General features: G+C 44.7%; 3 protein-coding genes across 8 annotated transcripts; 2 read left to right on the top strand and 1 right to left on the bottom strand.

Annotated features, from left to right (window-relative positions):
* Nucleotides 1-2,634: 2,634 nt before the first annotated feature.
* Nek5 (NIMA related kinase 5) lies at nt 2,635-37,600 on the top strand. 4 transcript variants are annotated; one of them, XM_075984521.1, is made up of 20 exons: nt 2,635-2,716; nt 4,031-4,168; nt 5,529-5,613; nt 7,826-7,923; nt 9,866-9,949; nt 10,028-10,098; nt 12,086-12,172; nt 13,864-13,918; nt 15,962-16,162; nt 16,238-16,320; nt 19,011-19,077; nt 19,661-19,777; nt 21,344-21,430; nt 23,670-23,762; nt 24,668-24,736; nt 27,022-27,148; nt 29,648-29,776; nt 32,591-32,722; nt 34,667-34,772; nt 37,234-37,600. In XM_075984521.1, exons 2-20 carry the CDS (start codon nt 4,052-4,054, stop codon nt 37,433-37,435), a joined length of 2,010 nt encoding a protein of 669 aa, XP_075840636.1. In that variant the 5' UTR covers nt 2,635-2,716; nt 4,031-4,051; the 3' UTR covers nt 37,436-37,600. The 4 variants fall into 4 exon arrangements, with proteins under 4 accessions (XP_075840636.1, XP_075840633.1, XP_075840634.1 ...); XM_075984518.1 differs by lacking the exon at nt 32,591-32,722; XM_075984519.1 differs by lacking the exons at nt 24,668-24,736; nt 32,591-32,722.
* Nucleotides 37,601-39,529: 1,929 nt separating this feature from the next.
* On the bottom strand, nt 39,530-49,819 carry Alg11 (ALG11 alpha-1,2-mannosyltransferase). 2 transcript variants are annotated; one of them, XM_075986294.1, is made up of 4 exons: nt 49,699-49,819; nt 48,351-48,581; nt 43,980-44,911; nt 39,530-41,884 (listed from the first exon to the last, which is right to left on the bottom strand). In XM_075986294.1, the coding sequence occupies exons 1-4, from the start codon at nt 49,740-49,742 to the stop codon at nt 41,613-41,615; spliced, it is 1,479 nt and encodes a 492-aa protein (XP_075842409.1). In that variant the 5' UTR covers nt 49,743-49,819; the 3' UTR covers nt 39,530-41,612. The 2 variants fall into 2 exon arrangements, with proteins under 2 accessions (XP_075842409.1, XP_075842410.1); XM_075986295.1 differs by lacking the exon at nt 39,530-41,884 and adding an exon at nt 43,422-43,507.
* A 338-nt stretch (nt 49,820-50,157) lies between these two features.
* Atp7b (ATPase copper transporting beta) lies at nt 50,158-117,798 on the top strand. Of its 2 annotated transcripts, none has more exons than XM_075986293.1 (21): nt 50,158-50,451; nt 82,626-83,856; nt 88,544-88,801; nt 90,595-90,758; nt 94,089-94,250; nt 96,278-96,354; nt 97,814-97,988; nt 99,680-99,913; nt 100,562-100,653; nt 101,555-101,682; nt 101,770-101,924; nt 102,326-102,460; nt 104,487-104,681; nt 105,961-106,143; nt 107,203-107,356; nt 110,213-110,356; nt 112,822-112,964; nt 113,507-113,710; nt 113,791-113,908; nt 115,088-115,190; nt 115,813-117,798. In XM_075986293.1, exons 1-21 carry the CDS (start codon nt 50,368-50,370, stop codon nt 116,084-116,086), a joined length of 4,413 nt encoding a protein of 1,470 aa, XP_075842408.1. In that variant the 5' UTR covers nt 50,158-50,367; the 3' UTR covers nt 116,087-117,798. The 2 variants fall into 2 exon arrangements, with proteins under 2 accessions (XP_075842408.1, XP_075842406.1); XM_075986291.1 differs by lacking the exon at nt 50,158-50,451 and adding an exon at nt 66,545-66,799.
* The last annotated feature ends 4,876 nt before the right edge of the window (nt 117,799-122,674 follow it).

Below are 122,674 nucleotides of genomic sequence, written 5' to 3'. Positions count from 1 at the left end.
TGCAAGGCAAGTAATCGACCACAGCTACTACAGCACAGCATAGCTTTTGTTCGCCACGCAAAGGCTGCTACGCAAGTCCCCACCCTTCCTGTGTGTCTCCTTGTTCTCAGTCCTGCAGTCTCCCGTCTCTGGCAGCTTCTCTGTCTGCCCTTGCCGAGTGTGAGGAGTGCTAGTTAGTTACCTGTTTCTATCCTCAATTCGGGTGTGTCCAGTGTTCTTCACAAAGGTGAACCCTATCCCCATCATGTCCTCTCAGGAAGTACATGATGCCAGCACAATGTGCCACAGCTGCTGCGTGCCTCCATCAGTAGTTAACTGAGACTCTGCCGGGCTTCCCATCGTAGGCACCGACTTCCTGCCCCTGTTCTTACTGTTGCTAACCTGACGCTGAGAGGCTTCAAGTTCTCCTTCTGTCATGTTACCCTAAGTCACTGGTTTGGTTGTCTAATTCTTTCCAGTTGGTTTCTGTGCACTTTTGTGATGTTCTTGTCCTTTTAAATTACTAAATTAAATTTGCTAAAGTAGGATCAACCTGTACCTTCTCTGATCCAGCTCCAGAATCAACAATTTTTTTTCCCCAAGAGCCACAGTTTCTCTCATTGTTTTTTGTTTGTTTGTTTTTCAAGACAGGGTTTCCTTTGTGTAACAGCCCTGGCTGTCCTGGAACTCTCTAGACCAGGCTGGCCTCAATGCGTCCTGACTACTGGGATTAAAGGAGTGTGCCCCCACTGCCAGGCTCCTCTCATTGTTTTAAAGCCACTATTTGGGTACTGAGGGTGCTGGTTATCCCTGGCATATCTAGGCCCTGTCTACATACCTGTGTTTTGTGCATCCCCATCTAGATATATATTAAGTCAAACATGGCCTTACACTGACGTCCCTGGCTCATCCAATCCTGTAAGGTTAATTCAGGCTTCTCGAGAACTCTTGCTCTTTCTATATGTGTTTTCCCTGATGGTGAAAAACAGTTTGCAGCTGTCCACTTAGTTGTTGAGACAAGTGCACACACAAAACAGTGTCGAAACCATTAACCCTCGCTGCCGTGAGCAGCTAGGGAGCAGAGCTTGTGTGTGGTTCCCGTTGTTGGCTTCACCCTTCTTAGGTCCATCCCTTGAATGTTAGCCTGGCCCTTTTCTGATGATGTTTCGTGTTCAAGAAAGCATGAAAGTTACAAGGAGGTCTCCAAGACACTCAGGTTCCACATACCATCCTCCACACATCTTTACCCGCTCCAGTCACTGGCTCTAAATGTTGCAATCCAGACAAAGCAAATTTGGGATTATGTGCATAATTATTTATCTCACTAAGCACTGGAGATTCGGATTATAAATCCTCTTGGAAATCAGACCATGTCCACTTTAAACCATACTCCGTGTGTTTGCTTATTTGGGTGAGACCTGCCAACCCTGACAGGCTTTAAAAAGAAAGGGAACTGGGTGTGGCACACAACTTTAGTTCAGCAGGGAGGCGGAGGCAGGCATCTGGACCTCTGAGTTCCAGGTCAGTCAGGGGTACATAGTGAGACCTGTGTACAAAAAACAAACAAAAGCCCCACAACGCTTTAGGTCCTGTAGGCAGGAAATGCTAATTTCCATCCATATGTTTCTTTCAGAACATGGCGATCAGCAAGAACTTCAAGCATTAAAAAGACTACATTGTTATAAAATTGACCCAGGAAGTAGGATGTAGATAAAGGAGAAGCTAGCTTTTTTTGGGGGGGGGAGACGGGGGAGGAACACGGGACACCATGAACAATGGTGGGTTATGAAATGGTCATGGGACATAGATTCCACTGGCTCTGGCTGTCTTCCTTGTATTAGCATTTACCACCCTGAAAGAGATATATTTTCCACTGCTCTGCATCGAGCTAGGTTAAGAGGGGGTGCCTTTTGCAGACTCCTGGGCAGCACCTGGTTTTGCTTGTGGACCCAGGTTCCATTCTTATACACCCCTCAGCAGTATTTGAGACCTTGCATGCGAAACCTGCTTCCTTCTGGGAGTATATATTACAGCTGAACGCTGCTTAGCCCGTATGGGACCCCAGGCATCATCGCCACCGCCTCCCCCGACAACCCAACCAGCACGTTTTTCTCTCAGCATTGCTTACTCATCAGAAACCTCTGTAAGTGGCAGACAGTAGAGAACTTACGTACCAACTGCATCAAGGAAACACTTCCATCCCCACACGCAAAACTCCAGTCAGAAACCAGCTCTATGGCTTCCAATGATGCTGCCCATCAAAGTCTAGGAAACGGTCACCCACATCGGGCCACGGAACCCAAAGGTTGCAACAAGGCAGAGTTCTGACTGATCTCTCAGCCGCAGTTCTGGAAAAGGTTGCCCCCAAAACGGTTTCCCCTCGGCCCCTGCTCTCCACTATAAAAACTGAATCTCGGACCTTGCACTCCGACACCGAGCGGCAGGGTGCCAACCTCTCAATAAAACTGTGCTCGCACAGCTTTGAAGTCAAACTCAGTCTTCTCGTTTTCCTCCCCTGACTTCTTACACCCTGGGAGTTTGGAGACGTTCACGTGGCTTGTTTTACTTTCGGCTACCGAAAAGGAGCACCAGTAGGTTTTCTCTGCCCCCGCCCAGCGCTCCGCCTACTTTCCCCACGGTAACCCCCAACCTCGCTCCAGTGTCCCGGAGGCTTAGCCGCCAGGGGTCAGATCCACCTGGACACTTAAAGACCCACTGCACAAAGTCCGCTGAGCAGGTAAGCCGAGCCCGCCGTGTTTGTTCTTTAGGAGCTGTCCCAGGCTTCTCGAAGACAGGGGAGAGAGATTGGGCAAGCTGGAGGAGACTGCTGCCTGGGCTGCGTCAGTTTCCATGGCAACTCACAAGCTACAAAATCCTGGACTCAAGTCCTCCTCCCGCATGCTGGCCGGAGCCTCCACTGACAATTCTGTACCCATGACTTGAAATTATTTGAAAACAACCTGCCCAGTATACCACCCAGGGTAGTAGAAGTCTGCATTGCGCCTGAGGCAGGAGGATGGCAAACTCAAAGCCTACCTGAACTACTTAGAGCAATTTCAATACCAAAAGGATTAAGTGTAAAGCTCCGTGGTTGAATGCTTACCCAGCACGTTTGCGGTTCTGGGTTCGATTCCCAGAACAGCAAAATAAAAAACTCCGTTATGCTCCAACTGTGACATAAAAGGGAAAAAGAAGGAAGGCAGCCTACAAGGAAGTGGTATTTCCACCTGTAAACACCTGTAGCCAGGTGCCAGGACAGTCACCTGATCGCAACTGCTAGACTCTGGACCTCCTACCAACTGCAGCTCAGTAAACCAGTTTTTTTTTTTTTTTTTTCCATATTGGAGCACAACTAGTAGGAAAGTCCCCGGATCCAAACAAGCCCTGATTTATCTTCCTAGGAAATTAAGTACTAGTTAATCCATGGGGAGATACTTAGATAGACGTGTGATACTTTGGTTCTAGAGGCAGATAACTGTGCCTTTGCAGCCATCCCTCGCTGTGTGGGATCAAAGACCTTTGAATGTCAAAGCTAGTACCTCAGGCCCTAACTTCATCTTAACTACCATAATGCCTCCCATCTCTACAGCCTGAAACACTGACAGAATAAATTCCTAGGCTTCCCTGTAGAGGGCAGTACCTCCACTAAGAGGAGAAAGGTGCTTGCCCAGGCACCCTTGGACATTTTAGAGGCACAAAACACCTACAATGAGATTAGACCTAATCCTTTTGGTATTGAAATTGCTCTAAGTAGTTCAGGTAGACTTTGAGTTTGCCATCCTTCTGCCTCAGTACTTTTCCATTTTAGAAGCTAGAGAAGAAAGGTTTTGTGAGGTGGCAACTCGTCTAAGATCCCAAAGATGACCCGCAATCCAGTGTGGAATCTATCAACCAAACCCTTTTCACAGCATTCCTGTGTCCAGAAGGAAATTTCTTGACTCTCAAAAGCTGGGTGGAACGTTTTAGCAAACAGTTCTTCTGCCTTTTATCCATCTTCTGCTCGTTAGTTGTCATGAGAAGTGTACAGTGAAGGTTTATTTCTTCATTTTAGGAACCTCTGACCCCTGAAAGAATGGATAAATTTGACCTGATTAAGATCATTGGGGAAGGCACCTATGGAAAAGTGTACTTGGCGAAACATAAAACGGGAAGCGATCAGTGTGTCATAAAAGAGACTGATTTTACAAAGGTAAAGTTAAGAAGTTCAAATTTCTGATAATTTTAAGTGGTATATTTAGCTCTTAAAAAGATTTCTGTATTTACTACGCGCATGTATGCGTGCTTGCATGAGTTTATGGGCACCGTGTGGGTGCAAATGTTTGTAGAGGTCAGAGGGCACTGGACGCCCCTGAACTTGGTTTGCAGGCAGCTGTGAGTCACTGACCTGGGTGCTAAGAACTGAACCTGGGCCTTCTGCAGGAGCAGTAAGTGCTGAGCCATCCCTCCAGCCCCCATATCATCAATCTAGTATGGAAACAAATACCCTTTTCCCCATGAGGAATTTTAAGATTCAGCTGACTCTGCTTTCAAAATCCTATTCAACAATGTGTATTGCATTCATTTTCTTAGTGTCTCCCCCCTCCCTGCCCATTGAACAAAGGATTTGGTATTATGCAGGACACCTGCTGTGATTGATTGCTGAATCCCTAGCTGGCCCACCTCTGTGCCTTCCTGTTTTCTTACCCTCTCCCTTCCTCCTCTCCCTTCCCCTCCTCTTCCTCTCCTCCCTTTTGCCCTTCTTCCTTCCCTCCCTCCCTCTTTTTTCTGAGGCAGGGTCTAGATTAGTTATGTAGACAATCTAGTCTCAGAATCCTCCTGCCTCTGCCTCCCTGGTGCTGTCAGTTACAGGTGTGCGCCAGCAGGCCCAGTTACTGTTCTTTTCCTTTAAAAAATATATTTATTTAGGTGCACACCTTTAATCCTGGCACTCCAGAGGAGAGGCAGGTGGATTACAAAGTGAGTTCAAAGCCAGCCTGGTCTACATAGTGATTACCAGAACAACCAGGGTTAAGTAGAGAGATCCTGTCTCTTTTTTTTTTTAAATTTATTTCAGGGTACATATTTGTGCTTGCACATATGTGTGCGCAAACACACACACACACGCACACACACACACACACACACACACTGCAGCGCACATGTGGAGGGAAGTCAAAGGACAACTTCCCGTATTGGTTTCAGGAATCCACCTCCAGATAATTACCTGTTAAATACTTGGCTCTTGACTCTCCCTCTTCGAATTAGCTTCATTCCTTTTGTCAATGCATATAGCAAATAGAACCAATTTTGAACTTTCAGTACAATAACATTTCCCTAGCATTGTTAATTTTCTTGATTGTAATTGTCACAGAAGAGCTGATGGTTAGATATGAGACACTCTGCTCATTCCCTAGTGGCCCTGCCTTCCAGAGATAACATTTTGGAGATGACATTATAGCCAGTGGCGTCTTGGGGCATCTCAGATAGTAGTGAGCAGGAAGCATGCCTCTGTAAGTCAGTTACCTCTGCAAGACACACTGTCTCGAAATACCACTTTGATGCCCTTCCAGGAAAAAGAAGCTTCAAAGAAAGAAGTGGTCCTTCTGGCTCAGATGAGGCATCCCAACATTGTAACCTTCTTTGGTTCATTTCAAGGTTAGATTTTCCTATCATTAAAGCATCCCAGTAAACTACAGATCTTTGGAAATATGAATTGTGTATTTATTAAATTTTGTGTGTTCATTTCTCTGCCTAGTTAAATTGTTGTCTGAAATTGTGTCTTTGTTTCCTGTCTGGTGAGTGTTGTCCTTTGAATAGGGTCTTCTGTAGCTTCCGTGCACTGTGTAGTTGAACATCACCGCCAACTCCAGATCCTGTAGGTACTAAGAGAGAAGGGTTAATCTAGACGTCTCCGAGTATCACCGGGTAGGTGGAAAGCAACATGTAAGTCTGTAGATTCAGCCACTATTTCTTGAACTTTTCATAGTGTGCAGGCCCAGTGCTCTTTGCTGCTTAGAAACCACCGCATTCAGAGCAGTTATGAGGTCAGGCATGGTCTCATAGTCCTGCAATCCCAGCACTGGAGAAGCAGAGGCCAAAGGACTGTTGTCAATTCAGGGCCAGCCTGGTCTACAAAGTGAGTTCATGGCTAACCAGTGGTATGATAGTGGCTTTCTATCTCAAAACCTGTACAATATTAGTTATGTTAAAAGCAGCTCTGTATGACCCTTTTCAATGAGTGATAGGCATTGGAACCCTCGGGGATCTGGGAAGGTTTCTCGGGGCAGGGCCCTGAGCTCGACTGGACTGAACAAGTGTGCTCTATCTCCGAGCTACACCCTGAACTCTGAATAACTTTTGAAGACACTCAGGGAATAAAGTTCTCTGCATTTCTGTCCACTATTCCCATCTTTCTCTTCCTCATCTTGTGAGTTATAGTTGAAATCCTTTGTCTACCTGAATTCTGTTCACTCTCAGGCTTCCCCAAGCCACTGTCCCTTCACTTATCCCCCAGGGCACTTTTCTACCAATGCATTTGACTATCTGTACATATACATTATTAGAAATTTGCTTATTGTTTTTTCTTCAGATAAGAAACTTAGGGGTTGAGAATGTTGCACAGTGGTAGAATAATTGTATACCACGTAAGAGGTCCTGGGTTTTATGCCTAGTAACACATACACAAATGTAAACATTAATTTAATGAGCTTAGGGATTTATATATACGCGTTGGTCCTCTACATGTGGCAGAGAGTAGATGCTCAATTGCAGTTGCTGAATGAATGAATGGACTGGATGATTTAAACAGACAGGAGGATACATTTGTTCCATGTATGGTGGATTTCTGAAGACACTTTGTGACAGATACAGTCACACAGCTAAGGCCACTTCACAGTATAATTGACCTCCTTCCCCCCTGGACATTGCTTGACAGCTTGTTTGTTCTTAAAACACAGGCTTAGTCAAGAACCCCAGAGTCTTGAGGCGCCTGACTGTGAGAACCTGAAAACAGAGGCTTTGCTGGCTCTATGGCAGCTCATCTCTCACTCCAGGAGCCATGGTCTAGTGTCTGCTCCCCCTTTTTACTGGCTGTTAATGAAGGGCCGCTCTCAACTAGAAGTGAAATTTTGTGCTCTGCCACATGGCAGGAAGTGGGGCTGGAAATCACTCACTGCTCCTGCCCCTGACTTCCAGGCCCATGTTTACATCAGTCACACCGCCTGGCTAATCCTTTGGATTCACTAAGAATTAGCTGGCTAGTACGAAAGATGAAGTTTTATGAGTTTGGAACAGTGAAAGAAAAATAATAATTTAGTAATCTTTTCCTAAGGCAAAACGACTTCCCTCAGGAAATATTAACTCTTAGGTGCTAAGCACACTCTAGAACCAAGCGCTCAAAATGTCAAACAGGATAGACACATATCTCTGCACTGTTGTGCTTGGTTTCCATTGTTGTGAAACAAATGGTTGTGTAGCTGATGGCTTCAAGCAATTGTTTTGTGCCTACTCCTTCGTTTTGCTCAGTTAGGGGCTCTACGCCCAGGGGATGGTGCCATCTCCATTGAGGGTGGTTCTTTCCTTAGTTAGTCCAATCCAGAAACCCTCACAGAAATGCCCAGGTATTTGTCTCCTAGGAGAGTCTGGACCCTGTCAGACTGACCACTGGTGTGAACTCCCTGGGCTACACAGAATTGACCGTTTCTCAATGAGGCCAAACACAAAAGAAATGCAAATGAGATGGGAACCCAGTCCATCTTTGGGCCACACCCTCTCTTATGCCCTGTTTTTTCCTGTCGTGTTCTTTATGTTCTGGGTTTTGAAAGACAAACGATAGCTAAAAGCTTCAGCACCAAACGTTTTTTTGCAGAGAATAACAGGCTCTTTATTGTAATGGAATACTGTGACGGAGGGGATCTCATGCAGAGGATCCAGAGGCAGAGGGGAGTGTTATTCAGTGAAGATCAGGTAAGCCTACTTCTAAAGTTCTGTTTAGACCTATGTTTTAATTAATTTACTTGTTTTATTGATATCCAGGGTTTTTTTTTGTTTTAGCTCTTTATATATTTTGGATAATACCCTTTTTTGATGTGCAGTTGGGGAAAATCATTTCCCATTCTGTAGACTGCCACTTTGTCCAAATAAAGGTGTCCTCTGCTATGCAGAAGCTTTTCCATTTCATGAACTGTTCCATTTTAATTAGTGCCCATGCTGCCAGTGTTCTATTCAGAGTCCTTCCCTGTGCCAGTGAGTCCAAGCCTCTTCCCCACTTTTGCTTCTCACAGGGATCCACCTGCCTCTGCCTCCCGAGTGCTGGGATTGAAGGCGTGCGCCACCAACACCCGGCTTATGCTGAGGTTTTGATGCATTTGGAGTTAAGCTTTGTGTGGGGTGGCAAGTGTGGATCCATGTGTGTTCTTCTGCAGGCAGCCATCCTGCTTGAACAGCACCATTTATTGGTGATTCGGTCTGTTTTTTTTTTTCAGTATGTATTTCTGGCTTCTTTATTAAAAAAAAAAAAACCCCAGGTGTCCATAGGTATGTGGTCTACATCTGGATCGTCAATTCTATTTGTTGATGAATATATCTGTTTCTTTGCCAATACCAGGCTATTTTTTATTACTATAACTCTGTAGTACAATTTGAGAGAGATGTGTGATATCTTCCTAGAAAGCTAAAAAAATTTGAATATATGGATGCTTAAAGAATCAATATCTTTAACTTCTGTAAATTCAGTCAAGCATTCTCCCTATTCCTGTATTATATGTTAAGTCTACATTTACAGAAACGTATTTCTTATTTAGGGATTATTTTTCTGTGTTTTATAAAAATGATTTTTTGTGACAAAATTTTGATTACATTTTCTTTTGTTGGAAAAATTCCAAGGTGTCAACTGGACCCTAATACCTAGACTATGGGCCATCTTATATTATTTCCTTCATTGAACCCTAATACCTGACTATGGGCCATTTTATATTACTTTCTTCTTACTATATCGTTTGGCAGACAAAGAACCTGTGGGATTTTAGAGTTCTTTAAGTGAATTTCTGTAAGTGTAGAACGTTTCATTAAAGTGACTCCCTGTCTGCTGATATAAAATACAACATTGAGCTGGACATGGTGGCACAGACCTGTAATTTCAGTATCAGGAGGCTGAGCATGAAGACTGCCATAATTTTGAGGCTAGCCTGTGCTATATGGTGAATATAAAACCAGCTTGGGCTATAGTAAAATACCCAGTATCAGAAAACCAAATAATGAATAAGCAAATAGATAAATAAAATACCTATGACTAAGAAATAAACTAGAACTTCAGAACCACAAAAAGAAAAAAGTCTTTTTTCCCCTGTTCATTTCTTTCAGTGCTAGGGTGGAATAAAAAGTCTGGTATATGGAAGCCTGCCCCCACAGTGACACACTTCCAACAGAAGGTGTTGCCCAGATTAAAGGCATGCCCTCCAGCCTCAGGGTCTGGATTAAAAATTTGTGTCATCCAGCCTCCTCCAACAAGACCACACTTCCTCCAACAAGGTCACACCTCCTAATAGTGCCACTCCCTGTGAGTTTATGGGGGCCAAATCCATTCAAACCACCACGAAGACCCTAGCTCAAAAAAGAAATAGATAGATAGATAGATAGATAGATAGATGAGATAGACAGACAATAGATAGTCAGCTAGCCAGCCCTGAGTGGCCATCATCTCTTCCTGGCTTTTATTCTTCTCTTTCTACATATAAATTTCATGTTAATACCAACGACATCTGAAGCATCTTTCTGGGCTATAAATCGGAATTCATGTGTTATAGCCATCAGATCCATTTCTATTATTATTTCTCTGTTTTCATGTCATCATGAAGCTGTGCCAATGACCAGCAGACTGTTCATAGATTTGTTCTATTTCTTTCTGCAGATTCTGTGCTGGTTTGTACAGATTTCGCTAGGACTGAAGCACATTCACGACAGGAAGATACTACATAGGGACATAAAATCCCAGGTAATAGCTCAGACTGATGAATAAGACACCACAACTCTTATTCTTTTCCTGAACATGTTTTTTTTTTTTCACTGTTAGAACATTTTTCTTAGCAAGAATGGGATGGTGGCAAAGCTTGGAGACTTTGGAACGGCAAGGGCACTGAATAAGTAAGTACTTGTAAAATTCTGTTTTTCTTTCTATGCAAAATCGACAAAGTGCTCATTTTGAGGCATTTTTAATTAGGATAATAAAAGTTTCTTTATCCCCACAATTTTAGGTGAATATGTATGAATGTTGAATCATTTGACTGTCTGTGGTAAATTCTGAAGCTATGGGTCTCCAGAGATGAATCAGAGCTTAAGAGTGCTTGCTCCTCTTATAGAGAACCTGAGTTTGGTCTCAGCACCCACTTCTGGTGTCTCTTGTGACTCCAGCTCCAGGGCATTCTTTGCTGGCCTCTGTGGTCACTCCCATACACACACACACACACACACACACACAAATAATGAAAGTAAAATTAGAAAAAATTCACAAGATAAATGGTGTCAAATCGAATGGTGGTGGGGCTGTTCTAAAGCACAGAAAAATCGTATTTCTAGATGTACTGTACTTGATTTGTGGACTTCTGGGGATCACGAGGAAATATTTTGCTCTGTGCCATGAGCAAAGCAGAATGGTGAACTACCAAAACAGCATGCTGCCAGCTTTGTGTACAAACAATGGTGTGGAAGCATATGGGAAGGAAATTTATGAGTTTCACAATAGGTTTTAGGGATACTCTGACTAGAGGTGACTTGATTTTTCATTCACTAATTTTTTTCTTTATGGTTTTGGGGGTTTTAATCCAGGGTCTTTCACTTGGTAGACAAGTGTTCTACCATTGAGCTACACCCTAGTCTAATTCCTTTTTGTATTTTTCAGATTTAATAACACACAATTGCATTACATGGGTAGTTGGTAAAACAGAAATCTTATTATACCCAAGAGATCTTTAAATAAAAATGCTGTACTTATTTATATATAATATATTTATTAGCTGGGTGGTGGTGGTGCATGCCTTTAATCCTGGCACTCAGGAGGCAGAGGCAGGTGGATCTTTGTGAGTTTGAGGCCAGTCTGGTCTACAAGAGCTAGTTCTAGGACAGGCTCCAAAGCTACAGAGAAACCCTGTCTTGAAAAAACCAATATGTATGTAATTACTACTACTGCTGCTGCTATTATTATTGGTATCCTTATTGCTATTTTGCACTGCTATGATTCAGGGCAATCTTTCATTCACATACCTAGCCATGGGATATGTTTCAATTTTTAAAAAATATATAGCAATATATGTGTATAAATTTTAACTTATTTTTAGATTCCTTTATCTGCATGAGTATTTTGCTTGCATGCAAGCATGTGCACCATATGTATGTCTGGTGCCTGTGGAGGTCAGAAGAGGGCATTTGATCCGCTGGAACTGGAGTTGGGGATGATTGTGAGCCACAGTGTGAGTACTGAGAACTGAACCTGGGTCTTCTGGAAGAACAAGTGCTCTTAATCACCTTTCTAGCCCATATATACTTTTGTGTGTGTGATAGGGTCTCACGTAGCCCAGGCTAGCTTTTAACTTGTTGTGTAACTGAGGCTGGCCTTGAACGCCATATCCTTCTGCCTCCACTTCCCTGTAATAGAAATATAGTCTTATGGGCTACCACGCCTGGCTTTCTTATTCTCTCTTTCTCCATATATGTATGTATGTGTATATATATATATATACATATATATGTATATATATATATGTCTGCATAAATTTGGAGGTTGATTTTGTTTTGTTTTTTGAGACAAAGACTTCTCCATGTACCTCTGGCTGTCTTAGAAGTCACTATATAGACAAGGCTAGCCTCCGACTTACAGAGGTCTGCCTGCTTCTGCCCCTCAGGTGTTGGGATTTAAGGCGTGCATCATCACACGTGGTTGGGGGTTGAGTTCTAAGGTTCAAAACCTGCTGTCTTCTTTAGCCTGTTTTTCACATGAGATGTCTTGCTTTCTTCCAGTGTGTGCATGAATGCAGTTTTATTGTTCATGTTTACAATTTCCTTGCATAGTCATGTCTTCAGCCTTTCTCACTCTGCTAATAAGACATTTTTTTTTTAATTTACTCTAATTTTCTAGTTCCATGGAACTTGCTCAAACATGTGCTGGGACACCTTACTACCTGTCCCCAGAGATTTGTCAGAACAGACCATACAACAACAAAACGTGAGTTGCTCTTGGTGGAAGGGTGCCAGCCCATCTAGTGGGTGGCACTGAATTACAGCCTAAAGTTCTAATCTCTTTCCTGCTGGCATGTGTGCATTTTCCTCTTCTGTGTGAAATCAGAGTTCCAGTGAGTAATATTCCTGAAAGATTTTAGACCTATTTAAGACAAAGCAATTTCTCTTCATTTAAAAATACAAAAAAAGCCAGATGCTGGTGGTGCATGCCTTTAATCCAGCACTCGGGAGGCAGAGATAGGCGAAGCTCTGAGTTCAAGGCTAGCCTGGTCTACAGAGTGACTTCCAGGACAGTTGGGCTACACAGAGAAACCCTGTGCTTCCCATATACTCCTGGATATGTGACCTCACTAGAGGGTGGTCTACACACGGGGGTGTGCGGGGGCCACACCTGAAAGGAAACTGACTCTTCTTCCAGCAGTAGATCTGGGAGGAATGGGTATGTGTGAACATGATTAATTTGATTACAATTTATTGAAATTAATAATGACTAATGAAAGATGGGGGAAAAGTAAACAAGAAAATTCTACCCAAGGAAAGTCTTTTATTGTGGTGTTGCAGTACCCTGGAGCAGCTCAGGAGATGTCTCCTGGTGACTAGGTAGAAATCTGATCAGCCTGCTTACATAGCCAGAGGAGTGCTTGCACTAAGCACAACCACTCTGGGAAGATCACTCAGAGTTCATTAGGCTTCTGACATAAAAACAACTTAATATAAACTTTTCAATAGCCCAGACCATGTCTTCAAGAGCCAAGGCAAGACAGTTGTGAGGTCTTCTCCAGCCATGTGTGGGGTATTTGAGATGGCTGGTGTTGAATGTGGGTGGGCTAGCTGGCGATTTGACTGAAAATCCTTTTGCTCAAGGAATCCAGGACAGTGAGGGAGAGTCTAGCTGCCCCATCCCTCAGTGTTTCTGCCTAAGGGAAATGACCTTAGGCAGGGCACTTCTGAACTTACCATTGACACCAATAGTGAGTCCAGCCGAGCTTACCACCTGCACCATGCTTCAGACAAGCGGCTCCCTCTTACCTGTATCACCAGGTGGCCGCTGAGCCACGCCTCTGTCCCGCTCTACTTTTCTTTACTGAATCCTTGTTTGGGCACTTTGGCAACCTCCTTGACATCTCATCCTCTTGCCTTTTGGATTTAATTGTACTTTTTATTCTTTAAAATGATTCCTTAAACCAATCATATATTTATAGTTACTAATAGGGATTGGGGGGGGTGGATGGGTGGGAGATTGCTTGCTTTATGCTCAAGGCCCTAGGTTTAATTCCTAGTATGACGTTAAATAAGTTTTTAAATAAGTGTGGAAAAAGCAAAATTCAAGTCCTATGTTCGTTGAGATGATATATTTATGTAATTTTATTTGTCGAGGCTTGCCTTTTTCCTCTAATGTCCACTGAACACACATTTTCTTTGGGCACATGAAGTCAATACTCATCTATCATATTGTGGCAATGTTTGTTTACCTGTTGTCTGCCAGGATTCCGAAGAATTTCAAACGATTCATATCTTAATTTTTATCTTAGAATTGATAAGGTATCTGAAAGCACTTGTGAAAACATACCAACCTAATTAAATGAAGCTATACCCACATAAAGCGATACGAGAGGCAAATGCTTCTGCCTGTAATTGTTGCCATTCTCTGGCCATGTAAACCCTTCTCTTCTCCAGGGATATTTGGTCTCTTGGATGTGTCTTATACGAGCTCTGCACACTCAAGCATCCTGTAAGTATGTTGATCGTGATGTGAATCTTGAATTACTGAACACATGTATTGGAAATTATCTTCTGAGAGAAAAAGATTGTTTGGGTTTATTGTATTGTTTAAAAATTACATGGATAGCCAGGTATGGTAGCATGTGCCTATGGTTCTATCCACTCAGGGATTCAAGAGGAGCATGAGCAACAGAGAGAGAACTCATCTTTAAAAAGTCAAAACCGGTGGGCAGTGGTGGTGCATGCCTTTAATCCCAGCACTCGGGAAGCAGAGGCAGGCGGATCTCTGTGAGTTTGTGGCCAGCCTGGTCTACAAGAGCTAGTTCCAGGACAGGCTCCAAAGCTATAGAGAAACCCTGTCTCAAAAAAAAGTCAAAACCAACAACAAAATAAACCCAGGAGCTGGAGGCAGAAGGACTGAGAGAGAGAGACCAGCCTGGTCTACATAGCGAGATGTCAACTCTCTGTCTCTGTTTCTCTGTGTTTCTCTCTCTCTCTCTCTCTCTCTCTCTCTCTCTCTCTCTCTCTCTCTCACACACACACACACGTGTATTAAAACTACATGTTTGACATGGAGAGATATCTAGGTAGTACTATAAAGTAAAAAGTGCGTGTCAGAGAATAGCGTGCGGAACTTGTCCATTATACGTATGTTCTCTGAAGGTAAAGAGTGTGTGGCAGAATCTGTGGGAAATCAAGCCCAGACTCCTGAGAGTCTTCCAGCTGTCACATGGAAGGTCCTGATTTTTCCAGCAACGAGTCTTGATGAGTGAAGTATTGTGAATTTGTTGGGTACCTTATACCCATGCGTTATTGGACGGTGGCCACATAGGCACCATTTTCCTGGCATGCGCAAAATTTCCAAGGCTCCCAGAAGCAAACAATATGTTCAAAATTTTGTATTATTTGCATAAATGTCTTGGACAATGAGAGCCAATCTTAACATTTAGGCAGGAGTGGAATTTCTCTACAAATCTCAAGTCCCAGAAACTTCAGACCAAGTCCAGTGCTGTAGGCAGAACTTTCCAAGGACAGCTTGCTTGCCAACTCTTGTCTATGCATCTGTTTTTATTATTATTGGTGTTGTTAATGTTAAAGGCCACACAGCTGGTATACGAGCAAAACCTGCGCTTGATTGCCACACCGTCATGTTCAACATTATTATGTACAAATAAATGCTTTCTTCATACAATGGAAGACTTGATTGTGGATGAGTTTATGAGTAAATATTTATGTTATAGTATTTGAAAAAACAAAAAGAAAAATGTCATGTCAGCATGATTATCTCTGTAAAATAAGTATTCTTGAAAAGATTATACAGAATTATACTTCTGAGTTGTGAGATTATACATATTTTCCTGTTTATAACTTCCTATGTCTTTCAGTTTTTAAGTGTAAATAAGGGGTATTTTGGTAATAAAAATTAAAAATAAAGGAAACTTTTTTGCTAAAAAAATTAAAATTAGGGACTAGAGGTATGGTTCATAGGTAGATCACATATGGTATAAAGGGAGGGCCCTGCATTCAGTTGGCAGCACCAAAAGCAAAATGAAAACATTAAAGCTATACATCTGGTTTGAAGCAGCACAGCCTCTCAGCGTAGTGGCCTGAAATACACTCAGGACAGACAGTTGATGACAAGGTCGGGCAGAGCATAGTGTGTCAGACTGCGGCTTAGGAAAATTCATAGGCTGGGGTGCAGCTCAAGGATAGGGTAGCTGCCTGGCATGCTCAGGACACTGTGCCCATGCTAAACACAATGAGAGATGGACAGAAGGAAGGTAGAGAGAAGATATGTAGGTAGGTGGATGATAGATAGATAGATAGATAGATAGATAGATAGATAGATAGATAGATAAATAGATACATTGATAGGCAGAAAGACAGACAGACAGATACATAATACATACATACATACATACATTGATAGACAGGCAGACAGACACGTTGATAGATTACAGTCAGACAGCTTTTGTCTCTTGGTATATTCATTACTTTAACTACTAGTACTCAGCTTGTCTCTAATGTGGTATAATTATCCTTGCCCTTTCAGTTTGAGAGTAACAACTTACACCATCTTGTTCTGAAGATTTGTCAAGGTCGTGTCACTCCCATATCGCCCCACTTTTCTCCTGACCTACAGTCCTTGATACCTCAGCTCTTTAAAGTGTGTCCTCAGGATCGACCATCCATTAACTCTCTTTTGAAAAGGCCTTTTTTAGAAACTCTTATTGCCCGACACTTCTCTCCTGAGGTATGTTTGGGGGTGACTCCAGGTTTCGGTAGAGATTTTAGATGATCAGTCATTGACACATATATTTGATTTTAGGTCCATTCAAGAAGAATTCAGTCCCATGCTCGCATGCAGAACGCAGCTATCGGCCTCACATCTCGCTGGGGAGGTAGTCCATGGTAAGGATCACGTAGCCATGTACTGTCTGGGAGTGGAGCTTCATGGAATACTACTTCACTAGCTTGCACAAGACCTGGAATTCGGCCCCAGCATCAGATAAATGAAATAATAAAACCCCCTAGTCAGTTCTTAGCAGAGCGGCACCACACCTGTGATCCCAGCACTTGGGAAACTGAGGCAAAAGGATCACAACTGGTAGGCCTACCTAAGCTATGTCTGACCCTGATGAAGAAAAGCCCAAAGTTATCTTATGATACCCTGTCAAAAACAAGCCCAAAGACTAACTCTTTGGGGTTAGTGGTGTTTCTCAGTGGTTAGCCCTTGACTGGCATGCAAGATGCCCTGGTTCAATCTTTAGCATTGAAGAAACAGAAATAGGAGTATCTATATCCTTGTTTGATTCACAAGTGTCACTGGGTTTTCACACCACTGTGTAGGCTGTGATTGAGATTCCAGCACCCTAATTGTGTCATGTTAAAAAAAAAGCATTTATTATGTGTGTATCACACCATGAGTTTTGACATATTGCTGATACTCATGGAAGAAATTCCGGTAACTGTGATGAATGTGGGCAGTTAGAAAATATAAGTGTATCAACAACCCTGAAATCATCTGCTTACGTGGGTAGAAATGATGTTCCTAAGAAGTTGTCTATCTAGCTTGGAGGTGACCTGGGGAACTCAGCTCCTTTCTTCTCCTTAGTCAGGAAACTGTCACAGAACATGCTTGATGTGGCTAAATCAAAGCTTACTTTTTGTTGACGCGAAGTGACGGGGGGTCCGGAGGAGACCAGAGTAGACTATGCATAGATCGTGAGTTATTGTGCTCTCAGGGGGTGATGTTTATTCTGTAACAGAAAAGGTGCGCTGCCCATTGAGACTTACTTTGCAAAGCCATTGGAGCTGAAGTTTGGATCTTGGACCTAATAAAAAGTAGTGTGAGAACTCAGATGTAATTCAAAGAATGCAGGTAGTGTTTTGTGGGGATAATAAGTAAGGAGAACAAATCAGTCAGGTATCAAGAATCAGCTGAAGCTCTGGGGTGCTCAGTGGAGAGTTTGAAGCTAATCTGGAATACATGAGACTCTTTCTAAAAAAAAAAATTAAAATGCAGTTATTGCTATAAATATATAAAATAATACTAGAAGCATATTTTTTTTCTATTCAAGACATATGCTATGGTACTTTGTCACTGTTTCTCTTCCTGGTGTAGACCATCAAAGCCAACTGACTTTCCATGGGACACAGCTCACTTGTTCTTATGTCAATATTAGTGGTCTGGAAAATTTTTAAACACTCAAATTGTTTCATTTTGGTTTTAAATTATTCTAATTCAGGGCTTTGAGCATTCTTTAAAAAGATAAGGATAGCTAGTCACGGTGGTGCGGGCCTGTAATCCCTTCCTCTGGGAGACAGAGCAAGAAGATTGTGAATTTGAGGTCCATCTGGGCCACCTAGAGACTGGTCTTACACAATGGCAGGAGAGAAGGGGGAGGCAGAAGGAAGGACATAGGCGTAAGTCTGACAGTGATTTGACCAGACCTACCAGGGATGTGCTGACAGTCTCCTTAAATGTCCCCACAGGGCGTAGCATCACCTCTTCATTCATTTAGAGGGAAAAGGGCTGGACCACATCCTGCTCTCTGGAGCTTCTGTGTGTGCAGGGAGCAGACAAGCAGCATGTAATGGGGGAGCAGTGAGCTGTGGATTAGTCATCCCACAAAACTGGAGAGAAGCCAGGCCTGGCTCTGTTTCCTTCCCCTCACCAAATCTGAGGACAGGAAGACCAAATCCTGCCCTGGAGAAAGTCATTAGGTTAGAGAATCTTTCCAGCATCCCTAACTGAGGCTCCCCCACTTCCTTTTAAAGTTAATCCTGTGCATGGGTGTGCATGGAGATCAGATACAGTTTGCAGGGGTGGCTATTCTTTCCTCCATGTGGGTACCAAGCATTGAAGTCAATTGTCAGGCTTGGCGGCAGGCACCCTTACCCACCGAGTCTGTTCATGAAGAGCCTTCTCTGCTTTTGGGGATTTCTAGGCAATCTGTGCCATTCTATGGTTTGCAGTAGCAAAATTCTTATCTTCATCTTTTCTTCCTTCCTTCCTTTCTTTCTTTTTTTCTTTCCTTCCTTCCTTTCTTTTTTCTTTTTTTTTTCAAGGCAGGGTTTCTCTATGTAGGCCTGATTGATCTGGAACTTGCCCTGCAGACCAAGCTGGTCTCAAACTCACAGAATGCTGGGATTAAGAGTGTGCACCACCATCACCTGCTTTTAATCTTCACCTTTATCACAAGGTGTCTGCTCTGGGTCTCCTCATATACTCATTTTCATTCCTTTAAAAAAGCATTTTATTTATTTATTTTTCCTCTTGATTCCAAAGCTTTTCTCTCCTGATGTTGCATTCTGTAACTTTGAACTTCATACTACGGATGAATTAAGAGTTCTATCACTGAGGTGAAAACCCACCCATCAATTTGGTACCTGAGATGGTTAGTGAGAATACTTACTCACGGGCTGGAGGATTGGAGTTGAGCATTAGAACATGCGCCAATCCCCACCACCACAAAAGACAAAAGGAAGGGAGAGAGGGAGGGAGGGAGGAAGGAAGGAGAGAGAGAGAGAGAGAGACAGAGAGAGAGAGAAACAGAGGGGGGGGGATTATGTCCAAGCGGAACATTTTATTTTCTCAGGTCTGCTGCATACCTTCAGAGGAGACTTGAAGCTCAGCAGTATAAGTTAAAAGTGGAAAGACAATTGGTGAGTGAGACTCCAACTGTGCAGGGGTTTCCCCAAAGTTTCTCTGCCCTCAGACATCAATGTGTCCTAATTCATTCGCTATAAAACCAAGGCCACTTTCACCTTTTATTTATAGACAGAATCTCGCTATACAGCCCAGGATTGGCCCAGACCTCATTATGTATAGCAAGCCGACTTCCAGCTCTTGCTGAACCTCCTGCCTCAGCCTCCTGGTGGGGAGTACAGGCATGGGCTACCAGGCCTGGCTTCTATTGCTCCTCTTTTGAATTGTTGAGCTGTACAAGTTCTTATTGTCGCTATCACACCCCAGGGTTGCTAAATCGCAGAGGAGCTTGACCTGACAGCCACAACTGACCAGTTCAGCAAATGGACCCAAGTCATAGCATGAAAACAACTGTTGCTTAGAAACAACTTCAAAATGCTGCTGAAAGCATTTCATATTTCAGTTAAGACAGTTCTGCTCCTCGCTAAGCAATCTCCCTCTCAGACTGCTTGGTGATGTACTTCTTGTCTCGAGAAAATTGTCTGGATTAAGCCAGAATATGCAAGTAGGCCTTTATAAATTCTTTTCTTTCATAAATAGGGTCTTCGTCCATCTTCTGCTGAGCCACATCCCAACGAGAGAGAAAACTTACAAAGCCACAGAGAGCAGACTAAACTCCAGGAGCTTCGGTATAGGAAGAACAAAATGAAGGACCAGGTTTAAAATTTCCAGTTCTACCATTGTGTGTGTGTGTCATGGTCTTTCACACTGCAGACTTTTCTGCCATATGTCATCTTTGCTTCCAGCATCCCTGTGGACACAGAGAGCTGAGTATACAAAACATTTGATAAAGCGATTTTTTTTATTACGTCTTTTACGACTATTGATGAACTACAGTAAAGGGGATAGCTTAAAACAGCAGTAACATCAGTTTGTGCTTTTGGAGGCTGAAGACCAGAACCAGTGTGGGTCGTCATGGGCTCGAGCCTAGAAGCCTGTACACAGTAGGGTTGCTGGCTTCTGGAGGAGGTGTATTGTCTTGGTTGTTCATGTGTGTGTGTGTGTGTGTGTGTGTGTTTGCTGGGATCTAGGCATCAGGAGTTATGATGTTTAAGGTGCTTCTTGGTGTATATTTCGGGTGTAGTCTTTAGCAGATAGATGCTCAGTTCTTTATTACTGTTGGTCAATCTGAGTCCTAGCCGCGGGTGCTGGTTGTGGAGTCTCTGGAAGGAAATGTTGAGAGAGGCTGTGGGGAAGAACCAGAGAGACCCTGGGTTTGCACCAAGAGGCTGAATGCCAAGAGGATGGAGATGATCTGGGAGGAGGGGTTCCTGAGTGCAGGCTGCTGCAGGACTAAGAGTAAGTCTGGAGAGGCTTTAATGGAGGATAGGAAGGAGGATGAAGTCCCCTACCTGAGTCCCAGCCTAGTCTGGCAGCGTTGGGTTCCTGGTGGAGAGAGGATCTGTGGATAGGTAGAGTCACAAAGGACTGGAGATGGTAGAAGGAAGGGCTGAAAGGTGTTTCCAAGAAGAACTAGAGGGACCCTGGGTCCACACCAAACAGCCAAGTCCCTAGTGGATGGGAGTGGGCTGTGCTCATCTTCTCAAAAGGCATCTATTAATATTCATTAAGGGGCACACTCTATCCCAGCACGACTTCACTTTAACTAATTACATCTGCAAAGACCCTGTTTCCAAACACATCCTATTCTGGGGCAATGGGTGATAAGACTTCTGTGGATGTGGTGATGGTGATGATGGTGATGACGGTGATGATGATGATGATGATATTGCATCTGATGATGGTAATAATGATAGTGATGATGATGATGGATGTGGTGATGATGATGGTGACAATGATGATGGTGATAGTGACGATGATGGTGACTATGATGGTGATGATAATGATGATGAATGGTCTGCATGATACCCAGGCTACTCATGAACTCTTAAGCTCAAGTAATCCTCCCATCTCATCCCTCCCTGTAGTTAGGACTAAAGGTGTGCACACCAGCTTCTACACATCTTTTGAGGGGCAACATGTTCAATTAATGCAAAAATTGAATATACAGAGTAGCTGCATGTGATTTGGAATTGTAATAAAACAAAGGTCTCTGTCCCATACTAGTGTATTCTTCCCAAGCTATGAAGTAGCACAGCCAAAGTGAGCATATCAGTGCATTTAGAAGCAACTAGTTTTCTAATAATTACTTATATTACATATTTCAAAATTTTAGGCTTTGTAGAGATGATTTTCAAGTTTTAGATTGGTTTTGCTTTTCAGGAATATTGGAAACAGCTGGAGGAAATCCGCCAACAGTACCACAGTGACATGAAGGAAATTAAAAAGAGGATGGGGCGAGAGCTGAAGGTAAAGTCAGTCTATTAGAGTGAACATTAGTCTATTGATTTAGAGGTGACAAAATGACTAGATAGTAAAAGCAATTTAATATTTAAAACTAGGCTGGCAGCTTTGGGTTCCTGGTGGAGAGAGGTTCTGTGAGTAGACAGAGTCACAAAGGACTGGGAACAGTAGAAGGAAGGGCTGAAAGGTGTTTCCAAAACCCAAGCAGCCAAGACCCAAGAGTGGGCTGTGTATACATGCAAGCACACACACATACATGTGCACATACACATGTTCATTTACACACATGAACTTGCACCTACACACACGTCTACACACAAGCATGCAAGCATGCACACATGTACACACACACTCACATCCACACGCATGCATGTAAGCATGCACACACAAACATAGACTCACATCCACACACATTCACACATGCCCATGCATCCAAGCATGCACACATGCCCACACATACACACATGGATACACACTCATGGATACACACACAGAGACACATATACACAGAAACATGGGCACATGAGGAGAACACAATCTCCTCACAGGAAATGAGAAAGAGGTGATCCTTGGGTTTCTTTCTCCATAGGAAAGCTGTCAGACCTCACAGAAGATTAGCATGATGGTTTGCTGGAGGCCACACAGGATGATGACAAGATGTGAGGTCTTAATTAGGAAGTACTGTTCTTTAAAATACATATTGTCTTCCTCGTGATCAGAAAGCCAGTGTTTACTGAGCAGCTGCCTTAGGACAGAACTGGATAGATGCAGAAAGTCCAAAACGAGTATGGTCTCATGGCCATAAGGGGAGTGAAAAGGGCCAGAGGCTATGAGCAGGGGCTCCAAGTCTATGTGGTCATGTGCAGTGTCACTTTTCCTTTTGGGGGGATACTATATTGGTAATAATATATAACGATATATTATATTAGCAATGACTGTTAAGTTATCATAGGGCATAATGGCTTCTGGAGGAGGCATATTGTCTTGGCTGTCCTTGGCTTGTGTAGGGATCTACACATCTGGAGTTATGATATTTGAGGTTAATGATATACCATGTAAAAAACGGTGGTCTCACAAGACTCTATTGTCTGATGTCACTGCACGTTAGTCTGTATACGTACCTGCTATGCTGCTCATATTTCCCAGGACATCTTTCATTTGCGAGACTATGTAAGGCAAAGTCTGGCTCACAGCCGACGTCATTCTTAAAAACCCCACAATGGTGCTGCACTCCCCAGGCTTCTGGAATGCTGCAGATGGCCATCTCTTCAGGAGATGACTTAGCTAGCCTGCATTTGACCTGCTCTGTGAAAACCTGCAGGTATTGTGACACTCTGAATCCTCACCACACCCTGGATGGCTCCTTTTCTGAGGTCTGCTGGGCTCTGCAGACGCCGCCTGGCCCTTCGTTGAATAGACCTGCCATGCTGCTGTGGCAGATCTGCCACCTCCAGCCTTCCTCACCTCCAAGCGCATGTGCAAAGATTAGTGCAAGTGGGCACAAGTGGAGATTTTACAGTGCACCTCATTTATGTCCTACCACAGAAAACTCTGTAACTCATCCAAAGTCACTTAGCAGTTCGAAGGCTAGCTAAGGGATGCCTCTGGCACATCTGCTTCCCCGCAGATAGAATTCTACTCACAAGGACACATGTATGACCTAATGAAATGAGACTGCCATAGCCAAGACTCCTAGGTGCATAGGAGCAAAGATGAGATGGCTGAGGAGAAGGAAGGCTTCTGTGGAAGAGTTGAAGGGCGGAGGGCGGGGGCTGGACCAAGAAGAGGGGTAGACTTTAGATGGTCTGAGCTAAGCAGCCTGTTCTAAAGGAGCCACACAGAGGCCTGTGCTGGCGGTAAGGGGTGAGTCTCTCTAGGGCAGCACTTCGTTCATGGTAGGGAGCCTGTGCCACCATCAGCCTTATGTTTGGTGGCTCTGCAATGGGAAGTCTGAATCCAGAAAAGCGGACTAGCAGGCGCTCCTCCCTCCTTCTCTGTTTCCTACCTTTATTTGGGGTACTGGGGATCAAACTCAGGTTGTGCGTGCAGCCAGGGCTAGCGAGCAGGCATTTCTAGAGTCCGTGAAAGAAGCATTTGATGAGAACTAAGTCAATTCCAAGGTACAGGAGGAACCAAGAGAGCTCTGAGGTGTCTGTGACTAGCTCTTCGCCATCTCAGAGAGGGACAGACAGTAAGTAGCCTACAGAGCCAACCTCATTGACTGTGTGTGTAATCTGTATTCAAGGAGAATGTAGACCTCAGTCATAAAACCTATTTGGTGAAGAGGAGTCACCTGCCTGCCCACCCTGGCGTTCCTGAGGAAGAGGCCTCGGTGCAGGTAGAGATGCTATTGCTAGGGGTGTGTGAGCATTCCAGTGAGGGCGTTCCCATCCCAGGGGTCATCTGACCTCTCGCTGAGCCGTCGTAGTGGGGTGGGGACCTTTTCCAAAGCTCAGATGCTATCTTGTCATTTCCTTTCCTGTTCCTCCCACCCTCCACTCATCATCTCTAGGCGGCTGCTCGTGAGCTTTCTGTCACAATCGTCTAGTTTTCACTTTCTAGACGAGAGCACAGCACATAAAAGCCACCATCCCTTAGGGTCCCCTTTCATCTGGCTTCTTTCATGCAACAGGAAGCATCATTATGCTAATCGTGTTGAGTTTCACCTATGGTGTTCATAGAGTTTATCATCCCTGGTCCCTGCTGAGCATATCTCACTGTATAATATATCAAAATTTGTTCTCAATTCAACTATGAATGGATATTTACATAGTTTTGGCTATTACAAATGATGAGCAAATGTTGCCCCCATATATGTAGGGGTACCGTCTCCCTTATTTCTCAGGGACAGGGTTTACAACTAGTCCTGAAGCTCACTGTTGAGGCTGTGACAGCTGTCCAGCGAGCTCCAGGATCAGCCTGTTTGTTTCCCAGGGTTGCGGTTCCAGGCAGACATAGCCATTCCCAGTCTTTTATGATGAGGAGAGGGGTTCCAGTGCAGGGCCTCATGCTTCAGCAGCAAGGGAGCTTACATGAGGAGCCATCTCCCAGCCCTAATAGGCAAGTCTTAAAGTGATAGGCACATCTCTTCTTTCTTTAGAAATACATACACTGGAAAAAGACTTTTATATTGGATACTAATGATCTTTATATGTGTGCTGTCAGCATGAATTGATCTCAGGGGCTGTAATTTGAAGGTTTTACTGAATTGATAAACTAAGGTTTTTTTTCTTGTTATTCTAGAAAGGAGTAAAGTTTGAAATTAGCCTAGATAAATGTATTTCTGGGGATGACAACATCCAAGAGAATGAGGTATGCCATTATGTACACATTGCCCTGATCAGCTATGATGAAGAGAGTTTTTCTTCAGGTTCATGAAATTGTTATATGGGCTATAATGAGAATTTCCTAAATACACTTAGAAGCAAGGAGTCTGATGCTTAAATGAACCTTCCAAAGACTTCTTATCTTTTCATGTAAAAAGATGAGACTATTTCCCTGGATGAATCATTCTACTATAATTTATGTTTCTTTAATAAATAAGTTATTTTCCTGATAATGTTAACTTTTTATTATTGCCAATAAAAAAGCCTGGTATATAGTCAACAGTTAATATGCTGATTTAAAAATCTTTGAGCAAGTAATTTGAAAGTGTCATTTATTTTGGGTCTTGATTACTTTAGGTCTAATAACTTTGCAGCTACCTTTGGATAAATCTCAGTTGTGCATCTGGACTCCCCTTGATGTGGCAATAAGTGCTCATGTGCAGAAACACCCGGATTTCATTTTATTACTTAATGTTAATCCCTTTTATTATTTCAACTTTCTTCAGAACTTCTAACAAATGTCAATTCCAACATTAACCGATTTATTTTTTCCATTTTATTTCCTCTGTATTCATCTTTTAGATTACTAAAAGTTAAATATGAACATCATACCTGACGCTCATTTTGTCTGTGTGCCGCTAGAGATTAGAACTTATGTACTGTGCAAGAAAAATTCTCTGTCACTGAGCTGTCCCCCAGCCCTCTCACAGTCACTAAGATAGCCTCAGCCCTCTCACAGTCACTGAGTTAGCCTCAGCCCTCTCATGGTCACTGGGCTATCCCCAGCCCTCTCACGGTCACTGAGTTATCCTCAGCCCTCTCATGGTCACTGGGCTATCCCCAGCCCTCTCATGGTCACTGGGCTATCCCCAGCCCTCTCATGGTCACTGGGCTATCCCCAGCCCTCTCATGGTCACTGGGCTATCCCCAGCCCTCTCATGGTCACTGGGCTATCCCCAGCCCTCTCATGGTCACTGGGCTATCCCCAGCCCTCTCATGGTCACTGGGCTATCCCCAGCCCTCTCATGGTCACTGGGCTATCCCCAGCCCTCTCATGGTCACTGGGCTATCCCCAGCCCTCTCACAGTCACTGAGATAGCCTCAGCCCTCTCATGGTCACTGGGCTATCCCCAGCCCTCTCATGGTCACTATCCTCTTAAGTCTCTTAGGGGCTGGGAATGCAGGTCAATGGCAGAGTGTGTTAACCTGTGTAGCAGTCAGGGTTGAGCCCTCCCAGTTTTTATGTCACTGTAGCTTTACAAATATTTTGTACTTAGTGACTTCATTAGCATGGTGGGAGTGAGTGTTTACTCAACCATTTGGTCTCTAATGCCCCAGAGCTGTGGGATCTGAGCAGAAAAGCTCTGGGGAGGGACACATCACATGACTTCCATGATGTGAGATGCTGAGGTTGGCCTGAGAAAATGGCTTCAGCTGCCAGGGTGGTCTTCCTTTTTTAGTTTTCTGTTCCTAAAAACAAAATGACCATTTTAGTATTGGTGATAGAATATGAAGGGCAGTTTTAGGACCTAATCAACTTGGTTGTAAAGTTCGGTGCACTTGGTGTCCATGGTGTCAGCTACTGAGGAGGCTGAGGGAGGATGAGGTAGGATGAGGTAGGGAATTTCGGAACACCGCGGGTAGCATCGTGAGGCCCCAGCTTAGGAAGAAAAATAAGGGAGCTGGAGAGAGGGCTCAGTGCTTAAGAGCAGTAGTTTCTCTTCCAGAGGACCTGGGACATTTGATTCCCTGCCCATATGACATCCCACCGTCATTTCTAATGCCAGTTCCAGGGGATTCAGCACCCTCTTACGGTCATCTTGGGCACCAGACACACAAGTGATATATAGACATACATGTAGATAAAACACTCATACACCTAAAACAAAAGTAAGTAAATATTTTTTAAAAAGAAGAAGAAAAAGACTTTTGTGTTGGATACTGAGAATAGGAAGTGGATAAGGAAACCCTGAAGAGGGTAGTGTAATTCGGAAGGTAGAAATCAAGTTGTTCCGTGATCACGGCTGGCTGCCATTTGCAAGAAGAGATGAAAACATTGCTGTTTCTGTCTCAGTCAAAATGGTTTCACTTTTAAAATTATATGGATTTGTTTAACAGATATCTATATCTATATTATATATATGCATGTATACAGATACGTACATTACACACCATGTAGCTTGAAAATGAATATTTGGGGCCACACACACATTAATGCATTTAACTCCCAATATGGCTTTTTACTCATGAAAAATTGTGAAATTTCTTTAGGTAATGGATAAACTAAATGACACTTTGAGCTTTGAAGATGGCATGAAGTTTCAGGAGTACAGATCTATAAAGGAGCATGAAGATTACACAGACAGAGCCTTTGAAGAACTCTGTGGCCCAGAAACAGGTACATGTTGCTTGAAAATAGTGGAGGAAAGGGGAATTTTTCACTGCAATCATCTCCAACTCTCTCCATTGCGCTCTTGGTTCTTTCTCTGCACACACTCTTCATTTAGCATCACACACACACATGCGCACACACACACGCACACACGCGCGCGCACACACAGAGCAAGTACCTCAACCTCAGCATGTGTCTTCCTCCTTCCCAGAGACCTCTGCTTCAGATCAAGGCATTGCCCCTTCTGCACACGCAGGGCATCTCCTCCTCAGAGATACCTCTGGATTTTTCCTCTGCCTCCATGTCTTCTGCTGCTAGGTAGGACTCTGTCACTCTTGAGCACTGTGGCGACATAGGAAACCATGCATAATCCAGGGTTCTGGGGCCAGTGGTAGTCTGAATCCTAGCTGGCACTGGGGTTTCTGGTCATGGGGCATTTCTTCTTTTGCAAGTTACTTTCATGTTCTAAATCCCCCTTTTCCTCTTTGAGGCATAGGAAACAGCAGTAATAATAACCACACAGGGTTGCTATAGTAATAAGAGTGATATAGGATATGTACAAGGTACCTGCCTAAATGATAGGTGCCTAATAAATAATTTTCCCCTAATAAAAAATGATTGATTGATTGATTGACTTTTATACATGTGTGCCTGCAGGGGGTTTTGTGCACCTCTTGCATGAAGGTGCTGGTGGAGGCCAGAGACAGATCCCCTGGAATTACAGGAGGTTGTGAGCCATCTGATGTGGGAACCCTGTGTCAAGGCAGCAGGAGTGTGAAGCCTCTCGTCACACCACACCTACACTCAGAAGCAGGTGTAGCTGCTGCTCAGATCACTTTCTCTACTCAAATATAATCAGGAGCCAAACCTAGAGAGCTGTGCTGCCCACAGTCTGCAGAGTTCCTCCACATCAATTGAGGAAATAAAGAAGGTTCCCAACAGGCATGCCCAGACCCAGACAGCCCCTCGCTGAGGCTCTATTCCACTCGATTCTTCATCATATCAAATAGACAATTAAAACTAAGCATTGCATTGGGAAAAATCTGATCCTAAACAATGATACTACAAAACAAAATTTTAAAAAATCACATGTAAGATTACATATTTGAAAATGAAGTAAAAGAATGTGTATATACATATTTTCTTAAATAGGGAAGAACTGGTTCTTCTTTTTTTAATTAATTTTTATTGAGCACTACATTTTTCTCTGCTCCCCTCCCTTCCTCTTCCATCCCCTTCAACCATCTCCCAAGGTACCTATGCTCCCAATTTACTCAGATTTTGTCTTTTCTACTTCCCATGTAGATAAGATCTATGTAAGTCTCTCTTAGAGTCCTCATTGTTGTCTAGGTTCTCTGGGATTGTGATTTCTAGGCTGATTTTCTTTGCTTTATGTTTAAAAAACACTTATGAGTGGGTACATATGATAATTGTCTTTCTGTGTCTGGGTTACCTCATTCAAAATGATGTTTTCTAGCTCTACCCATTTGCCTGCAAAATTCAAGATGTCATTTTTTTCTGCTGTGTAGTACTCCATTGTGTAAATATACCACATTTTCCTTATCCATTCTTCCATAAAGGGGCATTTAGGTTGTTTCCAGGTTCTGGCTATGACAAACAATGCTGCCGTGAACATAGTTGAGCACATGTCGTTGTGGCACAATTGAGCATCCTTTGGATATACACCCAAAAGTGGTATTACTGGGTCTTGAGGAAGGTTGTTTCCTAATTTTCTGAGAAATCGCCACACCGACATCCAAAGGGGTTGTACCAGCTTGCATTCCCACCAGCAATGCAGGGGTGTTCCCTTACCCCACAACCTCTCCAGCATAAGTTGTCATCAGTGTTTTTGATCTTGGCCATTCTGATAGATGTAAGATGGAATCTCAGAGTTGTTTTGATTTGCATTTCTCTGATGACTAAGGATGTTGAACATTTCCTTAGGTGTCTTTCAGCCATTTTAGATTCCTTTGTTGAGAATTCTCTGTTTAAGTCAGTACTCCATTTTTTTACTTGTTCTTTTGATGACCAATTTCTTGAGTTCTTTGTAGAATCTGGAGATCAGACCTCTGTCTGATGTGGGGTTAGTGAAGATCTTTCCCCATTCTGTAGGCTGCCATTTTGTCTTGTTGATCATGTCCTTTGCTTTACAAAAGCTTTTCAGTTTCAGGAGGTCCCATTTATTGATTGTGAGCGCCCCACCCACGATGCCATCCCTGGGCAGTGGTTTTGGGAGGCAGAAGGAAGGGGGCTGAATGTGAGCTGAGAAAGCACTCTTCCATGGCCTCTGCTTCAGTGCCTGCCTGGAGCTCCTGCTGTGACTTCCTTCGTGAGGAAGTGTTTCATGCTGCAAGATGAGATAAACCCTTTTCTCCAACAGCTGCTTTTGGCCATGGTGTTTGTTACAGCAACAGAAAGCAAATAAGGACAGTACCTAAGAATTGCTCGGTGCTGTCATCATTCTCTGGCTGCCATGGAACTAATGAGTTATTGTCTTACACCCAGAGGGCTGCCACTTTTCTGAGATCGTCTCTGTGGAGAACAGGCGGCGGTGGGATGCCCGAGCGCCTCAGACTCTGCTGCAAATAATGGCAACAGCGGATGTCACCTCCACCTGCCCCACCATGCCTGAGGGTGAGTCTTGGGTCGGTTAGCGTTGGCCGGGGCCTGGCACAGCTGTGCTCCCAGCACACACTTATTGGAATACTTGTCACTTCTCAGTCACTACACGTTTGACACAGACGTTGTTTGGGCCTCCGGAGAATCAAGTGGAGACTTGGCTTCTAGTTATCCTAGCAGTTGATGATGCTGGTCATGCAAGGAAAGGAAGAAAACCACACCTGCTGTCCTTCCTGAAGTGAGAGAGGGGAAACAGGAGGGTGTCTTCTGGACTTAATTCCCACACCAGCCTAATTGGAGCCTTGTCATTTCATCGACGGTTTCTTTTACCCCTCAGTAATAAAATTGGTCTTCGGGTTAGGGATGCAGCTCTGCTGTCAAGAGCTCGTCTAGCATGCACAGGTCAAGCTCCAGCAAACAGGTGGTCGTGCTTATGCAACAAGCAGTTTTCACTACTGACTCAACCCCCAAGCCCTTGGAAGTCATCTTAATAAGCAGAGAGGTTTTTTATTGCTCACTTCCTTTGTTCCTTCTTATCGCATAACCCTGAGAACAGGTTAAAGTTTAAAACCGTGGTATAAGGTGAGTGAACAACCACCCGTGTCCTTGGACTCAATTATCCCAAATGGAAATATTCAGAACAAAAGCTTTGTCTATGCTGAACACATACGGATGTCTTCTTGTCCTCGTTCCCTAAGTAGTGCAGTATTGTTACGGGAGGTCCTCCCACTCCTCCAGCCTATCGCCGCTGAGATACCAGCCCCTTGGGGTGTGGTCTCTCTCCCTTTAAAAAAGCGGCCACTTCCCTCTCCTCGCTCTCTTCACTTCCTGCTCCGCCGGTGACTTGACTTCCTTCCTGGTTACGCAGAGGGCTGACAGTGATCTGTAAGTTTTTTCCCCTTTAAATAAATATCACCCTATTAATCATAATCCCAAATTGGTGTGGCATTGTTTGTGACTTACGCCTTCATTTGGCGCCCCACGTTGGGCGCCATCTGTAGTAATATGGGCGGCGGCGGGGCTACGTTCCCAAAGCCCCAGCCTCCTGCCCGGCTCGGCTAGCTTATGCCCCGAAATAATTACACAGACACTGTATTCATTTAAACACTGCTCTGGCCCATTTCTACCTAGCCTCTTCTAGGCTAACTCTCACATATTAATTTAGCCCATTTCTAATCATCTGTGTAGCGCCCCTAGGTGCGCTTACCGGGAAGATTCTAGCCTAAGTCCATCCTGGGTTGGAGCTTCATAGCGTGCGTCTTCCCTGGAGCAGGTAGCATGGCGTCTCTCCTATTTGGATGAGAGTCCATCTCCAACCCAGGATGGACTTAGGCTAGAATCTTCCCGGTAAGCGCACCTAGGGGCGCTACACAGATGATTAGAGATGGGCTAAATTAATATGTGAGAGTTAGCCTAGAAGAGGCTAGGTAGAAATGGGCCAGAGCAGTGTTTAAATGAATACAGTGTCTGTGTAATTATTTCGGGGCATAAGCTAGCCGAGCCGGGCAGGAGGCTGGGGCTTTGGGGACGTAGCCCCGCCGCCGCCCATATTACTACACAGTATAACAATGATTGTGCAGCATTTGCATTGTGTTATGCTGGGCAAGTCACCTAGAGTTGATTTAAAGCCTATGGAATAGGCTGGAGAGATGGCTCAGCAGCTCAGTTCCCAGCACCCAACTATGGTAGCATGTAACTTGAGCTGTAGGAGACCTAACCCCTTCTTCTGACCTCCTGAGTACTGCAACCACATGCACAAACCAACACCCTCACACATATACACATAATTACTAAAAATAATAAAAATTAAGTCTTATAGAATAAAGTGTGCTGGTCATTAGACATGGTGGCACATGCTGTAATCTCAACATTTGGGAGGGAGGGATGGAGACCAGGAGTATCAGGAGTTCAAGATCACCCTCAGGTACATAGTCAGTTCAAAGCTAGTGTAAACTGCATGAGACACTGTCTCATCCCCACTCCTATAAAAGTATGTGGGAAGGTGTGCATAGCTTTTATGCAAATAGTGCCTATTGCCTGTAAACTATTGAATCATACACATATTTGAAAATATTTTAATTTTATTACCTTTAATTATGGACCATTGTGTCTGTGTGTGGATATACACATGAGAAGTGTCTGTGGAGACCAGCCATTAGCATCTCCCTGAAGCTGGAGTTACAGGTGGTAGAAAGAGACCATGTGGGAAGCAAATTTGAATCTTCTCCAAGAGCTGCAAGTGCTTTCAATTGCTAAGCCATTTCTCGAGCCCACATGCACAGATTTTTATATCATTGGATGCATTCTAATTAATCTGCTTTGGGTGCCAAGAGATAAGTGTATCATGAAAGTGAGTTAATGTAGTGTATGAGCTGACTTATAATTCTGGAAGACCAAGGTGAACTCAGCTTAAAAAATAAGCACATGGGGCTGGAGAGATGGCTCAGAGGTTAAGAGCACTAATTGTTCTTCCAAAGGTCCTGAGTTCAATTCCTAGCAACCATATGGTGGCTCACAACCATCTGTAATGGGGTCTGGTGCCCTCTTCTGGCCTTCAGACATACATGGAAGGAATGCTGTATACATAATAAATAAATAAATAGTTTTTTTTAAAAAAAATAAGCACATGGAAACTCATCCCAGTGCACACAGTAAAATATGACTCTTCTCATCAACACATGACAAAAAGGCAGTAAAGTTGCTTTTATGACGGTCTCTTTATTAATAAAATGGGGAATGTGATTACATCCATGGTTCTAACATTTTATGGTCTTAGAGAAACTGAACAAAGAAGCACCTTTATGTTTGCTAATGCGGTATCCTTTGTAGATGGCCAAGTTGTTGTGATGGAAGGTAGTCCAGAAAGTGGGAAGCAGTGGTGGTATGTACCAGGGACCTCGAGTGCTTTGGCAGCAGCCCATGCCTGCAGTAATTTACTGTCAGCCAGGGAAGGAGAGCCTGGTACGTAGTTTATTTCTTACTAAGCTACCAGTACCCCATGGAGTTATGTCGATGCTTTGTGAGTGCAGAAAGGTGCTAACAGTATATTTGCCGTGCGAGAGAACTGGGAACATGTCTTGTCTTGTCTGATTTGCTCCCAAACCAAGCTGTTTCCAAGTGATGTAACAAATGGCATGAACTTCCAAGGACAGAGGAATAATTTTGTGTAGCATTTGAAGGTGACAACTGAATCTAGCATTGCTCAGCTCTGATAGGTATTCAGGAGCTCACTTTATTTTCCTATGGGCAATGAGAATGCAAACCAACATAGCTTGTTTGTTTTGTTTCCACTGTATTTTGTTTTTAAAGAGTACACGCCACTTTGTAGCTCTGGACAGCTGGATAGCTTGGAACTCTTTGTTATGTAGACCAGGCTGGTCTTGAACTCACAGGGATCCATCTTCCTCTACCTCTTGAGTGGTCTTCATTTTTAAAGCAACACCCATCCCTTCCTTCTCACCAGAATCTTTGTGTTGTCCAAGAAAACGTCAAGCTTATAGGCACAAGTGATCTTCCTGCTTCTTGAGTAGCTAGGATGACAAGCACACATCATTACATACAGATAAAATATATACTATATGTTATATATTATTTTTCATTTTTTACTGTTTTTATTGAGCTATATATTTTTCTACTCTCCTTCTTCCTCCCCCTATATGATTATATAACTTCCTTTCTCTCTCTCTCTCTCTCTCTCTCTCTCTCTCTCTCTCTCTCTGTCTCTCTCTCTATCTATCTATATCTATATCTATATCTATATATATGTGAAATCTCACATGATACACAACACACACACACACTCTGTGCCTGTGCTTCCTGAGTGCTGGAATTAAAGGCATGTACTACCGCACCTGACTAATCCATATTATATTTTTATTATCAGATTTTCTTAATTGACTCAAAATGGCTACCATATGATTCTTCATCTTTGTTTAGATTCATTACTAAGTGATTTATTTTCCGCTGAGTCAAAACATAATTTCCTATGTTACAGTTTAACTTTCTCCTGGGATGTTTACATCTGTGTTATTGTTTAACTTTTTCCCTAGGAAGTTTACACTAAATTCATTCTGGGGGCATCAAGCATAGGTCAGGCATGGTGCTGTATAACTATGGCCCTAGCATTTTGGAAATAGAGGCTGGAATACCTTGTGTTTGAGATAGCCTGTTAGAAATGGGTTTGAGGATTCCAAGAAAATGACTGCATGACTTAAATTATTTCAGAAAAGCGAAGTTTTTAAGGATGGTTCAATTTTGGCAGGTCTTAAGTTTTGATACTCATACTTTTAAAATTTTTATGCAACCTTCAAATGGGGTAATTTTGTCTCTTCCTGTCTGAACCTTATCATGATACTCATTTTTTTTCTTATGTTGCCTACTTTTAGTACAGCACCAAACAACTGAATATTGCATTAATTGCTTTTCTCATCATTGATACTAAATACTCAACAAGAAGCAACTTAAGGGACAAAGGACTTTTGGTTCATGATTTGAGGAGCTGCTGTCCATCCAGGAAGGCATGGCAGAAGATGTCTCTGTGGTGTCAGGAGCATGTGGCAGCTGCTCGCATACATCTTAGTGCACCAGAGAGCAGAGATGGGACAGGAAGCAGGGCATGACTATAAAACTCAAGGCTCTTTGCCTAGCAACCCACTTTCCCTATTCAGGATCCACCTCCCAAAGGTTGCACAATGTCACCACGTAGTGCCACTAGCTGGGGTCTAAGTGTTCGGATACTGGAGCCTGTGGGGGCCATTTCACATCCAAACCACAGCATGTTTCTTTTGGCATCCCTGTCAGCACCTTGTTTTGCCATCATGAATGGCATTCACTGTAGGACTGTGCGTATATGTTGTTCATCCAGTGCACAGAGTCTACTTTAATCTTTACTATTTCTTTCAGTAGGAATGATAAAACCACAGCTTCCTCAAGCAGACCAGGAAGAGGCAGAAATAGCCTCTGATGTTGTAGTGGATGATGAACAGCTGGATCCAGGATCTGACGGTGATATGTAAGTCAGTCATGCAAGTGAGCTAGAAGATGGCTGTAGAGAGCTACCTAAGGAGACCAAGTTTTATAATATAAATGGATTTGTTTGGGCTCTGTCCCCACTCCCACATCTCTGTGGTGTACATGTGCATGCAGAGATGCATGTGTGTCTGTGTCTAACAGAATATGTTTTTCTGTTTTAGGGTTGACTCATAAGCTTGCTTCACAGTAGGGCATATCTATAATACCCAAACTTGAGAGTTACAGGCAGAAAGGCAGGAGGATCAAGAATTCAATGTCAGCTTCAGCTATAAGCAAATTGAAGGCCAGCCCAGGCTACATGGCATCGTATCTCAACTCCCCCACAAAATGATGAATTGCATGATATTAAATATATATGCATGCCAGGTGTTGGTGGTGGCACATGCCTTTAATTCCAGAACTCAGGAGCAGGCAGAGCACTGTTGAGTTTAAGGCCAGCCTAGTCTACAAAGTGAGTTCCAGGACAGCCAGGGCTGTTACACAGAGAGAAACCCTGTCTCAGAAAACAAAACCACACACACACACACACACACACACACACACACACACACACACACACGCCACATTTTCTTTCTGTATTGATTTTTAATTTGAAACAGGATTGATCTTTCTATGTTGCCAGGCTGATAGACAAATCATTTCAAGTGCCCTTCCTATTTCAGCCTCCCTTGTAGTGGGGAACAGGCATGTTTCACTGTGCCTGGTAGTTTAAAATGAATTTTCTAATAGTTCAAATTTCCTTCTATAGGTACAACTTAACTTTATAGATGTTATTGATATAGTTTTTGTCTTTTGGCAGCACTAGGGACTGATTGAACCTAGAACTTTTTACATGTTATATATTTCATTCTTCCATGTTTTCTTAAAAACCTATCTGGATATGATCTATTGGGTTTTCCACTTAAATGTATATTTTTTACCCAACCGAATTTTTCTTATATCCACATGTTCTTATTTTATTAATTTGAAATGATTTCTGGTAATAATTTTGGCAGTACTGAGATTCAAATATAATATCCCATAAATGCAAAGCAATTCTTCTACTATTGTATATGCTGCACATTAATGTGTACTCCCTTTGAGGACAACTTACCAGCATCTCCCATAGAAATAACCTCCTCTAGAGTTAGCTCATCATCTTCCTTGTTCGTGAAGAATGGAGTTGGGTATCTAGCTCATTGGCAGAGCGTGTACTGAACATGAACAAAGCCCTTATTTGATTCCCAGCACCGAACACTGAAACAATCCAGTTTGTCCATGTCTTTGCACTAGATTTAGTCACATGTTTTCTAATGATAGTTTGTGACCTTATTTTGAAGCGGTATTTTTTCTTCCTTTCCTTTTGTACATTTCTTTCAATGTTTTCTTCTTTAGGTCCTGCTCCATTTGTGACCTTTGGAAAACAAGAAGGGGTTAGAAAAAAAAATTCCAGTAATGTGGCTTGTCTATTTTGACCCAATTTGGCGTCTTAGTTCCTGTTCTATTGCTGTGCTAAAACACCATGACAAAGGAAACTTATAAAAGGAAGCATTTAATTGGGGTTTGCTTACAGGTTCAGAGGGTGAGTCTGTAGTGGGAGAGAGGCTAGACCTGGTGTGGGCTTTTGAAACCTCAACAAGGCCACAACTAATCTTTCCCAAGCAGTCCCACCAACTGAGAACCAAACATTCAAATATCTGAGTTTATGGGGTAGGCATTCTCACTCAAGCTACCACACTTGGGAAGAAATCCCACAAGAAATTCGTAAGCTCAGACTTGGTTTTGCTCAGATTTGGAGTTTGAATCACAGCATGGAGACCCCCACACTCAGAAACCAGCATAAAAATGACATTAAAGGATGTTATTGCTTCTACTATCTCAGAAGAAGTAAGTATAAAACGTTCAGGTGTTATAATGTGCTGAATTTTCTCAGGAGAAATGAAGATGAGTTCATTAAATTAAACTTAAATGTAAAAACAGCATCTAGCCAGATGAGACCCTCTTTCAAAACAAAATAAAATACAGCCACTCAGAATCTACTACAAGAGACTGCAAGCACAAGAAATAGCTGAATTAGGCCTAGGCCATGAAAAACTTCATAATTATGTTGTGAAGATTATATTTTAAGTTATTTAATTAAAACAGTTAGGGAGTAGGGGCAGGGAGAACACAGCTCAATAAAAGAATGCCTACTTAGCATGTATGAGAATTCTTGAAGGAATAATGTAGAATGACAGAGAAGGACTTCCTCTCATGTGTATAGGCACCTGCCCATGCCCGGGTCTGCACACATTCAGTCACCGCACTTCCCTCCCCAAGCCAAACTGATACAATCATTTGCTATCTGATGAAAATCCAACTTGCATAATGCTCAGGTGGAAGCACACAATGAAAAAGGAAACTAGTTTTTTCTATTACTGCTTTTATATCATAACACTGATTCTGACTGCTTACTATTTCAGAAAATATGAGGAGTCTGAAGATGAGTTGAGAAGTGAAATGATAGAATCCCTAGAAAAACTTGCAACTTCCACAGAAGAAAGGGAAGAGGCTCCCAGCTGCTCCAAGAATGCTGAAAAGCCAGGAGAGAAAGAAAGGCTAAACTTGGCAGCCAGAAACTCCAGTGAAGGTCTGGAGTTTGGCCTGTCTAATCTGCATTGTTAAGACCACAGTTCATCAAATGCCAGTCAAGATGTGCACATATAAATAACCTACCTCTCATTGCTGGTGATTGATGTCCTTAAAGAAAAATCTCTCACTGAGCTTACATACTTTGCCCAGATTATGCTCTTGAGGACAACTGGTGAATGCTAGTTTTTAGCTTTAACTCTATTAAATAGGAATTATCTGTTCATATCTCCATGTTTGTCTTTAAAATAAAATTTCTTAGGAAAAAAAATCAGCTTTGGCTATGTATGGCAGTTACACTGGTACTTGCTCAAATGGTAGTAAAACTCTATTAACCCTTCCATTCCCTTTAAGGTTCTTGTAACATTTACTTGGAGTCCAAGGGAACAAATTTTAGCAATAGAATACTGGAACTATTGTGATCTTACACTTTGGGGGTGAGCAGAGTTAAGAGGAAGCACAATGGGGAAAGTGAGGTAAACTGCAGAGGCCAATTTTCTTCTAGAAATTCCGAAGTTCCTATCATAGCTATGTAACAGAAGTAACTTTTCTGTTGTATTCACGGACATGAACACAGATGCACTCTCATTTACTTATTCAAAGCAATGCTTAGGAGTCGAGGGTACTTTTACATAATATTCTGAAAGTACTAATAACAACACTGGTACTTGTCATAATTTTTCTTACATGATGATCCTGTAAAATACTCTGGAAATTATTAAATTAGGGCATGTGGGGCTGGTGGTATAGCTCAGAGGTAAGGTAGATGCTTAGCATGCACAAGAGCTTGGGTTTGATTCCCAACACCAAAACCAACTATATGAGATACAACTATCTCTAACTCACTTAAGGCACCTATAAAGAGCTGGAGAGATGGTTTGATTTCTAAGAGGACTCAGAACAACTTTCTCTCCTCCCCCAAGAACCATAGACTAACTAACAAAACCCCCAGTACCCGGTATCAGAAACCTTTTTGTCATGGGACCATGATCAAGAGACCCCCGAGACAATATAGGCTATTGCTATTGCCTTTGTTACCTAACAGAATTGAAGTCCCCATTGCTGAAGACATCACACACTTTGGACACAAGACTTGCAGGATTCAAGGTGATCTGACTGGAAAGCTTCCTCTTTTGACTGGAAACTAGATTTCATAATGCAGAAAGGTGCTTTGCCAGCTGCCAAGGGAGGATAGCAATCATTAGTCTTGCTCAGCTGTGATGCTTATAAGCCTCAACAATGACCAGCATGAGCTGTCTCTAAACGTGCAACAGTGGTACTTATATACTGGTGGTAACCAATAGCTGCCAAATTGGATGGAAGGATCATTCAAGAGAAGGGAAGTCATGCCTGGTTAGTGAGGTCATGGATTTTGGAGAATGTATTGCTGCCACTTTCATAAACTGCTGTTTATGAAACTGCATTTTAAATGTCTATCTTTATACCATGGATAAGTGTAGTTTTCATTCTGCAGCAGATGGAGACCATCATAGGAAGCTACATCTGGTCCAGTGTAGAGAAGAGCTGCTGTGGGGTGCCCAGTCCCAACTGATACAAAATACAACACAACCCTTACACCTAAGGTACAGTGAACATTACACAAGAGAGGGGTAGAAAGATTTTAAGAGCCAGAGGACCAGGTAGTCTGTTGTAATATTCTTATTTTCTAGATATGACAAAGGAATCTACACCCACAAAATCTCAACAATGTGCCTAAACAAGACCTGAAGAGTGACCACTCCAGTTGATAGTCAAAGCGGATGAGGAAATCTTACATGGCTCAATCCCTAGATGAGGGTTCTCAACCTTCCTAATGCTGTGACCTTTTAATACAGTTCCTCAAGTTGTGGTGACCCCAACCATAAAATTATTTCATTGCTACTTCATAACTGTAATTTTGCTAATGTTATGAACTGTAATGTAAATATCTGCTATGCAGGATATCTGATATGCGACCCCCAAAGGGGTCTTGACCCACAGGTGAGCGCCTCTTTCATAGATTAAGAGCCACAGGGAATTAATGACTGGTGAGAAAGAATTATTTTCCCTAGGGATGAGCCCCCTATTGGTCATCTAATACCAGTGGTCATCCCTAAAACAATACAGACAACACCAAAGGGACCCAGAAGCTGCATTTACATATTTATTTGCATACACATGTAGCAATAATTAAGGAAAAAAGAGACCATGAACTTCAGAGGTAGGAGAGTCTGAGGGGTAAGGGGAAGTGGAAAAATAATATAAATATTTTAATTGAAGTACAGAAATCAACCGGCAGATTTAGCTACAAGTGGATTTTGTATCACTAGCTCTACATCACATTAGTTATAAATATATTGTACAGACGATGGAACATATACTCACAGTTGTGACTTCACACACTGTATAGGAATGTGAATCCCCACTGCTGTGGACTGCTGAAAAGTCACAACTGTGGAGGACTTAACAGCTGCTCACAGGTTTCCTAGAGACAGTTAAAGACGAGCCCCGACTTTTGCACAGTATGTGACATCTAGTTAAAAAAAAAAAAAATCTGTAGAACCTTCTTAGGAACACCGGAAAATATACATGTAAACCGTATTTTATGCTTTTGATACATGAAAATAATTTTGAAGTGTTAAGAAGTTGAGAATCCTTTCTTCTTTCATCCCATCTTGCTTTTTAAATTCCAATTTCTATAATCTTTTTTTTTTTTTTTCTGATTTTCGAGACAGAGTTTCTCCGTAGCTTTTTGGTTCCTGTCCTGGAACTAGCTCTTGTAGACCAGGCTGGCCTCGAACTCACAGAGATCCGCCGGCCTCTGCCTCCCGAGTGCTGGGATTAAAGGCGTGCGCCATCACCGCCCGGCATCTTCTATAATCTTTATAATATTTTGTGTGGATGGGTAGGCTGTGTGAGCTATAGCCAAGTTTTACCTCAAAGACTAGCCATAAAATTACACAGAATTACATGTATTACAGGCTTTTTTATTTTTATTTTTTTGGTGGTATTGCTTAATAATATGACTCTTGGTGGCTTTTTCTGACATCCTTATTTTTATTTTACTGGCCTCCCTCCATTATTTACCTCCTCCCCCTTTCCCTAAAAACCACCCCGGATACACACCCCACACACCATTTCCCTTACCAGGTCACTGTATCTTTGGTTCTTACTTTTACTAAGGCAATGCTTAATCTGCAGAGTAGCTGCATACACTTCACATCTTATATCACAATTCTGAAGGTATTATCAAATTGATTTCAGATGAAACACCCAAGAATCAAAAAATTTAAGGCATAGCTTCAGTGTTAGCAGGTCGGATATTTGTGAAGGGTGAAGCCAGGTCCAGCCCAGCATACTAACTACCACCTGGCACCCCCCACCATGGTGTGGGCACCATGATACGATATGCTTCAGAAAAGCAACTTAGCTTCCTATTCTGTTGAATGAATTGAGGCTGACTTTTAGCCTTAAGTGGGTGGGGCTGTTAATGGATGTGAAACTCATAGAAATGATCTGTGGTGAGCACTAAACAAAACCCGACTTCCACACAAACCTAGTTATGAGGAAGATTGTTGCCTGTGTTTTGACTTCAACGTATCTGTACATATCCATGAAGAGATCAGTCTATCCCATCTCTTGATTGATGTTTTAGACTAGGATTAAGATGTCTGTTTGAAGCTTCTTTTTCCTTTTAAGAAAATTTTTAGGTATACTTAAAGGGTTACCCATGCTGTTGTTTGCCAGGCCTTCTGGGGTTGGGGTAAAGCACTCACTGGTTAAAGCACTTGTGCACCATGAGCGTGGCTCTCTCCAGGTTTAATCTCTGCCTCCCGAGTATTGGGATTAAAGGAGTGCGCCACCACTGCCTGGCTCGATTGGTAATTTTTTTTTTTAAAGAATTGTACTGTTCAGATATTGAGACCAAATATTAATGTAAAATCTGTAAATTAAGCTATGAGATTACTTTTTCCATAAAGATAATTTTGCCATTTTGTTTAATACTACCATGTGTATAAACACATTGCTGAGAATATTGCTCAGGTCGCCTTTATTACAATAGAGAGTAAACGTAGAAAATATTTACACGTGAAAGCATTTCCAAATGAAGCATTTCCTTTTACTTTTTGATGCTGGAGATGGAACACAGGACACACCAAGCACAGGCTCTACCACTGATCCACACCCTAGCTCCACTTTGTATAAAATATCTAGAATATACACAGATTTGGCATTAAGTGAGTAGCTTCTCCACAGAAGACAGGAATGCGACTTCAAACTCCTGGTCAGAAAACCTGCTCACAGACGCTCTAGCAGTCCTTCCGATCTGAAGTCTCTTTTCTGCAGACAGAGAGAGAATATGAGCCATGGTTTCAGCATAGCCTTCTTCACTCTCAGCCAGAAATCCAGTTATTTGTCCTTCATGAGGAACGACAATGTCAAGCTTCGGGCCTCCTGAATTGTGTGCAAGGATAATTGTGCCAGCTGCCATACACTCCACAACTCCTGAGAAAGAAACAACAACAATAAAAAAAAATTTAAGTTTTTGATGAACACAAATCTTAAAAAATTCTGAAATCTAGAAACATTTGATTAAATATTTGTGAGTCTAGAATCTGCTTATTTAGTATGATACAAAATAAAACAATTTTAAGGATTTTTTGTGTGTGCTTGCCTGTGAAGGTACCATGCAAGATGGAGGTTAACTTCAGCTTGCTCTATTGCTCTCCACTGACTGCCAGACACTCGCTGATTTTGGAGCTCACTGATTTGTTTAGATTGTCTGGCCAGTGAGTTAAACATCAACTAGAGCTGTGATTCTCAACCAAAAGGGTTGAACCCCTTTTGGGGGTGGGGGTTGAACAATCCTTTCAAAGGGGTCTCCTAAGACCACTGGAAAACACAGATATTTACCACTTATAATAGTAGCAAAATTAGTTATGAAGTAGCAATGAAAATCATTTTATGGTTAGGGGACACCACAACACTCCACCACCAGTGGTGGATTCATAGGTATGCTGCCACACCTACCTTTTACAGGGGTGCTGGAGACTTAACTTAGGTACTAATGCTTGCACTGTGAGCAGGATACTCAGTGAGTTACCTCCCAAGCACCCATTCCTTTAAGCCTTTTAGTCTTCAAAGTGTCATAATAATATTGCTTCACTATTGATTAAAACAGACAAGTAGATGGAGGTCTACAGAAATATTCTATGAAGTCAATACACTGGGACCGAGGATATAGTTCAGTAGGTTGAGTGCTTGCCTCATATGCATGAAACCCTGTGTTTGAACCCTAGTATCACATTAAACACTACATATGATGGTGCACACCTATATTTCTAGCCACTGGGAGGTAGATGAAAGAAGATCAATAGTTCAAGGCCATCCCTAGTTACACAGCAAGTTCCAGGCCTGGCTAGGCTATGTGGGACCCTCCCTGTCTCATCTCAAAGTAGGGAGTGGGGTGGGGGGATAATATACTACACAAAGTAGAAGACTAGACAATATTGCCAGATGATAAAAGATGAACAAGCACCAGAAGATAGAAAACATCAAAAGTATAAAGTTTAAAGAGGTTCAATAACATCAGCAGATGAAAGTGTAAACAACCTTGGAGAACTAAAGTGTGCTGCTGCTCACAAAACACACAGCTGCCTGTGTTCAACAGCAAGGTGGAGTTGGGTAAGTTTCGGTTATTGCTTGCCACAGGACGTATGTGAAGGTGGAAGTTACTCTCTCCGGCCTTCCCTAGTTGTACTCCTGTTTCATTCCCTCTCCTAAACAGATCTAGCTATGATGCTTTCTGCACTCACAGACTCCAGGTGCTCTCACTGGTTACCTCTGCTTCCTGTTCTCTTACCAGGGATCTTTTCCTGTGTCACTGATGGCCTCTTCCCTTCCCCACTGTGCAGTCTGGAGCCCTGCTCCTTTTCTTTTTGTCACTAAACCCCAGTTCCATGTTTGCAAAGCACAGTCCATGACCATTTCTGTAGCCTCCCCCTCTTCTGCCTGCTCACCTGCTCCTGCTCAGCTCTTTACTGAGGCTCCTCTTGCTCTCACACTTTCCCCCAGCGATCTCCACCACATCTGCAGCTGCCTGTGCCACACTGTATTAGTCAGGGCTCTCTAAGGGAACAGAACTGGCAGACTAAGTACATATATTATAGGATTCATTAGAGTGACTTACAGCCTTAGTAGAGGCTTCTAGAACAATCAAAACAACTGTGATGTTTTGAAGGAGAATGTTCTCCATAAGCTTATGTATTTGAATTTGTGGTTTCCAGTGGGTGGACTTGTTTGGGAAGATTAGGAGCTGTGACCTTATTGAAAGTGTGTCACTGGGGGCAGGTCTTGACATTTCAAAAGACATGCACATTCTCTGACTCCAAGTTGTAGAACAAGATATAAGCTTTGAGTTGTTTTCTGTCAGCATAGCTTTGTGCTGCTAATATGGATTCTAATCCTGAAACCATGAGCTCCCTAATTTTTCTTTTATAAATTTTGTTGGTGTTTGTCATAGCAGTATGAAAATAATTAAGATAAGGACCTAAATGCATATCTTGCAGTATCAAACAACTTGCTGGAAAGAAAAACTCACCAATCCCAAAATGCTCATTCCACATGGTATGCAGCCCGATTGTTGCTTCAGACAGGTAATTCTTCAATTCATCGAATGAAATGTTTATTTTAAATTCCACATCTTCTTGAACGCCCAAATTCTCAGACAGTTTTCTCAGTTGGTTTACGCGAAGCTCATCATCTTTGTTTCGACACCCCCCAATAAGGATAAGTTTAAGTGAAGGGTGTGACTCAGGTGCCTTCTCATTTAGCAATTTAGCAAAGGCTTTGATCTGCAAAGCGTGATTCTTTTCAGGCCTGAACTGGCCAATGGAAACCAACAAATGTCTTGAGGTCACTTTTTTCTCATGTAAGGGGATGTCCAGAAATGTCTGCACATCACAAGGTGGATAAACAATGTTAGTGCAATGGCCAACTTTCCACAGTGAGAGAATATGATTCAGTGTCCAAGTGGAATTCACCATGACTACATCACTGCAAGAACCAACAAGGCCATAAATAAAAGCAAATAAATAGTAGTAGATGAGCTTTGCTTTGCTGAGAAGAGCATTCCTGCTAATGAAAGCTGCATTATTAAATCCAGTGTTTTGATTTTTCACTACAGAGAGCATGTCAGTGCTGATAGTGGGATAATGAACATAGCTCCCAACTCGGCAGCCCCCCACATATTTAAACAGAGGGAGTGTGAAAGCATATCCCATAGAGTCGATGTAAACATCAGGAACACGCTGCATCAGAGCTTCCCAGCCAAGAAGAATGGATCCAAGACTCTGCCCCAGCAATGTGAAGTGGGGATACCGATGATCTTCCACAAGGTAGCGCTTCCTTAAGAAAACAAACTGTACTGGGTGAACTAGCTTGATGTTAAATCTTCTGAAAGCACCTTCTAGTATCTGTTGACCACTGACATTACTGTCACCAGTATACACTACATAAACCGCTTCAGGATATCTGAAACAAAATATTATTAATTTCAGTTAAAATTCAGGCAAATGTTACAATTTCCTCATATTCACAAGCAAGCTTATTTTTATACTAAAATGCTTTCTACCCCTTTTCATTTATTGCATTTAAACTACTGACTCCACCCTTTCTTAAGGTTTTAACTTAATATTTCAAATGAGACCATGTGCTGTAGTTTGGTTGTTACCTGCACATTCTAAAGCTGAAGCTTAGGAGTGGCAAAAAAGGAAAGGAACTCATAATGGGAATAACAGGAGTTGTGCCTTTCTAAACTTTCTTCTGCTGAAGACTGAACTCAGGCCCCTGTGCATATATAATACACACTTCACCCCTGCACTACAGTCATTCTTTGTGGGACCTTATAAAAGGACTAAAGGAGAACATTCCCTCCATCACAGCACAAAGATGCAGCAAGCAGCGGTTACCTATGAGTGAATCACATTCTTTGGCTCTGGACTGTAGACTTCCCAACCTCTGGAATTACGAGCAGTACATTTCTCTTGTTTATAAACTATGCAGTTTAGCTGAGCAGTGGTGGCGCACGCCTTTAATCCCAGCACTCGGGAGGTAGAGGCAGGCGGATCTCTGTGAGTTTGAGGCCAGCCTGGTCTACAAGAGCTAGTTCCAGGACAGGAACCAAAAGCTATGGAGAAACCCTGTCTCGAAAAGTCCCCCCCCCCACCAAAAGTAAACTATGCAGTTTAAGATATTATGTTATAGTCATCTGATGAGACTAAGATATCATGTCTTCTAATTATTTGACATTCCTTCTACTATGGGTTTTAAATGGAGCAAATTCCAACAGAAATTCCTGATATATCAAGAAAAGGTTTTCACTCTTAAGGAAATATTAAACATTTTATTTTAAGTAGTTTGGCTGCAGAGCACTTGCCCATCATGCATAAGGTCCTGAGTTCAACCTTTAGTATCAGAAAATAAAGAAAAAAGACAAAGTGTGTGTGTGTGTGTGTGTGGACGGGGCATACATCCTTATTTTATATGGTTCTTTGTATAAAGCAGTAATGAGATACTAAGAAAACAAACTTAAGATTCACCAAAGCTGTCTTAAGAAATGATCATAATTCTTTTTTTTTAATACTTATTTATTTGTTTATGCAATATTCTGTCTGTGTGTATGTCTCCAGGCCAGAAGAGGGCACCAGACCTCATTACAGATGGTTGTGAACCACTATGTGGTTGCTGGGAATTGAACCCTTGTTTATGTGTATTGTATGTTACCGAAAGTGTACACTACATGTATGTAGGTACCCCAGGAGGCCAGAAGAAAGTGTTAGACTCCTCAGGGCTAGAGTTATAGGAAGTTATGAAGCACCCGATTTGGATGCTGGGAACTGACCTAAGGTCTTCTGGAAGAGCAGCAGGCACTCTCAATTGCTATGCCATCCTTTCAGCCCTGATAGATGGAATCATAATTCTAAGGCATTACTTAGTATTTCCCCTCATTTGTAATACGGCTCCCACATATGTAAATCTACATAATGAAGTGTAACTGACTGGGGACAGTTAACCACATTCCTTTAAGAAATGAATTCCTGGCTCTGGAGACATGTCTCAGTGGTTAATACTTGTTGCTCTTACAGAGTTCGGTTCCCAGTGCTCACATGGTGGCTCATAAGGATCCAATGCCCTCTTCTGGTCTCTGTGGGCACTGCATGCATATCTTGCACTTTCATACATGCAGGTACACATAAAATAAAAATAACTAAATAAAATATTTAAAAAATTAATTCCCTTGTTTTAAAGTAGTTATAAACATATTGTTTCCTTTTTTGGTACCCCAATTTTCAGACAGATTTCCTCAGCTATTTAACTAATTCTAACATAACAAATTCTCTTAACCACATCCTAAGTAATATACATATATACATATATAATTATATCCTGATTACAATATAATATCAAAACTATAGACTTGGGCCAAGGAGATGGCTCAGTGGATAAAGCACATGCCACACAAGTGTAAGGGCCAGTGTTTGCAGCCCCTGAACCCACATAAAAGTGGCAGCCATGGGTCAGGCGGTGGTGGCGCATGCTTTTAATCCCAGCACTCAGTAGGCAGAGGCAGGTGGTTCTCTGTGAGTTTGAGGTCAGCCTGGTCTAATAAGCGAGTTTCTGAACAGCCAGAGTTGTTACACAGAGAAGCCTTGTCTTGAAAAACTAAAAAAAAAAAAAAAAAAAACTAAAAAAAAAATCTTTGAGGCGGGAGAGATGGCTTGGTAGTCACACCACCTGATCTTCAGAGGTCCTGAGTTCAATTCCCAGCAACCACATGGTGGCTCACAATCATCTGTAATGAGATCTGGTGCCCTCTTCTGGCCTGCAGGTATATACACAGACAGAACACCATGCATATATAATAAATAAATCTTTCTTTTAAAAAAGCAGAGAGTAACTGAATATGACACCCAACATTAGCTCTGGGACTCTGCATGCATGAGCACACATGCATACACAAATGCTCGCCCAAAGTATATGTTTAATTATTTTGTTTTTTGTAAAGACTGTAAACCTTTCTCAGTTAAAAAGCATGCCAACAAAGGAAAAAGTTAAGACATTTAAGATAATTTGGGGTTGTTTTCCTAAGGGAATCTGGGAATATGTTCTTACCTGGATAAGTTTCATACAAACCCCACACAAAGTCTCATACAAAAATATTTATATATTTTTAGACACTTTATAAAAATTATTTTCAGCCAGACATATTGGTGCATGTCCTTAAATCCCTGCACTTGGGAGGCAAAGGTAGGCTGGTCTCTGTGGGTCTGAAGTCAGCCTGGTCTACATAGTGCATTCCAGGACAGCCTGAGATACACAGTGAGACCCTGCCTTGATAAAACCAAATATAAACAAATATAATTATTTTCTACAAAGTTATTATATATACACAATAAGATCATATCCCTTGCCCCCATATCATCTTCCCCATCCCAACCAATTTCTTTCTTCCTACCTTCATGTCTTTTCCTGGTATGTGGGCATTTAATTAGGGGCAGTTATTTAAACATGGGCAACCTACTCACTAGCGGCTGCAGCACAAAGGACTATAACTCCCCCACCTCCAGTAAACGCTAACCACCTTTAGCTTCTCATTAATGGGCGGGGCCTTAGAAGCCCCTCTCCATCTATGACAGGATGTTGACGGGTCTAGTCTCACGTAGGTTTTGTTCACATAGCTTAGTGTTTTTATCTGAGAAATAAGAGCATGTTTTACAAGCTAGCTTTTTCTTTTCCCTTTTGAGAGGTGGTTCTCCTTATGTTGCCCAGGCTGGCTCAACTGATCTTCCAGGTTAGTCACTGGAGGAGGTGGGATGACAGCTGTGGAACACTGGGCTGAACCTAAAATTCAGTATGACCTTAGGAGGCAAGCAGCCACGTTGTGTATTAGCTAAGAAAGATGCATACCTACTTTTTCTGCAGGGCTTTCAAAGCGCACCATAGAACTCTCTCTCCACCGCCGCCCGCATTGCAGTAAGGATGGAAAAAGGCAACTACCGTTTGATCTTTTCCATTTTTGCTGGTTGAGACTGACTTTTTTCTCCTCTGTAGATGTCGCCTCATTATCCAAAGGACAATTACCAAGCATACACAGAGAACTCCACATATTATTAGTCCAGGAAAGAACAGTGAATAAAAAAATCTGAAATAATAAAGAGGTGAAAATCAATTTGTTGTCATTTAAAAATAAGGCTACAAATTAAAGTTTACTTTTATATATTTGTTTAATATCTTAGTATCAGAGAGAATTTCTGTAGCTTATAAGTCTGATAATAAAATATTCAATTATTTAATACTCCCCCCTCCACCTCACTGGTGGTGATTAAATTCAGGGCCTTATACATGCCAAGCAAACATTTAATTCCTAGCCAATATTTACCCATATTTAAGCAAATGGCTTTAAAAAAAGGTAACTATCATGCAAAGTTATGGACTACTCATCAAATCACGACTATAATGCAGAAAGTTAGCCACTACACGTACACAGTACAGAGCTGGAGGCATTCCATACAGCAGGAAGAAACAAGAATGTGCTAGAACTAGCCTAGTCATATTTTTAACAATCACTTTAGAACTAGAAGCAGAAAGTACAATTCGAACCGCCGTTATACTAACTCTAAATTCTCTCTCTCTCTTCTTCTTTTTTTTTTTTATACTTTTTTTGGTTTTTTGAGCCAGGGTTTCAGTCCTGGCTGTCCTGGAACTCACGCTGTAGACCAGGCTGGCCGCGAACTCAGAGATCCGCCTACCTCTGCCTCCTGAGTACTGGGATTATGGGTGTGTGACACCCCCCAACCCCCAGCTGCTAGCTCTAAAATTTCAACCTGCACAAAAGTACAGATGTTGAAAGAACTCAGGTAGGCCTTCATAGGTTAGGAAGATCTTGAAATATACAACTATCAAGACAGTGGTAATTACTATTTATTATTATTATTTCTATTTCCTAATATTTACAAAGGAAACGATATTTAGCCTAAAAACAAAACCAACATATTTATAATTTAAACATCAGGCAGGAAAAAAAATAAACCAACAGAGGGTCAAGAAGCAGAGAAGGAATCAATCGGTTTACGGAGCTGAGAGAGAAGCGGCAATGACAGGTAAGGAAACAGTTGCTCGGCCAGTAGCGTGGCACGCTTAACGGCTGCGGTAAGCTGAGGCAGGACGAAGAAAGCCCTTCGGCGGAGCTCGGCTGGGTGGCCTCAGGGATCTCCACCAAGGAGGGGACACTTGCGAGCTCAGGGTACCACGCTCCTCACCTCAGCAGCGTGTAAAGCCGCCAGCTCCCCACGTCCGCCGCCATCTTGCCCACCCCCAGCCTCGCCGCCCGGAAGTGCTTGGCTGTGCTTCTCCTCTATTGGCTCCTGAGGAAGCGTGCGCTCTAGCCACGCCCCTCCGGCCTACACGCCTTCCTACTGGCTGCCGCAGCGCCACTTCCCACGGGCGGGGCGCACATGGGCCCGCCCACTTGGGCCGCACCACGGCGGTCATGGGCGTGGGGGGCCGGGGGGCGTGGCCTGTGATGGACAGCGGCTTCTCTGACCTCGCCCCCCCCTCCAGTCCTAAAGCCCCCTTCGCGGGCGCCCCGCCCCGCCCCCACCGCGGTACGGGCTCCAGGTCGGGACCCAATGGGAGGTGCGGGCGGGCGGCGCGGTGCTCTTCCCGTCCAGAGTCCACTCTCTCAGAGGTGGTGGCGGGTCCCCGGCGGTCGCGGGAACGGGGCTGGAGAGGGGGCTGCGCGGGAGCGGGCGTCCTGCGGCTGTGGTCCCGGGCTGCAGCTCCTCCCCGGCGCATCGCCGACCTCAATGCCCGGAGTCCGCAGCGCCGGGTGTTCCCCAGGCACCGCGGATGCGCGTCTTCGCGCCTCCTCTCCCTGGCTTGTAAAGTCGCTCTTCCGTCCCCTGACCAGGTGACCTTTGGGCTCCGGGATGGATCCCAGGAAGAAGTTGGCGTTTGTGGGGACGGTGCCTGAGCAAGAGAGACAGGTCACAGCCAAAGAGACCAGTCGGAAAGTAAGTTAACTTCCTCGGACCGCGCGCTCTGCGCACCTGCCCGAAGCGCTTTCCTCGGTTCCTCCAGGACTCGTGACTGAGGACACGTTCCCCTCCGGACCCCAACTCAAGGGGTGGTCTGGGGGAAAAGCACTAGAGATCGAGTGTGCCCTGAACTTTTTTTGGTGTTCAACCATTTAGAGCCCGGCACTTTGCTGGGCTCTGAGCGTGGGGTTACTGTGCAAAAGCTCTAGTTGCTCAAAACTTCTTACCTGGGGGTGGATTAGTCGCGATCTGGAGCCTGGCTTCTCATATAGTCTACATCCAAGTCTTGTAGCTTCAAGGCACTCATTTTAATAATACAAGTAGTCAATTAATGCAATCTCTTAAAAATACAAACAGTACAGAAAAAAATACAAACAGTACAGAAATATTTAACAAGAAAAGCAGATCTGTTTTCCAGTTATTTTCTTCACGTATGTTTCCTGTCAGCAAATATTACCGAAACTTGTAGGTTTCAGGCATATGAATAATTCTTGAAGATTTGTTGTTGGTGTGTTGTTTTAAAATATTTCGTCTTGCCTAATAGAAATCACTTTTTATATTCTCTGACTTTTTTCAGGTAACTATGTTTTGCAGATTGTTTCACAAGTGACATAGGTGTCCCCTATAGTCTGTTGATGATTCCCTTGTGGGTGGGTGGTCCTGTTGGTTGCTTTCTTTCCTTTCCTATTTCAAAGTTGACATGATCTTTGCACTTGAATCATTTAAATGTGTGTGTGTGTGTGCACCCATTTGTTTTGGAGGTCGGGGCAGCTTGCTGGAGTTATTTCTCTTTTTCCACTGTGTGTGTCCTGCAGACTGAACTCAGGTCATCAGGCTTAAAGGCAGGTGTCTCATCTTGCCTTATTTGTACTTGAATTAAAAAAATACATTTATTTACTTATTTATTTATTTATTGTATGGGAGAGGGAAGGGAGGAGATCAGGCTTGGTGCCTTCACCCACAGAGCCATTCAGCTGGTCCTATACTTGATTTTTATATTCTTTTTTTGTTATTGTTTTGTTTTTGTTATTTTGTTTTTCGAGACAGGGTTTCTCTGTAGCTTTGGAGCCTCTCCTGGAAACTAGGTCTTATAGACCAGGCTGGCCTTGAACTCGTGGAGATCCACCTGCCTCTGCCTTCTGAGTGCTGGAATTAAAGGCGTGTGCCACCACCACCCAGCTTTAGTATATATTCTTGAGTATTTCTTTAGGTCTGGAAGTCTGGATTAGGGAGTAGCTTCCTCCTTTTGTACAGGTCTCTGAAATGAATTAATCCAGCAGTTTTATTGAGTGTGCCTTTAGTGAAATTCATTTAGGCTCAGGTGTGGAGAAATGAGAGAAGAGTGGGCTGATGGATGGGTGGGCCGAGAGAGGGTGGTGAATGGGTAATTCTTACAGTGTAAAAACTGCATTTGATCCGTGGTGTGAAGACAGCACACACTGGGTAGTGGTGGCCAGAGCAGAGGAGGAGACGTGGCCTATCTTTTGCACTGTCCCTGTGAGAGAGCAAAGTCTCTATCTGACCAGATGAAATTCAAGACCTGCGCCTCTCTTTGGAGCGATTGGTTAACTGCCCTGGCCGGTGTCGACCTCACCCTCCTGTGAATTACACTGATAATGGCTTTAGCCAAAGTCACAGGGCTTCCTATGTACTAGATGTATTATTTTTATACTTCTCTGTATTCACTCTCATTTAATTCTCATAACCCATGTCCCTGTCTGTCTTTATTCTGTTTTTACCGTGCTGAAAATCAAATCCACTGTCTTGTGCTCATGAGTCCTTTGATAGAGGTTTTTGTTTTAATTTTGTGCTGAAGATCGATGCCCTAGCATCCCACCAGTGACTGCGTCCCGTGCGCCAGCCCTGACATTAGCTGTGATCGTTCTATTACCTTTTTGGTGCTGTTGTTCAACAAATGCTTTCTTTTTTTTTTTTTTTTTTTGGTTTTTCGAGACAGGGTTTCTCTGTGGCTTTGGAGCCTGTCCTGGAACTAACTCTGTAGACCAGGCTGGTCTCGAACTCACAGAGATCCACCTACCTCTGCCTCCCGAGTGCTGGGATTAAAGGCGTGCGCCACCATCGCCCGACCAACAAATGCTTTCTTGAGGATTGTGTCAGAAATACTGAGTCTGAGGTTCCAGCTGTGACTTAGGGAAGTTAAATTCTTGAAGAATAGGAGTAGGAGGGCCATGATAACTACAGGGTAGGTGCTGGGGACCCAGAGGTCCTTGTACTTACTGAGAAGCACAAAGGTAACTAGGAATGTTAATGAAGCAGGGGTGTCTCTCCAGGGGAGATGAAATAGAATATCTGGACAAGAACACATCTACATTCCATCCAGAAGCTGAGAGTGGATACTGCTTAGGACCTGGTGACCGTTTGCTGTCTGGAGGCAGACCTCACCCACTTTTTGCCTTAGAGGCAGACCTCTCCCAAATTCCTCAGAATGATTATCCTCAGCTCTCAGTAGAACCAACCCACCCTTGGGGGAAGCGAGGGACTGAAGATGAGTTAGTTGCAAATAACTCCGAAATGACGAGTTTGGGGAACTTCCAGGAAGTAAAGCTTGTGAAGATGCTGGGTGTGTGGGTGGCCTGTGGGCAGAAGGCTTGGGACCTCTAGGAACCCATCCTCTCCCCAGGCTCTGAGCATCTCTTCCACTTGATTGTCCTTTCACTGCGCCCTCTGTTACCTGTTACGTACGTCCTGAACTGCTGTAGTGAACTGGCTATCCTAAAGTTGGGCAGGACCCCCACTAATAGCCGCTCACTCAGATGTTCAGGCGCCCCACATACAGTAACACTTCCTAGAATTAGAGACTCATACGTAAGCAGCCCTTCTCCCATGGGATCTGTGCCCTTGCCCCAGGAGATCTGTGCTAACTTCAGGCACTATTAGAACTTCAAAGAGCACCCAGGCCTTGTTGGTGGGGAAACTGAGGCAGCAGTTAAAGAACTTGCTCAAGGAAGCTTGCTAATAAGAGCAAATTTAGTATTCGGTCCTAGGTCAGCCTGACCAGCTTTCTCAAAAGCACACTGTTGTTGGGACTTCATTCTACTTGGTCATGCCATCTGGTATTATTGAACTAATGATCTTAACTTTGCAACTCAGAGATGCTTGAACAAGGGGGTTAGACTTAAACATTTCAGGCATATCCTCATCTGGGAGGTGGTGGTGCACACCTTTAATCCTAGCACTAGAGAGGCTGAGCCAGGCGAATCTCCCCGTGAGTTCAAGGCCAGCCTGGTTTACAGAGCAAATTCCAAGACAAAATCAGGGCTGTTACACAGAAAAACCTTGTCTCAAGTTCCCCCATAAATAGATAGATAGATAGATAGATAGATAGATAGATAGATAGATAGATAGATAGATAGATATCAAGCATATCCTCCACAGTATGCTTCTCAGTACAGAGTAGGCCATTCAGCCGCTACTCCAGAGCCCAGGGAAGTACTAACAGCAATATAGGTTGGAGTTAGCTCTTAAGGTGTATGGGTAGCATTGAAGGGAATGAGAATATTTCATAATATAGTTTTCTTCCTGAGGTGGGGATCTTGCTAGGTAGTACAGGTTGGTCTAAGACTTACACCCTCCTACCCAGTCCTGGAATTACAGGCGTGATTTTCCCCATAGTTTGTAAAGGTTCCCTTCAGTTGTTCAAGAGTGAATGAATCATTACTTCACCCATTGTGTTTTTCTTCAGGGGCCTCTCTGTGGGGCAGCAATTACCAGGCAGTTTAGGGCCTTCAATGCCTGATTTACAGGAATGCACTGTACCAAGCCTGACTTTTAATTTGTGTTTATTGTTTCCTTTATAATTTCAGTTTCTTTCCTTTTTTTTTTTACAGCTTTCTTTTCTCTTACTTATTTGTAGGTGTATGAGTGTTTTTAACCTGCATATATATCTGTGCACCACGTTAGTGCCTGGTGTCCAGAAGAGAGAGGTGGATCCCCTGGAATTGGAGTTACAGACAGTTGTGAGCTGCTGGGTATCAAATCTGGGTCCTCTGGAAGAGCAGCCAAAGCACCTAACCGCTGAGCCCACTCCACAGCCCTGTAGCTGGGTTTTAAATGCTTTACTGGCAGTCATTTCAGTTTGAATCAGAGGGTGGCCACGGTGGTGACGTGGTTGCTGGTAACCACAGCCCAGGTATCAAGGAAGTGTCATTGGTCAAGTGGCTCTATATTGTTCCCAACTAAATGAGGGAAAAAAAACCCCACAAAAATCAAAACCATTACCAGGTGAAATTCTGAAAATGCCCGTTAATGTTTAGTTTGTTTCTTTCTTTCTCATGATGTTGGGGACTTGCCACACCCCTAACCCTTTGTTTTTTAAACTAAGTTACAGAAGAAAATAGCAGTTTAAAGGTGGACGCAACAGAGCAGAACAGAATAGCTTTATTTTCCTTTGTGTGGCTAGGGCTGTGTCTAGTGTTGTGATAAACACCAGGACCAAAAGCAGCTGGGGGAGGAAGGGTTTGTTTGTTTGCACTGTCCACCACTGAGGGGAGTCAGGACAGGGACTCAAACAGGCCAGGCGCATGGAGGCAGGAACTGATGCAGAAGCCACGGAGGAGTGCTGCTTACCGACTCACTCATCATGGCTTGTTTGCTTATGTCATCCAGGGTGGCACCCACTCCGTATGGGATGGGCCCAACCATATCAATCATTAATTCAGAAAATTCCCCACTGGCTTGCCATAATTGAGATTTCCTCTTCTAGAATGACTCTAGCCTGTGTCAAGTTGACATGAAAACAGAGCAAGCTGGAACCCAGAGCTTTGTGCCTGTACACAGAGCTAACCCCCTAGCCAAATAATGGCCAGAAATTGTGAAATCCGCCCTCTTAGAATGTAAGTTTTGCTGGTGCCAAAAAAGCCAGGCAACTGTGTAGCTGACTCTGCTAGCAGTTTGTTCCTTATCTCGGTCCTGCCTTTGACTTGGCCTTTATCTATCTGGTTATGACCTTAAACACTGTTACCATTTGTAGGAGGGACAGTGACTCAGTCTTGTTCCTTACTCTCAACAAGTATCCTTCCTTCTTACAAGGAGCATGGTACCCCTGAGTGTCCTTTTTTTTTTTAAAGCTTTTCTTCCTGGCTTGACAAGCCCCCTTCCCCAATTTTTATTGAAATCTACAACTTGCCCCTTCCTCCTCCTTTTCCTTTTTCTTTGTTTTTTGAGGCCAGGACATGTAGCCTAGACTGACCTTAAACCTCTGCCTTATTCCCCTGCATGTCACTATGCTGTACAAACTGTGTTTTCTCCTCTTCTGTAGAATCAGAGGGCAGTTCAGTCTTCTTTTCAAGGTCGTGCTCGGCCTTTGACCTTCCCCTCTACCTGCCTGGACTCTGGGGGACCGATCCTCCCTTCACTCCCACCTCACTGCCCGTGAAGCCGGCTACTGGCTTTTATTCTGAAGTCTCTCTGGGACTCTATGCCCTCCCCTCTCTGTTGGACTTGCTTCCCTCCAGAGAAAGAGTTCTGCATTTCCCCGTTTTCATTCTTTGATCACTTAACATTTTTCTCATTGTCAGTTTATTGGCTGTGGAAGAATTACACACAAACATCTATATCCAGTTCTAAAATGTAATACTATAGGTTATGCCTCTATACCTCACCCGACCTAAGAATAAGAATATTGGGACTGAGGAGATGGCTTAGTGACCCTCGTGCAAGCATGAGGACCTGAATTTGAGTTTCAGCACCCATGCAGGAGCTGCCTATGGCGGAGGTTTCCTGTTAACCCAGCATTGTGGGAAGTAGGGACAGAAACAGGCTGATAGGAACTGTCCGGCCGGCCAGGCTAGCTTCCATTTCAGGGAGAGAGCCTGTCTTCACGGAGGAGGTGCAGAGTGACCGTGGACAACATCCCGTGTCCTCTTCTGCATGATGTACACATTCATGACACATGCATGCTTATCCCATGTGTTAGTGAGGCTTCTCTGGAGGAAGAGAACTGATAGACCAGCCCCCCCCCCCCCATTTATTAGAGTGGGTTACTATTCCAGTACTGGCTGCCTCCCCACAGAAAGTTCAGAACCCAATAGTTGTCCCGTCTACAAGGCTGGATTTCTTAGGTCTTCAGTATGCACCAGATCCTGAAGAAGTAGGCCCTAATGGTAGCGAAGGAACGGACTTGCCATCAGAAGTGAGGGCAAGCAGGCAAAGAACAGGTACTTCCTTTTTCCATGTCCTTTATATAGGCCACCACCAGAAGGTGTGGCCCAGATTTAGGGTGGGTCTTCCCACCTCAAATGATCAATCAAGAAAATCCATCACAGGTGTGCCCATCGGTGTGGGTTTTCATTAGTCTGGCTGCAGTTGATGACCTGTGATACCCACCCAACCCACTACAAAAAAGAGCAAGAATATTATCTCGTAGTATCATGTCTATCCAACTTCCCTTTCTTTCCTCTTCTACTTTTTTTTGTTTCTTCCACTGACTTGTATCTCTAGCCTGCTGTCCTCATTTTTTCCCTACCATCTACAGAAGTATCAACTGTAGTGGTCAACTGCCTTTCTTTGTTCTGTGTTTGCTATAGCCCAGGTTGTATTGCTTTGGATTTGAACATGGAGCCGTGGGTATACCAAGCACATTGAGCTATATCTGCAGCCTCTGTAATTCACCTTTTGTGTTTTAAAATGTTTCACGTGTGCCTGAATAGATGAACAAGATGTTATCTGGTTTTGCTAACATCTAAGATTTATTTAAAAAATACCAGTGTGTTTAGTGTTTTTCACTAGACATGGCAACTCTAAGATTTCTCCCTGGGAAGTATGCCTTTAAAGGGAACTGGCAGGTAGACGTGGTCTGTGGGTTTTTACAGGCATGAGCCGTTTGTCATGACTGTTTGCTGTCCCTCCTGACACGCACAGGCCACCGTCCTAGCCCTGCTTTTCTGAGTACTTTCTGATTTTGCCTTCGTCACGGTCCTGAAACCTCTCCTCTATCTTCCATGAATGCCAGGGTCAATCTGTCCCGATGTTTATTTTAATGTCCTTTCTCTGACTTAAATGTGTTTGTCCTTAAATTCATGTTGAAACGTAATCCTGATGCAACAGTATGAAGGGCTGTGCCCTTTAGGAGGTGACTGAGCAGGAGGGTCAAGTCCTCGTGAAATTGGGATTAGGTGTCCTTGTGAAAAGTCTTCATGGAAAGTGTTTGCTTCCTACCTCCTGCCCCTTTCTGTCTCATCTACCAGTGAGGACACTGGTCCCTCTCTCAGGACAGTGCAGCAACAAGACACCATCCTGAATAAAACGTAACCCCGACTAGACACTGACCTAGTGGCTTTGATCTACAATGGTGAGACACACAATTCTGTTCTTTATAAATTACTGTGTTGTTACAGTGGCCCAGATAGACTAAGAGACGGCTGTAGAGAAGGAGCCCTGTAGCAGGCACCTGGGATTGGGAAGTAGGTTGAAGCTGGAAGAGTTTGGATCAGGCCAGAAAAACCGTGGCTTGTTGTAAACAAAGTGTTGAGGGCGATTCTGGTGAGGGCTCAGAAGGGAGCGGTTGTAGATAAAGCTCAGATCCCCTTAGAGATAGTTCAGTGGTTGATCAGAGTGTTGGTGGAAATAGAGCAGTAAAAGCCATTGTCATGAGACCTCAGAAATGATAGGAGTCTTACTGGGAGCTGGAGGGAAGGCCATCTCTATTACAGTGTGGCAAAGAACTTGGATAAACCGTGGCCACAGCCTGGTACTTGTGGAAAGTAGATCCAGAGAGCCATGAGCTAAGATATTTGATGGAAACAAAACAAAGCCTAACAAACGAAGACACCAAGCAGGGTGTGTGGAGTGCTGCGGGGTTTCTCTCGGTCTCTAGAGTAGAACACAAGATCCAGAATGGAAACTGTCATAACAAGGGAAGGAGACTGAGATGGAAAAGTCTCAGCCAACCTGCTCTGTCAAGAGTAATGGGGTACTTGGGCGAAGACACTGGGGGTGCAGCCGAGCAAGCACTTGATGGGGAGATTAACATAGACAGACATTGTTTCAGACAATGGAAGAATGATCTTGAAGGCATTCCAGAGATCTACTTAAATTTGATCCTAAAATTGGCTGTATATGGAACCAAAACCCAATTCCCTACCCTTGTTTAAATGTCTTCATCTAAGTCATCAGGACTTTTTCTAAAGACCTGACTTTGATTTTTTTTTTTAAATTATTATTTACCAGCTGAGGCAAAACTCAGCTATCACTTCAAAGGAGTACAGGATGGTTTATTCTGGAGCCAAGTATGAATGACAATGGTCTGGAAACACAGATACCCTAAATACCGTGCTCTAATGTGGTTATGGTTTTATAATGCTTGTATAGAGACAGAACAATGAAAATTACAAATACATCATGGGAACATCAGGGAGGTGGGATACAGTAAAGGAGGGGAAACATTTGCTCTATGCCCTAGGTGCTGTCTGATGAAATTCTTAGCTTTTGGTTGGGAGAATTTAGAGGGTTGTACATCCCAAAAGGATTTACCTAGTAGGCACAAGGATGGATGTTAGATCAAGCAATTGTTCTTAAGAAGGCTTAAGATAACCCAAGATAATAAAGTTGGCTCAGAACCAGCAACATTTCAATTCTCTACAGTCACAGGAGTTCATTCATATATTCAGCAAATGTTGAGAAACTAAGTCCAGCAGTGTTTCAGCACTGGGAGTACAGCAGGCATGAGCACCAACTGACAAAGGATTCCTGCCTCGTGGAATTTAATTCCTGCCTATCTGCATTTGCCGACAGCCCACATGTCAGTATCACTGTAGCATGTGCTGGCTGACTGCTCTGGGGAGGAAAATAAGGCGGAGAAGGTTGCTAGGGAGTTGGGAATATTTGTAATTTAAACGAAATAGTTTTGGGGGAACTGATTTATGAGGTTCCTAAGTGAGTGAGGATCCCTAAGAGCTGATGGAAGGAGGATCTGTCTATGGGATGCTGGTGGGAAGAGTCTCCACACTGAGGGAACAGGTAGTTCTAAGTCCCTTTATTTAAGGAACAGGAAGGTGAGAACGGTCATCAGAGTATGAGATCCCCAGACCAGGGAGAGTGCGTGTGCTCTCTTACAGCGTTCTGACAGGTCGTTGTAAGGATTTTAGGTTCTGCTCTTGAGTGTGGGGGACACCCTGAAATCCTCTCTGGGGAGTAACAATTTCCTATTTTATCTATTATTCAGTCTTCCTGTTTATTCTGTGTTGAGAAGTCAAAGGTCACTAAGGAATTTTTTTTTTTCTGCTCTTTAAGACAGGGCCCAGTTAGTTGCCTTTGCTGGTCCAGTAGTTGCTAGGCAACCCAGGCTGTCCTTGAACCGGTGGCAGTCTTCCTGCTGAAGTCTCCTGAGTGCTGGGATGCAGGCACACTCTTCCAAAACCACTTTAGAAGTTTTTAAAAGATGCTATATTTGAGAGGAGACACTTCCTATTAGTAGTGAGTCCTGGGCCATAGCTGGGAGGAACGTCATGAATTAGCGAAGATTAATGAACGGACAGGGAAGGGGAGAGTATTGGGAGCTGCTCAGTTGTAGGAAAGCTTACTTTGTGGTGCGTATTGACATCCAAGGGAGATGGTGACAGAGCATTTGGGTCCCTAAGTGTGGTGCCAGGGAATGAATGCCTGTCTTCTCCAGATTCCTGTGTCTGGAGTCAGGTCTTTAGAAGCACTTAACTCAGGAGGGCAGACCTAATGGATTGGTGATTTTATAGAAGAGGCTTGAAAAGGGGAGGAGGGAATAATGTAATTATGTCTAAAAATAAAGGGAGTTGTTCATTTAGAAAAGAGGCTTGAAGGTGTGACTCCCTTAGCTTTTCTGCCATGTGAGGATGTTACTGGGATGCCTCATCATGTGGGGAGCGGTGCCCAACACACACTAAATCTGCTTGCCTTGATCTTAGGCTCCTGACCTAAGCTATGAGAAGTCCATTGTTGTCATTTACAAAAGACCCAGCCTGGGGAGCGTTGTTACCCAGCCTGATCAGACTAGGTGTATTTCCATAGGACTGAATAAGACCACCAGAGAATGTATGCATTTGAAGAAGAGACCTAGAGGATCTGCTGGGAGAGTGGGAGGGGTCAGGGAGTGGGAGGGGACTCCACAGAAAGTGGGCAGCACTCCAGCACTTAGCACTTTGGTGCCTACAGTAGAGTGGAATAGAATAGGAGAAATCCCGGGAATATGGGCTTACCTGGAGGCTGATCATGGCAGCCAAAATGGGTTGCTCCAAGCTATTAGAAGAAAGGGATCTGGAAGATGGTGGAGTCCAAGAAAGATCATGTTTGCTTGCTTGTTTGTTTGTTTATTTTTTGTTTCCATGTTTTAGTATTTCAGGAAGAGGAGCCTTAGGCTGGAAATGGGACAAGGAATCTTAACAAAGAAGAGCTAAAACATGGGTGTGCAGTGGTTACTGGGAGGCGTTGGGCCTCCAGGTGGCGCCAGAGCCCTCTCCAGGCCTTAGGCAGCACCTGGAGGGGGCGTTTATCTCACCATTTTTCAGCAGCCTTGTGTGCACCCTTTGGAATTTACAGCTGAGCCGGAGTTATTTAGGCAGGTCCAGGGAGGAGAGTAGCCAGGGAGGGGACTGTCCACGCAATAACATGTGAAACCGAAGCTTGCCTTTTGGTATTCCAGGTTTTTCTCATTCTGGCCCCAACTGGTCTTCCTATGATTTAACTACTGTTAGTTTCCCACTCCAGGCTGTGTGGCCCAATAGAACTTTAAGAACACTCTCCAATGAGCTTGCCTGTGGTTGGTCGGCTTGTTTCCATTTCCTATTCATGCCCTAGAGTTAAAGTCCTCCTGAGCTAGCTGTTTCATCTTGGGAAGCATTAGCTTCTGTACTCAGTAGTGTGGACCATGGGGAACTTTAACCAGCAACTGCTTTGCTCCACCCAGGTGCCTGAAGATTAAAAGAATCTTTTCACATCTGAATGCTGCCCTCTACTGTTCTAAGGGCAAATGCCTCTTGTGCTCCTGTAGAGGTTATTTTTAGAAAGTGCCCTTTATTTATTTTTTTTTAGATTTTAATGTAATTACATCATTTCCCCCTTGCTGTCTCAGTTAGGGTTTCTATTGCTGTGATAAACACCACGACCAAAAGCGACTGGGGGAGGAAAGGGTTATTTGGCTTACATTTTCACGTCATTGTTTATGATCAAGGAAAGTCAGGGCAGGAACTGAGTCAGGCCAGGAATCTGGAGGCAGGAGCTAATGGAGAGGCCGTGGAGAAGTGCTGCTGCTGCTGGGCTTGCTCTGCTACTTTTTTATGTGACTCACGATCACTAGCCCAGTGGTAATCCCACCCACGAGGGGTTTGGCCCTCCCACATCAATCACAATCTAAAGTATGTCCTACAGGCTTGCCTTAGGCCTACCTTCAGCATAATCTGATGGAGGCTTCTTTTTTTTTTTCCAACTGGGATTTCTTCATCTCACATGACTATAGATTAAGCCAAGATGTCATAAAAACCATCCAGCATACTTTTGTGTCTCTAGACACTCCCATGTCCCCTTCCTTGAGCTCTTTCAAATTTGTAGCGTCTTTTTTCATTAATTATCATGACCCACATACATGTTTATATGTATATTCCTAGATATATAAATGCACTCTGCTCAGTCTGTATAATATTGCTTGTATATGTGTTTTTCTCTTTCTTTCTTTCTTTCTTTCTTTCTTTCTTTCTTTCTTTCTTCTTTCTTTCTTTGTTTCTCTCTCTCTCTCTCTTTCTTTCTTTCTTTCTTTCTTTCTTTCTTTCTTTCTTTCTTTCTTTCTTTCTTTCTTTCTTTCTTTCAACAAGTTCTCAGCCCTGGCTGTCCTGAAACTTACTTTGTAGGCCAGGCTAGCCTTGAATTCAAAGAGACCTTTCCACCTCTGCCTCTGAGTGCTGGGAGGTGCACCACCACGCCTGGCTGCTGTTGTCTGTTTGTTGATCATCATTCAGGAGTTCATTCTTTTTTTGTTTTTGTTTGTTTGTTTTGTTTATTCTTAAGCTCTTTTTCCTTAATTCCCCTGAGCTGTTTCTTTGTGTCTTCTTTAAACTCTTTGAATTCTTCAATGATGTCTATCTATGATTGTTCTTTTCAATTCTGTGCCTTGGGGTTCATGTGGTTAATTCTCATCAGCAACATTCCTACAAGACAGGTGGATTTAGAATGGGAGATACTGACTTGATCTTTCATATCGTTTGCATTTTGCCATGAGATCTGGACATGTGAACTTCTCTTTTTCTGTGTCTGATATGGACAGAGCAGCTGGGGACAGAAGAGAGCACACATGCAAGCGTGTTGGCCGAGAGGTTGGAAATGGTCAGGTGGGATGAAGTCGGGTGGACAGATGGGGCTGGGTTAGTGGTAGTGCACATTCCCCAGTTCCAGCCTGTGTGTGGGGTCAGACATGGCTGGTGCAGAGGTTTTGTGTGGTATGGGGTGAACTTGTGAGTTGTGGGATAGGCAGAGTGGGTCATGACAGAAACCTGGAAATTGGTGGTGATGCAGGCAGAAGTGGCCAGACTAGGCTGGGACACTGGAGGTGGGACCCTGGCTGGATCTGGCAAGTTTGAGAGGGTACATGGATGAGAGGGTCAGGCATGACTTACAGGGCTAGACCAAGGTTTTAGGGTCTTATGCTGTGTGCACACTTAACGTTTGCCTTTCAGTCTGACCAGTCTGTGTTCTGGCTCAAAGGATGGGTGAGCAGTGGGCCCTTAGCTGTGGGGAACGTGGTGTTTGAGAACCATATTCCCAGTGTGGGAAACTTCCAGGCCTCTGTGTCCAGCGTGCAGCTTAGTGTCAGATTCTGCCGTCCTGTCCTGTCACAGAATCTGAGACTCTTCTTGTGCCTCAGAGGGCTGGCCCGCCCCGCCCCAGGGTCTTTCTTGAAGGCACTTCTAGTGAAAGCTCCTGGGTCGAGCTGGTAATCTTTTTGAGTGGTGAAATGTTTGCTGTGCCAGATGTCCCTCCCCCGAACAGGGCGCTTTTGTCCTAGGGGCTCATGGAAACCTGAGCTGCCCATCTGCCTTTGGGGCCCAGGCTTCTCAGCTTGCAAAATGGTTGTTTGGGACAGCAAAGGGAGTGTGTGGCGTATATATGTATATATAAATGTGTATGTGTGTGTGAATTTTGTGTTAGGACACAGCGAAATCTGCACATGTGGGGGTCAAAATACAGAGTGCAAGGTGACACTTTGGAGACCTGCTGTTCTAGAAGGAATGAATGAGAGGATAATTGAGTTTGCCCTTGGGTTTGTGTAAAGGGGACAGAAAAGCAATTTCTAGGTAGAACTTCTAGGCATGGTTGAACATGCCTATAATACTGGCACTCAGAAAGCAGAGGCAGAAGGATTGCCAGGATGGTCTATGTGGTAAGTTTAAGACCAACCAGGGCTATGGGAAGACCCATCTAAAAGAAAAACAGGACCAAAACCTCTAAAGAATTCTGGTTCAAAAGCATTCCCTGCTGTGTGCATACAGCTCAACTCAGTTATTTCAATGTATTTAAACAGACTTACCTAGCACCTGACTTTGTTGCTTACCATCCGTGGGAGATCTGTGCTCCAGAGCTCAGCCATTTCTGAGAACTGAGCACCTACGAGGCAGTAGAAGCAAGAATGGATAATAAGCTCGCAGAGTCGGTGGACAAAGGACGGTTGACTTCTAGGAAAGATAATGAACAGGAGATGATGAGAATATTTTTATAATTATATTATTAATCTATGATTTAATCGCTTCATCGAAATCATTGCCTAGTAACCAGAGGGTTATGTAGAAGTAAAATGAGTTGGCTTTACTGAAGTGTACTGATTTCTGCCTGCTGGTTGAGACCTCTACTCCTTTTGCTGGGAAAAATAAATACTGCCTGGAAGAGTAAGTACAACAGCTATCTTGGTAAAGGTCACATTGCAGATCCTATTTGCTAAAAAGATATCCTTTTACCTGCCAAAGTCTGTATGCTTTAATTACTACTAATGTTATTGAACTCAGGGTGGGGGATGTGTGGCAGGGGTTGGGGTCCCAGCCTATGCCCTAAGTCAGGTCTGGCTACCTGCTCTCAAGAGGTCAATTATAAAAGAGCCAAATTAAAAGTGAAAATCAGAAAAAGGAGTTTTATTTAATGTAGCCACATTGGGAAGATGCATTGGCCCATTCCCTTTGTCCTTCTCTCCCATTTGGCCACATTGAAGGTCCATAGCTCTAGCAAATGTTTACTTTCTTTTATTGCTGCCTGCAAAACATCTCTGTACAAAAATGTCTGCTCCTGTAATCGTGCCTGATAAAAATTCCTTTTGGTGGACACGGGACTCAGACCGCCCCCTCTTACCCGACCTACAAAAGTTGCAGAACCTTTTCACAGTGTGAGCTTGGGTTGCAGCCTCTTGTAATGAAGGAGTTTCTTCTGTCTCTCCAAGTGTTCTTGACAGTTGAATTTCCCTAACAGGAATTACAAGCACAGATAGTGTTGACCTTGGTGCCTCTGGAATTTCAATAGGGGACAGGGGCAATTTGAAAGAGAGGAAGGCTAAATCAGAGTAGTCTGGGAGGTGGGATTGAGAGGACTGGGGTCAGATGTGAGGGAAAGATGAAAAAAGAGCAGTTTGGACTAGATCTTCTGGCTCGAGAAAGTGGCCTGTGCCTGTAAGTTCTGTAATGCCCCTTTCCTCTGTCTTCATGTTCTAACAACTGTATTTCCATATCACAAATGTATTGAATTTTGTAAGTCTTATGCTTAGAAATTCTTCTAGGTGGTGCTTGCCCACCATGCAGGAGGTCCTGGGGTTCTATCTCAGTGCCACTGAAACAAAAAGTAAAACAAAACCCCAAATATTTAGGCACACCTAAATGGTTGTTGGGTTGGTTGGTTGTTGGGCTAGTTGCTAGGTTGGTTGATTGGTTGTTGGGCTGATTGTTGGTTTGGCTGGTTGTTGTGCTGATTGTTGGGTTGGTTAGTTGGTTGTAGTACTGGGACTGGAACCCAGGGTGGAGCATGCTAGGTGGCTCCATTTGAGCTCTATCCCTGACACCACTCACTCAAGGACAGATCTCTTGGTCCAGAGCTCTTGAGGTCATTTTCAGGTAGAGAGAGATGTCGTTGTGTGGCTACTAAAGGACACAGATTCTACATACATGTTTCAGTGAGCTGAACGTGGTGTGCTCAGCTGTGGGGAGTAATGCAGAAATGATTACTCCCAGAATGAATGACGTACACACCGATTCCGTTCACTCTGCCCTGTGTACCTTCCACACACCAACAGTAGATGTGGCCAGTGTCTGTCTGAATCTTCTTCCCAGAAGGCATGAAGTCACCTTCCTTAGTGGGTCAGGTGGGGGACGGGAAAGGGGACTGCCCTGCCTGACCGAGGGCAACTGCCTGGATTTCCACACTGCCTAGTGATCCTCAGGTGGAGCAGCAGGTAGCCTGAGAAGGCTGAGTTATGGATTAGTTCCTGCCGATTGTGCCAATATAAAGGCCGAGTGCGCCTTGCTAGCCATGCGTTTGTGCAGTCAGTTCTTACTGAAGTCCAGGGAACGCAAAGCTGCAGGAAGCATGGAGCTTCCTAGTGCTTGTTTGGGAATGCAAGTCCTGTTGTCTGGGAAATACTTCGCTTACCCAGTAGACCGCCCTCTGCCAGTGCTGGAGCTGGACGAGGCCACTGAAACTATTCCAGGAAAACCCATGCAGCTTGGCACTACGAGGAAGTGCCTCATCACTTTTGTCTCTCGCAGGTATCTAGGAGTACAGGTGGTTAAAAGGAAGCCGTGCCTGGCTTTGGGAGGTTAGGTGCTGGGCTCCTGGCTTGGGTGTATGTGGATTTTGTTCCCGGGGCCCACAGTACCTGTGCTGAATGAGAGACTGCCAATTGGGTTGAGTGGAGATAAACAAAGCAAACAGGCACCCGGCGACCGGCGACAGTGTGTAATGTGTGCAAGTTCCTGAGGTGGCTGCAGACTGAAGACTGCCTCTCCCTGCCTGCAGTTTGCCCTGTGGGAAGGCCGCCTGTCCCCGTGATTGAGCAAGACCTTTTGAAAGCATTTTCCTCACACCACCAGAAACGCGTTGAAGCCGAACTGTGTTAGTGGGAAGGGAAGGAGTGACGATGGACCTGGCTGTGGAGAAGGCTAAGGGCAAGGCGCACCTGAACCCGGAGCAATCCTTCCTAGCTACTCTGAGTAACCCGCAGGTGACATTGCTGTCCATGCACAAGAGGTGCTCTTTCAGGAGGAGCTCGGGGGCCGGGGGCTTGGCCAGACTGGCGTCTTCAGAGGAGAAAGACTCTTCCCAGCCAGAGGAAGAAGGCGGCGTTTTAACTAGAACCCTGGAAAGGAGTTCCCAGGTTGGTGCACGGGGAGATAGGTTGAGAGGCTCCCCAGACTAGGGCTAAGTTTGCAGCAGGAGGTAGCTCCAGGTCTCCTATGGGGAGAGGCTTGGCCCTGTGAGTGTGTGTGTGTGTGTGTGTGAGTGTGTGTGTGTGTGTGTACAAGTGTCATACTGACAGGAGTCAAGTCTGCAGGGTTGGGGTCAAGGTGGGATTTTGAAATTTGGGTCTTGTTGCTTTATATTTTCAGAAAATTTGGTGAAGTACAAGCTTCCCAAAGTACCAGCTAGACAAACGGGCCTTCCTTTACTCCTGAATATTTGTCATTTGTGATGAGCCCGCCACACAAGCGCTCAGTCCCGTACTTCGTTCTCATTTTGCTGATCTCAACTCAGATAAAATACTTTAAAAACGTGGCTTCAGAGGGAAGCTGCTTTTCTTAAGCAAATATATGGAAGTTTTGTTAGGCCAAAAGTCATTTTTACTGGGGGCAGGGAGCGTGTACAGGGTTATTTAAGAGTGACGGTCTTAGTGGTGTCTCCTAATGGTCTGTGTGGGATTTTTTTCCCTTGAATATCAGGTAGGGGGAAAGTCATTTTGTGTCATGCCCAGATCACGGAGTTCCCCCTCCCCCCAAACTAACTAGGAGATTGAGTCCTGTATGTAAAAACAAAGAGCCTTTATTCTTACACAAATTTGTAAACTCGGACTCTCTGCTTGTTCAGTGTATTGAAGTGCTCGGAGAGCCCCAAGCTCAGTTAGGGTTGGGATTCTATAGTGGCAAGGTGGTGGTGAGGGATTTCTAAGGTTCAAGACCCCTGATTGGCAGTTATTTGTCTAGGGGTTATCTAGGTGGAAAACGAAGGGTGTGGGCTGGCAGGTTATCCTATCTGCAATGGTTGGAACGTTAGGAATTTCCTTTGGATGGTCTGTTCCTGGGTGGTGCCTGGATGGTCTCAGTTTGTGATCTTTCTTGGAATCAGGTATTACCTTAGGGTAAGCTTCTGAGACTCCGGCCTCTATTAAGCTTGTCATGGCTGGGGCCTACATTTTGAAGGCATCCTACTAGTTAGAGACAAAGAGAAGTCTTCATTAAATACTTTCCCTCTTTTAGGAGTTTTTCTGCTGTTCATTTTGTTGTTTTTGTTGTTGTTTGTTTAGATTTTATATAGAATCTTACTCTGTAGCCCAGACTGGCCAAAATCTTACTATATAACCCCAGAATTTACAGCAATCCTTCTGCCTCAGTGTCCCAAGTGCTAGGATTACAAGTGCTTTCTACCACCAAGCCTGTGCTGGTGCTCATGTGAAAATCACCAAACCAAATTGTGTGGCTTAATATGTGTGTGTGTGTGTGTGTGTGTGTGTATGTGTGTGTGTGTGTGAGAGAGAGTGAGAGAGAGAGAGAGAGATTGTTGAATGCTAAGGACCTACTTGAATATTGATAACAGAAACAGTTTTATTTAGGATTTTTTATTTGCTTTCATCTCTTTAGCCAGGATGCTCTGAGATATTTATTTTTAAAAATTTAAAATCTTTTTTTTTTTTTAAAGACTAGAGATGAAGCTTAGTAGGTGTAGATCATGGTTGAATCCCCAGGGTAACCCCTCCCCCCATTTTTTTTTGTGTTTTTGTTTTTTTTTTTTTCGAGACAGGGTTTCTCTGTAGCTTTGGAGCCTGTCCTGGAACTAGCTCTGTAGACCAGGCTGGTCTCGAACTCACAGATATCCGCCTGCCTCTGCCTCCCGAGTGCTGGGATTAAAGGCGTGCGCCACCATCGCCCGGCTCCCCCCCCAATTTTTAATTGCCTTTTATTTTTGATGAATCTGTAGACAATTCCAAGAGACTCTTTCCAAGTTTCTTCCTGGCCAGGGATGTGTAAAATCGGTTAGTTTGAGTAGGTCTCAGGCAGGCCAGACGTGAACACCGTGCTCAGTGGATTCCAGGCACTTTGCTTCCAGAGAGTCACTGTTCCGTTCTCATTTTGTAGCTCTTTAAACGACATTAACCAGGCAGGCAAACTGTTGAAGCTTTTAGAAGCCTAGAGAATAACAAAGCGTTTATTAAGAAGACACATCCTATGTTGCTGGTGTACGTGACTCATAGCCGACATCTATCTATATCTTTAGCTAAGTGTTTAGGGTAGAAGAATAGTAAACATTTTCTTGGGAAAAATGCTTTAGACTTCCCAGACTTTGTAAACTCAGCCTCTGAGGTTTGGGCTGTGTGCATTTTAATGGTCAATGCTAATCTCTTAGGCTGTGGGATTCCCCGGAATCTGACTGGGATAGCAGCCCCCTCTGAAGAGAAGCTGGTGAAGAAACCTTAGTAGGCACTCCTCGGTTCATTCTAGGCTGTTGGGCCCGGAGTCTTGGAGGCTCCACATCAGATTTCTCATTTCAAAGCTGAGTGAGGGATCCCGCCTCGTATGACTGTGATCCCGTCTGCATCCACTTTCTGGAGGATGGCAAGCAGAAAACTAGGCTTTTGTATAGAATTTGCGGTTCTTGAGCTGTGTGTTTTTTGCCGATTGAATAGGACTGAGTTAATTGTCACTTACTTTAATCATTACCTGAAGAGGTAGCCTTGTCTGTAACAGCCACGGAAGCTCAGATTGATTGACTAGGTAATAAGTTCCCGAAGGAGTTAATGCCAGGTCTGATGACAAGCCCTTGCTTTTCCAATCACATCAAAACACTGTTTCACCTATCTGGTGAGACAGGCGTGCAAGTATGGAGCAGTAGAGAGGTACTGATTCCTGGTGAATGGGAAGGGTAAGTCTTAGGTGGCACTTGGTTCACAAGACACCAGAAGCTGCCCTGAGGGAAGCATTTCAGATTTGTTTTTGGGCCTGTGAGATGGCTCAGCAGGGAAAGGCTCCTGCTGTCAAGACCTGCAACCCCAGTGCAGTCTCCTTGTCCTGCGTAATGAAAATCGAGGACCAACTCCCAAAAGTTGTCTTTTGACCTCCACACGTGTGTCATAACATGCTCATGCCCTTCACACATGTCATAGCATGCTCATGCCCTTCAAACACACACACTACACTCACACACATACTACATACACACACATACACAATGTAATTTAAAAAATTTAAAATTGCCTTTTAGATTAATGAATTTTCTTTTTTGAATCTTGTGTGTCTTATACAACATAGCATGCATTCTATTCAATTTAGAATTAAATCATTACTCTGATTTATTTGTGCTTTGAACAGGAAGGGGAAATTTCCCTTTTCTAAAACATTGGAATAAGCAGCTTTTTTGCCGAGTACATTTTCCCCACCACCCTAGGAACTTGTCTTCTGTGAGCAGAGGTCTAAGCTTAGGAGAGGGACGGAAGAAGGAGTACCCATTCATCTGTCCATTGTCTTGCCTCTCCTTGACGCCTCTACTGTAACTGCGGAGTGGGAGTGGTTGGGGGGGTTCACTGGGGATTTAAGTATGTAGAGAAACAACACGGATGACCCCATTGATCTCCCAGGTCATGATGAGCTGCCAGAGTTTTTGTTGTGTTGGGGGGATTGAACCCAGGCCCTCACATGTCTCATGCACACATCTTGTCAGTGAGTTAACCCCCCTCCCCATTCGGTGGTAGGCTGATGATTTTGTTTTTGTATCCTGTATTGGGTCGCCTCGGTCTCAGCACCAAGCTTCTAATGGATGAAGAGATGAGTGGCTTGTGCCTGACTTTATATTCTAGCACGGAGGACTGACGGAGGAGTGAACAGGTGATGGCTATAAGGGCGTTAGGTTATGGACTTGCCATCAGTTGATTAATATTTGCTGTGTTGGTGGTGGAATCCTCAAGCACAGTACGCATGCATGCATAGTAGGCTTGCACCCCTGAGCTACACTCCTGGAATAGTCTATCGCTGAGCTGAACTCACATTCCTTATACTTTTGGAAAATGGGATTCAGAATTTTGTTCTTGGTGAGAGGTAGTTAGATTGGGGTTTCTTTCCATAGTCCATGCTAGCCTGGAGCCCAGAGTCTTCCTGCTTCTCTGTGGGAAGTGCTGGGGTTGAGGGCTAACACCACACCTGGCGCTCTTCTGTGGCTCCTCACTTTTACCAACTGTAGATGTCTTTTTATACACATTTGCCTATTTTACAGTCATAACACAGCTTGCTGTGGGTGGGCTGTATGTAGCTAATTGTCTACAGAGTTTTTAGTTGGCTTCCAAATTTTAACATTTAAATATGACAGTGATCATTCTCATCTAATTTTATATCCATATAATGAAATCCTCCGAGTTTCAGAGGAAATGTTCTGGGATCTAGGACAGAAGCATTGAGCACTTAGCATTTTGATAAGTATCGCCTGTTTGATAACTGCTCCCCAGAAAGGTGCATGCTTACCTTTCTGTAAGCAGTGGTTTGCATTGTTTCTCTATGCGCTTGCTTACGGTATCGCTGAACTTTAAAACGCCAGCCTGTTGGTGGGAAGTGGTTTATCTTAATAATTCATACTTAATACTTTAAAATGGCTTTGCAAACCACGTGTGTTTCTCTTTCTGAAGACTGTTGTAGTGGTGAGTTCTCTTCATGCATTTATTCAGTGATGTTGCTAGAAACATACTAGATTCACAGTGAAGGGTTTTCTTTGTTTGTTTGTTTGGTTTTGGTTTTGTTTTCAAGACAGGGTTTCTCTGTGTAACAGCCCTGGCTGTCCTGGAACTCACTCTGTAGACCACTGGCCTCAAACTCACAGAGATCCACTTGCATTTGCCTCCCTGTGCTGGGATTAAAGGTGTGAGCCACCACCACCCGGCTCACGGTGAAGGTTTTAAAGATGTATGTCTGTTTTATATGAAGCTGGCCCTACCTATGATTCGGTGTAGAAAAAACTACATTTCTTTGCCACTATAGCAGCGGTTATCAACCTGTGTTTCACGACCTTCAAAGACCACAGAAAACACAGATATTTACATTATGATTCATAACAGTAGCAAAATTACAGTTTTGAAGTAACAACAAAAATAATTTTATGGTTGGGGTCACCACAACTTGAAGAACTGTATTAAAGGGTCGCAGCATTGGGAAGGTTGGGAACTAGTGCATTATGTAGTATAGTTGTTATAATAATAAAATACATTAGCCGGGCGGTGGTGGCGCACGCCTTTAATCCCAGCACTCGGGAGGCAGAGGCAGGCGGATCTCTGTGAGTTCGAGACCAACCTCGTCTACAAGAGCTAGTTCCAGGACAGGCTCCAAAACCACAGAGAAACCCTGTCTCGAAAAACCAAAAAAAAAAAAAAAAATACATTATTTCATTAAATAGGATGATCATTTAACAGTCTAGCAACAAAAAATAACCCGAGTCTATTGATTTCTATCATGTGGTGTAAATATGTCAGTTAATGTCGATGTTGGCATTCTCTCCAGTGAGTTGGTAATGTGTTTTACATCTTCCATGTAGCCCTTTTACGTAATCATATTGCTTGGTTTTTATTTTTAATAAAATGTGTATCTGTGTAGGTATGTTCAATGCATGCAGGTACCCGCTGAGGACAGAAGAGGGCATCAGATGCTCTGGAGCTGGCATTATAGGCAGTTGTGAAATCCAGCACCCATCTGGGCATGGGTGCTGGGAATCGAACTCCTGCCTTCTGGAAGAGCACTACATACTCTTAACCACCAAACTGTCTCTCCAGCCCCACCTTGTGGTTTTCAATGATATTACTTTATTCAACATTTTTTTTTTTTTTTTTTGGTTTTTTGAGACAGGGTTTCTCTGTGGTTTTTGGAGCCTGTCCTGGAACTAGCTCTGTAGACCAGGCTGGTCTCGAACTCACAGAGATCCGCCTGCCTCTACCTCCCGAGTACTGGGATTAAAGGCGTATTTTTTTTTTAAATATAAGACTTTTACAGTTACTTGATAGTGACTAACCTGTCAATTAAGCCTTCGTTCTTTGGCAGGGAAAACCACTCTTCTTTAACAGGGGTGTTACTGGAGAAAATACACATTCCAAAGCAGAAAAGTGGTGTGTCCGTTGGAGCAGTTGTTCCAGGAGAAACAGCGAGAAGCAGTGGGATTCCGTGAAATGGCTGACGTGAGCTGTGTATGAGGAAGCGGTGAGGCAGGATAGGAAGGGAAGATAATGTCGTGTGGGAAGAGTCGCAGCCCTTCATCAGGGTCTGGTTCAAAGCCTCTGATTCCAGCATGATTGACGTTTGCTTAAGGCCTTTCTCCCTTCTCAGCTGAAAACCTTCAGTTTTCTAGAAATTTCATCAGAAACCCCTTATATTAAGAACTTGTCTAACCCCTTTGTACAATCCTATTTTTTAAAAAATCAGATTGTAATCCATCTAGTGCACCTCTAAAATCACTCCATAATTTCACTTATTAGAAAGAAAAGGACGGGGCTGGGAAATTGACTTGGCTGATAAAGTGCTTGTCACGCCAGTGTGAGGACCTCAGTTAGACCCCAGCATCCCCGTAAAAGCTGGGCACATGGCCTGTGTCTGGAATTCCAGTGCTGGGGAGTCAGAGACTGGAGGATCTGGGGTCTTCTGACCCAGCCAGTTTGTCCAAATCAGTGACCCCCAGATTCTGACCTACACATGAACGGTTTTGTTTTGATTTGTTTTAATTTTCAAAAGAGAAAAAGAAGAGGAAAGGCTACTGGCAGCCCTTTGCGATGTGACTTGAGAGAAGTCGTGCATATGGCTAATGCTGAGACCCGTCACTGGCCTGCTCTGAGGAGCCCACACCCCGGGCCTTATTCTTTCCACGAGAGAGAGTCTCTGTGCTTTACTCCCTGACTCTGCTCCGTTGGCTCATACGGGACTTCTCTTTTGCACTATGGCCAAGGATCTGGCTTTGCCTGCCTCTAGGTACCTAGAGATTAAGTGGATTTCTCAGGCTGCTGCAGGTGACAGCACGGAGCCCTGTGTCTGCTCCCGACCCCACCGAGCCACTTGGAGAGGCTACCACTGGGTTAGAATTTTTATTTTCTGGATATAGATAGTATTATTATCAACATTATAATACACATTATATTCAAAATATAACATAATATTTTATATATATGTTCATTAATTTTATTTATCAGTTTTACTCACTTTGGCTAGGGAGATGGCTTAGTGGCTAACGTACTTACTGTGCTAGCAGAAGGACCTAAGCTTGGATTCTGGGCGCCCATGTAAAGCTGGGTATATATATGCACTATAACCCCAGCACTGGGGTGAGGACAGGCAAAGTCTGGGGCCTCCTTGGACAGCCAGCTGGGAGGCAAGCTCCAGGTTCAGTGAAAGAATAAGGTAGAGGACAGTAGAGGAAGACCCTTGAAGTTCAGTGACCTCTTCATGCCTAGGGATGCATGTTGTATATATACATGTATGCATGTACACTCTCTCTATGCATGTATACATAAAATAGCACACACACACACACAAAGTAACACTTGTCTTTTAAATTAAAACTGTAAAAGTTTCAAAATATAAATTTAAAAACATTATTTTCTAATACTTGAAGATAACCTCAAAGAGTAAGTACTAAAGAATAGGTGTATGTGTATGCATCTCCGTGTGCTTGTGGTGTTTGACGTAGAGACATCCATTCTTCCACATCAGAGATTGACAGCTACTCATCTGTATGCCTGGGGTGATCTGGATGAGATCAGTCTCTCCTCCCTTTCCATCCTCCATGCTGAGTACTTGCTTTATTGCTGAGCCACACCCCAGCCCTGTGTTAGCTTCTGTGAGTCTGGCCATCGTTTCCATCTTCCATCCTTTTGAGTCTGATAGCCAGAGACCTCTGAGGAGAGGCCGAGCAAAGTACCATGTCTATAACCTGCCCGGGATAACCATGCTTCTGAGCTACAGTGACACCCTGTTTCAGACAACAGAAAAACAAACCATAAAAGATTCTATCAGGGGCTAGCAAACAGTCTTCCTCAAATTGATGTCAGGTCTGCAGCTACAGTTCCCAAATGTTCTCAAGGAGATATTCTCATTGGGTGGAATGAGATGGAACAATGGCTTCCACAAGCCTGACCCTGGACACTCAGTTTCAACCCTGGACTCTGTCTAAATCTAGGATTGTTTGACAGACCTTTCAATATAAACCTGCCTTTATTTTTAAACATAAAACTCAGTAGGGGGTTCATTTTTCTTCTCTCCTAACACTGCATCAGAGAATGGACTTAAGAGCATGTACACACTATGTATCTACACTAAAAGCCATCCAAACACTGCATAACTGTCAACAGATTGTTCAAGCCACGGTGTGGCATGGTGGTAGGACACTCACTCACAGGGAAGGCCCCAGGAGGTCCGTTCAGTACCGCAACAGAAGAATGTAGGTGATGGCTCTCGATGGTCAAGTGTTTCATAACCCTTGTTTGAAAAGCTTTGTCTCCTAAATGCCTGTTGAGAAAACCCACCTGTCTAGGAGCGGCTGAGTACTGTGTATTGTCTGTCACTGATAAAACACCTGCTCTTCGTTTCCTGGTTTCTGTAGTTACTCCAGGCTATGGACTCACATTTGAAGATGTGGAACTGATGAGAGATGTGAGGTGGAGCCTCTAATGAGAGAGAACACGTGATGTTTGTCTTTCTGGGTCTGGGTTACCTCTGTCAATATGATCTTTTCTAGTTCCATTCATATGCGTGCCAAGTTCACGATTTCTGTCTTTCTTCAGCATTCCATTGTGTGTATGTACCACATCTCAACTATTCATTGAACAGTAGGAGAACATTTAAGTAGCTTCCATCTCCTAGCTCCTGTGGACAGACAGAGTAGCAGTCAAAATGACTGAGCAATTATTTGTGGAGCCTCTGGACATTTGCCAGGGAGTGGTATAACTGGGCCACATGGTAGATTTATCTTCAGCTTCTGAGAGTTTTCCACAGTGATTTTGAAAGCGACCGTACTGATTTTCAATCCCATCAACAGTGCACGAGGGTTCCCTTTCTCCACAGACTGTCCCACATTTGCTGTGGGTTGTTTAGTTGATCTTTGCCATTCTGACTAGGGTAAGGTGAAATCTCAAATTTTCTGCCAAAACCATATTATTTTTATGATTATGGCTCTGTAATAGATTTTGAAGTCTGGAATTGTAATCCCTCTGGCATTGCTGTTTTTGTTCAGGGCTGTTTTGGCTATGGGGGTCTTTTGTGGTTCCCTATGAGTTTTAGGATAGTTTTTTCTGTTTCTGTTTGGAATGAAGTGGGGATTTTGTTTGTGGGTGTGCTGTTTTCATTTTTTTGTGTGTGTTTGGTTTTTTTTTTTGTGCTGTTTTCATAATGTTGATTGTAATCCATGGCCAAATGATGGAGGAAGGTCACTGGTTAAAAAGTAAAGAAACTGCTTGGCTCTCATAGGTTAGAACATAGGTGGGTGGAGTAAATAGAACAAAATGCTGGGAGGAAGAGGAAGTGAGCTCAGAGGCCATGCTCCCCTCTCTTGGGCAGACGCGATGAAGTTCCAACCCAGAATGGACGTAGGCTAGAATCTTCCCGGTAAGCGCACCTTGGGGTGCTACACACATTATTAGAAATGGGCTAGTCTAGGTGTGAGAGTCAGCCGAGAAGAGGCTAGATATAATGGGCCAAGCAGTGTTTAAAAGAATACAGTTTGTGTGTTGTTATTTCGGGGCATAAGCTAGCCAGGCGACCAGGAGCTGGGGCGGCAGGAATGCAACCCGCAGCTCCTACAACAGCCAAGGAGTGTCTTCCCATTTTCTAGCATTTTCCATCCTCTAAGATTTAAAGTTTTTATTATAGATGTCGTTCTCTCCTTTGTTAAGCTTATTTAAAGATACTTTATCATCACTGATGCTATTGTAAATGGGATGTAGGTTTAGGTTAAGTAGCCGGTGTGGGAATGTTTGGTCCATGTTGGTTCAAAGGCTTTGTCTGAATCATCTGGAGGTAAATTTGAAGCCACTGTCTATGATGGAGTACCAGGGAGGCCAAAGCTGAGTGTTAATTATGTTTGTGAGTCGTGACTTTTGGAATTGTGTCATTTTTGTTGGCAGCGGGAAAGGTTTCAACTCATCCCATAAAGGTGCCTAGTAGGACTAGAAGATAATCCGTACTTTCTAGACAGAGGCATTTGAGTTAAATGAAGCTGGGCAAGACCAGCCTACCTGATGGGTTGGAAAAGGCAGAGTTGGGGTAGTGGTCTGACTGGTTTTTGCAAACAGAGGAGACCTATTGTCACAGTTGTTTGTCCTGTGGGGACAGTTAATCCCATGTTCGCAGGAACTGAGTAAGGGCTGGAGGTCCTGGGTGGAAGAGATTCTGCAGAGTTGAAAAGCTTTTTTGTTTGAAAACTTCAGGCAAGATTAAGAGTTGACTCTGATTGCACCATGACTCATCCCAGTGGCCATCCTGAGAAGTAATTTTGTTTGGCTCTACTGTAGTAATAGGGGAAAGAGTGTTAGTTTTGGAAGGGTGGTCATGTGGGGGCTTGTTTAGTATATTTCTCGGCCTAACTATTAGTGGTGCGGAGTCATTGAGAATTTGACTGATGTCCCCTGAAGTGAACGATAGTGTCCAGTTGTGGCTTCCAGGCTGCTTGTAAGAATTTGTGTATAAAAGTGCCATTTTGAGTTAGACTGTTATATTGGGTGAGGAAGCCTTGTTCCCACCAGATGGCTGCATCAGAGCATATCATATTGTATGTGTATTGGAGTCTGTGTATAGGTTGATTATGGTATCTTTAGCCAGCAGGAGAGCTGTAGTGAGGTCTGTGCATGGAGTGTGAGTTATATGCTATAGCATATGGCTTTGTGTATTTGGAGCTATAGGCTGCTTGTTTGTTTGTGTGTGTGTGTGTGTGTGTGTATGTATGTATGACAGGTTTTCTCTTTGTAGCCCTCACTGTCTTGGAACTTGCTCTCTAGACCCAACTAGCATTGAATTCACAGAGATCAGCCTGCCTCTGCCTCCCAAGTGTTGGGAATAAAGGTGTGCTCCACCACTACCTGACTTGGAGCTATAGGTTTTATAATAGCATAACCAGCTCTTTTGTGCTCCTGAAGGAACACTAAGAACTAGTCAGGGGCATTAGGTATTGTTTATCTAATTGCCTTAGTCAGTGTTCTTTTGCTGTGAAGAGACACCATGACTAGGCCGACTCTTATAAGAAAACTAATTTATCTGGGGCTTGCTTACAGTTTCAGAGGTTTAGTCCATTATCATCATGGTGGGCAGCATGGCAACATGCAGGCAGACACGGTGCTGGAAAAGTAGCTGAGGGTTCTATATCTGGGTCCACAGGTAGCAGGAATAAAGAGACACTGGACTGGAACTGGCTTGGACTTTTGAAGTCCCAAGTCCTACCTCCAGTAATAACGTTCCTCCTAAAAGGTCACACCTACTCCAACAAGGCCACACCTCCTAATCCCTCTCAAGTAGTGCCACTCCCTAATGATCAAGTGTTCAAATATATGAACCTATGGGGGCCATACTTATTCAAACCAACACATACTCCTTGGCCTCTATAGGCTTGTAGACATATTATATTGCAAAAATGAATTCACTCCAACTTCAAAAGTTCTTATAATCTATCACAATTTCAATACTGTTTGAAAGTCCAAAGTTCAAAATTTCTTCTGAGACTCATGGTAATCTCTTAACTGTAACCCCCTGTAAAATCAAAATTAAAAAGCAGATCATATACTTCTAATGTACAGTTACTATTCCAGAAGGGAGAAAAGGGATTATATGAAGAAATGCTGGACAAAGCAAGTTTGAAAACCAGCTGGGCAAACTCCAAACTCTTCATCTCCCTGTCTCAAGTCAAATGCTCTTCACATCTCCAACTCTGCTTTGTTGACTGCAGCACACTTCTCTCTCTTGGGCCGGGTCCACACCTAGTCTGCAGCTTTCCTTGGCAGGTATCCCATAGGTGCCAGCTCCAGCATCTTGGAGTTTCTTAGGCAATCCAGGCTTCACCTTCAACAGCTTTTCACTGTGGGCTCTCCGGGCTCCATGCAGGGACCCCCCACACACCTGGTCTAAGTAGCGTTCCTTAGCTGTGGAGGGAGATTCCATGACCCCTTTCTCATGTCCATGACTACAAGAGCCACACGACCAAAGCTGACAAGTCCTGCTTTTTGCTAGGGCTGGGACATAGCCTCCCTGTTCAATTACATTTGCACCAGATTTCTGTTTTTGATATTTTCCTTGAGTACTGAAGCTTTTCTTTAATTCCTTTCCATAAGTTGGAAGGTTATTGGGTGAGGTCTTGCCCTAGGGTCACCACTTCCTTTTATTCCATTTATCATCAGGCTTTTCTGGACCCACAGGCATCAGGAAGAGACGGACATTGGGACTGTCTTGGACTTTTGAAACCCCAAAGCCCACCCTTAGTGACACACTTCCCCCAACAAGGCCGGACCTCCTAATCCCTCACAAGTACTATCACTCCCTGGTAGCCAGGCATTCAAATATATGAACCTATGGGGGCTATTCTTATTCAAACTAGCACATATATGCTGAAAGGAGTATAGGACAGGCTCTACTATCAAAGTACAGGAAGTTAGTGAAGATGGGGAGCTGCTAGGGAGTAAAGTTGTAGGGTTGAGGGTTGAATATGGATGCAAGGAGACATTAGGGTCTATGAGAAGGGGAGAATGTCGTGAGCCTCATCACACTGGGCTGCCATATGTCATAAGCCACCTTTTTGGGGTGACTTCTATTGCTATTCTAGCTGGGGCTGATTCTTATGTTCCAGGGTAGGGGCGTGAAGACACCTTTGGGCTGCTCCTAGACTTGGAGAAGCCAAAGTGTGGCTCCACCTTTGCATGATTAAGTCATTTATTTGTGCTACTTCTGATTTTTTTAAAAAAAGATTTATTTATTAGGTATATAGTGTTCTGCCTGCATGACAGAAGAGGGTACCAGACCTCATATAAACCTCATTATAGATGGTTGTGAGACACCATGTGGTTGCTAGGAATTCTGGCACACAGTGCTCTTAACCTCTGAGCCATCTCTCCGGCCCATCTTCCTCTGACTTTTAATGTAGGCACTGAGGACTATAAAGGGTTGTAAATGACCTTCACAGGGCTGCTTTCAGTTGTTGCAGAGTTGTGTTGTGCTGTGTCCATTTTCATTTAGTTTCAGGAAATTTGTTTTGTAGTAAGAAATAAGAAGTAAGTAGTAAGTTACCTAACCTCCATGAGTTTGTGGATTTACTAGAAATTTGTTTGCTGTCAATTTCTAAATTTTATTATTAAATTTTATTATTATTAAATGCATTGTGGTATTGTGGGCAGATAGGCTATAAGGGATGATTTTAGTCTTTTTGAATTTGTAAAGATTTGTTTTGTGTCTCAGGATGTGGTCTATTTTAGGGAAGCTTTCTTGTTCTTTGGTGTTTGGGTAAAATATTCTATGGATATCTATAAAGTCTATTTAATGTATGGTATGAATTAATTCTGATGTTTCTCTGTTTATTTTTTGACTATTGAAGTAGGGTATTGGAATTATCTGTTATTAATGGATTCCATTTAATCTGTGTCTTTACATCCAGTGGTCCAGCTTTTATGAAATTGAGTTAATCAGTCTGTTGTGTCTATTGTTTAAAGTTGTAATGTCTTCTTGGTTAATTGTTCCCTTGATTAGAATGAAGTTTTCTCTTATTTTCATTTCTTCTGATTAGTTTTAGTTTGGTGTCCATTTTGTCAGATAATAGGATTGCCGCCTGCTTGCTTCCTGGTCCCATTGCTTGGGACATTTTTTCTAGCCTCTCACTTTAAGGTTTGTATCTGTCTTTAAAGCTGAGTTTCTTGTAGAAAACAAAAAGGTGGATTTTTTTTTCTTAGTCCTTTTTGTCAGTTTGTTTATTTGGTTTGGAGAGTTGAGACTATTAATATTTACAGTTATTGGAACCCGTGTTGTTTATTGAAGTCATGTTGTTTGTGTTCTCAGTTGAACTTTGTGTTTCAGTAATTACAGCTTCATTTGTTTTCTTCCTACACTCTGGGCTGTGATTATTCCCCTCTCCTGTCTTAAGTAGCTGTTTCCTTGTTTTGTATAGGGTTCTGGATGTGAATTCTTTTAGTCTGTTTGTAGCTTGGTAAGCTTTTCTTTATCCTTCAGCTATGGCAGAAAGTTTGGCTGGTACAGTAGTTTAGGTTGGCAGCTGTGGGCTTTTAGAACTTGTAATATATTGCCCCAGGCAGTTCTTGGCTTTCAAAGATTGCATTGAGAAATCAGCTCTTATTCTGATGGGTTTTCCTTAATATATGACATGTGGTTTTCCTCTTGTCCTTTCTTTGTTTTGTAAACTTAGTGTTATGCTGTGGTGACTTCCTGAACTTGTCTATTTAGTGTTCTATGTGCTTCTTGTATCTGTATGAGTGGGTGTGTCTTTCCTTAGTTTGGGGGAGTTTTCTTCGATGATCTTTGTGAAAATCTGGGCTGTACCATTGACCCGAGATTCTTCTCCCTCATTTGTGACTATCCTGAAGGTTTGGTCTTTTCATAGTTATCTTGCATGTTCCGTCCCCCATGCTTTAATTTTTCTTTTATATTCTTTGCTTGTGTGGTAGGTCTTGACTTCTGCTTTATCTTCAAATCCTGATTCTATCTTCTACTTGATCCATTCCACTTGTAAGGCTTTCCATTGAGTTTTCTGGTTGGGATATTGAGTTTTTCAAGTCCATCTTTGTGGTGACTTGAAATGAAAATGACCCATCGCCCCATAGGCTTATATATTTGAATGCATGTTCTGGAGTTGGTGGAACTGTTTGGGAAGGTTAGGGGGTGTGGCCTTGTTGGAAGAGGTGTGTCACTTGGGTGAACTTCACATTCTTTGATTAAGTTTATGCTTATTCTTTTAAATTCTATGCCTTAGAGTTGATCTAGGCAATTCTCATTGGAGAACATTTCTGGAGGATTGGTGGGCTTGGGGATGGCTGGAATACTGTATTGGTTTTTCATATTTGTATTTTTGTCATGAGATCTGTGCAGGTGGACTTCTTTTATTAGTTTTGGGTCTGATATGAACATAACATGCTGGGACACAGTGCAGAATGGTTGGGTTGGGTGAAGTCAGGTGGCCCCAGAGGGGTGGACTGGAGCACAGCATGTGTGTTCTGGTCCAAGCCTGGAGGTTAGGGGTGGGTTGGGACCAGACCAAGAGGGAGAACTAGATTTGGGCCTGGGCTAGATCTGGGGACTAAGGAAGGCATGTGGAAGGTAGCAGCTGGTACAATCACCAGGGTGAATCCCAGTGCAAGACATCTGGGTCCAGGTTGGGCCTGGAAGTTGGATATAGCGCAGGAGGGATGAAGTCAGGTGGTAGGAGGAGGGTTCTGGGCGGCTGCACAGGTATATGCCCTGGCTAAAGCCTGGAGGTTGGTGGCAGTACAGACAGGGCTGACCAGATGAGGCTGGGTCATTGGATGTGGGACCGAGGCTGGATCTAGGGGTTGGGATATGGTGCCTACTGGAGAAGACCTGGTGGACTCACCCTGCTGTCCCCTGGTGCGAGATGTGGAGTACTGGGCTGCTTGGTATGAAAATCGTGTCTCTCTTTTGTCAAGTGGCCATTTCCAGCTTTGTTTCCCATTACAACTTGTCAGGTGGTTGATCAGCTGTGTTGGCTTAGCTTTCAGTCTTTGGGCAATTTACTGTTGATGTTCAGGCACGGTTTCAGGGGTAGTTCCAGCCCAACACAGGTGAAGTAGGATTCCTAAGCCCAGGAACAGACCTTCTGCAGAGTTATAGATTCTTGTAGTCAGTCGTCAGGAGCCTGGCGGAGGCACTCAGGACATCTCCTCAGGCAATGGGTCCTTAGGGAACTAGCAATGCAGGTGTGGTATCCCTACCCAAAATACTTGGTTTTAAGGATAAAATTGTTACTTCCTTTTCTTTTAGATCTTATCTAAACTTACCATGCCTGCACGTCCCAGGGAGCAAGCAAAGAAGCAGAGCTTCGCCTTTGACAATATTGGCTATGAAGGGGGTCTGGACAGCCTCTCCTCCTCCCAAGCCACTACCAGCGTGGTTAGCATCCTGGGCATGACTTGTCATTCTTGTGTCAAGTCCATCGAGGACAGGATCTCTAGTCTGAAAGGCATTGTGAGCATCAAGGTTTCCCTGGAACAAGGCAGCGCCACTGTCAAACATGTGCCATCAGTCATGAGCCTGCAGCAGATTTGCCTTCAGATCGAGGATATGGGCTTTGAGGCCAGTGCTGCAGAAGGAAAGGCTGCCTCTTGGCCATCCAGGTCCTCTGCAGCCGAGGAGGCCGTGGTTAAGCTCCGGGTCGAGGGCATGACCTGTCAGTCTTGTGTCAACTCCATCGAAGGCAAGATCCGGAAGCTACAAGGGGTCGTGAGAATCAAAGTCTCCCTCAGCAACCAGGAGGCTGTTGTCACATATCAACCTTACCTCATTCAACCCGAAGACCTCAGGGACCACATCTGTGATATGGGATTTGAAGCTGCGATCAAGAACAGAACGGCTCCCCTAAGGCTGGGACCAATTGATATAGACAAGTTGGAAAGCACTAACCTAAAGAGACCAGCAGTTTCTCCTAACCAGAATTCCAATAACTCTGAGACCCCAGGGCCCCAAGGGAGCCACATGGCCACCCTCCAACTGAGAATAGACGGGATGCACTGTAAGTCCTGCATTCTGAATATCGAAGGAAACATAGGTCAACTCCCAGGGGTTCAAAGTATTCAAGTGTCCTTGGAGAACAAAGCTGCCCAGATTCAGTACGACTCTTCTTGTATTACCCCCTTGCTCCTACAGAAGGCCGTTGAGGCACTGCCACCTGGGCGCTTTAAAGTTTATCTCCCTGATGGAGTAGAGGGGAGTGAGCCCGAGAGCGGGTCTTTCAGCTCTCCCTCCCCTGCTTCCTCCCAGAGACACCAAGAGCAGGACCCGTGCAGTACTGCGATGCTCAGCATCACTGGCATTTCTGGCGCATCGTCTGTTCAGCCCATCGAAGGCATGCTGTCCCAGCGGGAAGGCGTGCAGCGAGTCTCCATCTCTGCGGCCGAAGGGACTGGAACAGTTCTTTATGATCCCTCAATAGTTAGCGCGGATGAACTCCGAGCGGCTGTAGAAGACTTGGGATTAGAGGTGTCAGTGAATTCTGGTATGTCATCGTTACGTGTTTAAAGTGTGTCTGGGGTCCTCTCGGTGTCATGACAGTACTTGGGTAGTTGAATAGGTGGGCCCTGTCACTGCCTCACGCATTGGCAGTTATAGCCAGGTTTGCTAACCTTCGCTCATCTGTTAGTAGCAGGACAGTGAGAATACAGTTTCTAGTTGCTGCCTCTCACAGAGCTGACACTCAAATGATAGACTCATGATTCGGGCTTCTTTTCTAGAGAGAATTCTGAGTGTGCACTCTCTAAATGAGTCTAACAGTGGGCCTGTTAGACTCTCCTCTTACAGAAGGAACAGCTGCTCCTCTCTCTGAAGATTCCTCTCCTACACAAAACAAAATAAAAAGCAATAGAACTTTCATCTTACGGGGCATGATGGCACAGGCTGAGAAACCACCAAAACAAACAGAAAACAAATGCAGGTGGTGTGTGTTCTGGGCTAAGTAGCAAGACTGCCTGAAAAACCAAATGCCATGCATTGTGGCACATCATATGCCTGTAACTTCAGACCTTGTGGGGATGCTGGCGGCAGGACGATGAGGGTCAAGGCCTCCCTCAGCTACAGGGCAAGTGCAAGCCTAGTCTCGGCTACATTAGTCCCCATCTCAGAAAACCAAAGTCTCAAAACTTGCAGCAACTAAAGGGTTGTCCATTCAATAGAAATTAAGGGGAGGATTTTTACAATGGCCATTCCTGTGGATGGCTCTTAGATAGAGCCTTTCTGGAAGGGTGTGTGACAGGGGTCACAGAGAAGGGTTCCCATTCTGAGATGGCTCATTATCAAGTCGAGCTTCCTGAGTAGCAGTCAGCCCTGCTCCTCCTCCCCGCCCTGCTCCTCCTCCCCGCCCTGCTCCTCCTCCCCACCCAGCGCTGCAGCATCAGTTGAACTCCTCTGCATACCGTGCCGTCAGGGCCTGTGCTAGCTGTGCGTGCTGCAGGAGAAAGCTCTGCATACCGTGCCATCAGGGCCTGTGCTAGCTGTGCGTGCTGCAGGAGAAAGCTCTGTGTACCGTGCCGTCAGGGCCTGTGCTAGCTGTGCGTGCTGCAGGAGAAAGCTCTGCATACCGTGCCATCAGGGCCTGTGCTAGCTGTGCGTGCTGCAGGAGAAAGCTCTGCATACCGTGCCATCAGGGCCTGTGCTAGCTGTGCGTGCTGCAGGAGAAAGCTCTGCATACCGTGCCATCAGGGCCTGTGCTAGCTGTGCGTGCTGCAGGAGAAAGCTCTGTGTACCGTGCTGTCAAGGCCTGTGCTAGCTGTGCGTGCTGCAGGAGAAAGCTCTGTGTACCGTGCCGTCAAGGCCTGTGCTAGCTGTGCGTGCTGCAGGAGAAAGCTCATCTGAGAGCTTCCTTGTGATAGGAGGCAGCAGAAGGGTTAAACTACTGCTTGGTAGTGGGTACATTCAGGCTGTGCTGTTTTTCCAGGATGGTGTATGGTGGGAAGTAGGAGATAGTGAAGGAAGGCCCGAGAGTGTTGAAAGTGCTATGGGCAGTGGAGTCAGTGCCATGGGAGGAGCTTTATGGGAATGCAGAGCGACCTGAGCAGGACCAGAGGCTGCTTCTTGACCCAGCACATCAGGAAGTCAGAGGTCAGTGCTACCAGGCTGGGGTCAGAGTGAGGGCTGTGTATGACGGGAAACAGCCCTGGAGGAGAAGCAGGGTACAGGATGAACCCTTCCCCGATGCTGAAGGACAGACAGTGTGCAGCTGGGGGTGTGAATGGACGTGAAGGAGTGCTGGAGCAAAAGCAAGCGAGCTGAGCTAAGTGGGGTTGAGAACACAGGTAACATTTTCCAGATGGCCACCGAAGCCAAGTTGAGCAGCTTCTACCACAGTTAACTAGGGAGAGGATCCCAGTCCACTACACACAAGAAAGTGGGAGCCCAACCTTTGTTGGGAGGTTGGGGGGACTTTCAGTAGACGGGGGCATGCAGAGGGGGGACAGAGGTAGCATGGACCAGAGAGGCCCAAGATGAGGAAGGACAGGGTACTTACTCTCTTTTCTCTCCCTCCACCTCTTCTGTCCCCCACTTCCATCCCTTTTCATTATTCAGGCTAGCGTCAACTGCCTTGGGCTTAAGCCATCCTGACCACAGTCTGCCGAGAGGGGGGCCATAGCTGGTAGGCATAGTTGCTGAGGGGACAGCTCTGTGAGTGGTGGTGTGCTGTAAAACTCCTTAGTTCCCTGGTCACCGAGCCTTTTGCCTGGAACCTGTTGCTGCTCTTGGTGTGTCTGTGCTGGCCCCTGGGACTACTTCCAGAGCGCCCAGGCAAAGCCCCAGCAGCACCCAGGGCCTCAGGGCTTGTTTCCCATACTCCGTACCCTCTGACCACTGAGCTGAGCTGTGTCCTTGGAAAGGCTGCTCTACTGGGATCCTTTACCAACTCCCCTCTGTACCCCGCCACAGTCCCCACCCCAGCAGGTGTTCTTTGTACCAAGGGTTGTTTTGTTTTCTCACCACGTTCTGTTCTCCACACCCTGGAAAGAATGTGGTGTGTGTGTGTGTGTGCTTAAAACAAAGTCAATAGAGACAATGACAGAACAGTAAATCTTGTACTCCACAGAAGTATTGAAGAGCCTCCATATAAACTGTTTTGTGTAAGGCTTAATCTTCTAATGGTACAGTCGGGTTATTGGCAGCAAAAGAGAAATGACCATGGAACTACATATTAAAAGTAATTAAACTTGATTGAGCAAACATAGGAAGAAAAGAACTAATTTCTATTAGGTAGAACCATGAGGATTATAGTCACTAAGCCCAAGAGGTGCTTAGAGTATGGGATCTAGTGAATAGAAATCTAAACACTCAGCTGAATTTCAGGTTAGTACCCACTGATTTCTTTTGTATAAATATATCCGCACGGAAGATATATTTAACACCAGAGAAGATTGACAGTAATCTGAAAGTGAAATTTAGCTGGACATCCTGAATGGGAAGCCTTCGTTTAGGGTAAAATGTCAGTGAGCTTGTGAATGTATCCCATGCATGCTGAATTGCTGCCACACCCTAAGGTCAGTGGAGGTTGTTTACCAGATCACAGAAAATAGTAGCGCATCACGACAAACATGGGAGGTTCATTCAGAAGAATAATTTGGAAGCCGTAGATGTTGTCAGCTCAGGTGGTCACTGGTCATCTCGTCTCCTGCACTTGTGGTTTCGAGTAAATGGCAGCCTGCCATCCAGTCGCACTATTTCCATTCTGCATACATTTAAGGTATTTCACATTATCGGATGGAATGGTGAATGTGTTTCAATGTTAGTCTTGATGCTATTTGTCTTGGTCACTGCTCTATTGCTGTGAAGAGACAACATGACCAAGGCAACTCTCACAATAAAAGAAAGTATTTAATTGGGGGCTTGCTTACAGTTTCAGGGGGTTAGTCCATTATCATCATGGTGGGGAGCATAGAGCAGGCAGACAGGCATGGTACTGGAGAGGTAGCTGAGAGCTGCATCCTTCAGTACCGTAACAGACATTATACATGTGATGAAAAGAGTGGATCTGAGGTGGAAGGTGCTGGATTTCCCAAGTGGACCCAGCTGTGTCCCATCGTGCAGTAAAAGTGGAGACCCTTTCCTGGCTGGGCTAGACTGAGGTGACAGCTGAAGAGACAGTTGGGATTGCTAATTTTGAGTATGGGGAAATGGGGCTGGGAACCTGGGAATGAACAGATTCTCCAGAGGCAGCCCTATACGCATATGATCTCAGTCATGTCACCGGAACTCTGGGGAGAAGATGCTCATCTTTCCAGGCTGTGGAAGAAGATCAGTTTCTTCCCAGCTAGCCCTGGGTTTAGTGAGAGATGCTGCTTCAGTAAATAAGGTGAAGAGTCATCAAAGAAGACACGTGATGTTAACCTCTGTCCTCCATGTGCGTGTCTACCCACGCATGTATGTGTAGACATGTGATACCAACCTGCATCTTCCATGTATTTATGCCCACATGTACACCTCCCACATATGGAGATCCGTGATGTCAACCTCTGTCTTCCATGTGCATGTCTACCCATGCATGCATGTGTAGACATGTGATACCAACCTGCATCCTCCATGTATTTATGCCCACATGCACACCTCCCACATATGGAGATCCGTGATGTCAACCTCTGTCCTCCATGTGCGTGTCTACCCACGCATGCATGTGTAGACATGTGATACCAACCTGCATCCTCCATGTATTTATGCCCACATATGGAGATCCGTGATGTCAACCTCTGTCTTCCACAGGCATGGAGAGCCACACACACCCACACTTAAATGTGCACCCACACACATACTCGTGTGTGCACACATCACATGTATGCACAGAGAAATGTTTCTAGGGATTTTAGAGAAAAATTGCGTGGATATTTTTGCCAAGTTGAGATAGAATCTACTAAAAGAACCAAACATTTACAGAGGCTGATTTTTTATTAACATATGAACTTTTTTTTTTCTTTACTAAAAGGCGTCATCAGAAGGATGACAACACAAAGCATAGGCTTGGAGGACACATTTGCTTTGCTTGTCACTGACAAAGATATCTGAAAGATACAGGAGGGAGAGACAGTGTTGGGAATACCAGTCCCCAGCCACTTCTTCAGGAGCTTTAATCTGAATATTGTCACGCTTGACCTCCAGCTGTAACAAGCAGAGTTGCTTCTTGTCTTCTAACTACCTCTCACATTTCATTGTAGAAAACTTTCCTATCAACCGTGTTGGAAACTTCAGCTCTGGGAATTCTGTGCCGCATACCATGGGTGGTACACCGGAGTCTATGCAGAACCTGGCTTCCAGTGCTAGAGGGGTCCCCGCAAACCATGATCCTGGCCACTCGTCAGATACTCCACCATCCCCGGGAACAGCAGCACCGCAGAAGTGCTTTGTAGAGATCAGAGGCATGACCTGTGCGTCCTGTGTGTCTAACATAGAGAGGGGTCTTCAGAGACATGCCGGTAAGAGGCCTGAAACCATGATGAACTTGGACGTCCTTGGTGTCCCTTCTCCATGCACTGTGTTTATCAGTAACCTAGACAATCTGGCAACAAGCCCATCAGATGATAATGTCTATGTTTGTCTAACATCCCTGTATGATTGGCATTCTGTCCCTTAAGAAACACTTATTTTGTCACCAAGTCTGTCTCTGAGTACATTAGCCATACAAGTCAAGGCTGAAAGTCATGCTATGTTCTGTGGAAAGATTTCTTCTCAATTAGCTTTTCCCAGTATTTCTCAGTCTCCTACCCACATCCTGTCTGCCCTTCTTTAGGAAATAAAAAACTAGCCTGGGCTTAAAATTTCTGGTTTCGGATCCTCTGTCCTGTTGATGCTGGAGGCTATAAATTCTGCATCTGCTGGGTTTGTCCTCCAGATGATGTTTATAATATTGCTCCTTCATCCCGAAAGTGCAACAACAATCTTGTTCTTGTTTTTGTTTGGGAATACTTTGGTCCAGACTCTACCTGTTGCTCTGGAGCAGAGCTGACCAGTGCTGTGTGAGACTTTCTTCAGGCTTAATTTAGGGTGTCCTGTTTTCCCGGCCTTCTGCTCACTTTTTAAAACTACTGCCGGACAGTGGTGGCACACGCCTTTAATCCCAGTACTCAGGAGTTAGAGGCATGCAGATCTCTGCGAGTTCGAGGCCAGCCTAGTCTTTAAGAGCTAGTTCCAGGACAGGCTTCAAAAACTACGAAGAAACACTGTCTCGAAAAACAACAAAACAACACAGAAACACAACAACAACAAACTACCGAAGCTCTTGGGTCATTGTGCTAAATCAGAGTGTGTTGCAGGAGAACCTTTGTCAACTTTGGTCTGGTTGCAGACAAATTAAAATATAATTTCATAGTACCTACGTTTCTGCGCCTGACTTTAGCTCCCTTGTTCTATCTTTATGGTATGTTTTTCTAAAGCATATCATGCCTTTCATTTGAATGTGACTCTTTCTTTTCCTTAAACTAACACAATAGTATTAGCCAGATGGATTATAGTATTTTCACTTTTGGAAATCCTTAAAATATTGAGAAGAGCCGGGCGATGGTGGCGCACGCCTTTAATCCCAGCACTCGGGAGGCAGAGGTAGGCGGATCTCTGTGAGTTCGAGACCAGCCTGGTCTACAGAGCTAGTTCCAGGACAGGCTCCAAAGCCACAGAGAAACCCTGTCTCGAAAAACCAAAAAAAAAAAAAAAAAATTGAGAAGAGTAAATAAACCAATATTTGAAAATTTCTAATTTCCCCCGTGTATGCCAGGAAGGGAAGAAAAATGTGCCCTCTCTGTGACAGTGGTTGTGACTACCGCATCTACACCCCTTCTTTGGTGTGCATGCAACAGTTGGACCTTCTAAAGGCTTGGCATCCCCAGGGGCTGGGTGGGCATTTGGAATCCCACACCCACCAAATCAGAGCCTGATTTAACGAGGTCCTCATATGGCTCATATGCCCTTTAGTGTTTGAGGCGTGTTTTTGGGAACAGTAGCTCTCTATCCTGATTATAATTTAGAACCATCTGAAAAACCTTCTTCAAAGGACATTTGACACTTACCCAGGGAGATACTGAGTTGCCTGGGCTGTGCTAGGAGGCATCAGAGTTGTTCGTGGCTCCCCAGCTGATGCTCATGCCCAGCCAATTTTGAGAGCCACTGCTCTAGTGGATGCTTAGGGAGGTATTTTTCTTGGTTAAGCCATGCTGACAACAGTATCAACCCCGTTGCCATGCCCAGAGTCTCAGCCGTGACCCAATGGTTCCAGGTATTCTCTCTGTGTTGGTTGCCTTGATGTCGGGAAAGGCGGAGGTCAAGTATAATCCAGAGGTCATCCAGCCACCCAGAATAGCTCAGCTTATCCAGGACCTGGGCTTTGGAGCAACAGTCATGGAGGACAACACAGTCTCTGAAGGTGACATCGAACTGATTGTAAGTCCAGTGGCTATCACCTTGAGGTGCAGGTATGGAGGGTGGAGGGTGAGTTTTGACAGGTGTTGTCCTTATGCTTGCTGGCTGCTGGGCTGTGTGCTTTGTTTAGTTTGGGAAGGAAGATTGGTTGTGTCAGAGAGGGAGAGGAGTCCTTTCTGGTGGGTATACCCAAGGTCAAGAGGGAGAGATGGTGAAGTGTAAGAGTTTAGAGACGAGAAGCGCAGATGGCAGGCTGTGGTAAGCATGGTAAACTGGAAGCTCATTGTGGCACAGTCCTTCAAGTCTAAAGCTCAACCTCCCGCAGGTATTTCTAGATAGAAGACCTAAGTCCTTGGAGCAGTGCGCTCCATTCAATGACATATCAAGGGAGATCTTGGCCTCGGTTTCCATCCTGTTCACCCCAAAGTGAAAGAACACAAAGATCGAGAGGACCTGTAGGCATACCAATGTCTTGGAGACTAGTGACGAAGAGTCCTAAAACAGTAGGAGGCGAATTCCTAAGGGAGGGACTGTTCACACAGTGTTTTCAGTCCATCTGCTATGCTAACTGCATGTCAACAAGTATTGAAGAATATAGTGCTGAGTCCTCTATTCAGAACATGCTTGTAGAAAGTGCTTTTGCATAAACAAAGGGAGATGTAAAAAACTGCCCGCCCCCCCAAAATTGAGTAATATTGTTTTACTGAGGTAAGTGGGGCCTTTGCTTCCTTGTGTTTTTTCTACCATTAATGGCAAGTAAATGTTTGAAGAAAAGACGGAGGACACGAGGTGCGTTTAGCTCCTGGTAAGTGATACTCCCTAAAGAGCCTACACTCTGTGCCGGTTCCAGGGGCTATGTGCTGAAGGACAGAATTCGTATTTCCTGGCTACAGCAGGCATCACAAGCAGGGGAGGAACCCCGCTGCAGTCCTGTTGGGTTCGTCACCCGTAGTCGACACCTTGGCCCCACTGAGACACTGTGTAGAAAACCTAAATCAAGAGACTCAGGAAATGATAGTGCGCTTAGCATGCAGTCCCCAGGACCGGGGTTTGGATCCCCAACACAGATCCAGACAGGCATCGAGGACTTCCTGTAATGCTGGTGCTAAGGAGGCAGACTGTCACTGTGGCCAGAGTAGCTGAGCTGGCACGCTCTGGGTTCAGGGGCATACCGGTCTTGACAAACAGAGTGGACTACAACCCAGGAAGACAGCTGCCAACAGCCCACGCCTTGCGCTTGGACGTGCATATGCATACATACATATGCATACGGAAAAATAAATAAATACGGCTGGGCGAGAGGAGCTGCTGGCTAAGCATGCTCGCCACCTAGCCTGACACTGGTGTTTGATCCTCAAAACCTACACAGTGAGAGCAGAGAACCGACTCCCACACGTTATTCTCTGATCTCCACATGTGGGCCTTGAAAAGTGCATTCCCAAATCATAGACACGCACAAGGAAATAAATGAATAGAAATAGGAAAGAGGGGAAACTCGTTTAAACAATGTGCTTCACTCTGGTCTTTCCTTAAGCTAGTCCTTGTGCCCGCTAAACAGGGTCTCACTATGCAGCCATGGCTTCTTTGGACTTTTGTTTACTTTTTAAAACAGAGCCTCATTATTTAATTCTGCCTGGCCTGGAACTTGCTGTATAGACCAGGATGGCCTCAAACTCACGGAGATCTGCCTGCTTCTGCCTCCCAAGTGCTGGGATTAAAGGTCTGTTCCACTGCATCCATTTGAATGTTTTATATCTACTTATTTGTTTGCACAGGCTAGGCATATGCTCTGTCTCTGAATTATACCCTAACCTAGAACTTTTTTGCACTCAATTCGTAGTCTAGCCTATCTGGTATGCCTCATTTATATCTGGCAGTGGCATGTCACACTTTAAATCTTTTTTATTTTCAGGGTCACAGGACAACAGTGGTATGACAGAGGTGCCATAGTTAAAATTCTTGCCCTGTTGCTGCAGGGACAGTTGCTAGTCTGGTATCCAACAACTTGCCTCACTTATGCAGACCGCAGCTGCTCAGAGTAGACACTGGAGCCAAGTTCTCAGGGGCAGGCTTCAGCTCTGCCCCTCACTGGTGCGGGACCATGCACAAGTTAGTAGCTTCTCAGCCCTTCAGCTTAGGGAGGGTTCCCTCCTTGGCCTGATAAGACCAATCTAGTGCCTGAGATGGCACCTACCATGTTGCAAGTGTGTAATAAAATTATTACCTCAGCCGGGCGATGGTGGCACACGCCTTTAATCCCAGCACTCAGGAGGCAGAGGCAGGCGGATCTCTGTGAGTTCGAGACCAGCCTGGTCTACAGAGCTAGTTCCAGGACAGGCTCCAAAGCCACAGAGAAACCCTGTCTCAAAAACAAAAAAACAAAACAAAAACAAAATTATTACCTCAAAGATGAAAGCGAGCTTAGGTTGAAGTATCTGTCGACTTGTTAAGTGTCTCTTAGTGCAGCACGAAGAGCAGGTGAGCTGGTGCCTGACGGTCCCCCCTTTCTTGTTCTTGGGTACCATGCCTAGCTGGATGTTGAACGTGTCGTCAACAGGTTCTGCTGCACACTGTGAAGTGCAGTTCTCATCACATTGCATTGATGTCCGTCCCCCTTCCAATAGCTTTGCAGCAGCTGCCAGCTTAGCCACACTTTCAGTTGAGAGCACACAAGCCTTCACGCATCCAACGGTGCTTCAGGTTTTCCTCCTCGCCCTTGTGTGGCCGCTGCCCTGCCAGGCCCAGCTGCTTGTGGCTGCCCGGACGCCTCGTGCTGTGCTGCCCTTGGATTTTTCCCCATGTTGTTATCCTTACCATCCCTCTCAATACCCTCTGTGTTCTAGGGTCAGCTCATCTTCTGCCCCCTCCAAGAGTAATTTTAAAAACTCTGTTCTCTTGTGGCACTGGCATTATCTCCGTGGGAGCCAGTAAGGCCCTGGAGCAGAGGGGCCAGATAAAGGCTGCAGATCAGATACCGATAACACTTGAAGGGTTCCAAAGATTTTGCAAAGATGCTCTTCCATATACTTTGATATGCAGTGATTGTTGCAGTGTTGCTGGCGCGAAAATATGATGTGGAGTGTTTGCCAAAAGCTCATTCATTCTTAGGGAGTCAAAAGTCAAACCTCGGTCTTCAGCCACTGGCCGAATGATTGCCGTTGCATATTCTGGAACGGGAAGAAAGTCACTGGGACATTGATAGGGATGGAATCTTGCACATGGATTTAGGAGTAGGAGTCCAGTGTCTGGGGAAGAAACTGGAGGAAGAAGTAAATGCCTGTCACTCAAGTCCCTGAGGTACACTGGAAAGGCTACTCTCAGTCCTGGGATTTTTGTCCTCTTGTCTTGCAGATCTTAGGGATGACCTGCGCTTCCTGTGTCCACAACATAGAGTCCAAGCTCACGAGGACAAATGGCATCACTTACGCCTCTGTGGCCCTCGCCACCAACAAAGCCCACGTGAAGTTTGATCCCGAAATCATTGGACCACGGGATATCATCAAGATCATTGAGGTAGTCTGTTCCTGAAAACTGTGTGTCCACTTTACAAAGGAGTGGTATATAATGGCCGGAGAAAGGTAGCTAAGTGGAATTAAAAGGTCTGCTAAAAGCTATCGACTTTTCCAGAGAGTAGTACGGTTGCTTAATTAATTGAAGAAGGTTAGTTAATTGCAGGTTGTATGAGCAGATTGTGAGTCAGTGGTAAGAGATGAGGCTGGCAAGGGGCTCACAGCTGGAAGTGCTCACTGTGCAAGCCTGACGGACGACTCAAGTTCCATCCCGGAACCCCGTGGTCGGTCGGCAAGAACCGACTCCCCAGGGCTGTTAGCCCTGGCTTCCACACGTGTGGGCATACATACGCTCATACTTTTCTTTTCTTTTTTTTTTAAGAAAGAGATGAGAGGAAAGAGACATTACTTTTAGTTTTAAATATTTCCTGAAGATCATCCGTCTGGACCTGGTGTGGAGAGTTAAGCTGCCTAACCTATTTACAAATACTGTTTCTATCTGTGCCAGGTGTGTGCAGACCGAGGGCACCACACAGACAATTCCATACTCACCTCCTTGCTAGGCTTGTAGGGGAACATGGTCATCTTTGCATTAGGAACAGAAGGTTCATGACTGTCCTTCCTCTAGCTCCCTGTGTCTGTCCACAGACTTCCCATTTCCTCCTTCTGGCCGGTATTCTCCAAACTTGAGAGAATGGCCATCCACGGTGACTGGAATGGGTTAAGACAGTCCAAACTAGTAAGAGTAACTGTAGCAGTCAGTGGTAAGGGTTAATTACTTAGTGAAACTGACTGCTTATGAAATGTTATCCTTAATTGTTTCTTCTATGTGTATAGCGAGAGATGCTTGTTGTGTGGCCCAGCAGAGCTTGTGGATATGGAAATGCTGGTGATGTTTTTATACAAGTAGGTTAATTAACTAGCTTCACAACTAAGTGAGGATAGAGCCCCAGAGGAGTGAGGTTCTTGCTCACTGATGCCCAGCTCACAGGAGGCAAGATGGCACTGCCAGCTCAGATCCCATTTTATGGTACCCCGAATCTGAGAGAATAGTGTCCACATGTCACTCATATGGGGCTAAGGAGTCGCCATGATGCAATAAACAGGGAGAGTTCCCAGTGGGAGTCTTCAAACACGTCTCACTTCCCCTTTGACTTCTAATACCCTTACCTGCCTCCACCCTGCTCAGTGATTTAGTGTAGCCTCCTGGACCTTGGTCCGTAGTGGAGAAATATTGGAAGATTGCCTGGCTTCCAGGCTCGTGACTCTGGGGCATCTTGTCCTGATACAACTAGGCTGGGATTAGTTATGAGAGTATTTGTCTTGTGTTGCCTCGACTGCCTTTCCACCATGACTTTTCATTTTGGAGCTGTCAGCGCCAGCATGCTGGGCCCTCTCTGTTTGGTGAGAAGGCGTCTTGTGGCAGCTTTCCTGTGCGTATTCACAAGGAGCAGCAGAGATGTAGTGTTTGGTCAAGGTGGTGGCAGCAGAGCTTGGAGAAAGCACAGGGCTGAGGCATAGTCTGTCAGGGCATCGGAAAAGCCACTCTTCAAGTAGAGAGGTCCTGAACACAGTAGGAAGTTGCTCAGAAGCCTAGAGCCCCACACTCTGCACCAGTATTTTAGTATACTTCTTCTCTCTGGCCCTCACTTTCCTCTTGCATAGGCAAAGTGCCAGGCCACAAGACACCTGGAATTCTAACTTGAGAGTCTTTTGAAGTCAACCCTGGTCAGCTTTGGGACCCATTGAAGTTAGTGTGACAGTACCAACTGCCTTCACTCACTGTAGGGAGAGGCATGGCCATTCAGCGCCATGTCCGCGGGGTGGTACCGTCTCAGCGTGGAGAGTACTGAACCTCTCTCTGAAACAGGTTTGGCAGCCATTTGGGACAAAGAGGTCATGAGAGGAAAACCTTAGGTCACCAGGGGAACTCTGAGATTTTAACTTCCGGGGCTGGAAATGCTTCCCACTTGTGCCTGTTTTAACCGCCATCTTTCTCCTTGCTCCCCACCCGTCTCTTTCAATCACAAGGAAACCGGCTTTCATGCTTCCTTGGCCCAGAGACATCCCAGCGCTCATCACTTGGACCACAAGGTGGAAATAAAACAGTAGGTAGAAAGCAGAAGGTGAAGGGTAGCCCTGACTAAGCCTCCACCCTCCTCTGTCCGCTGACTCTGGCTGATGCAGATGCGGTCATGCTCGACTGTGGCCCAGCCACCCCAGCTTCCTGGGTTCATTGCCCTTACCCTTGCGGTGGCATCAGCTGGGAGCATGCTGTCTGTAGACGTGTCTGGCTGTTGGCAGCCTCTGCGTCTGTACCGCCTAGCTTGATAGTGTTCTTTAAATGTGCTAGTACGAGTGTAGAACTGGGGTTTTCTTTCTTTTTAAGTTTCACTAATTTTAATTTTAAGTTAACTAAATAGTCACCTGTAGCTGGTGGATGACTTGCTAGATGTGCTTTAGCTGGGATAGAGGGAGGGGAGGTTGGCTTTTTTTTTTACAATCTGTTTAGGCTTGATTTGCATAAGTTCTAGAAGTAGGATCTGAAGACAGTCCTCAAAGCTAAGTGGAAAGGAAAGAGCTGGTGCAGGGAAGGGCACCTAGCCCAGTGACGGAGTGTATGCTTAGCATGCACTAGGCCCCGAATCTCCAGCCCAAAGTGGGGGTGGGGTGGGGTGGCCTAGGATGCAGATATAGGTTCTTTCATAGTTTCAGATGGTCGCTTAGTCTTTTGACACACTTGAAGGCTGCTGTTGTATGTAGCACAGTACCTCAGAGTGACTCCTTTCCTTGTGAACTATGACATCAGTGACTTAGGCAGATTCTGGAAGGTCCAGGAACCAGGAGACCCAGGATTTGCAACCCGGAGGAGTGTGTTAAGCTAAAGGAAGCATCAGGGAGTGAGGTTCCTTCTGGGGTTTTTGGAGTGCCTACAGCGTGGTCCAGTCGGCTTACCCAGGGTGCAGGGGGTTGGCAGGTGAGAGTTTGGGAAGCTAGTGGGTCTGCCTCTTGGATGGCCTCAGGCAGCAGCCTGAGCGCGCAGGATTGCAGGAGCTACATTAGGATACGGAACTTAAAAGAACCTTCAGTGAAGGATCCGTATGGCCTGTTTGGGATTTCATGCATGATGTAGCTCACATGAAGCCCAGATCTCATCTGTGATTCTCGGTTCTAAACTTTTGTGTTTACTGACAGCCTCACTAATCTTATACTCTTATTTTAAGTAGTTATTAAAAATTGAATGTGTAACTAAGCTTATACTATACTAATAAAATACTGTTCATCCATCTCTTGCTTTGAGGGGAATCTGCATAAGACAACAGCGAGAATACTAAGCTGCTGTAGGCTAGGGTGGTAACCTCTTTGGAGATAGTTCTCGTCTTCTAGTCCTCAGTTGCTGCACCTATAAATTGGTGGTCATATACCAGTTTATGCAAAGGCAGAGCTAAGCCCAAAGATCTTTAGATTGACAACTGTGTCGGGGTGAGCCTCACTTTTGGTTTACTCCATCTTAGATCTAACCTGATCTCAGTTCTGATGTGTCCGTGTTGCTATTTTGCCTTCCAGGTGGAAGAAATCTTTCCTGTGTAGCCTGGTGTTTGGCATCCCTGTCATGGGCTTGATGATCTACATGTTAATCCCCAGCAATAAGCCCCATGAGACAATGGTCCTGGACCACAACATCATTCCAGGACTGTCCATTCTAAATCTCATCTTCTTCATCTTGTGTACCTTTGTCCAAGTATGTATTGGAAAGCTGGGCAAACCTCTGCCCCTTGTGCCCAGGCACGGCTAGGGGATCTCTGCCCTTCAACTGTGTCAGCAGCCCTTTGGTTCCGGTGGTACTTCACTGCAACTTTGCTGCCTCCCCTCTGGGTAGCTGCTGCTCTTATGTCTGTCTTATGATCAGCAGGGAGGGTTGCAAATGTGGGAACTAAGAAATGTGCCTGGCTTCACTGACAGCCTCACAGTCACTTCTTTGTAAGCGATTGAAACTTGTTACAACAACCATGCTCTCCTTGTAAGCTTGGTGAGCCTGTGTCTGTTCCTGGTGTGTGTGTGTGTGTGTGTGTGTGTGTGTGTGTGTATGTTACTGGTAGCAAGACTCAGGATCTCATACATGCTAGGCAAGCGTGCCATCATTCAGTCACCCCTCAAGTCCCCAATGCCCTGATTTGCTTATTATTTAATCTAGTTTACCTTAGTTGTTAGAATTATTAGATGAATGTCCCTGGAGCTCATGCTTTTCTTGAATGTTCTTTTTTTTTTGGTTTTTCGAGACAGGGTTTCTCTGTGGCTTTGGAGCCTGTCCTGGAACTAGCTCTGTAGACCAGGCTGGTCTCGCACTCACAGAGATCCGCCTGCCTCTGCCTCCCGAGTGCTGGGATTAAAGTGTGCGCCACCACCGCCCGGCTAAGATTTATTACGTATACAGTGTGCCTCCTGCATGTACACCTCCATGCCAGAAGAGGGCACCAGATCTTATTACAGATTGTTGTGAGCCATCATGTGGGTTGCTGGGAATTGAACTGAGGACCTCTGGAAGAGCAGCCAGTGTTCTTAACCTCTGAGCCATCTCTCCAGCCCCCTCTTGAATGTTCTATCCTGAAAGGCAAAGCCATGGTCTTCAGCTTTGGGTAACAGGCCGGCTCTGACGAACATCTGTGTATGCAGGCATGTATATGCATAGAGAATGTCTGCATGGCAACATTTTGACATATAAAACTAGGATTATTTAGGGGTAACCATCTGTAGGCTGAATTATTTTCCTATATTTTCTTTTTAATTGCAAATCCGCTTTGATTTATCCTAAGTAATTTCAGCAGTACGGAAGCAAAGGGAAAGGTGTTCTGACTAATAATTACGCACTCCTCTGGCCCAGTCCTGTTCTCTAGTATTGCTGCTGTATCTTCAGGAGTTAGGCATGTATCGCTCCGATATCTCACAAAGAGAGCAAATGTGTGTGTGCGCGGGCATGTGTGTTTATGCTTATATGTATGTATGCAAGTTCAGCCTACACAGACACAGATGTTTGTTAATGGAAGTGGGGTTATGTTGAACACTAACGGATGCTGTCTCTTTTATTTGTGTCATGGACATATGCCATTGATGGACCTTCTCTCTAGAGACCATTTTCAGTAGAAGTGAGCCATCATCATTGTCGTTACCATTCTCTTATTATGGACATTTGCACGCAGGCCTGCATTTTAAAGGCCTCATGTCCTTAAGGGCTCATCCACTTCTGTGGCCAGTAGCGTTCTGACCAGAAAATATGCTTCATCGGAGGCTGAGGCAGAGTGTGTGTCATCAGTAACAAATAACCACTGAGAACAGAGTGATACCAGATACTCACATGCACCTAGAATCCTCATCATCCCGTGGGCTCCTGGGCCTCCTCCTCTTTGTCTGACCCTTGCCCTCCCTGTCTTTCAGTTCTTTGGTGGGTGGTACTTCTATGTTCAAGCCTACAAATCCTTGAGACACAAGTCAGCCAATATGGATGTGCTCATCGTACTGGCCACGACCATTGCCTACGCCTACTCCCTGGTCATCCTGGTGGTTGCCATCGCTGAGAAGGCTGAGAAGAGCCCTGTGACATTCTTTGACACACCCCCCATGCTCTTCGTGTTCATCGCCCTTGGGCGGTGGCTGGAGCATGTGGCAAAGGTAGCTACCACTAGCTACAGGTTAACAAAAGGCACCATTCCTTCCAGTAATCTGAATCTCCGTCCATTGGCAGCCTGCGCTGAGACCCACCAATTATACAGGCTGTAGAGAATGACCAAGGAATCTGAGCCCCTATGTAATTAGGGCTGTAGTCACTAATCTCCCAGCTGCTTGTTCCTTCTGGAATCCCTGCTAATCTGGGTAATTAGTAAAAACTTTGTTTGGGTGATTGCACAGTGGAGCAAACTTTGAACTTTATGCCTGAGCTCACATGGTCTCTTAGTGCCTAATGGATTGTAGTCCGTGTAGAAACGCACACCTCCACCTCAGGCTTGGGTGATGTCGTCTAACACTTTACACCGAGACCAGCTTGGAATGGAGCCTGTAAAAGAAGGGGAAGAAAATTATTTTGAGGGTGAAAGAAAACGGCCTTCTGGGAGACTGGAATTGTTTTAATCTGAAGTGGAATTCTAAGGTCTTCCTAGGCAGCACCGGCCTGGGCTTTCCTTGTGGCACTGGCATGCGTGGCTGGCTTGGTGGTTAGTGGTGGCTGTGTGTTTTGCACCAGCCACCTTTGACACCGTGCTTGTGAGTGTCAGCCTGGGTTTGGGCAGTCAGCTCTCAATTTGCATTCCGGTTATTTCCTAGAGCAAAACCTCAGAAGCCCTGGCAAAACTCATGTCACTCCAAGCCACAGAAGCCACAGTCGTGACCCTTGGTGAGGACAACTTAATCCTCAGGTGGGTGTGTCCATCAATAGAGTTTGTGATCTTTCCATATCATCTTTGTAGTTCACAGCAAGTGTCCATCTTGTAGTTAATGATGTGCAGGCCACTGTAGTCATTCCCTTGAGGTGCTGTCCTAAGCTTGCATTGGCTGCTGGAGCTTCTCCACATTCTGACCGGTGGCCTTTCTGAAGGCCTGCGTTGTACCCGTCCGTCTGTACTGCTGTGTGCTGGAATCCTTCAGCGACTCCCTGCTTTCTTAGGGTAAAGTCTCTAGCCTTTAGCATGGCAGTGGAAGTCTGCTTTCAACTGCGCACTCTCCTGTCAAGCTCAGCCCCTTTCCATCGCTCATTGCAAAGCAGGTATAGCCATCCCCCCAGCATAAATGAAATTTGGTTCTAGGACCCTCAGATGCCAAGTCACCCCATGCTTAAGCCCCTCCTCTGAAATGGAATAGTATTTGTATAGAATTTCACATCTCTCCACATGCTTTAAATCATCCCTAGAATAATTATGATACATTTACAATGCAATTACTATGTAAATAGGTATTATGCTGTATTGTTTAGAGAACAATAATGCAAACATATGTGAATGTTGAGGTCCTCTGTGTGTGTGTCTGTGTGTGTGTGTGTGAGAGAGAGAGAGAGAGAGAGAGAGAGAGAGAGAGAGAGAGAGAGAGAGAGAGATTTTGTTGGAGATGGGACCCAGGGCCTCTTACATGCTGAGCAAGCGTTGAACCACCAAGCTACATCACAATCCCTTTCCTGAATATTTTTGATGCAAGATTGATTGTGTCTGCTAATTTAGAACTCTCAGATACATAGGGTTTAGCTATAAAAAAGTTCAGTAGTCAGTCTAGGACCCGGTCTGATTACAGACAAGGAGGATGTTATCTGGATGTCTTCTGTTGCAGAGAGGAGCAAGTGCCCATGGAGCTGGTGCAGCGAGGTGATATCATCAAGGTTGTCCCTGGGGGCAAGTTCCCAGTGGATGGGAAAGTCTTGGAAGGCAATACCATGGCCGATGAGTCCCTCATCACAGGTTAGGCGGTTTGCTTTATGTTCCCTTCAGTGGGGTCTTGGTTGTCACTGGTGCACGTGACACAGAGTGGGCTGTCTTCTCTTCTAGGAGAGGCCATGCCTGTCACTAAGAAGCCCGGCAGCGTAGTGATCGCTGGCTCTATAAATGCTCACGGCTCAGTGCTCATTAAAGCCACCCACGTGGGCAACGACACTACGTTGGCTCAGATTGTGAAGCTGGTGGAAGAGGCTCAGATGTCAAAGGTAGTGGTGAAACTTAAAACACGTGATGAAACCCCTGCTGTGAGAAACGGTCACAGCCTAGCATACCAGAGGCCCCGGGGTCCATCTCCAGCACTGACTAAAAACTACAATAGAATGGTAGGACCACACGGACCTTACATCCCTAGCTAGTCCAGAGATGGAAGCTGGAAGATCAGGACTTCACGCTCTTGGCTTGGGCCAGCTCCAGACCGCCCGGGCTACGTTATATCCTGCCTCCAGACAAAGAAACGTGAGGAATAATCTCAAGGCTCATAGGAGTACCCATTAGTTACCGAGCAGATGATTCCTAAGCGGGAATGGAGGGAGCTTGGACCCAACCCTACTCTTGTCTGTCGTGGTGGGTTGTAACTTTCTGTGGTCTTCATGCTTTATTTTCGTAGGCACCCATTCAGCAGCTGGCTGACCGGTTTAGTGGATATTTTGTCCCATTTATCATCATCATTTCAACCTTAACATTGGTGGTGTGGATTGTCATCGGTTTTGTCGATTTTGGTGTTGTTCAGAAATACTTCCCTGTAAGTCGGGTGCCTTGGACAGGATGGTTGCCATGCTTTAAGTAACTGACTGCCATTGACCCTATTCTCTGTGTCTCGGATTCACTGGGCTTTATTATCCATTATGTTTTATTTGCTTCTTTCATCTATTGGCAGCAAAGTCTATGTCATAGTAGGGTAATCAGTCTACTTGTGAAGATCTTTAGTCAGGGCTCTCACTCAGCGGCAGAGCACTCACTCAGTTTGTGCAAGGCCCTGGGTTCCATCGTTGGCACGGATACACACACAAATGCACTTTGCTATCTACTCAGAGATAATATTCATCACTTGGCTCCCAGTTGGAGTGCTTCAGGAATTTATTGGCCATTATAAGACATACGTTATAGAAAATAGACCACAATTTTGATGACATAATGCTATGCTAGATCTCAGGGGAAAATATGTTTTTTGATCCCTCTATCTACTAACACCAGCTTTAATATCCTGCCTTCTCAAACAGTGGTGCTTCTCATGTTACTCTACTACTTAAAGGCTACATGTCATTATAGACAAGGCTTTCTCATAGTTAAACAGTTATTTAACAACAGAGTAAGGGGAGATACATTTTCTAACTTTAAGAAGTAGGTGAACAACACTATCTTAGGAAATACTGTTTTATCAAATGTCAAAAACAAATGGAAAATACAATGTATCCTCAGAAAAATGTATGTGCTTAAGAAACAAGAGCGGACCATCAGTGGTGTCTAAAGACATCGTGGTTTTTATGACTGTGGTTTTATGAACTGATACCTGGAGGCCACAGTTGAGAGGCCAGCAGTGCCAGGCCTGAACAGCTAATGACCCATCAGTGCCAGCAGTGAGTGGAGCATCATCTCGTCTTATCCCATGCCAGGGCTTATTTTAGCTTAGAGTAACAAAGTAAAGAACTAAAGACGGAACACACTTTTTATTGTGATTAGTGAGTGTAGTGGTTCTTAGAATAGTGTCCCACAGCCGTAACCAGCAGCAAGATGAGTGGAGATCCCAGACAGCCAGTACTGTTTCACCGTGAGCCACCACACCGTAAAGCAGACCTCTGTGTTGTTTTCTTTGGGTGATGAAACAGGCATAGAAGAACAAAAGCTGTTACTACAAGTGCCCCCAGTGCCCCCAGTGCCCCCAGTACCCCCAGTGCCCCCAGTGCCCCAGTACCCCCAGTGCCCCCAGTGCCCCAGTACCCCCAGTGCCCCAGTACCCCCAGTGCCCCAGTGCCCCCAGTGCCCCCAGTGCCCCCAGTGCTACCCTTTGCTCTTTCTGTGGTTGATGCGTTAGGCAGAAGATTTAATAGCACGAATAAAGCCATAGCATGTTTCCTTAGGCTGCCTTTTAAATCTCACTGTCTCACTGCTTCCTTTCCGCCTTAGTGCATGTAGCTTCATCTTCCGGTCAGTTGCCTAGTACCCCATTATGTCTGTAGCTTAGCTGACCAGTTAGTTCCCTTTTGGTTGTCCCCAGGTTTTGCTATAATGGGAAGAAAACAGTGATAGATATCCTTGCATCATCTGAACATAGATTCTTTGGAGAGCTATTGAAGCTTTCATAATAATGAAACCCAAAACAATGAGGGTTGTAATTTCTAACATGGCCGTGCCAGCGCTGTTCTGTGCAGATGTCTGTTTGTGTGCATTTGCCTCATTTACAAGCACAAAGCACTTCTGAGATTCTTTAATCACCATTTTATACCCGGGGAAGCTGAGGCAGAGAGGGGTGAAGTTAACAGTAGCGCCGGGCGTATGACCTCCGAGGTCTGACTTCTGAGCTTGTGCTCCATCAGGGTCTACATGACTCTGCCCCTGTCCCACCTTGCCTCTTTGAGGGAAGCTATAGGAAGAAGTTGGGGAAGTAGGAAGTGGGGCAGGGAGGTCAGCTCTGATACTGAAGCTGCACAGAATACAGGCACGTTCCCTAAACAAGCTCACTGCGTTCTCAGTTCCCACTGCCCCACTGTGACAGTCTTGGTGTGCAACTCCTCCCTGAATGCCCCATCTGATGTTTCTCCCCTCTGCAGAACCCGAGCAAGCATATCTCGCAGACAGAGGTGATCATCCGTTTCGCCTTCCAGACGTCCATCACCGTGCTGTGCATCGCCTGCCCCTGCTCCTTGGGGCTGGCCACACCCACAGCAGTTATGGTGGGCACCGGGGTGGCGGCCCAGAATGGTGTCCTGATCAAAGGAGGCAAGCCTCTGGAGATGGCACACAAGGTGAGCCCTGTCAGGTTCTCTGTGGGAACTTGGATAACAGTTTTTACTTATAGTAACTCTTTACTGTTCTTAAGAGGAAAGCCTGAGGGTAAGTATTGGTGGCTGGAGCAGGAAGCCATGACTGCCTGGGAGTAGCAGCAAAACCAGCAGCAGTCAATGGCTGTACAATTCGCTGTTTCGTGGACAGTCACGGACTCCATCTCATGTGGTAGATGACTACATCACGGGGAGGTTAGGTAACCTGCAGCTATTAACAAAGTTGCCAGCTCACAGGTTCCTGTGACTTGGAAGAGCGACAGTCTATGTTAAGACTCTTCACTTAGGTCGGTGTGGTGATATGTGCCTGCAGTCCCAGCTCTCAGGAGGCCGAGGCAGAAGGATCGTGAGTTCACGTTTTACCTGAGCTGCCTAGTGAGACTGTATCTAAGAAAACCAAAGTCCTCCTTTTGCCCTGCACACCGGTCTGCACTCCTGTTTGTCCTCTGCACTGTTTGCTGCACACTTCCTGCAGGCAGGCCCTGCACCAGGCCCTGCACCAGTCATGGCTCCTAGTTTCCAAGGAGCTTACAGCATAGGGGAAGGACAGGTGTCCCAAGTACTGAGTATTAGGACTACAACTCCATAAGGACACTGGGGCTTGGCCTGTTAAGGGTCCTTAGGTAGTGCTGGTGCTCGGGGAAGTTGAGTAAGAGCTAGCCTGCTGATGTGGTAGCGGGGGTGTTGCAGAAGTGAGTGGGTCCGTGGGGACCATGCAGCTGTGTGGATCCTACATGAAGTCTGCTGCGTTTCCCTTCACTGTTCTGACCCTAGCACTCAGTTTCAAAGCACCTGGGGCTGAATAAACTAATGAACAACTAGAAGAAAATCTGAGACAGAATGTGTTGAGGGAGGGCCTAGTTATGAAAGCTTTGAAAGATCACATAGTAGAGTAGATTGCTCCTTCAAGCCACTAGGCTGTATGCTGGCAAAGTCAGGGTGGACTAGGGGAGGCAGGGATCTTTGGAGGGAGATGATCAATTAACAGTGTTGAGCTTGGGAATCCAACAGTGTATGCATCTGCTGCTCTTGGATCATGGATCTGAACAGAGCAACCTGCTGCCCTCTACTGGGTCAAAGGAAAAGTACAGTTAGCTGTACAGACTGGCAATTGTTGCCTGCAGAGTTAGGAAGGTAGCAATAGTTCCCTGCCCAAGGCAGGTTGGAAGAAGCTCTTCCTTAAGACACGGGAACTCTGAAAGCTGCCTCCATGTTAAGTCCTGACATGAAGTTGTTCTTGCAGATAAAGACTGTTATGTTCGACAAAACTGGCACCATCACCCACGGGGTCCCCAGAGTCATGCGGTTCCTGTTGCTTGTGGACACAGCTACACTGTCCCTCAGGAAGGTTCTGGCTGTTGTGGGTACTGCAGAGGCCAGCAGTGAGCACCCCTTGGGCGTGGCAGTCACCAAATACTGCAAAGAGGTATGCGGGCCTTGGCGTTGTGTTGCAGGGCTTTTGCATTGCGTTGCAGGGCCTTGGCATTGAGTTGCAGGGCCTTGGTGTTGCATTGCAGGGCCTTGGCGTTGCGTTGCCTTCTCTCCCATCAACCTCATCTTCCACACACTTCCCTGCTTAGCTGCCTCGGAGGAGGTCTTCACTTGTGGTAGACAGGGCTTGTAGTGGCTCCTTCATGGCTATTTGTGGAACGAGATGGTAACACTGGACGTAGGACAGAATGAGTGAGAAATGGCTCCTCTGCCTTCTGAGGACCTAGGTCTGAGACAGGGGAAAACAGGTACTTCAGTAACTTCTTTATTCGGTGAGGGTGAGGGATCACAAGTGGGATTAGCTGGGAGGAGCTAGCACACGTGAGCTGAGAAGCCTAATTTTGGGGAGTTCAGAGAAGCACTGTACCTCTCCTTCTGTCCTAAAACAGTGGAGTGCATTAGGAGACTATAATGATAGTGCTAACTGGCTTGAGCAAAATTTTATCATTGATATATGGGGTGATGTAGGTACCTCAGAAAAACATCCACAAGGGAGAGGGTGTTTGAGAAGTTTTATACTGTGCTTGTCCCTCAGAGGGGTCAACACACTGCTGTTTGACCTCTCCCTGTGTGGGTCAGGGGGAAGACTTCCTCTTGCTGGCTGTTCTGATGACCTCCATCATTTCCGACCCCTTCCCTGGGTATCACACTGGGGGAATGATATGTCTGGCAGCTTCAGAATGGCTTTGTCCCACGCCACTTACCGAGCCCATCGTTGTAATGTAATCACTTTCAACATGGAAACATCTGTGCGGTGTGAGGTGATTTGACTTTTCCCTTGGATCTGCAGCCTGCCCGTGTCATGAGGTATTCACCTAGGGAGGGTTTAGCTCTTTAACCTGGTTCAGGTTGACAGCCAACCCTGAATCTGATGAGAGAACGCTTGCTGAGCTCATAGTGCCTTTCCTTTGCTTTGCCTTTACTTGCTCCTTCCGTCCCTTTTTCTCCTCACTGGCCTCACTCCAGTCTCTGTCCTGCTCTCCTGTCTCCACAGGAACTTGGGACAGAGACCCTGGGATACTGCACAGACTTCCAGGCAGTGCCGGGCTGTGGGATTGGCTGTAAAGTTAGCAACGTGGAAAGCATCCTGGCTCACAGTGATCCGACTGGTGCCCTGAATGGGGTTGGCAACTCTCCCACAGGAAAAGGTATTCCTTGCTTTTGTCCCTCCTGGATCTGGGGGTGGCTGGACTCATCGTGGGTGAAAGCAAAGTCAAGCCAGTCCGTACCAGACCCTCCTGTGCGATTCCCTTCCTGTAGAGATGAAAGGCTCACTGCTGGGCACTCCATGCCTTGCCTACCCCAGGAATGCCTGCTTTTTCTCTTGCCTGCTTTGGTACATCTAAAGTTTTTATGTATTTTGTTTTTGCAATGGGTTTTGCTGTGTTAGCTTCCAACCTGTGAGCTCGAGTGACCCTCCCTCCTCAGCCATCCAGGTAGCCGAGACTGTAGGTGTGCGCTACCGTCCCGGCTTATGTCTCCAGATTCTGAGGCATATGGAAGGCTGAAGTAGCATAGGACAGAGTTATAGCGACTCCTTCCCTGGAATGTCATCTTTCTCACTCCAAACTGATTTTCCTTCCCATAGCTACCGGGTGATAGTAGCACAACATCTGTTCTTCCTGTCGCTTTCCCAGCTGGGTGCTCTCTGGTGTGACGTGGAGTGTTCAGAGCTGACAGAAAGCCAGGGAAGCAGAAATGGTCTGCTCACACCAGAAAGACAACGGCAGATGCTGATTTCATTTTTACTGGTTTTTGTTTGTTTGATTTCTTTTTAAAAAGTTTTTTAGACTTATTTATTATTTATATATACAGTACTCTATCTGCATGTATGCTGCAGGCCAGAAGAGGGCACTAGATCTCATTACAGATCTGGTATGTGAGCTACCCTGTGCTTGCTGAACTTAAGACCTCTGGAAGAACAGTCAGTGCTCTTAACCTCTCTGTGCCATCTCTCCTTGATTTTGTTTAAGGCAAGGTCAAACTGTGTAACCCAGGCTGGTCTTGAACTTCTGGGGTTGTCCTGTCTCACCTTCTGAGTGCTGAGGTTGCAGGCATGCGGCACTGCCTGCACCCTACCTAGTCTGTCTGTCTGTCTGCCGTCCTAACTTCCTTCTTTTATTCCTGTGTGTATATGGTATATGCACAAGTGTGTACATCTGTGTGTGTGACGGTAGGACTTGTTTATGTATACGCATACAGAGGAAGCGGGGTTAGGTGTCCTGCTTGACCACTCTCTGCTTTTAGCCCTTGAAGGGTCTCTTGCTGAACCTAGAGCTCCCTGTTGTGAGCTCGGCTGTCAGGAGCTCCCTGTTGTGGGCTAGGCTGGCAGGCCAGTGTTCTTCCAGTCTGATCCCTCCCCTGGTGCTGGGGTTACACGGGGCCAGGCTTTGATGTGAGTGCTGGGGATCAAAACTCAGGTTCCCAAGCTTGCACAGCAAGCACATCTAAGTACTGAGCCATCTCCCTTGCCTGCCTCCCCCCACCAACATTTTCCAGATTACATTAAACTGGTAGTGAGTGCTAGAATGCCCCCCAAAATAAATCCTGATTTAGGCGATGTTATTAGATGCCATCCATGTGCTGCCTTTTAATAGTTTCAATCCCTAAGGCGACTTTTCCATTAGAGATCCAGAAGCGGGGCAGTGTCTCAGCAGGGTCATATACTGCCAGAGGGTGGCAGATAAAAAGTCACTTGTGCTTTCTGGAGCCGTGGTTTTAGAGCCTGTCATAGAGGCTGGGTGTGCTGCATGCCCTCAGTCACAGGACTTGGGAGTTGGGGTTTTATACCAGGAGTATAAAACCAACCTGGACTACATTGTTATGGAAGATCCCAGCCAGCAAGAGTCAAGCGTGCACTTAAAGAGACAGGAGAAACTATTTATTTGTGGCCAGAAACCCAAGGTAATGCTTTGGAAAGGTCCAGCCCTGCTTGTGCACATTCTTACAGCTTTGATGAGTCGGGTAATTAGTGGGTGGTCTGTGAGCTCCATGCCCACCAAAGGAATTTCTGTCACCAGCATGTTTATAGAAACAGAACTTGCAGGAATGAGCATCTCTGCAGATCGGTGTTTTGCAGGCAGCGATAGAAGTATGCAAACGTTTGCAAGCAGCAACAGAACAGTTTCTTTCTTAGCACCTAAGACCTACAGTGAGTCACTTCTTTAGGCAGTCTCTGTACATTTCTGTCTTTCAAAGATGAGGGGAAGGGGCCTGATCGTGTAGGAAGAAATCAGGGGACTCTAGGTGAGACTTTATTCCATTCTGCTTCTTTCTACACAATCATGGTTTTGAGGCCAGCATTTCCATTAGCTTGTCATGACATAGAGCAGTAATTTGATCTTGTTAGATTCATATATGAGTGGTGTGTGTATGTGTGTGTGTATACATCCACACAGTCATATCCCCTTATCAATGTAAGACTCTATCTCAAACAATAGTATGTATATTTACCATAGAAACAGACTTACCTGATTTTGCTGATTCACTTTGGGATTATTTTGCCAGAAAATAATCTAGTCAACACATTCTTTGGTCTGACCTAAAACGCCATCCTCTGACCCCTATAAAAAAAGCATCAGGCCTGGAGAGATGTCTCAGCGTTTAGAACACTTGCTTTTCTCGCAGACGACCCAGGTCCTGTTCCAATACTCATATGGGGCTCACAACCATCTGTAGCTCCAGTTCTGGGGGATCTGACACCCTCTGACCTCCGTGAGCATCAGGCATGCTAGTGGTGTACATACATACATACATGCAGGCAAAGTACTCTTTCTCATACATTAGATAAGTACAAGCACATCACATGATGTTTAACATGCCGACAGCACTTTCCCACCTGTAGAAGGCATGAAACACTGCATTTAATTCACATTGGTGTTCTATACTGTGTATCTTTCTGGTCATTCAAGGGGAGTGTCACAAGAGTTATAGTCTATGTCTGGGTTTTACTTCATTCACTGTGAAGCTGGCCTTTCCAGGAGTAACCATTCTCTTTTGAATAGGTTCAAGCCCGCAGACCTTCTCAGTGCTGATTGGAAACCGGGAATGGATGAAACGCAACGGTTTGACCATCTCCAGTGAGATCAGTGACACCATGACAGACCATGAGATGAAAGGACAGACAGCCATCCTGGTGGCTATTGATGGTAATCTCTGCCTGAGATTAGAACAGCTCTGTAGGAGGCTCCTCTGTCTGCCCCTTCCCCTCCCTCCCGTTCTTTTTTTTCCTTCTTGCCCCCTTCTCTCCTCTTCCTTTTGCTTACCATGGTTTTTCTCTCTTTTTTCTTATCTTGAAAGTCTCCCTTCTGTTACTCTGCTGTGTTTTCCAGGCTTTTGGAGCCTGTCCTGGAACTAGCTCTTGTAGACCAGGCTGGTTTTTCCAGGCTTTCTTGCTCTCTTTTTACTTGCTTACTTCTCTTGAGGCCCCTTCTTTTTAAAAATGGTTTCTTTTAGTTTTGAGCTTCTTTTTAAAAATGGTTTCTTTTAGTTTTGAGATTATAATGTAATTACGTCATCTTCCCTTCCCTTTCCTCCCTCTAAACTCTCCAATATATGCCTCCTTGCTCTCTGTCAAAATCATGGCCTCATTTTCATTTTCATTCATTGTTAACATATGTGTGTGTACTGGCTGGTTTTTTGTGTCAGCTTGGCACAAGCTACTGTCACCACAGAGGAAGGAGCCTCAGTTGAGGAAATGCCTTCATGAGATGCAGCCGTAAGGCATTTTCTTAATTAATGATCAATTGGGGAGAGTGTTGGGGAGGTGGTACCATCCCTGGGGTGTTGGTTCTGGTTTCTATAAGAAATCAGGCTGAGCAAGCCATGGGAAGCAAACCAGTAAGCAGCACCCTCCATGGCCTCTGCATCAGCTTCTACCTCCAGGTTCCAGTCCTGCGTGAGTTCCTGTTCTGACTTCCTCCAGTGATGGACTGTGATCTGTATGTAAGTCAAATAATCTCTTTCCTCCTCAACTTGTGTTTTTGTTCATGGTGTTTCATTGCAGCAATAGAAACCCTAAGACAGTGTAAATGTATATAGGTGTATATTTCCAAATACGTAAGTACAGCCAGTTCAGTCGGTACGATGTTTCCTTTATGCATGTTTCCAGGGCTAACTGTTTGGTGTCTCTTCCCTGGGAAGACTGTTTCTCCCACTCGCCACTCTCAGTCAAAAGTCGAGGCTTTCCTTTGTCATATCTCCATCTTGATTCAGTGCCTTGATTCTGCTCCTAGAAGTCTTAAATTGCTTCTTGTCATCTTTGCGTCTGTCTAAGGTGACAATTCAGTCACCCGTCTCGCTCATCACTACAGACAAAACAGAAATCAGAGGCCTCCCTGCAGAAGCCTTAGTGGACGGAGGCCCCTGCAGCTTCCCCCTGTCTGATTCACGGGTGGGCACAGTGTCTCACGTCTGTAGCTGTCTTAGCACTCAGGGTACACCAGGCTGTATGCTGGAGAGATTGGAGCCTACGATTTGTTCACTCTGGTGTTCTTTATTAGAACTAAAACTGGGTTTGAACAAAAAATAGTTTACAACCCTGTATTTTGAATGCTCCAGTCAAATGTGCCTTCCTGCCTCATTTCTACCCCCATAATCCTTGGGCTCTGCAAGCCCTTCTGACAACTGGGATGAGGAGAGGCTCTGTGCCCTGGTGTATTCCTCTTAATGTGTCACATCGCAGCCTGGAGCTCTAGGAGAAAGCATACTGTACAAACATGTTTTCTGTAGGAAGAGACAACAAAGGACAGCTTTTCGAGGTCAGCTGTCCATCACTGTAAGCAGTGTTTGTGTATTTCTCATATTTCAATAAGCAAACATACACTAGGTTCTGTTTTTTGTTTTAATTTGCATTTGTTTTCGATGTCAACATTTAAATGAATGTTTTAGCCATTTGTATTTCATATTTTGAGAATTTTCTATTTAGCTCCCTGTTCTCATTGAGCTATATGTTTTACTCTGCTCTCCTCCCTTCCTCTCTCCTCCCCTTCAACCCTCTCCCATGGTCCCTATGTTCCCAATTTACTGAGGAGATCTTGTCTTTTTCTACTCCCATGTGGATTAGATCCATGTCTGTCTGTCTTAGGGTTCTCTTTGTTGTCTAGGTTGTCTGGGATTGTGAATTGTAGGCTGCTTTTTTTTTTTTTTGCTTTATGCCTAAAGCTATACATATGACATTTATGTTTTTAGTCTGGGTTACTTCACTCGATACGATGTTTTCTAGATCTATCCATTTTCCTGCAAATTTCAAGATGTCATTTTTTTCTTCTATGTAGTACTCCATTGATACACTAGGATCTTATTATGTAAAATGTTCTTGGCAAAGTAATATATGTTCCCAGTGGAAACTATGGACAATCCACAGGGCTTTGGAGGAGGAAGTGAGGTTGTCCCTGCTCCCACCCCTTCAGGAGCCACTGTGTACACTTTGCCATCATTTTCAGGACTAAAAAAAAAAAATCAACAGAACCCAGACACATGTGAGGTACTTTGGGGGGATCATTTCCTGTGCACGTGTTGTAAGAAGAGACGAGAGCCATCATTGCAGTCCCGACATCACGGTTGCACAGAGCTGCCTGGTCCACTGTTGCTGATTGCGGATGCTTTGTTTCAGGTGTGCTCTGCGGGATGATTGCCATCGCAGACGCCGTTAAACCAGAGGCTGCCCTGGCTATCTACACACTGAAAAGCATGGGCGTGGATGTGGCTCTAATCACAGGGGACAACCGCAAGACAGCCAGAGCCATTGCCACTCAGGTATGACAGTGACCAGACATTCTTTGTCCTTGACAATTATAAACATGCCCACTCATGCAAAATAGATAAGTAAGTAAGTAAAATAAAAAAATGAAAGTAATCTAAGTATCTGATGTAAAAGCGCTCTGAGGCAGAGGCAGGTAGACCTCTGTGAGTTTGAGTCCACCCTGATCTATGGGGCAAGTTTTAGGCAGTCACAGCTACATAGAGACTGTGTCTCCAAACCAAACCAAAATAAACAAACAATAAGAACAAAACCTATCATTTAAGCATCCTATTATGGGAGTGTTTTTTTTTTTTGTTTTGGTTCAACCTACTTATGGACTGAGGCGAATGATTTTAGAGACCCCATGATTTGTTGCCGGATGGCTCCCCATAAGCCACGGCTCTAGTGTGAATGCCTGAACATTGTACTTCCACCCCTACACCTCCTCCTCCAGCCAGCCGGACATATGCAAAGCCATGAGAATGTCATTGCTGCTAAGGCTCTTCGCTTCTGGTCACCTCTCACCTACAGTAGGCATTGATTTCCTTCCTTTCAGGTCGGCATCAACAAAGTCTTTGCTGAGGTGCTGCCTTCTCACAAGGTGGCCAAGGTCCAGGAACTCCAGAACGAAGGGCAGAAAGTAGCCATGGTGGGAGACGGCGTGAACGACTCCCCAGCCTTGGCCCAGGCCGACGTGGGGATTGCTATCGGGACCGGCACAGACGTCGCCATCGAAGCAGCAGACGTGGTTCTTATCAGAGTGAGCTCGGCTGTGTCCAGGTCATAGGAGGGGCTGGGGTTGGCATGAGTTCATTGTTCAAGCGTGCTCCTCTCCTGTAGAATGACTTACTAGACGTGGTGGCCAGTATTCATCTTTCCAAGAGGACTGTCCGGCGGATCCGGGTCAATCTGGTGCTGGCATTGATTTATAACATGGTTGGAATACCTATTGCCGCAGGTAGGTAGGGGCGGCCCTCACCTCTTACATCACCTTTGGTCTTTCTGCTAAGGCCATGATGAACTTTTGAGTCATCCTTCCCTTGGGTTGACTGGCCAGACACGGTATGGATCCTGAGGGGGCCTCACAGCTTCCTTCACTCTGGCCCTCTATAGACCGCTGACTAGAGGCTTGGGCATTCCTTTAAGGGGACCTAATCTCTGAAGCTTTATTAAGACACGTGGACTGAGGAATGAGCATCGTGGAGTGTTTTGAGGTGCCTGCGATGCCAGACACACAGCCTATCTTAAAAATAAATCCTGCCCAGACTGTGGTCCAACTCCCACAACTGACCTGGAAGGAGAAAGTATTTCTGCTTTGAAACTGCCCTTCCTTTCCTCCCATTCCTTACCCAAAAAATGAGGAACCAGGCAAAGGACCATTCCAGACACTTCTGCAAGGCTTCATAGGCTGAAAGGACCCGAAAGTTAATCTTTTTTTTGTTACATTTTGCATGTGTGTTTGCATTGGTGTGTGTGTGCGTGTGTGCGTGTGCATACGTGTGTGTGCGTGTGTGTGCATGTGCATACATGTGTGTGTACGTGTGCGAGTGTGCGTGTGTGCACATGGATATTGATTGAGGTGAGAGGATTCCCTGCCAGAATCAGTTCTCGCATTCCATTTTGTGGTCCTTGGAACAATCTCAGGCCATTGGGCTTGGCAGGAAGTTCCTTCACCCACTAAGCCATCTTGTTAGCCCTGGCCAGAAGTTCTTAAGCACAGCTTTTCTGCCTGTTTCTCTTTTGTGTACAAATGGCTACTGGTGACTTCCATAATAGAAACTATCCAGTCTGCCTCAGCCTCCTGGACCTTGAAGTCAGACAAGGAAGGGTCTTTCTATCTCCAGAGCCCGCTCAGGAACTTCATTTCAGTCCCTTCTTAGACTCCTGCGGGGGGATGTCTGGGACCTGGCTTTCAGCCCTCCCAAGAGACCAGGTTGTTATCTTTGTAGACAGGGATTATGACCATCCATAGTGCTTGTCCCTTGTGGGTCCCAACCCCTGAGCTGGTTCCAAACCCCTAGCTTTGGAAGATGGTCTGACCTCGGAAGCTGGTGGGCGTAGTAATCTCCTCACTTCCCCTAGGAGGGCTCTCAGTGTTCCCTGACACTCAGGTGATGCTTGCCCTTTTTTCTGGCAGGTGTCTTCATGCCCATTGGTATCGTCCTGCAGCCGTGGATGGGCTCAGCGGCCATGGCAGCCTCCTCTGTGTCTGTGGTGCTCTCCTCTCTTCAGCTCAAGTGGTGAGTCTTGGGCCTGGAGCGCCGCTGGAGTCCCGGCAGGTTCCGCTGTATGTGCTCACAGCGGGCGGGGGCACACAGCCTGCTTCCTTGTTCTCATTCCCCATTATTTAGCCGGGAAAACCATAAACGGCCTGAGTGGGTTTCTGCAGTGGCTTCTCAGCACCCTGGACAAGAAACTCACCACTTACCATTGTCATATGCTGGGCCTTTCTCATGCTCAGGAGCTGTTTGTATGAACACATGTCAGCACATGATCCTCGTGTATCACCAGTTCTCCTCCTTAACAGAGATGTTCATGGACTAGGGATACCACTCACTAGCAGGGCACCCGTCTAGCATGTGCACGGCCTGGGTTCAGTCCCTAACACTGCCAGAAAAGTAAGACATTGATTTCCTGATTCATGCATTCATTGAACAAAAGTGCATGACAGCCTACTGTGTGAGGTTGTGACATAAGAAAGTTTCTGGATCAGGTGAACTTGGACCATGGGAATTCAGGGTCTTTTTCCTTCAAGACCCATGACATTTTGTTACGTGTGTTACTGAAAAATGTTGATTTCACCCGTGAGAAAGAGCCTTATGTCCAGAGTGATTCAAGTCCTCTTGGATTCTTGCCTTCCAGCTACAGAAAGCCTGACGTGGAGAGATACGAGGCGCAGGCCCATGGCCGCATGAAGCCTCTGAGTGCATCCCAGGTCAGTGTGCACGTTGGCATGGATGACCGACGGCGGGATTCTCCTAAGGCCACGCCGTGGGACCAGGTCAGCTATGTGAGCCAAGTGTCTCTGTCCTCCTTGACATCAGACAGACTGTCTCGTCATGGTGGCACAGCAGATGACACTGGGGACAAATGGTCCCTGCTTCTGAGTGACAGGGATGAAGAGCAGTGCATCTGAGAGCTCAGGTGGCAGCCCTGGGCAGGCCAAGGTGCTCCTTCTAGGTGAGCCTGCATCTGCTCAATCTGGTTGAGCTGGCAGGGGTAGCCCCAACAAGCAGCAGTGTGTGTGTGTGGGGTGAAGCTCATTTCGAGCCCCGACCATCCTGCTAGCCTTACTGCAGTGTGTGAGAACTTTAACCTGGTGTATCTGCAGACACCGGGTAGGACTGCTCTCTCCAAACCCTGCTTGGATTCTAGTACAGGAGAGAAAGCCAGCACTCCTCAGGGCTCTGCCTCCTGGATTTGTATGACTGGCAGTGAAATGGGGAACCCTCAGTACCAAAAGCCTAGCCAAGTGCCCTGGAGAGCGCCCGTCCACAGCTTTTCCATACTGAGAGCTCTCAGAAAGCTTGGCATTACATAGCGCCCATGGGCCATGCAAGCCGAAGGCTCCCTCAGATGTGCCTGCTGCTTTCTGCCTTGTGTAGCTGGCATCTTGATACCAGGATGTGCTTGCCCTCTGTCTTGGGTTAGATGCTCTGGCTCCTTGCATTTTCTGCCTAAATGTGACTCCCCGATTTACACCCCAACCCAAAAGCTTCCCTGCATCCCTCTTTACTCTGAGGAGAGATTTCTGTACCGCTTAGAGCCAGTTCTGCAGATTTGTACATGCTGCTCCCAAACAGCTGGAGGGAAGCCAGAGTCCATTTTTCCGGGGGTCCAGGTCCTCGTCACCCAGGGCATCCTATATGGCCCTGCCATGACCTGTGGTGCTTAAAGAAGTGTCTCTTGGTGGGCATAAGCATAAGGGAACCTTCCTGTCAGCTAGTGAGGTCCCGTGGAGTTTGTCACAAATGCCTACTGTGTGTGCCTAGAGGGAACTGTTCCATCAGAAGAGAGTGTTCTGAGAGAGCTGTCTGCTGCTGAGGGACATCTAATAGAGGGACATGCACAGCTCCCCAGTAAAATGGCTTTGTCATCAATGACTGATTGTGATCAGGTGGCATCAGAAGGCCCTGTTTAACTGAGCTCCTGTACTACCTGGAACAGATTGGCAGAATCAGATTCCTCTCATTGTGACACACACAAAAAATATTGCCTTTATTGAATGTCACTTATTGCCAGGGGCAGTTCTTGCAGATTTAATTGTCTCTTTCCCTACAAAAGTAGCTCAGTAGCTATTGTCTACATTTTAAAAACAAGGAAACGGATTCAGAGGAGCTCAGTGTCTCCCTAGGAACTCACAGCCAGTGTGCGGTTCGGTTGGCCCTGAAGGTTGCCGCCATCTTAAATATCATTGTGCTTGGTGAGAGTAAACTGGACAAAGGTCCTTGTCTCTGGAGGAGCAAATGTGCCAGGACATGTGTTAGTTGTATCAACTTAGAGCACAGCTGGTCACGAGGTTGCTAACCTTCATTTGGATGGTTAGTTTCAGTTTTGCATATGTGTTTTTGCGGAGTTTTTTCCTCTAAAGTCCCAAGTTCCGGGATTTGTTGTGCTTTTTGTTTTGAACCCCTCCACACCGTCCGCCAGAACTCTTCCCACTATTTCCACCCGTTCAATCTACAGCTTTGTTTCGGAATATTTTTGCTTTGGAATAAGGTAATCATTTTCTAAAGATGCTAATTGTGTTGATTTCTTTTTTACATCTGAGAACAGAAGCATCATGTTCACATGTAGACATGAAAATATTTATGTAATTGTACAAATAAATAACTTTTTAGATGTTCAAAGAGTCTGGAATCTTTTCTGACTGGAGAACCGTTTCTTCAAAGTTTCCCATGCAGCGTGAGGGTAACGTGGCATGCTCTCTTCCGGGAGTCGCCGTGGCTTGCTCTGTCTGCATGGGGACCGGTGAGGACTCCTTTGGAGGACAGAGACAGAGAATAGGACTCCAGCAGTGGAGGCAGGAGGCGGTGGGGACCCAATATTGCCTTGCCCTGGTCAGAACCCCTCTCCTGAAGTCTACTGGCTGCTGCATGAGTGCCATGCACAACTGCGGAGAGACCTTTGCTGAAGTCAGTGCCCCAATGGGTTGACTCGCGGACTTTGGCTCCCTCCTGAAACACATGAAGTGATCAGCGAGGATGTACTTCGGGATCCTTGCTTTGAGAGAGTGGGATAGAAGACAGTGAAAATAACCAAGACCTGGGGGCTTCTGTTGGGGAAGCGAAGTTCTGCTTGGGGTACCCTAATGATATGATTTGTCACCAAACCCGGACACTATGGAGAGTGGAAAGAGTGTCAGCAGAGATATGCTGGTGACATAATCCTTTACGAAAGGTCCAGGCCTTCCTTTCACCATGTTGTGCTGCATCAGGACCACTAACTAGAGGCTGGTCCTTGGGTATCCCGGATGCCCTACACTGCTTGATCTCTAGCGCACCCTAGAGGACTTCTCAGTCTAGGCATGGGGCTTCCCTGTGCCGTCCTGAAAGAATGTTGTTGCTGGTTGTAGGGAGGATTTAGCAAGCCCTCTCCCCAAGGCTTCCTCAGGCATCAGACTGAATTCCAGTATCTTCCCATTCTTGGTATTCCTGATAAAGTGAAAACTCTTGATGGATTACCTTTATAATAAATTAAGGATAATTTCAATTTTAATGGCATCTGAAAACGGGCATGTCATAAAATAGATCTCTAAACTGTGTTCTAATTCAGTATGGAACTGGGACTAATAAAGGTGACTTTCACTTTAAGGAAATTCAGGACAGACTAAATTCAACCAATCATATTATTTAAGTAGAAAAAGATTACTTGACTAAAAGATTTGGGGAGATTGGGGACTTTACGGGGGCTAGCATGGTAGATCATTTACCCGCAGGGTCCTCGGTTCAATCTCCGGTACAATTAAAATGAAAAAGGATTTCCAAAAACAAATTCACTACTGTAGTTAAAGTTTCTGCGTTCTAAAAGGTCTATTTGCATGCAACCGGAATTCTACTTTTCCCTGGAGGGCATAGCAGGGTAATACAGGGAGCGGCCTGCTGGTTCTCTTTCCCTGCGCAGGTGTGTGTGCTAACTGGTGTGGGACTGATGGAGTAAGAGCTGCTCTGCTTCATTTTCACACTGGGCTGGAGCCCACTGTCTGGGCTCATTCCGTGGCGAGATGTCTGCCGTCTGCCCTTGTCCTTTGTGTGAAGACAATGGAGACAACTGAGATTACAGGATAGAACGTGAGACGGTTAAGTAACCCTGAGAAATCTCAGGGTCGCCTTTCTTCCATTCAAAAAGATGAATAAACAAATGTGAAAGCAAAGATAGGATTGATGGAAATGAAAATTTTTTCTCTGAAGTAGAAATGGCTATTATATTTTCTCAGCATAAATAAAATGGGCCAAGAGGGTGTAACCTGGGTAGAGCTCTTGTCTAATGTGTATGAGACCCCGGTTTGAGCCCAGTGCCAGCCAAGCCCTCTAACTCTGCAATTATTGTGAATGTAGAAATAGAGAAAGTTGGTGGGGAAAGCCACCCCATAGCCCACCCTGCTGTGAGGGGGAAAAGCTCAGGAGCAGGATTTTGTAGAGGGATGTCCTTTGTAGGTGCCTCAGGATACAGAAATGGTGGTTTGCTTTCTGTGGTCCAGCCTTGACCTACTATAACCCCTGAACACATGCAGTGACTGGGAGGGACTGGCTGTGACATGCTACGGGTCCCTTCTTTTTTTTTTTTTTTTGTGCCTCTGGTCCTCATGATGCTCATAAAAACGATGTGCACACATTCCATTTTCACTGACAGAGCCAAGTGTCTGCATTGTTGAACTAGCCGCCTGGGAGATAGCTGGGTTCACCGACCCCATCACTCTGGCCTCAGAGCTTACAATCCATTATCTCCAGGTGGAAAGCTCTCTCCTGCAAAGGCAGTGGTGGGCCTTCCTATTTGTAATGGTGTCTGTCCCTTGGCAAGACGGTGCAATTGAGACTCACTGGATGTCTCTCTGACCAAACAACATCCCAGTCCAAAGCCAGAACTCAAGTTCTTTTCATTCTTATTTTAAAGCAGCTGGAAATTGATTGATAATGATAATGATGGTGATGAAGAAGGAAAAAGAAAGGACCAGAAGAAGGAGGAAGGAGAAGAGAAAAGGAGGAGGAAGAGGAAGATGAAGGGAGGAGGAAAAAGATGAAGGAAAAAGGAAGAGGGAGGAGGAAGAGGAAGAAGGAAGAGAAGGAGAAGAAGAAAAAAGGAGGAAGAGAAACTGTCAGAGAAGAGGAAGACTATGAAGCTCGAGTTCTGCCCTGGCACCCAAGTGCCTCTAAGCTTCAACGTATTTAACATGTTTCTGACATCTGGGGTTCCCAGCTTCCCTGTATCTGTCGACTTTGAGTACATGTTAGGATGATGCCATGGTCACCATAGCTGCATCTGAGTTTTGTATTGTGCAGGGTGATAAATATGGGTCTACTTGCATTCCTCTGTGTACAACCTTCTAGTTGGAACAGCACTATTTGTTGAAGATGCTGGGGTTCCCCCTCCCCTGTGTACTTCTGGCTTCTTTGTCAAAAATCAAGTGTCCATAGGTGAGAGGACTTATGTCTGGGTCCTCAATTCTATCCCATTGATCGACCTCTCTGCTTTAAGCCTATACTACGCTCTTTTTATTATTATAGTGTTGTAGCACAACTTCAGATCAGCGGTGTTCTTTTATTATTAAGGTTGTTTCAGCTATCCAGGATATATTTTGGGTTTTCATTATGAAGTTGGGAACTGGTTTTTTTTTCTATTTTTGTGAAGAATTGTTTTGGAATTTTGGTGATTGTGTCAAATCTGTAGATTGCTTTTGGTAGAATAATCATTTTCACTATATTAATTCTACTGATTATTGAGCATCTTGCCATCCTCTGGTGTCTTCTTTCATTTCTTCTTCAGTATCTTAAAAGTTTCATTATGAAAATCTTTCCCTTGGTTGTTTACAGTATCACAAGATACTTTTTCCTGGGGGTGGGAGAGTATTGTGAAAGGCATTATTCCCCGATTTCTTTCTCAGTCTCTTTTGTACATAGGAAGGCTACTGGGTTTTGTGTGTTAGTTTTGTATTCTGCTACTTTATTGGAGGTGTTTATCAGAACTTTCTAGGTGGAGTTTTTAGGGATTTATGTATTATACATAAGTATACAAATATATAAAAATATACCATCTGCAGATTAAAAAAGATACTTTGACTTCTTCCTTTCCTATTTGTAGCCTCTTGATCTCCTTCAATTGTCTCAGTTAAGACTTCAAGTACTGCATTGAATAGGTATGGAAAGAGTGGACAACCTTGTCTTGTTCCTGATTTTAAAAATTTTTTTTATTATGTATACAATATTCTGTGTGTGTGTGTGTGTCTGCAGACCAGAAGAGGGCAGCTGACCTCATTACAAATGGTTGTGAGTCACCATGTCATTGCCGGGAATTGAACTCATGACCTTTGGAAGAGCAGGCAATGCTCTTAACCACTGAGCCACCTCTCCAGCCCTTGTTCCTGATTTTAGTGAAATTGCTTTGAGTTTTTTGTTGTTGTTGTTTAGTGGGTAGGCTTTTTGTATAGTGCCCTTATTATGTTGAGATATGTCCTTGTATCCCTAGTCTCTCCAGGACTTTTATCATGAAGTGATGTTGGATTTTGTCAAAGGCCTTTCTGTATCTTATGAGATTTACAAGAGGGATCATGTCTATCAATTTGCCTTTGTGGAACCATTTCTGCATCTTTGGGATGAAACATACTTGATCATGGTAGATGGTCGTTCATGTGTTGTTGGATTTAGTTTGCTATTATTCTATCGAGAACTTTTGCTTCTATGTTCATAAAGGTCTGTAATTTCATTGTTGTGTCTTTGTGTGGTTTGCATATCATGGTAAAATTGTAAAAAAATTCGGCAATGTTCTTTCAGTTTTGTGGAATAATTTCAGGAGTATTGGCATAATTCTTCTTTGGAGATCCTATAGAATTCTGTGCTGAATCCATTTGGCCCTGGGTATTTTTTTTTCTGGTTGGGAGGCTCTTAATGACTGCTTGTGCTTCATTAGAGGTTATAGGTCGGCTCAAATTGCTTACCTGATCTTGATTTAAGTTTGGTAGGTCATATATATCAAGAGAATTGTCCATTTCTTTTGAGTTTTCCAGTTGGGTGGAGTACAAAGGATGCCCTTATGATTCTCTTGATTTCATTGGTGTCTGTTGTGATATCCACCTTTTCGCCTTTAATTTTATTAATTTCAATCTTTTTTGTCTTTTGGTTAAGTTGGCTAAGGGTTTATCAATCTTACTGATTTTTTTTCAACCAGCTATGTTTCATTGAATCTATGTATTTTGTTGTTTCTAATTTATTGATTTCAATCCTGAGTTTATTTCTTGCCATCTACTCCTTTTGGATATTAATTCTTCTTGTTGTTCTAGAGCTTTTAGGTCTACCATTATGTTACTAATATGAGAGCTCTTCAGTTTTTTATGTAAGCATTTAGTGCTATGAACTTGCCTCTCAGTACTGTCTCTATTGTGTATAGCTTTGGGAATGTTGTATTTTTGTTTTCACTCAGTTTTAAGAAGTTTTTAAGTTCCTTCTTAATTTTTGTGTTACCCTCTTTTTCATTCAGTAATGAGTTGTTCAGTTTCCATGAGTTTGTGTAT

The sequence above is a fragment of the Microtus pennsylvanicus genome, chromosome 9 (genome assembly GCF_037038515.1).
Source record: "Microtus pennsylvanicus isolate mMicPen1 chromosome 9, mMicPen1.hap1, whole genome shotgun sequence".
Lineage (NCBI taxonomy): Eukaryota > Metazoa > Chordata > Mammalia > Rodentia > Cricetidae > Microtus > Microtus pennsylvanicus.
Note: the sequence above shows the minus strand (reverse complement) of the source record. Positions and strands in the feature narration are given on the sequence as shown.

What these genes read in the sequence shown, in the direction of transcription:
- Alg11 (XM_075986294.1), bottom strand. Translation starts at nt 49,742, where the DNA reads ATGGCGGCGGACGTGGGGAGCTGGCGGCTTTACACGCTGCTGAG. An exon ending in CGGCTTTACACGCTGCTGAG is followed by an intron (nt 48,582 to 49,698) that starts GTGAGGAGCGTG and finishes TTATTATTTCAG; the next exon opens with ATTTTTTTATTCACTGTTCT. An exon ending in GAATGAGCATTTTGGGATTG is followed by an intron (nt 41,885 to 43,979) that starts GTGAGTTTTTCT and finishes TTTCTTTCTCAG; the next exon opens with GAGTTGTGGAGTGTATGGCA.
- Nek5 (XM_075984521.1), top strand. Translation starts at nt 4,052, where the DNA reads ATGGATAAATTTGACCTGATTAAGATCATTGGGGAAGGCACCTATGGA. An exon ending in TCTGCACACTCAAGCATCCT is followed by an intron (nt 13,919 to 15,961) that starts GTAAGTATGTTG and finishes TTGCCCTTTCAG; the next exon opens with TTTGAGAGTAACAACTTACA. An exon ending in CGCTGGGGAGGTAGTCCATG is followed by an intron (nt 16,321 to 19,010) that starts GTAAGGATCACG and finishes TTATTTTCTCAG; the next exon opens with GTCTGCTGCATACCTTCAGA.
- Atp7b (XM_075986291.1), top strand. Translation starts at nt 66,563, where the DNA reads ATGGACCTGGCTGTGGAGAAGGCTAAGGGCAAGGCGCACCTGAACCCG. An exon ending in GGGTCTTCAGAGACATGCCG is followed by an intron (nt 88,802 to 90,594) that starts GTAAGAGGCCTG and finishes CAATGGTTCCAG; the next exon opens with GTATTCTCTCTGTGTTGGTT. An exon ending in CAGACGTGGTTCTTATCAGA is followed by an intron (nt 113,711 to 113,790) that starts GTGAGCTCGGCT and finishes CCTCTCCTGTAG; the next exon opens with AATGACTTACTAGACGTGGT.